Source organism: Passer montanus, unplaced genomic scaffold (assembly GCF_014805655.1).
Source record: "Passer montanus isolate IOZ18808 unplaced genomic scaffold, ASM1480565v1 scaffold231, whole genome shotgun sequence".
NCBI classification, from domain to species: Eukaryota; Metazoa; Chordata; class Aves; order Passeriformes; family Passeridae; genus Passer; species Passer montanus.
Genome location: NW_024366937.1, coordinates 90,544 through 234,722, shown reverse-complemented (window position 1 = coordinate 234,722; position 144,179 = coordinate 90,544). Strand labels below are relative to the sequence as shown.

The 144,179-nt window shown below is 40.7% G+C and overlaps 2 long non-coding RNA genes across 2 annotated transcripts; both read right to left on the bottom strand.

Annotated features, from left to right (window-relative positions):
• Positions 1–986: 986 nt before the first annotated feature.
• Positions 987–6,973, bottom strand: LOC120502858. The gene is made up of 3 exons (XR_005627610.1): positions 6,776–6,973; positions 5,204–5,272; positions 987–1,187 (listed from the first exon to the last, which is right to left on the bottom strand). It is a non-coding gene; the product is annotated as an uncharacterized LOC120502858 (long non-coding RNA).
• A 24,696-nt stretch (positions 6,974–31,669) lies between these two features.
• On the bottom strand, positions 31,670–78,090 carry LOC120502857. Its single transcript, XR_005627609.1, has 4 exons — positions 78,011–78,090; positions 71,243–71,421; positions 39,237–39,388; positions 31,670–31,784 (listed from the first exon to the last, which is right to left on the bottom strand). It is a non-coding gene; the product is annotated as an uncharacterized LOC120502857 (long non-coding RNA).
• Between the last annotated feature and the right edge of the window lie 66,089 nt (positions 78,091–144,179).

Genomic DNA, 144,179 nt, shown 5'->3' with positions numbered 1-144,179 from the left:
ATGGAACACACCATTGATTCACCAAGGGTAGTAGTGGCAACGCATGCCACTGCCTTTCTTTGGGCACAAGAACTGGTCTGTGGGTTTAGGGGAAATGACAGCGCTGACTTCTCTATGTCCTGCAGATGAAACTGATCCATCTCGTGAGATTTTGTGGTTTAAACTGAAAAACATCACAAGGATGGTAAGGAAAGTAAGATTCTGGCTAATGGGAAGCTAATTATAAGTGATAAAAACTGGGAATAATGAGGTTGTAGAGGACTTAGTGAAAAGGTTGACCTGGCAGTAGATATCAGTCAATATTTTTGTCAATAGTGTGACAGAAAATGAGAACATGCCATTGAAACTGGTCATAAGGTGAAGCTGGAAATGTTCATCAATATGGGAAGTAAGCATTAGGACAATAATGAATGCACTTAGGAGATCCCGTATTAGGAGAATTTCATGCCTCCTAGGGAAAGTTTAGCTAAATGATTTTCTCACTCAGGACTGCTCAGTTTGGTGTTGTATTTACATTGCAAAAAGGTTCCAGAATCATAAACACCTACAAGGGCATTGCCTCTAGTATTTTGAAGCACAAGGTTATTTTAAAAGGTGGTGATTGTGATGATCTCTGTGGATCTGTGAGCACATGCTACTACTGTCAGGATCAGCACACCCTTGCTAGGAACAGGTACACACAGCACCAGCAGACCCCGCTTCAATAAGGACAGAGAGCCAGCCCTCTGCTCTCATTTTTAGGATACAGGCCTAGTTACCTTCAGGTCCAGCTCATTGTGTTCCTGTAGGAAATCTCAGCTGGAAATCTGAAACATCTTGCATTTGTCTCATAGCTGCACCAACAGGCAAAATAATACAGAATCTGCAATAGTTAATGTATAAAAATAATAAATAATTTATAAAAATAATAATAGTAAATTGTAAATATACCATCCCATGAGAAATTCATTACAGGTTGTGTAACTCACACTCGTGCTCACCTGCAGCTGTGAGCACTTGGGCTGCATGTGATCCATGCCAAGTCCCTGGGACAAATGCCTGCAGAAATATTTGGAATTGCAAGCTCACCCTCAATCATTCCTTTATTATTCCATTCACCCATAGTCATTCCTCAAGAATTATTACGTTTTGGTGTGTTGTCAGAGTCGGAGCTTAAGGCCAGAGTTCATTAAGGTATTGTCAGACTGCTGCAAGAAAACAAAAGCACAGCTATGTGGACTTTTCCACTCAAACCCATGCTTTGAATATCTTCTATTGTTCCTGACAAGTTTTAAGTTGCAAGATCAGTCATGTCTAATACGTTGAAAGTTGATGAAGAAACTAATAAAAGTTTGCAATTTATCAGGCATGTGCCTTGTAAAAGAATCTGCAATAATTTGAGTAGAAATGATGGTTTCTAAGAGAATTACCACATACATAATGCCAGTGATTTCTAGTATTTTCTGCTCCCTGTGGGAGGATGGACATATATTACTAGAATTTGCTTTATAATGATGCACAAGAAAGGCAGTTCATAGTCCCAAATCAATTCTTATCTGTCTTTTTAAGATCAAGACTACATGTGATTAAATTTCAGAATAGATACAAGCGCATGCTACTCCCACGCTAAAGAAATATTTCAAAAGCTCTTTAATAATATTTATTCATGGTTTTGTTATTTTCCCTTCATATTTATTCTTTCCTCTTTATGTTCAACATATGTGTTATTAAGTCAATGAAATTTAAGAGTAGCTTCTGAAAGAGAAATGGGTGCACCTTACTTTACTGAGAAGTTGGGTGCAGCTATACCAAATTACAGGGTAATGTCTGTTCTTACAGTGGGATAAATCTGCAGGAAACTGGCTCAAATTGATAATGTTAATATCTTTCTGCACTGGGATACCAGAGCAGGACTTGGATTCAATAATTTGTCATAGCAAATGAAGTGGGGAGGGCAATGTGCACTTGGTCAGCAGTGCTCAAGTGACAGATACTTGAGCTAAATGCAGCTCCCAGGTACCACTCATTCCCCAAGAAACCTCCATCCCACACTGTAGGTTCTGTTTCTCACATAAGAGTCTTCTCTTGAACAGATTTAGCTTTCCTGTAAGCCAGCAAATGGTGAAGAAACACAACAAAAATAGATGAGTTGTGACCTTTACTATTGGATTGACTAGGCTGGCTGATAAAAAGCCTGTATCTAAAATGAAGACATTATATAAGACTAATGATCCAGCTAGCACACAGCAGCAGCAATGTATTTTAGTTACAGTATTTTTGATTGGCTGAATAAAATAGCTTATTTACTTGTAAATACTTAAATAGAAGCAAAAACATCCTAAGTGACTTACATAATGATCTTTCTTAAGAAATGATGAGATATTCACTTCTGAATCTATTCATGAAGAAAAATTAATACAACCATAACAAGAATGGGTACATTTACCAGCCAGATGACAGAGGAAGATTCTAATAAAGTAAGCAATACTCATAACAATGTCAATTTTCTTATTCAGAAATATTCCTGAAATGAATTGTTAGAAGCATTTTTCCTATTAAGGATGCTTTTGTGGGTGATGCACAGAAAACATTAATTAACTTAACCTCCCATTGTGACATTGTTCCAGCTGACATCCTAACCTTGACCCATCTCTTCCCTCCTGTATTACATTCACTTGTTTATTGTTTATTTGGCTCACCTGTATGGTATTTCCCTATGCCACATGATATTTTGTAAAGCAGCAATTATGTTTTGACAGCTCTGGTAAAATTGGTATGTAGAATTATACACTGACACAGTTTTTAAAATATGTATTTTAAAAAGGATGTTAAATAGAAAGTTTAACTGAGAAATTCAGATATTTAATAGAAAACACTCTGACCTTCAAATGACAGTTCAGCATCCCACAAATAAAGAACTAAAGAAATATATTAGAGGGCTTAATTTTCATTTTGTTGCACAGTGCTCAGCACAGTTGCAGCTTCCACCTCCCCAAAACTCACGAGGTGATGTGCACAAGCTCCCCCATTTCCACTGAATGCAGGATAATTCTATTTAAGCACAGCCCATAGTGAAGGAGCTGGGGAACTGCTCCAGTGATCCAGAGTCACCTGGAAAGGCATTTTCAAATCTGTGTTCCCCTGTCCACGGGGGTTACAAACCTAAATCTGGATTTGCTGTGGGGTGAGGGAGTTCACAATTGCCCCTGCAACACGGCTTGGGTGCACTGAGGTGTCTGTGTTTAGATTAGGGGACACTTGGAAATTATTTTAGTTCTTTGACAAGCACCAGGAGATGGAGCTCCAGACTGCACAGCACAATTTCTTGGTGCCAGAACAATGAAACCTGTTATTTCTGCACTGTTAAATGCTTCTTTCTTTTCAGCTCATCATTTACAGGATTTCTTTAAATCATCTCTCTACTTATGGGAATTAAAAGCTACTTCTTTGAAGCACTGTATTAACCCCAGGGAGCAATTGCTAATGTTTTCCTTCATGGATCTACAGCCTAAAGTTAAAGAAAAAAAAAATCTGATTAGGGAGAAATCAGAACAGACGCTGACTTAAAATAGGTTTTGGGGATTATTCTGATAGTATACAGTAAATTTATCAACCTCTCAGTTTTACAAGTATATGGAAATGCTTAAAAAGTAAAATTCCTTGGAAAATATGATCAGGTAACATCCCTACTATCTCCCTTTAGAAATTGAAAGCACATTTTTTTTAATATAAAAACATAGTAGTTAGAAAGGGGAGAAGGAAAAAACATGAAAGTTCTCCATGATACAATGTGAGAGTTCCTTCACTGGCATTTCAAAAATGATACATTTTGGGAGTTCTAATAGTTTTAGGTCACATTTAATCACTTCTGTGAAGAAAAAAAAGTCATTGTTTTGTTCAAAGCAGTGAATTTTGGAGCTGTCTGAGAAATCACCACCTACTATGGAGGTCTAACCAGAAAACTGTTTTCATATCTAACCTGAGAGCAACATTCTAATAAATCCTTTAAAAAGTAAACGCTTCATGAAGCAAAATTAGTTCAATTCTTGTTAGCCTCCCACCTCATGAGAGGCCTGATACAGCAATTAACCTTGCTTTTAACTGATATTTAAACTTAAAGTGTATGCACATGCTTTGATCTCTAGTCAGATTTTTGATACCAATCAGGGAGATTGTGTCCAACATCCCAGAGCTGCAGGTTTCTCAGAGCATGTTGCTATTAACATTTCCCCAGTAAAACAGTTACATGTTGAGAATAAAACTTTAAAAAGCTATAAAGAGGCTTAAGAACATAATTCATGCTGACTTTAACTTTCTTTAACTTTTTGTGTATGTGTCAATATATTTTCATTAAATCACAGTAATTTAAACTGATTTTCCTCCCTCTGTGCTATGTAAGATTAAAAGATAAAATAAAAAGCAGATCTTGTTTTTAAGCTATAGTGTCTCAAAAGTGTGATATTAATTCTGGCAAAAATAGTCTACAAAAGAGCTTTATGCTAGTTATAAAGGTTTGACATGGGAAATACGTGAAAGACCAATTATGGGCTGATCAGAAATATCTCTTGACATTTTTAGAGTGCAATGTGCGATGTGAGAAGGGTTCACAAATTTAATTATGACTTTTTCAAATAGGGTTCTCCAACTCAATGGGAGCCACCACACTTACTGTTTTAAGGAAAGATAGATTTTTATGATAGGGGGAGGAAAAGAACATGTCTTCAGGATGAAATGGTTATCAGTTTTTAGATCAATCACCCTTATGTAAGTTTTTCCATTGGTAGCAAGATATTAAGATATTTACAGCCAACATATATCACACTGAATGGACTGTATGAAGTGGGACAGAAAAATGAGGATATACTCAACATGCAGACTATAGAGCTTTCATTAAGAGTCTAAATAAGACAGCTGTTAAATAACTTACCTCAGAATGTCTTGTGAAAGATTAGAGAGTGAAGTCCTGCTGTGAGCTCAATATTTCTTTTTTGTATTTTTAAGATTGGACTTACCAGCATACCATTAAAATTTCATTTTCCTAAATTACTCTTCCATGTTTATACTCAAAATACTTGGAAATACAAAACAAGAGCATACAAAATATAATTTTCCTGACATGTGAAATGCATGGAATGGACTGGCCATTTGGGCTCCTACAACTATGAGAAGAATTTACTTTGTGAAGGCTGTGGGCTGCCCTCACACTCTTGTTACCACAGCACACCTGGATGTGATCACAGCAGTGCAACCTGAGTGAATTCTCTTGGATTCTGCTGGAGCCAGCTGCCCAAGGCTGCAAAGAAATTGAGGAAAAGTCACTTTGAACAGTTAATTCAGAGCCCTGCCTGTGGTCTGACACCAGCACAGGAACCACCTCTGTGTGCTGGTATTTTGCTGCTGCTGCTGGGTCCTTGTGCTTATGTGGACCACAGCTTCCTCTTCATATCAAAATAAGAAACTGGGCTCAAGAAATGCCCCCAAAGTCAGGAAAATATTAGTTTAAACGTGTGCAGCTTCCCAAACTTTGGTCTGTTGTAGGTAAGTGGTGCAAGAAAGATAACTAGTCCCAGTTTTGGCTATTAAGAGGTGGTCAAATAAATAAAACACTGCTATATTTATACTACTTCAGATATGTTAGGCAGTCATGAAGAGAAAAAGCCTCTTCTGGTCTGTTGAATTGTAAATGTTCCCTATGTGAGACAAATTTCTGTATCAAAATACAGTTAACAATACAAAATGATGAGAATTCCTGTTTCAGTATGATAACAGGATCACAGAAAGTGCTCTTGTTACTTCCAGAAAAGAGGGTGTGTATATATAGAATATGCCTGGTAGCAGCTTCTATAATTAACATCCAAAAGTAGTTAGCATTGTAATTCCCTGTTTTCAATCACTTATGGCTTTATGAAACATCTCCCTTTTGTGCTGCAATTTTCATCCTGGATTTATGCCAATGTCAGCATTTCAAAGTATGAAGAAAGAGTCTTCTGGATTCCCAAGAAGACTGAAAATGCACACTCACAGGAGTGACTGCTCCCTGCAGTTCTGTGCCCCAAAGCTGTGTTTGAATGTTGCATTTTACCAAGGATTGGACCTTGCCAAGGCCCACAACTTTCTCCCAGGAGTCAGAATTAGTGATTTCTTCATATGGAAGAGGAAGAGTATTTACTGAATGAGCTTACGCTCAGGGAATTGACACAGGGGATATTTTTCCCCACTTTCCCCACAGGAAAGCTGTTGTTTCTTAGATTTTGTTGGCTGAGAAAGTTAGAAAAATCTATCCAAACTCCCACATTTCTCTTTTAACTACCACTAACAGCTGCCTTACATACTGATAGTCTTAGCTGCTATGTTCCAGTAGCAGGATACATGGACACTTGTAAACCAGACAAAGTTTTCATATCTGTGCAATGCTCACACACATATTTAAGCATTGTCCCAGTTTAGAGTAGAAATAAAAGATTTTTGGTGTGATCACCGTTTTCATAAATACCTGCAAAGTGTAGAATTTTTGATGTGTCTGCAGACATATTTATGTCTGTTAAACACGCAGTTTTTAAAGGTCAAGTGGGACTCTTTAAATTTCTTGTAATTACAATCTTGGTTCTGAAGTGATAGTAGTGTGTGCTTACTCTTGAACTGTTTGTGAAATACAGCAAAATGAAAAAAATCCCTAGGTCTGTAAAGCTACAGTTTAATACATGGCAAAAGGAAAAATGTTTTACCCATCAAGATGGTAGAACCCAAGGTGCTCTTTTTATTAATTGATGTAAACATTAAAAATAAATTGTCTTACCTATACACGTATCCACTTGTGGAAGTGCAACCAAAGAATATGTGATGTTTCCTCCTTCTGTGTTCAACCACATCTTTGCCTTTTAAGCATTCAGCAACATTAAGACCAGTTTCACGGAGAATTTAAGGGATGTGCTAAGGCCTTTCTTCTCTTTCTCTTCTCCTCCAGCATCTCTGCCATCCAGGGAGATCCAGGAAATGCTCTAGCTTAGAAAAAGAAAATAAAAACTTCTATATGGGCTACTCTCCCCAGTGATCTGCTGCTTTTAGGCCCTTGGCTCTGCTGATCCATAACTTATTGCTCTGAGCCCAGTTTCTCTCCAAAGAGTTTGCTTCAATTCATATCAGAAATGGAAGGGAGAAGTGATGTAACTCCAAAACCATTACCTCCTCCCCTGTGGATTGGTACATGAACATGAAATTGGTACAATGTACATTAAAATGTACCAACAAACCAGCAGTGCCTACAGATCCCCTGCTATGCCAGCAGCTGTACAAATAAAAGCACATATATAAAGGAGTCATAATCTTGGCTAAGTGTAAGATACAACAAGAAGAAAAAACATCTTGACTAGCAGTAATTTTAGCTGGATTTTGGGTAGAGAACCTATGGATGTAGTGGCCACACTACAAAGGCAAATCCATCAGTACTTTGTGTTCAGCAATAGGAAAGTAAAACTTTGCTCACTCAAGGATGCCTAATGCTTTCGGAGCTGGCTTCTATTCTCAAAAACCTTTAGGCAGTTCAGAGGCAAAAAGTGGCCAGATGTATAAATACGTGGCAGTCTGGAAAAGGTGCTTTAGAAAGGCCCCAGCAGAGGAGGTGCTGACTCCAGCAGATGCAGCAGAGTCAGTCACTCCAGCCCAGCTCTGAGCACCACATACAGAGCTGCTTCCTGCGCTGCAGCTGAGCAGACACCTCTGCACATCTGACCCTGACAATTTCTGCAGTTTTTACCTGGCACTCTTGCCTTAAATAAAGAGACAAGAAGCAGACTGTGTGTTTTAGCCCCCTTCTTTTTTCCCCTCTTTTAATTTTTTTTAAAAAAATCTTTTACCTAGCCTTTAAAATAATTTCCTGCTGACCAGCTCAGTTGTTTAAGTTGTGTATTAAAGGTACTTAATTCCCTGTGCATCTCCTAGACTATCCTGGCAGTTTTAACACTGGGCCTCTTTCAGCTGAGTCTGAGCTTTGCCACTGCAAGCCTGATATCTTTCATTTTACAACAGCAGTAAATGCCACAAACACACTAAATATTTTTCTCGATTTTGTGTCATTGATATTGAATTATGGTTTCTGATAGTTTTCTTCTTCTTTGGCTCCACAGCTATCTCCTAATAATTTTTCCCAACTAGGATTGGTACATTTAGGCAAACAGAACTGGACAGGAGTACATTTGCATCCATAGTACAAAATTTCACTTGCATAAACCAGTTTTCAAGTGAAGGAAAACCCAGTTCCTTGCCCTAATAAATGGTGTAAATGGCCAAATCATCAGAGCTAAATAGTGGATCCAAAAGACCTCTTGTTTCATGACCTATTGCCTCCAGATAACGGAAGAATCCTTCGGCAACATTAGAAAATTCCTAAAGTCAGAACAACAGAGATTCAGTGAGTGATACTTCCTGTAAATTATACAGCATACCCCTAAGGATAGGAAAGATGAATCTGTGGAATTAAATGACAATTTTCAGATTGGTTTTAGCCAGAGGTTAAGCCAAAGGCTAAATTTGTCCTTGCTGAGCAGGAGGCCACAGGCATGAGGCTCACAGCTGAAGTGTCCCATTACTGTGGTTAGATCAGGTTGAACACTGGCCTCGATGGGTGTTGGCTTTTTCTGCCAGCTCTGAGCCAGTGCTGGTGTTAAGTTCTCTCTTTTAAAATGCTTTTATGGTTATTGATCAGCATTTGTCCAAGAACCCTTCAGGGTGCACTCAAGAGGTTTCATAAATGATTGGCAAAAATCCACAGAAAGGAACTTGGTGTGTGTGAGCATCAAGCATTCAGTGGTCTAAACTCAGATTTGAGTATTCAATTTGGATAATAGTTCATTACAGCACTGAAAGTAGTGGCCATTGGAATAAGAAGCTTCAGAAATGACCAAGGGTGAAACCCATAACTCTGTTTTCACACATCTTCAACTCAATTCAGGGGTGTTAGTTAATGTACATAATTTGTAAACCTTTCTGTTTCTGGAGAAAATGGTGGTGTTATTTTTTTGATGTACCACTAAGTAATTGGCTGATGGTTCTGCTTAAGTAGATTCTGTTTCTGGAGAAAATGGTGGTGTTATTTTTTTGATGTACCACTAAGTAATTGGCTGATGGTTTGCTTAAGTAGAAAATTTGACCTTTTTTTTTTTTTTTTTTGCTACTATCAGTAAATTATGCCCAGGTGAACTCAAAAAGCTTCAAGCTTTTATTCTTCTCTAATGAATAAGCTATTTACTTCATTAGAATGATGCTAGGCTTACTGAAGTAGAGTTTTCACACAGCAATAAAATGGCATGTGAGTGGTTATAATGGCACTTCAAGGTATCCCTGTCATATTCAGTAATTTATTATTATTCCTTCAATTATATGCTCAAGATAGGAGGTTAAATATTGTCAGGCTGTTATCACATTTATATACAAGAGTGTGTGTATATATATATGTCAGAGAGACCCTTTTAATGGTGAATTTCCTTCCAAACAGTGCTAATGGCTATTGTGCTGGATGAGTTGTTTTCAAGACCCAACTCATGCTTGCAACACTGCTCTTCAACTCAGTGATATATTTTAGCAACCTCAGTGGAGGGGACTGGACTTTGATGACAAAAAACTGCAGGTCTCCGGCTTCCCAAGACCTCACAGTTTTATCTTTCTGACTATACTCCATTCCTTCCTTAGAAATTTAACACAAAGGATGGTGATGCCACCTGTCAAAAAAAATCCCTCATTCCAATAGCTCTAGGAAATCAGCCTCACTTTTTAAAGAGCAGTGAGGTTTCTCCTCTGCAGCTCTGTGCTCTCTGGAGGTTATTCCTTGACAGGTAGAGCATGATGGCTTCCAGTTGTTCAAAAGTATGTCTCTTGCCATCATTGTACATGGCTAATTGCATTTTATAAAAATGGTTTGCAAGTGATTTGTGAGGGAGATATGCATTACAGCTTGCACTTCATGTTCATTTCCAAATTCATTTATCTCACATAAGTGTTTTCTAAAAGTCAAGAACTAAAAAATATAACTAGGAGTAGTTTTCAGAAGTCTATTACTGCAAGTTCTTCTACAGGGAAATGAACAAAATAAAGTTTAAATGCTTCTTCATTGCCAATAGTTCCCCTTGATCCAATTATAACTTCTTTACCTAACGTTACACAAGACTGATTTAAAGATAACTGCCCAGATTGATCTGAGAAGAAATGCATTAAAACATTTATGTTATTACAATATACACAAAATGCATTAAAGTAATGAGACCAGCCTGACAGAAACTCACAAAATCAAAGACTTTCACAGGGGAAGTTGAAATGTCATTTTTAACACACCCAGCAGAGAGATTACAGCTTTTGTAGAAGAAGAAATTACATGCTTTTTTGAGGCTCCCTAATAAAGAATCACTCAGGCATATTGTAATGGTTTCAAAATTATATGGTATTTTAATCCTTTGCATTTGTCTTTGTATTATGTAAGTTAGATTTCTATCAACATTTCAACACCCTGTCTTAGTCAAATTATTATCTTTGCATTACTTTTTCCTTTTCATAGGAGTAGCAGTACTTATTATTAACTGTCTCAGTTCTAGAGACCCTTCTTGTTCTCTCTTTCAGGAAATTAGTGGGATTTTTGTTTCAGCTTTGGTTTTAGATCAGCAGTAAAGTATTTTTACATACAATATCAAAGAACTTTGAAAATTAGCTCTTAAAACCTAAAGGCAGCAGAATGACTGTTGGTAACAGCACAAAATCCTTAGATTCTTGTCTCAGAAGCAGTTTCTCCAGCTCCAAGTCCCATGGCAAGTTATGCAACTGCAGCATGACTGCTATTCAATACCCAGCACAAAGTCATATCTCTTGATGATCAAGTTTTTACTGTCAAAGCAATGGTGAGGGATAAAATGGAGGTCTAGTAAACACACTGGCCAAATTGAGAGATATGAGTGTTAAATATCAAGAAAATCTGAGCATTTACATTTTTCATGTTCAAAACCCTACTTTCTTATTCTATCTCTTGCTAAAGGATCTGTCACAGTTGAGAAGGCCACAATACACAGAATATCATCACAAAATTTCAGAAGGCTTCAGCCCATACAGAATAATACCACACCTCTTCAGAAGGCTGCAAGCTCTGCCCTTCTTGTTCTTCAGCCCAGACTTTTATCCCCTCTAGTTGATGCACTGCCCCTGTGTCCCTCTGCTCCCTTTGGTGGTTGGTCAGTGCCCCTGGGCACCCCATGGCTCATTGCTGTCAGTGCTGCTCACCTGCTGCTCACAGCTGTGCCCACTGGGGATGAGGCTGGGCCCAGCCCCACTCCAGCTGGTCAAAAAAACATTCATTGTCAATGAATGTCCGAAAGTTCAGCAAAAATATAAACCGAGTACAAACCTTTTTTATAAATGAATAGATAAGCTAAAAATTAATTTTGAGAGGAGATAGCTTCTAGGCTTATCTGCAGTAACTTTTCTGGCGTGGGCCCAGGGGAGCCTCAGCTCTGATGTGGGGTGTATCATTTTCACAGTAGGTCTAGGTTGTAGTTTAAGAGGTGCTAACCCCTCCCCATTTCCCCTATTGTTAAATAGCAACCTCAATAAAAGATTACATTTTTAAGATCACCACTGTGCAATTTCCAGAAAGCACAATAAATCAGTACTTTCCTGATCTTTGCAGGCTGGGACAAAGGAGAGTTTGGTTGCCTCCTTTGACCATCACAGCCCATTCTCTAATTCTAATGGTCTGTGAGAGCTGGCCTGGGCCTTTTGCCACTGTCACTGACAGGGAAACACATGATGTGGTGACTGATTTGAGCCAGGCAGCCGTCACTCACCAGGAAAAACTACGTTTTCTGGCAGGGCTCAGGTACATCCAGGGACACTTTCCAGGAGAAACAGCCTTAAGGACATTAGGGGCTGCCTCTGTGTTTCCATGTTATAGAGATTTCAATGCACTTCGGGTGTCATAGCTCATGCTTTGGCTCGTGTTCTAGATGAGACAGTCTCCAGGTAGAGAACCTCAAGTTCAGGATTTTATGCTCTCTTCCGAGAGTGGATCCAACAGTCTGGCAAAACTTGAGCTTTGTCATGTGCCTATTTACCAAATGCAGGGTGAATGAAGAAACAGTTGTGAAAAAAACAGGCTCAGCATGAGTTCAGGCGTGGTTCAGAATGATGCACCTGAATTTTAGAAAGCTTAATGCTCATTAACTGCAGAGAGTTTGTTGTGTGTCCCCAAACCAAGACATGTTGCTCCTAAAAACCACTTAGTTCTTGAGGACAGTTCAGCAGAAGAGTAGCATGGTGTATGAAGGGCTATAGTTTAAAATAACTGCTGACAAAGAAACTTCAGTGGGAAACTTGCCAGGCTTATAAAAGGAAAAGATACCATAGCAGAATATAAAAACAGATAAATAATAAATTGCAACTTTGTCTGGAGCTGTGGAGTGTGCTAGTATTTACGGTTTTGAAAGGTTTTATGGAGAAAATATTTTATTTTTTATGTTGTGAAATATATAGCAACATAAAAATGTAATGGTTGGCTTAACCTATAAAGAGTTTTTTAATCAGTAAGTTCCTGACAGAAGGTGGAATTTGTATCTCAGTGCAGATTTTTTTTTTTTCTTTTAATTTTCAAAGTTCAGGATGCCTTGAAGTTGCCTGACGTTATAGGATAAATTTTCAAAGCTCCATGCAGGAGAGATGCCAACATGAAAAACATCAAGCAAACGCTGAGTTATGTTTGTGCATCTCCTGTGTTGTGTTTTGATAATTTCTCCCATATATCTGCATAAAGATAGGGTTTGTGAGCACAGTGAAATTATAGATTGAGCTGGCTATTTTCCTTCTTCCACGTTATGTGGAAATTAATAAAGTAATTAAATGTTACATTTACTGTTCATTGAATTACTTGGTTGTTTGGTAATTATTAGTGTGATTACAAAGTGACATAAACAACCGTGTGGCTCAAATGTGCAATTATGTACAATATATGCTGAGCTGACACACACAGAACATATTCCCCTGATTGTGCAGGTAATTAATAAGTGCTCATGCAAAGCAGCCTGTGCTGAGAGCTGTAAATACTGCAACAGAGTCCATTTCTTGTTCAGCTAGTGCTTGTGTTTGCACTGAAGCAATACTGCCAGTGAGGTCAAACAGAGGCAATTTGACTTGTTCATTGCTAAATGTCATTTAAGTGGATGATAAAGGCAGTTCTGCTCAACAGCAGCTTCCTTGTCTGGCTGCTTTGTCTCTCCTGCTGGGACACCTGCATATAATGTCACACTGTTCTAAGAAAGTGGTAATATTGAATTTACAGAGATTTTGAGGATTTATATCATTCTGGCCTTGATTTCTCTAGTAATGTTGCACAATTCTGAAAAAGGGAAATTTTCTACGTTTGCACATGGCAAGATTCATGTTATTCTTTCCTATTTTCTGGTCTATTTACTGCAAAATAAGACTACATGTGACTTCCAGTACCGTCTGCTTTCTGATTATAAGAGAGGTGGTGTTCTTCCATTTCCTGAAATAATTTTTGAAAAGACAGCAGCTGTTAATAAAAAATGAATGAAATTATGACTCACGAGGTTGAACCACAGCTATCCCATAAACCACAGCTGTGTAGTATTTTGTAAGGGAGGTCAGCCACCACTAAACACTTTTATACCAGACATCTGGTGGGTTCCACCTTTGCTGGGAACAAATGAACTTTGTCTATCTTTAATATATCTGACTATGAATATGGAGGTGATCTCAACTCTGCTCCACTTCTTTAACTGCACTGGCCTTGAGCTTGATTTTGCTGGCTGGGATGCATATTAAACCTGAAGAGCTAATGTAGGTAGCAAGGGTGACAGTAAGACACATTGTCTTCTGCAGCTACTCAAATGATGCAAAAGAGAATGAGCCATCCTGATACCTCATTCTTTCCCCTCTTTTTCCTTTTTATTCTTACATCCATTCCACACCATGCTGAAATTTTATGCTTTTCATTGCAGTCAAGTGTTTGGCAGTTTAAGGCTGTGTATAATCCATTCATGTGTCTTGACACACTAGTTATTCTCACCAGGCTGGTAGGGAGATAAAGAAGAGCAGCACAAAACTAGGCCTGTATGTGCATGTTACAGACATTTTCTTCTTCTTCTAAAAACTCTGGAACCTCTGGGCTCATATGACCTTGAAGAAAATTCTTTCACCAGCACCACAGCACATTAAGTTTGTTTCACCCTGGCCTGATAACTTCAGCTGTGTTTTCTGCATTGGCTCAGTAATGTCTATAAATCTTGCACGTTTTGCTGCTAGTGCAGGTCCAGGTGTGGCTTTTGGTGTCACTAGTTGCTGCTGTTTCTTCAATCCTTTCAGCAATTTGAGTCATTTCCTGAAGAACTTGCACAGACTGATTTATGAGGGCATTTGGCTTCTGCAGAAAAGCAAAACAGAAGGAAGCAAGGGAGGAAGAGGCTTGGATCTGTGTCCCAGACAGCTCTGAATGTGAGAGAACCGATGCAATTCCAATCTGTGGATAGCCAGAATTGCTGTGCTGCACACTCACTGTGACCTTCAGGCCTGTGCTGTGCTGCCCAAACCAGGATGAACACGCCCAGCTCAGTGAGCAGAGGAGTCTGTGGCAGGTCCTGCTCTGTTCCACCACTGCCTCACCTCCGTGGCCTTGCCTTTAGCCAGGGGTGCAGCAAGGAGCTGGCATGGGAGCACCCTTGCTGTTTGACAGTGGAAGGGATGAACAGAGTCATTTTTGTGGAGGAAAGTCACACGAGGTTGAATGACAAAGGGCAGAATCTCTCTTATGGACATGGTGTGCTGCACACACAGCAGAGGCCCCGTGGGTGTTTAACTGCTCACGGTTCCTGCTGTCTAGAAGGACAGGAGATATTCTGTGCTAATCTCTCCTTGTAATGCCAGCTCTAATAAATGGCATAAAGTCCTCCACAAAGTCTCAGAGGATTTCTTACTGCAAAAGCACCTCTTACAGCAAGCACCTTAACAGACCAGCACCTCCTGCTGCAAAACACCCACACTCGGGGGGATCAAGAGCAAGAAAATAGTGCTCAACTGAGATAACCTGAATCTCCTATATAGTCTTGGATGAACTACTGATCTGCACTGTGCCTTGGCACAATAAACCCCGTGTGAAGGTATTCCCTGTGTATTATCATTAGCTACAAGTGAACAAGTACAATGGACGGAGCCAGGATTTATTGAGTCCTGATTCATTAAGAGGCAGAGGCAGGTAGGCTACAGCAATGAAGTAGGATAAGCCATGCAGGGGACAGCACTCAAATTTAATGCCAGGAAGCAGCTTCTGTGAAGATGAAAAGACAACATTCATCCCGATATTTCTCATGCTTTCTGATTTTTTTTAATGTAGTGGCAACCTATGCTATTGGAGGCAGAAAATAGATGGTCTGAGTGGAAAAGCTGTGAAAGAAAGAGCTTCTGCTATGGCCCTGATCTGCCCTGCTGGGTGCACACATAATACAATGTGGCATTGTATTAAACCCTTAAAAAATGCTGTTGCCCTCCTAGATCTCTGGCTTTTTGCAGGCTTGTAAAATGGTATGCACAGGGATAGGTTTTGAACAATACAATCAAGCTATGTAAAATAGTTTTCAGTCAAGCAATTAGGCCAGAGCTCAGGACTGGATTTAAAGAATGAGATTTGTCTCTGAATGCTAAGGGGAACAGAGGAGAAACTCATGAAGGAAGAAATAGCATTAAGCTAATACTAACCCAGTTTCAGGCTTCATTTTCTAATTGCCACGCTCTTGTTGTAAAATGCTTAGAAAAGCAGAAACAAAATTCAGTGTTTGCTCTTCTTTCACCCCTTGCCTCGTTTTATTTTGTCAGCACTATGGTGTGACAGACAGAGACAGGGACCAAAAACCTGCCATTTAGCTGCTTCTGAAACACAGCAACCACATCCAGTGCTTGAGAGCTTGCAGGCTGATATCCATTCTGATATATGTATCAGGAAATGGAGTCATCATATTGGTTTTCCTATTGGGCAAACTCTTTTAGCCTTTCCGTGATATTTGTGTGAATTATTTCTTTAGCTTTTCTCTGCAGACCCCAACAAAGTAGTCCCTTGCACTCTTTAAGTGAGAAACAGAAGATCAATCCAGTAGACCTTTACCTGCCATCCTGGGTAAGTTTTCCTTTCAAGAGGTCTCTATACCTTTTTCCATTAGGGAGTTATCCTTTTCCTCATTTTGCTGCAGCAAATTTTGTGCCTGCTTAGTGGGCTGGTAGAAAAACAGGGCTTAACATATATTTTAGACATGGATCTCATCTCTTTCTGGACATCTTTTTGAAAAAATGATGGTAAACAGCTATGGAAAAGTCAGAGGATACAGTTGTCACTGGTGTGATGATGTCACTTTCTGCTGTTGCTTTTCAGTAGACAAATCAGTAAGGTGTCACCTCTTGATGGTTCTTTGATAAACCCAACACCATCTTCCGTTAATCTCCTCAGAAACAAAGTGCACTCAGTGGAATGTAGCTGTGGCACTGGAGTCAACAGGAATGATTTTTTTGACCTCAGTTTGCTCTGGACAGGGTCCATGGTGTCCAGCAGTGAATTTATGGTGCCACCTAAACCCTTCAGGGTATGCATGAGTCATCTCTGTGGTGCTGAGGCAATCTCAGTAAATAAGAAGAGACAGCTTCTTTCTCAACAGGTGAACCAAATCCCCAAAGTAAATTTTTTTTCCCCTCAAGGAAGCAAAAGGTTAATTTGAACTGCTCATGGTCTTCCATGAATCAAATGAAGTAATCCCATGCCTGAGGTTTAAAAGCATCCGTAAATTAGAAGGGTGTAGTGTGCAGATCAAAAAGAGGGTTATCAAAGATTAATAAAAAGAGAGAGAGAGGCAAGAGAGGGAGAGAGACTCTGCTAGAAACCCTCTCATAACTCCAGCCTGGAAAGTACTGTTCACCTACTTGGGGTCCAGTTAGCACACACTGTATTGTACAGCTCAGGGCAACAATATAAAATCATCAGAAGGAAGGCATAAGGTAATTTGAGAATGTGGAAAATAAAGTCTGTAAAAAAAAAATACACAACAAAATGAGGAATGAATATATGAGAATATGTGGAGAAAAAAGGTAAAATCTAAGAAAAAAACTTCTCAGCTATTTTATCCTGTATGAAGCCTGGTTATTTTTTAATGCCTGCTCTATCTGAAAGACGAATTATATAATGAAAAGAAGGGGAAAATCAGATTTTTTTCTGGAAAGTAATTCATTAGGTGGAATGAAAAACTGATTTCTTAGGGGAAAAAAAAAAAGACTGATCATGCAAAGGGAAAAACCTTGTATCACAGAAGGAGTAGTGATGACTCTGTGAGACCAACACATTTTGTGCTCTCTAATGGTGACAAAAATTTCCCCAGGCCAAATTAAATTGCTAGGACTATTGCAGGGGACTGTTCATGTTTCCTGATTTTCAAATAGTAACTGAAGCCCTCTACACCCCCTAACGCTCAGTATTAAACAGTGTGCATTAGTTCATGCCACACCATGCAGGGTACAGGATGGCATTTAGGAGCCACTGTGCAAGGCAAACAGTGAATTGTGTCCTTTTGCAATGGAGATGTCACAACATCCCCAGACCAACAAGGCTTTCATCTTGCATGTTCGTGCACATGTCTGACTTGGTCCACTTGGGCAGAAGCTGTGTTGTCTTAATAAGACAGAATCTTTCACTCACAACAAAAAAAATAAATCAAACCAAGCCCACAATTATGCAATTGAACTGCAGTTCAATTATTTTGCATGCTTGCCGCTGGTTAAAATTTTATTGAAGTGAGCAATCTTAGGAGCTCATATTTTGCACAGCAATCTGTGTTGCCAAGCAGCAGTTGGAAGAGCAGAAGATGGAGCAGAAAACCAAAAGACAATGCAGAAGGAATTTCAAAACACTGTAGAGGGGTGAGAGAAATCTCATGCCTAATTTGTTTTTCATAGATAATTGTTTATGATTGAAAAGCGTGAGGAGAAAACATTAACATTTGAGTTGGAACAAGCAGATTAAAACTTCCCTCTCACAGTGGCTGTAAGTGTTGACCTACCAAGACTGCAGCTGCATCAGGGTCTTGGCAGATCAGGGGACTGTCCTGGCACAGCTCTCAGCTGCCAGGCATGACACCTTGCCAAGGTGGGGTGGCTCTGTGTAAACAGGAAATCTCTGCATTTCACACCCCCAGGAACAGAAGCAGAGCAGTTTCAGAGGAGAGGGAATAGAAGGCATGAAGAACAAAACACACAGCAAAGACCTGCATATTTCATGAGGACTCATTTTCAGTGGAAGTCCCTGTATAGAAAGCTCTGATGTATCATCTTTCTGAGAGCTTGCCTGTAATATGAGCGAGCACATGATCTTGGATTGTGCTATCACACACAGCAAATGCCTTTCAAGGGTTTTGTCTTAGCAAGCAGATAAAGGCCTTGACCCTGTGCAGAGTGCTGCGTGTCAGCCCTCATTGCTGGCACCCAGCAGCAGCAGCTTGTGCTTGTTAGTACCTGCAACACTGAAACACCCTGGCCCATTTCCCCCTTTTATTCCAGCGTAGCTGGGCTCTGCTGGTGTGTCTGCTCCACTGAAGTCAGAGCCTGCCTGCCCATCTCCTAATTCTCTTATATCACCTTCATTTCTCTAGGAAAGAATGGTGAGTGTTTTAAAAGCTGTACAGGTAGCCTGCCTAGAAGTTGTGTGCATGTACAGGGCAGGCCAGTCAGTAACCTGGCTCTGCATGTTCATCAGTGGGGAGATTAACCCCTAATGCTGACCTTTTGGGGCAAGGTTCAATTGGATGCACTCAAGTCAGCATGTCTGCAGCCTAGTACTTTTGCTTTGTTTTCAGTTTATCATGTAACTTGTCACAGATTTAAACAATGCCACCATCCTTATTGTCCTCCACTAGAAGTTCTTTCAGTGATGAAGAAAAGGATGGCTTGTCCCTCCTTCAAATCTCTCAGTAAGGCCCTGATCCATTGCCTGTGGAGGTACAAATCAAGTCCCCTCTTGCCTAAATGAGCACTGGACTGGATCCTGAAAGGAGACAAATCATCATCTTAGAGTGTTTGGTCACCTTTCTTTGTTTGTGGTTGAACTGGCCTGCAAACTGCTGGAGAACCTGGACTGGTTATTTCAACAGCCATAATGGTGCAGACTGAAGTCATGTTAGTAACGCATCAGCTAACAACATCAGTGAACATGTTCATATTATTTTCCTTTAAAGTGATGCTAATTTATTGCTGAGGGACATAATACTTGATTTTTTTATGTGTCAATAACTAAAAAATAGTGATTTGAATAAGAGACCCAGTGGTTCACTTAGAAAACTGTACTAGGAGCTGGTAAAAAAAAACAAAAAAACACCACAACCAAAAAAACCAACAACCCCCCCCCCCCAAAAAAACCCCAAAAAAACCCAAAAACCAAACAAACCCCAAAAACCCCCAAAAAACCAAATAAAAACAAAACAAAACAAAAACCCAAAACCACCACCCAGCACCATGGAAATAACAGGTAATTAACTTTTAAAAATGCACTCAAATCTGTCATTCGGTTACAGAAGTTGTCCACAAAAACCAAACGAACAAACAAACAAACAAACAAAAACAACCAAAAAAACCCCACAAACCAAATAAAAACCAAAAAACCACCACCCAGCACCATGGAGATAACAGGTAATTAACTTTTAAAATGCACTCAAATCTGTCATTTGGTTACAGAAGTTGCCCAAAATATGGTGAATAACAAATCAAAATAATTGTTCCTCAGTATTACTATCAATGCAATTAAAGTCTAAAACAACTTCTCATCATGACTATTCTGAAAGCTTTGAAAACTGCTGTATTTCAGCATTCCCATTCATGGTCTTCAGCTTCTAGAAATTCATTTGAGAAAGCAACCAAAAAACTGAAGCATAAACCACTCTCAACTTTGTATTCCAAGAGAAAGACATTTCAAAGTTTTATATCGACATTAATCACCAGCTGCCAGTTAAATAGCTAAATAGGCCAACTCTAAATACACCAAGATTTCACTGCTGATATTTTGAATCTGCATTTAAATCACCCTTCACTCCCATTCCATAAGCCAATGAATATTGCTCCTATTTTCTGTGAAGTCATGTTCCTAATTTCTTCTGAGCCTGCACTGAGGTTATGTCCTGCATGGTATCGGAACTCGTGCTGTTACAGCCAGATGTCAGCACATGAAACAATTCCTGCTTTATTTTGAGTATGATATAATAGCAAGATCCCACCTCCTGGAAAATATCTATTAGTACAGCAATGGTTCTCTTTATTTGTGGCCCAGGTTTTTCATTGTTCCTAAGCTTTTATTGATTTTTTGTGCTCAGTGTTGTGCTTTGATTGCATAAATGCATGCAGGCCTCAGTATGCATCTGGAGAGGTATTTGTTATTTATACTGCATGTGATGACCAATGTAGTTATAAAACTTCAGTCACCCAGCCAGGGAGGAGAAATAGTCTCTCACAAGCTAAACATCCATTTGCACAGTGTGCTCTATGCATAGAATAAAGCCAGGCCTCTCAAAATGGGTACGGGCTGGATTGTGCCTTCAAAGATCTCTGTGCTCCTACAGAAGATACTTAACCATAACCACTACAGCTGCAAGGGGATTGGCCTCCAAAATAGACCTCTCAGCCCACCCCACTTCCCTTACACCCAGTTTTGCTGGCTGGCTTTTCCAACAGCTGCTGCTCATACATTTTTTGTCCTGAAGAAAGGTGCAGGATGAGAAAGGCACCTGCCAGTGTGTGTGTTCTGTGGCAGAGACATGCTCAGCATGGAAGGCTGGGGCAATATTTTAGAATGTGAATGAGAGCAGAAAGGACAATGGCATGCAATAGGATCATGTCCTTTTAGGACATGTGGCTTTTGTGGTCACAATGTGTATGTGATGCAAGGCTGCTTCATAAAGACCTCACCTTATCTAAAATTTTGGCCTACATACCACCAAAATTTTGGTTCTAAGTTGCTGTCTAGCTGTCTAAGGTGTTTCTAAGGCGCTGTTTGAAAGTTACATATAAGTACCCTTGAGATTTTTACTCCACAAATCAAGGAGTAGTTTGCAAACCAAATTCTCATATTTTGAAAGTGTTAGTGGGGCCTTTTGCACGTGATGTGCTTATTTTGTTGCAGTTGTGATAACAATGAAAGAGAAATTGAACAGGTGTGGTACAGCAGAGAGAAAAGCCTTGATTTGACACCCTTAAACAGTTTCAATCAACAGGAACATTCAGCATCTTGCAGAATAATCGAATGTTTCCTGGTGCAAGTATTGATGAGCAACAGCTCACAAATTTGGAGTGGCACAGCAACCCCTCTCTGATTGCAATTGCCACTGACTACCTTTGCAAAGTGAAGAGCATGTGCCTGTGTGTTTGCACACCTGATAAAGAAACCCAGGCTCTGACAGTGGTCTGATTATCAACTGCACAGCTGAAGCTCTAGTTAACTACAGAGGGCCTAAATAATTCATCATTGCACAGGCTGGAGCAAGGATGACTGAGCCTTGCTGAGTAGAACTAGACTCACCTGTCTCCAGTGACTGCCCCAACACATATTTTCAGCTGTAGGGATAATGGTGAAGATGTGCACATAATAATTTTCTAATGTGGAATAATTTAAAATTATTTAAATAATAGCTGAAGCTCTAGTTAACTACAGAGGGTCTAAATAATTCATCATTGCACAGGCTGGAGCAAGGATGACTGAGCCTTTCTGGGTAGAACTAGACTCACCTGTCTCCACTGACTGCCCCAACACATATTTTCAACTGTAGGGATAATGGTGAAGATGTGCACATAATAATTTTCTAATATGGAATAATTAAAGTTTTTTAAAAAAAATAAGTGAAAAACCTTACAAAGAGGCAGACATTGTTTTCACAAGAGTGTTGTTACATCTGGAGCATCTCCCTGTCTCTAGTTAACATATATTACATGATTTTGTGTAGATTAATTCCCTATTTTAAGTATTGTTTCAATGAGTAAACTAAGCACAAAAAGTTGTGCTGTTCTCTCTTCCTTGTGAGGAGTCAAAGCCTCTTTATTTTATGCAGTGCTGGAATACAGTTGGGTAGGTTCTTCCCTATCCTTCATGACTTTTTATTCTGCCAGTTAAAACCTCCAGCTAGGAATTTGCTTTGGGCTGAACATCTGAATCATTGGGGTTGGAAAAGATCTCCAACATCATCCTGTCCAACCTCTGACCAAACACCAGCTTGTCAACTAAACCACAGCACCAAGTGCCACACTGAGCTGTTCCTTGAACCCTTCCAGGGATGGTGATTCCACCAGCTCCCTGTCCAGCCCATCCTCATCCCTGACCACCCTTTTGGTGAAGAAATTCTTCCTGATGTCCAGCCTGAACCTCCTCTAGCAGAGCTTGAGTCCATTTCCTCTTGTCCTGCTGCTAGTCCTGAGAGAGGAGGCTGAGACCAACCTTTCAGGAAGTTGTAGAGAGTGACAAGGACAAGATGAACAGACCCATGATATTCTGAAATCAGCTGGGAAAAACCATAACAAACCAACAACCCCACAAGACCTACTTACATGATGAAGTAATCCAATCCTCAAAGTGCTTCATTGCTTTGTGTCCTCAGTATGGGAATTTATCTCTCATTTTTTGCCTTCTTCCAAATATTCTAAGATAGAGTAAAATACAGTGGTTTTTAAAAGGTTGAAATAATGGTTGTTGAAACATAAAAATATTTGCTTTATAAATTCAAATTCACTACCATTGAAAAATGGTAGGAGGTTTATATCTGCCCCCAGCAAAGACACTAGAAAGCTGCTCACAGTGGGTGAATATTTTGAAGATTATGAGGATATGGGTTATTTTACCTACATAACCATTTTGTAGCCTGATTCAAAGGCTGTTTGTGTAACTGAAAAGCTTGTAATGGCTGAGCATATACTATATATTGGCTATCTTTTATGAATTTTGTTTGCTCTGGAAAAGAAAACAAGAGTAAATAAATACTCATTCCATCTTAATAAACCTATCAATAAATCTATTCTGTGTAAAAGTATGCCAATGATCTTGAAAGTTCAAAGCCAATCTGCTAAAAATTGTGCAGACATGACTTATCCCAAGACATTGTGCAGCTGGAATGCTGGGTCTTGCCTCAATTCCATAAATCTGGAGTTATCCTTTTGTTATCATTTGCTCTTTCCACAGAAATAATTTGTTACAAATTAAGTTCTAGCAAATTGCCTTGTTATCTTTGCTGTACAATCAGTTCTTCCCAACTGCAGGCACAACCCTTTGGAAAGGTTTACAGAGATTGATGTGGTGCGTTGGATGTGCACCAAAAAGCCAAGATTGCTACATGTGATTGTTTCATAACAATTATCACAGATATTTTAAAGACAGCTTTTCTTTCTTTTGGAAAATGTGGGCTGGAAAAAGAAGCAGCAGACTTTTAAACAGACCTTATGATTATGACTAAATTATCTTTTCAGAGATATTTACATTTCAGGCCGCACCTGTTTTTCTTAGGAGAAGCTAGTCTTTCCGTGCTCTAGCTTCTTTTGTTTTTCTTCCCCCAGTCTCTGGTTCCCCATTTATATTTGTATTCCTCTTTTAGGGCAGGGGATAACCTCCAGCAGAGGGGCCACACAGACTTTCTGGGAGCCATCCCATGTTTACACTTTGATGTCCTGTGGGCTTTCGAGTGCTATTGCTCTCTTTCAGCCCCTAATCATCCCCTGACAAAAATATTTAGTGTGCACATTTATATTCTTTCCTCCAGGATACTCACTCACAAGATTGTCATACCCACCTCACACAAAAATATGTGCCCTCAGGAGCAGGATAATCTCCTGAGTGAACAAGCTCATGGTTTGAAAGGGTGAGTTATTCCCATGCTGACTCTGGCCACAGGATGTCAAACTTGCTTTAGCATTTTCAGGGAGCAATTTGCATAGCACCAAGCTTCACTCTAAAGGCTTTATTTTTTTTTCCTGTTTATCACAGCTTGCCTGCTTTAAAAGAAAAGATTTTGTTGTTATCCTTTTTTTATGGATTCTGCTGGATGTATGTATTCTCTGTGATCCTCCAAGCTGTTGCAGGTTAGCCAGACCCTTTGTAGCTGCCCAAGAGCCTTCCAAGAGGATGCCTGCAGCACTGGCCCAGGCACTGGTGGCCCCTCAGTTCTGGAAATCAAATCTGCACTCTTAACCTGACTGTTCAAAAGCAGAGATAGATTAAAGGCTTCATACGTATAGTTCTGCCTGAGCTTTATAGGGAAAAGGGTCCGCTGAGTTCAGTGGGGGCAGGATTAGGATGGAGCATTTGCACATTCTGAAAACAAAAATGCTGCCTGTAGGGCTGCCCAGGATATCCCCACACTTTGAGTGACATGGATTTCCTGCTGTGCACACATGCAAAACCTGCATCTCCTCAGCAGGGAAGAGAGCTTCATATTTGTTTTATGCCTGGAGAGCAAGCCAGCCTGCTGGTTCCTTAAGATGCACATTAGATTTATGTTTTCCTCTAGGAATTAATGAAACTTCAGGAATTATGATGAATGATATGGAGTGATTTATGAGTGTCCATCACAGTTAGTCATTTTGCTTGTTGAGGAGGTTTCCAGGTTTTATGAACGCTGCTTTTGCAGGTTCATTGCCTCTTATATATGAACAATAAATGTCCTGTTTCATGGTGGAAAAATGGCTTGATAAAAAAAAAGAAAAAAAAAAGGCAATGTCATAGGGAGCACATATAAACAGCTCTGTGATCTGATAACAGCCATTCAGAAAAAAAGGAGGAACTGTCATGCTGGAAAGAGTCCTTCAGAGCAGAGCAGTTATAGATAATAAAAACCAATGCTCATATTGTGGATTGGGAACTTGCTGCTTGACCCTACTTGCTATAAAGTTTGATCCTTCAGTCTCTGATCTTTCACACTTGAAGCCAGTGGGAGTTTTTTCATCCTACCACTAAGCAAATCACAGGACTTCAGTGGAACTTGTCTTTGGCTCTGTATGTCAAATTAAGCACGTGTGTGAAGGAGTGACATCAGACAGCCAGAGCCCAACTGAATCAAAACATTCAACAGTGAATCACGGAGTGGAACAGCCTTTGTGGTATTTGCTTTCACGGGGAGATAGATGGCTTTTGTAAGCTCAATATCTTTTTTTTATCCCAAGGCAGGCACTCAGGGCTTGTGGTCGTGTTTGCAGTATTGTATGGGCCAGACAAATCCAGCCCTCCTCACTTTCACACAATGAATTTTGCTCTAATTTAATGGGTCTGGGATTTTGATCCTTTGCTGAGAAATAATCCCTGAAAAACTGTCCTGTTGGCTAAGATTGTAGTGATGATTCCTTCACTATCTAATTATATTCTAAGATTTGGACTATACACCATATTAAAAAAAATGTTAAACTGTTTGAAACAGTTAAACTGTAATGAAAACACCATTCTATCTGTCATTCTTCTTTCTTTCCTTTCAGCATAATATGGGAATGTGGTCTGGATAGCATACCTAAAATATTATATTGATTAGCCTTGTAAAGGAAAAAAACTTCCTGAGATACTTTTCTCATCCTTACAATAGAGCTTTTGGCATTATTTGTTAATTCTTTGAAATATGAAGTTGCATAAAGGCAAGCTTAGTAAGTAGTCCTGTGTGTTCTGGATTTTCCTTCAGTCTGATGTCCTCGGGGAAATGAAACACGACATTGGGATCTGCAGGCTTTGGAAAAATCTACCATTAAAAACAGCCAACCTCAAGACACTGTTCCTAACAGTGGCAGGGCACAGCATGAAGATGGCTGATGCCTTTCCACTTTGGCGTCAGTTTTTACACTGTTCATGGCACTTCTGATGCTTAAGTGGCCAAATCACATGCAGCCTAATCTGGTGCTGCAAAATGATGTTTTTTGTAACCTGTTTGTGAAAGTGACTGTTGTAACCTAAGGGAAATTAATAAATACCTAACCACTGCTACTGTGTCCTAGTTCTTTTAACTCAGTGGGCCTTGAAATATGTTTCTCTGAATTTTATGTTGCTTAATGAGAATTATTTTAATACCTAGGTCCTACTCCCTAGCATGAGGGTTTCTCAGTCCTAGGCTCTATTAGGGTAAGTAGTAGTGGATATTCATAAAAGCTTACTTTGATTAAAACATGGTGTGAAATTGAGATATACTGTGAGTAGGATCAAATGGGATAAAACCCTCCAATAACTGTCTTTTTCTGTCAGCAGCACCATGGCTCTGTGTTCTCTGTTTTAGCTCCAAACTCTAGACTGTGAATAGGGCACTAAGTCAATGAGGCTTAGAAAGGATTTTTTAGATGAAAAAGTCATCTTTAATTTCAGTTATAGCACCTGTTGATCCTCAGAACAAATATTAACTCCTCAAGAGATGCCACAGCTTTATGAACAGAAAAGCTCTTCTAAATTACATTATAGACTCACACAGTCCTTAACAAGGTGGCATGAAAAGTTAGATGTGAAGAGCAGCACAGATTCTGGTGCTCAGAGCAGAGTTATATATTTTTTTAGTTCTGGTGGTGTTGATTACTATGTGGTATTCCATAGCTGGAGGTCTGAGCCATGAGTTTCAAAACTGTGGGGAAACATCTGTGCCTTTGCAGCCTGGAAAGAACCTAAATGTGATGGTGATCTCTTTTGGAGCTTAGGAATCCCTACAAGACAGGGATCTCTCTTAGTAGTCACACAGCTCAGTCCAGACAGGATGTAACTTGGTTTATAATGACAAAAGCAAACAGCATTGGATGTATTACTAATTTGTTAAATAGGAACATTTCTATTAGTTTAGTTCACAAAGCATATTTCTCTACATATGCTAGAACTTTGGTTTTCCTTACTATCAAGGAAAATCAAAATTCAAATTCAAGGAAAATCCTTACTTTACCATAACATTCCTGTCAATATTACTAAATTCCGTTTGGCTTCAGCTGCAACTCCCTTAAAAAAGACTTTTCCTGTATTTTGTGAAGGGCTGTGCCAAATTCATCTGGGCAAGTTGGTAATGTCTGTATTTTTGGCACTTCCTGCATTTTCTTCCTGGGGTCTAGGTCTTTAAATGAAGTGATACTTCCCTTACTGCCGCTGAACAACTGTGTGAATTATTGTCAGTTGTATTTTGTAAACTATTGAACGACATGAGAGGAAGCCTGATTTCTGTCTTAAGAGAACTAGTTTTGGATATACAACTGCAGGATGTATTGTAACAATGTACACCTGTCTAACTGCAGCCCTATCCTTTCCACACCTTCTGTCTTGCAATTTGTGATCTTTGTGACCACAAGGTCACTGCAGCTCAAATTCTGACTTTTTCTTCAGAGAGGTAATGGCACAGGTGAATTTGTTATGTTCTCATCCACTCTCTCACATACAAGCAGGAGATCCTATTACTGTTATTTCTTTCCATACTTCAGATAAATGTGTTCCACGCTGTCAGATGCAGACTTTATATAGAAAAGTGTAATCAAAGCTACTGTAAAATAAAAGCACAGGACAAACCAACCTATTCAGTAGTAGCAGCAAATTAAAGATGTGGTTACATTGTCTTGTGCTGCTTTTGTGAGTAGATGCCACTTGGTGAGGTTTCTCAAGAAAAAGATCTACTAAGCTACTTCTAACCATTGAATTACTCTTAAATTATTGAATTATTTTTCAAAATATGGCGTTGTGTTAATCTCAAATGAAGGTCTATGGTTTGAGGGTCTATAAGAAGATTTAACTTTCATTTATGTAAGGTATCTGGCAAAAAATAACAAACATGGGCTTGGTGATAATGTTGTTATCATTTCACTGGCACCCAGAGACCTCTGCTGATTTGCTTTGGTCCTGATGCATAAATCCAAGTCCATGCCTAAAGAAAAGGTGTACCTGATGTACCTGTGGACAGCAGTGGTGCACCATAGCTGTGAGCCCCCTTTGAGCACCCTGTGAGCACACCTATTGTGGCCCTGCCTGGGGACTTTGGGATGACCAAGGGGGACACAGCTGAGGCTACAATTTCCTTTCATTCATACTTCGTGGCTTACAAAAAATGTACTGGGAAAACCCCAGATTGAGGCATTCTCACTAAAACTCTTTCTCAATATCTGTCAGATTTCAGGAAAAAAACAACCCCAAACCCCTTTAAGGTTAGGTTCTGTTTCATTGCATGCACCAAGTTGCTTAAAACAACATCTTTGTTTTCCTGGCATTTAGTAAAAGCTGGTCCACAGAGTGTACATTTTTGTGATTTTTGAGAATTAATGGGTGAATGTAAACTGTTATACTCCAACAGCTTGTTCTTTTACTTCCCAAATCCTTCATTTTTAGTGGTATGCCCCAAAATCTGCAACCCTGTAAAGTTCATATCAGTGGTCTAAACTGCATGTACTCAGGGAGGAAGAAGAAAAACTAGCATGGAGGTGACCTGCAGGCTACACAAACTTTCTTTCAGGGGACAGTGAGATTAAGCTGATTTAGTCAGGAAGGATCCTTCATGATTGTTAATAGGTGTGGTTTTGGTTCATTTTGTATAATTGTCCATAGGTTAAGAAGGGCCATTTCTAGCTCTCATTTGTGCAAAATGCAGTTATTCATTATGATAAGAGGAGCAAACTTTATCTGGGCCTCTACCAGACATGACAGCAACACTGTCCTCTCCGTTTTTCATATTACCCAGTGTGTTTATTTGAAAGGCCAAGTAAGCTCTTTCTGAAGATGCAGAAAGATGGGTGAGCCCTGCCCTGAAGGTTTTGCAATCTGAAGATCTAACTGAAAACACTTGAAAGAAAAAGTATAATATCCATATTTCCTCATTCTATATTTGTGGTCTCTTTAAAAACAGCTTGAGCTCTAACCATGGCAGAAAAACTTGCAGGACCGTCAAATGACCTCAGGGAATTTATGTTTGTTTCCATGACTGCAATTTAACTGCATCTAAGTGCAGACTAGAGGGAAGTCTCTGTGTCCCTGGGATCTCCTTTGTGCTGGCATTAATGGCTGAAGGATTGTTCAGGGAGCCACCTCACGGAGCCACTGCTCTAAAGGATCTGGGAATTTTGTGTCAGGTCACTTTTTCAACCAGACCTCTTCCCTGGCCCAGCTTCCTCTGCAGTCACAATGTCTGCTCTGCACAGTGGCCAGGACTTGGCAGGTTGGAGCTCCCTTCCTAGCGCAGCTATCTGTGCTAAAATGAGATTAATCTGGTTGTGAGGACACAGGTGGAACTCCCATTTCACACACAGGCAGAGTATCCAAGCCAGAGTAAATACTGACGGGGAGTTCATGGAGAGGTTTTTGGCAGGAGCAGAGGGAGGAGCAATCCTTGGCTAATTTGTGGCCCAATGAAGGTCAGAGAAGCCCACAGGCCCTAGAATGGCTGTCTAATGTCACTGGGGTCCCTGGAAGTCTGTTGTCAAGGAATTGTGTGATATTAAAGTCCCACTTTGTGGAGAGATCCAATAATATGAGTGTGGAAATAAGCCCAAAGGGATTCCAGTGAAATCTGTAGCTGTTGCAGCTACAGGAGCTCAGACATGTAATGCTGATGTTCCTGAGGGCCTCAGAAACCTTATTGTGATGGTGTTCAGGGTCAAAGATGGCCAATACTTTTAAGTTCCTGCTTTTTGAAGTTCGACTTGTCATACTTGGGATACTGATTTATGATTTTTGAACATTTAGTTTGGCAGCAGAGTGAAAAGACAATCTTTAACTTGATTTAAGGAAAAGGCTTGCCATTGGCCTCTGTAATTTCTGTTCCTGCCTGCATAAAAATGCAGACCCTGAGCTACCTTCCCAATTCCCCCCCTTGGCTCTGCTGCGTCTGTAACTGTGTTCTCATCCCTGCCCCAGGAGTTTCTCCTGGCTGGGACCTGGGCCTGCCCCCTGAGTGGGATGGGATCCCCTTCAGTCATCGTCCCGTGGCTGACAGCACCCCCACAGACAGATGCAGAGCTGACTCTTGGTCACTAGTCCAGCCTGAAGGACATTTTCCTTCATTTGGGATGATGATGATGAGAAGAGCCATCTATTTTCTCCCTGTATTTTCCCCCCCAACTGCTGTTACAGAATTTTTATCTTTTATCATTAAATAGGCAACCATTCATCAAGCAAATCTGGTGCTTCTCAAAATACCATAAAGCTAAAGGGAAAAAAAAGCATAGGAAGATAGATGGAACTGTTTGTTTAGTTTATCTTTATGTCCAAAGTGACTAATTGATTTCAAGTGATATTTTATAGAAATAGTTGATATCCAAAGCAAAAACCTCATGTAACAAATCTCAGCACAGATGGTATTGTGGTTGCAATAAGAAAGATGGCATATAGTAAATGAGTAGAGAAGATTTCAAATCAAATATAGTAAGTCTTGAAAGATGGTTGGAAAAACAACATTTTATGTGTTGAGAAATTAGAAAGTTGACTTCTGACAGAAATAGCACAAAACTTGGCCATAAATGTTTTAATCTGCCAAACTGAGCTAAAGATACTCAAGGTAGGTGTGGAAGTGAACCTTATGTAAGTAAGGGCAGATAGTAGAATCTTTGCTGACTAAGAAAAAAACCCCTCAGTTTGTACCTAAAGGTATCCTTCTTAATCTCTGTGGTATGGAAGGATCTTTTGAGGAATAATATTGAGATGGTGACAATGTTGATTTTCTGGGTAGAGGGAAAGACCTGTCTTTAACCTATGGAACAAACCAGTTTTATGCCTGGACACTTTCAATTCAGCAATTCTGCATTAGTATTCCAGGAATAAAGAGTCGCTCCAAGTTCATAAGCACCAAAATACAAATCCAGACAACACTGAATAACAAAGCATAAATTTGTGAGTGCAAATATGCTGTGCATGGAGGAGGATGTGACAAGGAAGAGTGGCACAGAATTAGAAATGAAGACTGTAATGGTTAATTAGGCACAGCTGCAAAATCTGCCAGGACAGAACACAGTTACTGGAGAGGCTGGAGAGGATGGGTCTTGGGCTAAAAGACCTGAAAGCTGAATGTTTCCTTGGCTGAAGGGGGACTCAGCACATTGTGGGATGTGCAGTGGACATGATTGAGAGCAAAGAGTGCACCCAGCTCCAGCAACCCCTGGGCTGTGGATGGTTGGGAGCTGAGGGACTGAGAGGGGAAATGTCAGACTTTGTGCCATGGTCCTCATTTCCCCCCTGGCCATCTGCCTTCAGCTGCTGCTGGAGACTGGCTGCTGGTTTGGACAGTGTGGCCCAGTCCACATTTTCTCCTGTTCAGCGACAGGCAATGAATGTTGTGAAAGTCCTTAACAGCAACAATATGTTTAGTGAAAACTTTGGTGTCCTTCTGGGAGGTGGGCAAAGTTGATGTTTCACAGAACTGGGCAGTTGTGTGCAAACCCTTAGGAAATCAATTGAGTATATAATAAACTGAATAAATAAATTTGCCTTTCTTTAATGAATAGGAGCATTTTCAGTGTTGGTTTTGGCAGGCACCTACTTTGCACACATATGTACGAGAGCATTAGGTTTCAAAAGAAAGAAATTAATTCAATTAACTCATTGATTCTAGCCTCAATAACAATATTGTATCATAAAATTCATATTTTATGTTGACTGCCCATTAATACTATTTCTTTTACCTATTCCACTGCTGCTGAGGCATACATTATTTTCTACAAGACTTTGAAAGGCACAAACAAGCATCTTCAATGGGAAATCCTTTACCTCTTGTTATCAGTAGGTTTTGTTAACTCTTCTAAAATAAATCTTAGGACAGTCTGAGAGTCACCTTCATTCATATTCTAGATGGGTTCTGCAATGAAACAACAATTAAAATAGTGTCTGTAATGCTAAGGTCACTGATCTCAAGAAGACAGTATTTGTTTCAGTTTCAGGATCCTTTACAACTTCCATGATAATGGAAGTGACATCTAAAGTAATTATTCTCCAAATAAATAATTAAACTGAGTAAAGCAGGGCAATTTTAACTATTTATATGAGGTGTCCCAAAAGACACTAATGGCAATGATTTTTTTTTTTTTTCTTAAAGAAAATGGGTTTACAGAATTTCTGCAAGTCATTACACAGGACAAAGAAAGACAACAATGTCCTCTCCTTTCAACTAGAAGCCTTGAAGTGGCAATCAGTGCTTTTTTTTTACTGCAGTTCAGACAATCTCAATGTTTTATGAAAATTATTAAGGAAGTTTTCAATGTCCAAGCCTTTTCTACTTCTGCTACTTACACAGATAAAAATTTTCACTGCTTTGATACAAGGGGATCACTAACATTTAAAGGATTTTAGCCTGTGTTCTAGAATTGTTTACTAGATCTCCACTGAATATAAATGAAGCCCAAGATGAAGACCCTAGCTGCAGAAATGTACAATTGGAATGCATAAAATACGGTGAGCTGATTCACTGATGTAAAACAAGTATAAGATTCTAAGCTGGCCAAGATATTTCTGGTAGAACTGTCATGTGGATTTTGGCTATTGTGTGTAGAAGAGATGCAGAGGTACATGTTAGGATAAATGCAATATAAAATGCATCAGTCTATTCAAGGTTAATGTAGTAAATTATTCAGAATGCTGCAAGGTGTGTTGTTTGCATTCCTATCTTATTAAATCAAAATTCCAGTTTCAGTCCCTGGGAAGAGGAAATTTTCTTTGTTGTAGACAGTGTAATAGTACCTGGGCAGTGTTAAGAGCACAGATAAGAATAAAGATTTTATCAACAGAATCTTTGAATTTTACTGTCTTTTAGTACCACAGGGAACTTTCTCTTCAGCCTGCTAGTCTTTGACTTCTTAATTTATTTATTTTTTTTAGGAATCATTACTCATTAAAAATAAATAATACCAAGAAGAACGAGAGAACTCAATTAAACCAATGTCCTCTTGTTTAAACAGAAACATTTTACCAACAGTTTCTCTGGAATTACAACATCTCAGGTTTCAAATTAAATCTGACATCTAACCTACCATTTGGGACACTAAATATATGATTTTCTCTAGAGAGAAACTGTCTGTTCAGTTCAAGGGCTGCTGCATCAGCGCGACCTATCAGGAGAAGGAAAACTCAGCTCTTAGTCTTGCTGCTTTATATAGCATTTGAAAAACACAAAGCTGTTGATCCTGGGAAGTGGTTCCAATCTGCTGTTAAAAATTATATTATGTAATTATGATCTTTTAGTGTGGTTGAAAGATTTGCTTGTCTCACATACAGAGTTCATGTTATCTCCTGGGCATCAGAATGAATGGTAGGAATGTAACCATTGGCTGTATTCCAGATAATCCAGCTCTGTGACAGGGCCCAGGCCACTAATTTGTGAAATCATGAGCAGTATCCCCTGTTGCAATGCCACCTTGGTTCCCAGGGTAATTTGTGGTAAGGGAAAGAAGAGGGAAAAGTCTTTAAGTTCTACAGATATGTTATCTTTCATAGCAAAATTTATGCAAAGTAATAACTGCTCTTACAGGTGACAAGTCATGCCCCAAAATTCCCAATAAAATGCTAATTAGTACTGGCTCTTGAGAAATCTGCGAAATTTGCATTTGATTTTTACACGCCGGTGATGTCCAAATCAAAGGGGTGTTTGCTGCCTATAAATCACATTCACCATGGCACTTCCCCTGGCAGGGAGCTCACAAATAGTGATCCAGAATGTGTTAGGATGGCAAGGAAATGAGCATGCAATGGAAAACGAGTGTTTCTGCTCCTAGCCAGCTCACCCCAGGTGCTGCAGAGCTATCCCAGACCTGCTCTCAGGTGTTGCATGTGGCAAGTACCAAATGAGGATGATAATGTGTGAGCTCCCATGGGCACGGGGCCTGTGTGAGGTTGGCCTGGCCTCCCAGCCAAAGTTTTGCAAGTTAATTTGAAGCTGAAAGGCTCAATTTGCCTCTGAGGAGCTACTGTAAAAATCAGAAGCCATGCAAGTAGGCAGAGCACTGACTGCATTTGCTGTCTTTTCCCACCTTGTGGAAGATTTATAAGGAGTTTAACTGTTAGGGGTCAGTTCTTACTCCCATCTCGATTCTTTTGCAGGCAGGATCATCCTTTTGGTCAGGCTGTTTTCTCCTTTGACTTATTTTATCAGAACTGGACTGTTAATTGGAGCCAGGGTTTGGCTCCCTTTACTGTGAAATACAATTCTGTTATCACGGCAGCCACATTCTTCCCTAGGTGATTTCCACTTTGGCTTTAATTATTTTTAATTTTTTTTAAAAAATGCCATGAAATATAAAGTATTTCCTTACTTGAGTAAGCTGGATAGCCCTTTGGTCTAAACAGAGTTCTTTCATTTTGAGATTTCTGATATGCTAAACCTCTGTGAAAGTTTGATAAAAGGTGGCTTTGAGGCTTCTAATTAATTATGTACAAAAAGTTGACAGTACTCCACTGGGAGGTGTTCCTAATAATCCATGCATGTAATATAGTGGGAACATTGTTTATAAATATAAATGAATTGGAAGGTTTGTAACCTTGGAATAATAGAAGATGAGAAATCAAATCATGGCTGGCAACCTCACAATTAAATGTTCCAAGATTAAATGACCTACTTGAAAGCTACATTTTTATCTTTGTTTTCCAGTAAGTAGAGGAAAAATAATCCCTGTAATAGCTCCTTTAAGCTCTTACTGAGAGTGAAACAGGAAAATGTTTGTTTTAATATTTCATATCTCCCACAAATGAAAAGACACACTCTTACAGTTTGGCCTAGCTGGAAATGCACAGTTCACATCATGCTGAAAGAGAGGGTAGAGAAAGGAAAGAGGAAGAAGGTGGTGGCAATAAATGAGCTACAGAATAGTGGCTAAAAGATATTGAAAGTCACAGGTAAGGAAAGGAAAAGCAGTCACAAAACTCCCAAAGAAAGTCTGTCTGTGGGGAAAGTACTAAGAATCTTAACAAAGCAAAAAGAATCCAAAGGTGTAGAGGAAAGACCAATCTTCAGCTTGAATTCACTTCTGTCATCATAGCAATTGCTGGATTAAGACTCCTATCACCATTGGCCAGCATGGATTTAAAAAGTCCCACCTTATCATCATCGGTGTTGCACCTATTTTGCCTATGCTTGGCAGCAGCAGAGCAGCCACCTCTTGGAGAAGGAGCAGCACACCAGGAGTGCTGGGTCAGGTCACAGAACCACCCCTCTGCAGCTGCTGCTGCTGCTCTGTTCTAAAAGGAGCATTTACAACCTGAAAAATCACATTTCTGTCTGTTCTCATGAAACTTAAAAGGGATCACCTTCATAGTCATGAAGTTAAAGAAATTGAGAATAAACATCTACCTTTTAGTTGTTTTCTTTCAATGTCTGACTGTTTCAATGAGAGGCACAAGTCCTTCACAAGGCTACTGCAGTAATAAAGGACACAGAGTGCCTCAAGATTGTTACAGGGAGAAAATCTGACTGAGCAAAGCCCACTTTTCTCCCTGCTGCCCTTTGCTAGGCAGAAGTGATCACTGACTGCTGCCCTGCACCAGCAGCAAGGTTTGCCAGGCTGCCCCGAGCTGGCTCAGCCCGGCTGGCCCAGGGGCAGCACCACCCTGCTCACACCTGCTTGCTGGAAAGACCCTTATGCAACTTTTTGTCTTTTGAAAAAGTGCTAATTTCAAAAGTCAGCGAGCTCCCTTTGACCCTTTTTAATCTTTGACAGCACTTAAAGGTTGAAGGCGCTGGGATTACTTTTAAACATTAATTTCCATACAAAACACTTCTGTTTTTCAGACATAGAGAACAAAATACTTAACCTGCTCCCTCCTCCTTTCTTCACTGCCATGTACAGCACAGCTGATATGATTTAAAAAGTCCCTAGACAGCAAAATTCCAAGGAGCCACGTTATAGTGTTTGGCTTCTGCCATTGACCAATGGACCAACAGATCTGGGAAAATGCTGTCCTGCTTTGCAAGAACACTGAATAAAAAATGAAGCATAACTCACAGCTAACACTTTCATGTTCATTTTCAGTATGTCAGAGGGAAATGTTCATTTAAGAAATAGATTATTTTATGTCTGATTTTGAAAGCAAAGCTCTGTTTGGGATCCATCTCCTCATTTCCATATGAGTCACAATAAGATGCAAAGCCCCAGAAGCACACAGTGGGCTGCAAACAGCAGATGCTGAGTTAATCCCCAACCCGTTGTGATTCCTTTTGCTGCTATGCTTGTTGGTCCCAAGAGATTTTTATCAGGGCAGACATTACAGTTAACTCTTCAGGGATATGGAGAAATATCTAGGGACAATGGGCCTTGAATCTTTTTATGTTTATTTAACAGCTTATTGTTATATAATTATTTGTTGGAGCAGTTTTTTAAAATAATAGAAATATTTGAAGAGAAGTACCTGGTTTTAGATTTCTGCTTCAGAAACCCAGGAAAGAAAACATGTGGCAGATATTTCATGACTGTATTTTTAACCTTCACATAGGAAAACTGAGAGGGAAATTTGCACTTCAAACTATAGCTGGAAACAAGCCACCCACATACAGAGATAATAAAACATCAAAAGGCCTGTGAAATATGCTGGCACATGTATATGTGTTTAAAAGTGAAAAAATTGAAGAAGCTGGGAACACGAAACTAAAGTTCTTTTCCAGCTGTAATATTAGTTATAATAAAGCAGAGCACTAAATTTTTTAGTCTTTAACTCAAGCTCAGCTGAAGTGATATGGTAAAAATTAATGTTTTCTGTAGTATTCAGATTGCTGAACATAAACATATCTGCTCACAGGACTGAGAATACTGAAAGATGCAAACATCACTCAGCCTCATTAATTCTATTTGGCTTAAAAACTGTTGTCTTGTGCTCTGGGGAACACATTGTTTTATTACAGTTAAAGTTCTGAAAATGCATCATGGAAATGTTAATACCGTACTAAGGGTCTTAAGGCTCAGCACTGTTGTGTTAAACCCAGAAGAAGCTTCTTGTTGATTTTTCACAAGGGTAACATGGCTGCAGAGCTGTTCCACACATGACTCCCTCTCATTCTGACATGACAGCACAATGGGGAAAATTAAATTCTGCAGTGTGGGCTATTAAACCCAGAAGAAGCTTGTTTATTTTTCACAAGGGTAACATGGCTGCAGAGCAGTTCCACACGACTCCCTCTCATTTTGACATGACAGCACAATGGGGAAGATTGAATTCTGCAGTGTGGGCTGTCAGAGAGGCCAGAGACACCACAAGGCTGCTGGAGCACCCTGCCCTACCTCCTTTTGATCAGCCATGGAGATTTCTGGAGGGGACAGGCTGGCACAGCTAAATATGGGGAAAACGAGGTCAGATTAGTGCCCTGGGAAGTCCAGAGGAGATTGCTGCTGCTGGAAAAACCTCCAAGAGCTTTTCTCCTCTGTCTGCTGGCAGTTTCTCTCTTGGTCTCTGCTGGGCTTCCCTGTGAGCTGGGATGAAGCCTGGGTGTCCCAGGCTGTCAGAAGCAGAGCAGCCCTGCTCTGCCCTCTGCTCCTGCCAAGCAGTGCCACCCCAGCACAGGGCACAGCACCCCAGGGACTACTCCTTTTGGCATGTGGCCACTGCTGAAGTACACTGCCAAAATCAGAGTTTTTGACCTGAGGTTTTTGTTTTTAACTTTCCATTTGATAGGCTTTTATTTTGCTCTGCAGCTGTTAAAGTGCAGGGTATTAAAATGAAGGCTGGGAGTGCTGGAAAAATCCTGTACAGTGAGCTGTGCCCCAGTGCCTGAGGTCTCATTTTGAGGTAGATCTGTTATCAGACATGAAAATAGAAATACCAGCTCTCACTTGATGGGCTTTTCTTTGGTAATGGAACAAAGGTACTAAGAATCTGTAGCTGATAGTCATTGCTATTTTTATATCAAAGCTTCCTTATCTACTTGGCAAGTGATTCAGGGATTTTCTCCCTCTCCTAGGTGCCCCTGCAATATGTTTGTTGTAATCTTTCACATATCCTCATTACATTTTTTGCTCCACATTAATAAGAAATGAAGAAGTCAGGTTGCATTAGTTTTCTTATCTTATCCATCTCTTTTAAGAATTCCTCCCCAAAAAGTTAAATGCCCTCTTTTCACTTGACTTTCTCGTTTCCCTTTCCTATGAGATTTCTTCTCCATTATGTGCTCACAATATCTCTGCTCTGTGACCTGAGTTGACCTCCCCAAATTGTTTAACAAAATGATTAAACAGAGTATTGTTAGCTTTCATACATGCGTTGCACACACCAGCATTATTCTTATGTGTATAAATATACTTCTGCTTAGTTTTTAATCCTTTTCTTACATCTTCCTCACTCCCTCCCCACGTTTTCATGCAAGTTGGGTTTGCTTTATCTGTCCCAGCAGATGCTGAGCTGTGACAGATTCTCCTTAGCATTTCTGCCAGTCTCTACTGGCTCCAGTCAGATCTGTTCTGCTCTCTTGCAAAGGCCAGCTCTGATACTACTCTTGGGTTCTGCCATGAAAAATTATCTCAAACGTTGATGACTTCAAACTCACAAGAAACACAGACAGGCAGAAGCTGTGATATTTGGATTTGGGCTTGGATTTTAAGTTCTATGGAGTTCAGGCTATCTTGATCTGCCTAGTATAATGATAAAGGTTGCAAGAAAAATAGCAACTCTCATTCTAATGATAAGGAAACTCAAAAGCCTTTAGTTTGGCACCAGCTTCTTCTATCTGAAAAAGTTAATTCCCAATTGACCATTTATCAGTCTTGGACTTATTGATTAACAAACACAGTTTTTTGTAATCAGATGGGAAGTGCTGCTCAGACCCAGTGACTTCTTTGTGAAATGTTAATGTCTTTCCTTTTCTGTACCAAAGGGGAAATAAATAGAGGTGATGGCATTTTTTTTTTCTAATATACAACTGTATTTCCAAGTAACTTTGACATGGTATCAGAAAAAAAAAATGTTACCAAAGGGGAGAATGGCACCTCTATGGCCCTCCCCAGTACAAAGAACCAGGCCATGCAGAACTGACACAGTGGAGATCTACCTTTCCCGGGAAAATGTCCTAGAAGATCTCTGAAACACCACAGGGCTCATTGTTCTATCTCACCAAAGATACCAGGGAATTTTGGTGAAGTGCTGATGGAAAATATTATGGGATGGCTGCAGTAGCTGCTATACAATTTACTCCTTGCCTACAGTACCACTCTTTGAGTCCCGCTTCACAGACCCTAAAAGGGAGGTCAGGAATGCTGTAATCCCCACCATCCAGAAAAAAGGCTGCTGTAGGATAGAAAACCAACAACTTGTCTCAAAGAATATTCCAGAATCCACTGACCTGTGGGTGTCTGAGATGCCAAAAGATGAGGAGGCATGGCTGCAGAGTGAGTTGGTCAATCACAGGAGCTCCACAAGACCCAGAGGAAACGAAAATGCTGCTCAGAGCAGGAACTGAATGTCCTTTCATCTGCTGGCATTGCAGAGACCAACCTGCAAGTGAAAAAGGAACATTGGCAGCTGTAAGCCTTTTGGTCAGACATTCTGCTAAAGCAATTGCTTAACAACATCCAGGATTCCTTTTTATGAGCGCAGTTATCAGTCACTGTGTTGGTATGTTCCCCACTCTTTGTGAGCAGAGAGTGGTGGGAATATAAACCAAAGTGCTGCTTCTGAGCCTGTGCCCTTGGTGAATCAGGTTTTTACATCAGTTCTCTACCTTTCCACTTTCAGGTCTTTTTTTTTTTAAGGGTATTTTGTAACAGCTCACGCTAAAAATTTCTCTGTTCCATTGCTGGTGCTTTGGCATGGCCTCCAGCCTCCTGCAGTGAATTGTGTCTGATGCAGTCTCAATCCACAATATATCTCCTGTTTCCCTTCAGTTGCTCTCCATTTTCTTTTAAACTGTGAGCTAAAAATCACAATTCTTGGAAGGACTTTTAAACACATGCTAACAGTATGCTTTTAACCAGGGACTTCTGCCTGTATGTGCTGTGAAAGGCAGTGAAAAAGGAGACAGGGAAGCATGGTGGGAATTTTCTCCTTCTTTTGAAGCCCTGCATGAATGTGCAGCTTTGGAGGGATGGTGCTGCCCAGTGCTGAGTTGGATGGGGGTGTCTGATGCAAACAAAGATGCTCCCCTTCCCTCAGCAGCTGTCTAGTGAGGAACCCAGCCACTGCCAGTGGCACTCCCATCAGATAATTTTTATACAAGATGCAGGCAGGGAAGGGACAAAACCACATTATCTACATAGACTGTACTTCCATTACAGTTTTGTAGTTGTTTTAAGTTGCATAAGCATGCAATCTCATTTAAATCCTGGATACTTATCCACATGTACTGCTTCTGAAGACACTACTGCTGCTTTTTACTGTGTCATAAATTTGCATTTATCTTAAAATAGAAATTCAAATTTTGTTCTAAACACCTTTGCAGGTGTTAAAATTGGTGTTTTAAATACCAATTCATCAAGTATTGGAAAGTCTGCCTCTCCTAACCAATGTGTTATGAGGATTATGAGCCACTTGAAGGGATCTGTGGGGGGTGTGTTGTGCCTCTGAGTGTGTGCAAAATTGTATGAGATAGATTTGGGGTAAATTTCCTTTGTAGTGCCTGGACCCACAATACTTTGTTATCCTGTTGGCTGCCTTCAAGACTTGCATTAAGTAACTCTGTGGAGTGAAAGCTGATGTTGGGGGAGATAATAACAAGCTGGGGAACTCTTTACACTCATGGGTGTAAGGCTGCCTTCTAAGGTTGAGAATTTTTATTACCCAGGACTTTTCTGGATGGTTCTCAGCTAGGGACATGATTGTTCAGCAGTAAAGACCCAAACTCTGCAAAAGGAGACTCACACCCAGAGCTTGTGTTCTCTCTGTTTGTCCAAAAGGAAGAGAATAGCCAAAACAATTGTTTTGGAAGATTTAGGATTATTAGTACTGTGCTGAGCTTGACATGTGAATATAAGCACTGATCATAAATGGAAAAAGATGCGAGAACTACAGATAGGAACATAAACTGTTAACTTGTTTGGCTTCATGTCCCCCCTCTCCAACAGAGAAGGAAGGGCCATATCATGGATGTGAACAAAGTAAATGTCAAGTAAAGGGAGAAAAATGAGTGTACGAATATTTGCATACGTACAGGAGAGAAAATCTTGGGCAATTTTCTTATGGCATATCTTTGCTCTTGAGATGAAATTTAAATAACAGGAAGTAATTCCTTTGAGGGTTTTCCATAAATGATGATTTATATAATTCTGCCTCAAGGCAATTACTATGATATATAGATAAAAATATATCAATATTTGTGCAGATACATCTGCTATAGATGAGTCATGTATTCTTGATGCAAACATTTTCTAACAGTTGTCATGTTCCCCCATTCATCTCCTGTTGCATCCTCCTGTTTTCCTACACTTTAAAAGTTATTTTTATTAAAAGAAAATGTTTGCAAATGTCCTGGAGATTTTGTTAAGTAATTGAGATAGTAATACATGAATATATTTTTATATTATTTCAATGTCAACTCATTATTTGATTTGACATTGCAATCCTGTAGACTTAGTTCTAAATGAAGCAACAAGTCTGGCAGAGGATTTTAACTTGCAAATGGGTTGTACAAGTCAGCCCCAGTCCCATGTAGTGACTTCTGCACACACTGTCTTCTGCAACACAGCAAGTCCCAGCTGCAGATTTACTCGAGATCTGTACCCTTTCCTTCAGAGTGGGATTTGTGGCAAAGAAGAGCAATCCCATTTGTGACACAGTGCACCTATTCCATATTTCCATTTCTATACATCTGTGCTATTGCAAGCAAATCTGCTGTTCCTCTTTAGTGGGATACACAGCCAGTCTTGGATGAAACAAAATTTTACAAAAATCTGGCAGGAATCTGTAAATATACTTTTAATGCCCTAAATCTAAAGAGCACAGTATTCAATTCTACAGCTAAATGTAAGAGTAAGATGATCAGTGGCTCTCATCTTTGGTATTTGTTTGTATTTTTGACCATTGTTCTTGAAGCATGTTCTTGTATTTTCCTGACTTTCTGAATGCTTTAAAATTAGGTACATGTATAATTCAAACTCAGAAAAACACAGGCTGACCTGGATCAAAGAATAATAAATTTCTAAGGATTTCTTAAGCTCATAACAATTTCCTGAAATGAATGCATGACTTAGAGAGGTTTACAAACCTTACATAGGTGTTCTGATTACAAGAGGCTGGATGTTGTACAACTTTTTTTGCTGGTGTTTCAGTCACTTAGGAAAATTTTCTTTCACCAAAATTGGTTTTCCATCAGGAATATTTTAGTTTATTTGAAAATAAATCAGGGGGAAGCTGATGAGAAGCCTACATACTATCCCAGAAAATAAATAAATCTTTTGAAATATTCAAATTTTAGTCTTTCATACAAAGCCGTTTTGTGAATAGACTGCATTCTGTCTTTGTTTCCCTTTTTATAGATCATCATATTATGCTTCTGTATAGAGTTAAAAAATTTACTTCTCACTCTTGTATGACAAATAAAAGAACCAGCTTCCTATTTTCATTAATTCTGCTTCCTCTGTAATCTCCAACTGTTACTTAATGAGTCCAATCATCCTGGAGATGTGACATTATTTAAGCCATTTTAAGCCATATTTCAAGCCATTGCTCAGGGTGATTTTGAACTCAGAAGTCATACCAGTTCTGCAGTAGCCCATTAGAGGAATGCTGGAAGGATTGGCTCCCCCAGAGGTGATCCCTGTTGTCATCATGAGTCCCTATCCAAAAGAACACAGCACAGCTGGCCACACCAGCTCCTTGCTAAACTAAAGAATAAAATAAGGGTCATGCAAAAGGAGTGAAATAAGGTAGAAATAAAGTAAAACAGCATTAAACCCTTCTAAACTTCTGCTTCTTTTGGGGAATTTTACTGTCTGTGGCTTGTTACTCTGCCAGTGAGCTAAGTCAGGGTGAGTGTGCCTCCTTCCCAGCTGTGCTGCTGGGGCAGACACGGGCTGCAGACAGCTCCTGGCCAGCTGTGGCTCAGACCAGGAGCCTCTGCTCTGCTCACCATCCTGGGCTGTCCATCACATCGTGTCTGAAGGGACTCCGTTTGCCAAGTGTTTTGGGAAGGAGCCATTGGAAGGAACGGGGCAGTCAGTTTTCAAAGGATGGGGTTTGTGACTTGCACTGTTACAGATAATCATGAGCTTTAGTTTCTTTTCTTTCAAAGGTAACAGAGGAAGAGCTAAAAGGCACTATAAATTGAAATAAGGAGCAGGTCTCCAGATTCCTCATAGGATAGGTATTGCTGTTGTGCACGGGGCAGAAGGAACTGTACTTTCCCTTTTCTCATTCCTTGAGCCTTCAGTGATGAACAGACATAGATCTTAAAACTATTGCATTTGCTTCAGTAAAGCTGGATGTAGTGTACCAGAAATGGGTTCTGCAGGATGTTGAAGAGATTCTTCATTGAAACTGGCAGTCACATTGGGAAGCAGCTGTTGGCTGTAGGTAGATAATTCTGAAGTATTTTTGAAAAAGGTAGAGGATAATTCTAAATTTCTATAGCACAAGCCAAGATAATTCCCTGAGCAGTCTAACCAAGAAAATTGCACAGGTCCTTGACACAATACTACCAGATTTGATATAGCTTTTCTCTGGGATCCCTTGTACTGGAGAATCAAAAAAATGTAATGAATTCTGTGTGGGTATTGTAATTGGTACGCTGGGTGTGAAGGAAAAAAAAAAAAAATAGAATATGTTTAGTTACAGCCTCAGGAAATAGTAAAACCTCCCTGGTTTACAGAGCCTGTAAAGGTGCTCCACTGCAGCTGGCCATCGTAATGATAAAATACATTTTATGTGATCACAGGCAAGTTCTCCCTGTGTGTTGAGCAAATCCCTCTGAGCTTCTACTTTATAGGTACAGTTGTATTTATCTACATTAAAGGTTGCTCAGAGACTTTGAGGTCTTTGTGTGAAACTGGTTATTGTAGGAAGTCTAAATAGTATTATGCAATCTTAAGAATAAAACCTAACTTGCAACTCCCAGGCTGTTACTAGCTGAGAGAACTTTACGCAGGTGAGTGACATCAAGGTGTTGTAAATAAGTATTATGCAATCTTAAGAATAAAACCTAACTTGCAACTCCCAGGCTGTTAGCTGAGAGAACTTTACCCAGGTGAGTGACATCAAGGTGTTGTGAATCCAATTTTGCTGATAAAGTAAATAAGCTACCAACTTTGTGGTTTAAGAAGGATTTAAACAAGTAAGGTGCCAGCTTCTTCTGTTCCAGTTAGTTTAGCAGGAAAGCTGAAGCTGCTCCCCACCTTTCAGGAAAGCCAAAGTATGTTATATAGTGTGTTTTGAGTAACCATTATTCAGAGCTTTGGCAAATAAAAATAGGGTACTCCTAATTTTGTATGAAACCTGTTCCAAGTAAATACTAATCTTATTAGAAATTTCTTTATTTAGGCTTTCTCATACAAGTATACTTCTTGTACATGACTAAGACATAGAATTTTCAAGAATTATTATTAAAATAGCTGTATGTTTTGGAATAATGAATTAGGAAATATGGTACATTATAATAAAAATAATCTTCATTTGCATGTGCTAATTAATTTCTACTTTATTGCATCAACATTTGGGAGTAGTAGCTTTATTAGCAGGAATAAGTTTGCTTATAGTCTGAAACTAAACACTGAACAAACTCAGTGAAGGTGACCCTTTTTCCTTTCAATTATCAAGGTTAATGATAAAATTAATTAGATCATTTTTTTACCTTTGATTAGGAGAATTTACCTTCTTTCAGCTTTGTCACAGAACCTGGATCTGCAGTGAAAGATTTTGCCTTCTGTACTAAACTCAGTAGTTTTGTGACATCCTTTTTAAAAACTCTTCCATGTTTTTGCTGCTCAGATGATGTCAGATTATTGAACTCAAATTAGAGACTCTGTATTTGTTTTATCTTGTCACTATCCTTTTCCTGCTCTAATTCAATAATGAAATCTGCTTTTATGAAATAGTTTAACAATTTAACATGAAACAGATTAAAAATTAATTGGTTTCTGTTCTTTTCATGTACTGCCCGTTATAGTTGCAGTTATAATCTAGAGCACTGACATGAGTCATCAGTAGAATATTACCTTTATTTCTGATTTGCTTTTCCCTGTGATTAGCCTGATTTCTGTTCTCTGGCTGTTATAAATATAATGAGGAATAACTGAGGGCATTAATTTTGCTCAAATATTCTGCTGCTGTCTGGCACATTCTAAAAGCATTAACTATGGTTTAATCTTGAATGGCACAAAGGCCCCAACTTCCCAGATGTGCTCAGGCTAAGCACAAGCATTCTCCTCAAGAGTTTGTAGGCTAAATAAACATGGGTTAATTGGCAAATACAAAAAGGTCTGGAGAACAAATAATTATCTCATTTTCTGGTGGGTAACAAAAATTTTAATTGATTTGCCCTCTGTGACAAATCTGTGCCTGGATCAATAGTTTAATCTGAGTCAGAAATTTATTGCCTTAATGAGAAGGACATCTTATTTTGGCTGTAATATGACCCTTTCCTGATTAAGCAGACTGAGAAAACATTAGTAGTTAACTTCTGCAACCTTCTGCATCTTAGCAATTAATAGAGGGACTAATTCTGCAAGGTAAGGAAGCCTTTCTGGGTGGTGGTAAATATTTCTCTTTCTTTGCCAAGGAGTCTGAAGTCTTGGTAATAATAATAAATAAAAGATGATGATGATGATGAAGATTATGATAATAATAATAATACAGAAGAAATAAAAGTGCCAGGTCAAATAGGAAAGGATCAGGAATGGTTTGCATCCAGTTCGTAAGAGATAATTAAGCAGTTGGCCTCCACTTTGTCTTTGGAGTGTATAAGGACATTCTAATGTGACAGCTACCAAAGGAAAGTTCTGGTTGGTCTCCTTTTACTCTGACAATCCCACTTGTTTTCTCTGCTTGCATGCTTTCACTTTTCCCCCATTTTATATTTCTTTTCATTATTATTTCAGACATAGGCTCCCTTTATGCCTCCCTGTTTTCAAAGCATTTTAGGTGGTCCCTGTCAGGAGTACATCAATAGTGCAGTAGTAACCCTGGCTCTCCCTTCTGTGCAGCTCCAGCCTTCAGGGCCTGGCTGGTGCTCCACTGCAGCCCACTCATCATCAGCCTCAGGGGGTGTGTGCCACTTCCCAGGGCTGCACACAGAAGCACCTCTCAGCTGCACCTTTTACAAGTGTAATTGTCAGCCCCCTACACCAGAAACCAGTGCAGACAAGAAAAATGGACCCTGTTCTCCTCGTGTGGTTGGGAGCACCCCACACTCCAAGGCCTGATTCATTGTCTGCAGAGGTCTCATACCTTGGTGAGTATGAGTAGCTCCTTTTGTTTAACCTGGCATAGCCATTCTAGGAGCAGAATGGCCTTTTTTATTTTGGCATGACTGACAGGCAGCCAGTATGCTCATCAGCCTGAGAACTCTGCTTCTGTATGAAGATCCATTTGATAGCAGCCATTAATTCTTTCAGCATAACAAAAGTCAATAAAATATTTAATATTCTGCCTTTAGTGGGAGGGACCATCCAGAAAGCACCAACATTTCTGTGGGGCAATTTGCTTAATAGAAGACAGTTCCAACTAAATGTGATTGATTTCCTTATCTCAAGGATATCAGAGATAGGGATCTTTATCATAGTTACCCTGTAAGCAGTTAGAAGAGGAGGGTTAGGAGGATTATATATATACACAAAGAAAGTTGCAACAAAAGTCTAAATAGAACTCCTAAAATTTCCTTTTCCCCTTTTTCCCCTTATCAATTTTTGCCATATAAAGAAAATTATATTTTTTTAAATTAAGAGATAATCAAAGTCTCTTTTCCCACTCAAATTATTTTAGCTGGCTTTTAGCTATTGAGCAATCTGTTTTTCCTCTATCTGCTAATTTGCACCTTCACATTATTTCCTGCTTCATGTCATCACTCCATACTTGCACTCCTGTGGTTTCTCAACTGTCATATCTTCAATACAAGAAAATCCACTGGCTTTCCGCTTGTCTATTATAAACTACATATGTGATTTCCTTTGAGTATAAAAGCAGGAGTGTAAGAAAAGTCAAATATTTGTTATTTCATTGGAGGCGAAGGCCAAATAAATATCTCCATAAACATGCTGATAGCTATGGGCTACAGGTAGTGAAAAAAGATAGAGCAAGTTGTTTTCTTTTGTGAGCAATAGTAAAGAATGTCACAGTCAGTAAAATGCTGCAAAGTGGCAGGTAGTAGCTTGGAATTTTGCTGGGAAGTATCTCAGATCCACCTTTCCTCACACTGTGGTGAGATCCTGTCCTCCCTGTGCCTAAAGCTCAAGCCATCTGCCGGTGTCCTGTGAGGAATTCCAGCTGAGGAGGCTGCACACTGCTTTGGTGCCACTTGTTCTGCTGACCTGTTCCCTTTTGCTGGAGGAGATTAGGGCACACTGGCACACCATGTAATCACAGAGCTCTGTCTGTGCAGTACAAGCCACAGGAAAGGAGCTTACATTTTTCTTTTAATAAGTCAAACTTGTTTAAGCTTGTAGAGTCCCAGCTTGTCAGCTCCCTGCTGCTGTGGCTTAGCTTTTGTGCCTTGCCTCATCCTCAGATGAGTCCCAAAGGTCGCTTGCCTACACCCCAAGCAAATGTCTTAACTGTTAGCAGAAGGGGAACACTTCTGCTAAACTGCTGTGTAACCCTAAAAATGGAGCTAGAGGTAATCAAATAATGATAATTTTGGTCATTTTTTTATCCTTGCACTGAGTATTTAGCAAGAACTTTGAGGCTTAGAAATATTCGTGCCAAGATAGTAACTTCTTGCCATATTCAAAATGTTTTTGAAGGCAGTAAACAAAACGCTTCCAAAAGCATTCTAAAAACTCAGGGAAAATTGATGTTTACTGTTATGTATAGAATTGCAATGGGTATATTCCATTTTCCCCACCTACAGATGGAGAGAGTCATGATCACAGTAATACTGTGATGAGTAAAATATTGACAAGAGAAGGGGAGCCTCCAGCAGCAATTTGCAGTGCCCAAAACTGGGAAGAGATTTGGGTTTCATTTGGAGTGAAAAACTGCCTAAGGTGGAGGGAGTTTTAGGATCAATAGTACATGGACAACACCAAAATGAACACATTAGGTATAAAAGCCTCCCAAACACAGCCAACTTTAATTTTTTTCCCCTGTAATTAAACCTTTGTTTTATGGTTTATTAACTCACCATGCCCACAGAGAGGTGCTTTTGAAGGGAAAGCCACCAAGAATTACAACTGTGCCAGAGTGCATTTTTAAAATACAAGTCAAGGTAATTTTGCAAATGGACAGTGCCTTCTCATTGAAAATTTAATCGCCCTGCACATGGGGTTGATAGCTCGAGCAGAGCTAATGTCTCCATTCATTTATCCTTTCATCTTGGGATGTTGCAGCTCAGTATGGAAGAACAGCAGAAATCAGTGCAGTGACTTTGGCAATTATCACAATATTTACTGTGCTTTGTGTGAACAAGACTGATTTATATGGTCTGCAGGTAGCCTGAAGGAATGGCCTGCTCAATTTCCTTTCCCCTGATGCAGGCTCAGGATCAATGCAGCAGCCAAAGGGAGCTCTACTGCCCCAGTGCCCTGCATTCATTCTTCAGGCAGACTGAAGCTCCACTTTGCTTCAGGGTACCAAAGAGCTGGTAGTAGGTACTGCACTAGAACACAATGTCCAGAAACTCTTTTTTTCTGGATTTCTCTGAGAAATGATGACCCAGAAGTAGCTATGAAAATTTCCCCTGTCCTGTTTTTTGAATATGTATTTTAAAGTCAGAAATTCATAGGAAACTTCACAGTGTTTTCCCTAAATTTTCTTGTCTTAAAACCTGAAAGAATTCTCCATGTGAGATACATTACAAAACCACAGCCTCTTGCATGACATTCAGAGTCCTTTTTACTATCTGCTCTTGGCTGACTGCATTTAGCTGCTTTTCTTTATGACTACTAGGAGGTTCAGACATTTTATCACTTCCCTCCCAGTCTAAGATCCCTTCTTTTTCAGCTCATAGTAATTGTGTGAAATGGCTTTCCATTCACTTCTATCAAAGGATGGAGCCCTGCTGGGGCAGCAGCAGATCAGCAACACGAGTGATCTCTGTGAGCTGGTAGGATGCACCCACTGCTTCCCATGCCCCCATCCTTCAGCTCAGTGAAAGGGGGACTGCAGAAAGCTCCACTGATACACAAATGCAGCTTGTTCACTTGGGGAAGGGGAGCTTGCCTGTGGTTTGTTGTCATTGTTGTTGTTTTGAAAGGCAAAATAAAGCAACACGACTTCGTTTGAGGGAGTACCAGAATTGCAATGCAGAAGTCTTGTCAATTAGCCCCCCTTGGAGCAACACACAGCAGTTTGTTCCTTTCTTGATATTCTATGAGTTCTGAGGAATCTTAACTAAGAGGATGGCCTCATTTTTCTGTACCAACACATCCAGGAAGGAAAGTTGTATTGCAAATACAGTGGAGTGACACCTCATGAGTGACAAGAAGCCTGGACAACCTGAGTCTCTGCATGAGACAGGGAAAGATGAAGGGACAAACCCAAAGTCACCCTGAGCCTGTAGAAAGTAGGCTATAAGCATAACCTAGATATGATGGTCAGACAAGTCTGTGCATATGTGGACAAATTTGGGCAGAAAAATGAATGTACTTAATCTAAAGAGCAGGAGCCATTAAAGAGAACTAGATATCTTCATTAGGGAAGAAAAACATTCCTGAAAATGTTTAATGGGTGCACCGAGAGACTGGAATTATAAAATATTTCTAACTCACCAGGATATTGAGAAGAATTTGTATTCTGTAACAGAACTCAGGACAATTTGTGCTACTTTCTTGTAATAAGACACCATAAAAAAAGAAATGGTAATTATGTGCACTTCCTTTATATGCAGCTGATAGGTACCTTTAAGTACTGCAACAGCTTGCTAATGTACCCCTAGTATTTGAATAAATACCTGAAGTAAATACGTTGATGAAACCTCTCATAAACTGCTGGGTGGAGAAAGGGTATTTAACTTGCTCAGGTTTGTCTTTGTACAAGCTGTTCCTGAGCAGGTCTGTAGGTGACCTGATCAGAGATCACAGGTAGACACAAATTCAAGGAAAACTGCACTGAGTTTCATGATGGAGGTTTACATAGGCTGCACCAGAATGTGAAGACCAAATACACCAAGGCAAAACCCTGTCAGTTGCAATTTAGTTTTCAGTAATTAATCTGGGACTACTAAAACTATAACCTTCCTTACCAATTTTCTTGGAGGCCATTTAGAGGCCAACCTGAAGAACTATTTGTTGCTAACTCAAACATCTAAATGTGAAAGTCTTACTATTCAGTTTTACATGATTATGTTTTAAAAGATTCTGCTATCAATTAGAGGAGATATTTTGTAATTTTAAAAAATCCCACAGTGAAACCTATAACTTGTAATCATGTGCAGTAATTCTCAGAGCAGACAGCGTGTTAGAGCCAGACTAGCCTGTATTTCTCCTCCCTGTCTCCTAAAGGAACCAGCACTGAATCGAGCACCTTTTGCATTCTAGGTTTCTCAGAAATTCAATAATGATCCCAATCTGATTTTTTCTCTTCATCTCCTCTCCACTCCCCTCCCACCCACCTCCCTCAAGCTCATAGCAATCTTAAAATTTGATGTCTCAAGGTCTCATTATTCTTCTGAGAGAGTGACTGTTTTCCCATTTCATGGTAGCTTACAAGGCTGATTGTTTTCTTTGAGCTGGCTGCATGGGGCCAGGCATTCAGACTTGGCAGGACAACAAATTTAGGTAACTTTGTCAGTGACAGGGTGGCTGGAGAAGCAAGAACCATGAGGCAGTGCAGCTTCTCCTGCCCCTAATGTGCCATGTCCACAGTATTTTCCCATGGAACCTGTCCCAGCATTCTGAGAGAGCAGTCAAAATGTTAGTCAGGTTTTCCTTCAGAGGTCTGATTTTCATTCCTCATCTGCCGATTCATCTTTTTTTTGGTATTGTTATTTATTTTAAACCCCTTTTCTTGGCATGAGATGTTTGTTTGCTATCTAAATGTAAGTGGGGCTATGAATGTTCTCAAAAGAACACTGACCTTTAAGCATATGTCCAACATCTGTAGGAAACAGCTGGAAAACCTATCACGTGCTTCTTCAGGTAAAAGTGCAAAGCAGTGCTCCTGCAAGGCTTTTTTCAAACCCCTTCTTTTCACATCATGCATCACACAGCGGTGCTATTCATTAAAAGCTGAAAAAAAATCCTCTATTGGCCTGAATATTCTGACACAGAACACAAGGTGCCCATAGGTGAAACTGGTAGTGCAAAAAAGAAAAAGAAAACACCCAATGAACCTTTTTTTCCCTACTACTTTTAGCTTTCAAGCACTCATTTGCTAAATAACCTCCTTTTTAGCATCCATTTTTCGCCCTGCTAAATGTGTGCTACTATAATGACTCCACCTGACTAATCATTCCTCAGGCATTCAAACACATTAGCTAATTGGTTTGCAGGGGTTAAAGCAAGTGGTTGGTAAACCTCAGATAATGCTGGCAACATTCAGAGATTCAGATGATTATCCAAAATTTACCCAAACTCATCTCAGCCTCCTCTGGCTAAAAGCTCAGTGAAGATTGCCATTTTTTATCATTTCAGGTTGGCCATAAAAAGCAGCAGGTCTTTTGCTCATACTGCTGCCTTCCAGTTTTCCTGAAGACCCTTTCTACACAGACAAATGTTTCTTTCGTACATTTCAGATTATATGGGTGAAGAATCATATAATGGATGGATGGCAGATTGGGAATGGCTTTGGGTGCTGGGTTTAGGGCATCCTGTTCTGGACTTGCTTGTGCAGCCATGGGATGTGGCCATGGCAAGGCACCCATGGGTGTGCACACTGTCCCTAGATCCTGATTCCCTCCGTGCAGCCACTGCACAAGCATCACTCAGTGCTGGTCCTGGGCTTATGGGTATTTTCCTTGCAGGATACAGCTTGTGGCACATGAGCCCTGCATGGGGACTAAACCAAACCAGTTTTAGGCAGGGGAAGGTTCTAAAGATATGAACAAAAGAACAAGCTCTGAGCCTCTCCAGCCCCCATTTCCTCCAGTATGTTCCTTTGGCTGGACTGAATATCCAGAAAATCACTCCAAACCAAGTTTTGTTTCCTGAGGTGATGTTCTCTCCTTGCCTTACAAGGGTTTGCTTTCACCTCAGCCACCATGAAGTAAAACTGGGCTCAGTTTCCTGGGCTAAAAGGCATTTCTCTGCTCTCTGAGGCTCTTTATGTGCTCCCTGCCCTTGCGTTTTACTCAGCCCTCAGGGTCACTGTGGCAAGCAGTCACCTTTTCCTCCCTCAGGACAACCTCCCACCTGTGCAGGAGCAGGCTGGCTCCTGGGGGGACATGTGGCTTTGCTGAGGGCCACCAAGCCAGGCTCCTGGGGCAGGAGCAGCCCAGCCCAGCCCCTGATGGAGCGAGGACAGGAGGAACCAGTGCCTGCTTGCCACACGTGTAAACACAAAGCACAGAGCCCTGGGCACACCCAGCCTGTGGCACCCTCTGCCCCTGCTGCTGAACTGGGCGTAAAAGACACTGGAGGATTGGACTATCCCCTTTGGAAACACGAGAATTCTCCCCCTTCCCCTCTCCCTGAGCTCTGGGACGGTATTTCATCACTATCTGAGCGATCATAGAAAGTTTAACCTGCGAAATTATGCGCTGTAAATGACAACCATTTTACTCTCAAGGTGAAAGACTTTGAGACAGAGAGAAAGAAAGAAAAAGAGAGAGCCAGTTTCCATGGCAACCAAATGAAACTTATACACCGTAGGAAAATGTCATTTTCCAAAAAAGACAGAACTTCATGGACAAGAGGTACAGTACATCAGAAAGGAAATTGCAGTTTTAAGTGAAAAGCTCATTTGCATTTATGGTTTTGAGTTTCATTCTCTAGTTACAAGACCCAATTGTAGACAATTTAGTAGTAAAAATGATATTCAACATTTCAGGTGAATAATGTAGATTACGATGTAGTTCAGCCAGAAGTTCATGGTGGCAGACTTGGGTTCAGAGAACACAGGTGTGGATGGATTCTGCTTTAGCTGGGCTTATGCTGCAGCATCAGAGAAGTCATTGACATTTTACACCCTCTAATAGACTTTGCAAAGTCAGGATCCATCCATAGCTGTTGAGATTCCTGCCACAGCTTGCAATTTCAGCACCTCTAGTTATACCTTCCAGGTTCCATGTTACCTGTGATACCATCAATCACCATCCCTTGTAAGCCACATTGCATAGGAGAACATTTTATGATGAGCATTAGTGTTGTAATATAGCAAAGAGCATTGTTAATGAAGCATGGAAAAAGAATAAATTCAGCTAATGGGTATATGTGTCAAATTTCAATTAGGGATATGTTGGAAAGTGAGAGAGAGCGACGAGCATACAAATTAAACCTTTGACCTTCAGAGTAAAGGGAGAAAAACCTGAGAGAAAAGGGGGATGTTCAGAGATGTTTTCCTAGCTGAATGCTGAAAAGTCTGAGCACAAACTTTGAAATACTTTTCTCTTCAATTACCATTATTTAAGAAGTGACTCAGAAAAATTCTGTTTTGATTCAGCTGGTTTGTTGACAGCTATATTACTGTTTGTGCTATTTCCTGCGTGGGGGAGAGATAAAGATTGGGAGCAGTTTATGGTGTTGGCAGACAAAATCTTACCTTCATGAAGCTAGGCACAGGATATTAAAGCTTATCCTTCTCTGCCTGTGAAGTGCTACTGGAAAGAACCTCCTTCTCACTCCTCTTAGGCTTTCAAACAGGTCTTAGTTCAGCCAAAGAGTATTTTAATGCATAATCTGATGTGCATGGCTTTTGACTGCAAATAAACAGTGGTGGGGGATGCAGCAGGAGCAAAGCTGAGCCACCTGCAAGGGCTGGACACGGCTCAAGGAGCCTGGCAGCTCACATTTGCTGTGACAGTGAAGGGAGCAATAGTTCACATACACAGCAGTGGGCTCCCACAGGAGCTGCTGCAACCCTGCACATGTGATTTAACATCAGCTGCTCTGCTGAAGCAGTGGAGGATAAATTCAGCTTGAGTTTAACAAACAAAATTGTCATTACATGTACATATGTCAGGGTTTAGTTCAGCTCATTCTTCTGCATGAGGAGTGAGGGTCTGTTCCACAGAGCACTGAGGCTTGTGTGGAAAACTGCTGAGACCTGAAGCCACGTCCATTGCCCTGGCAAAAGTCAGCATGCTGGTGCTTTTCTGACTGCTAGAGAAAGCTTCCCAGGGTGTTTGTGTGTGAAGCACACCCGAGGACAGCCCTGGGACAGACACCTCTGCCTGTGCCCTCTCAGATTAAAAACAGCAGGCAGGAAGTCACATCTCATTGCCAGCCTAGCAAGGAAACAAAACCCACTTGCATTATTTCCCCTCAATCAATTAATACAATTAACACTTTGAGGTTCCAAATATTTGGCCAGGAGACCAACCCTTGATAGAACTCAAAGTGTATTCTTGAGTTGTTGCCATGGGATTTCATTTCCCACAAAAGTCCATCATTTTTAAGAACTCCCTTTATCTTTACTTTGTACTTTTTTAATCACAAAAGCCTCTGGGTCCTTGCCAGTGCAAGTCTTTCCTCCCATCTCCAGACATCCTTCCTGCCACCCCGCTGCTCTTTGGGGATGTGCAGCCAGCTGCAGGTTTGAGCACAGCACGGGGCTCTGGTTTGTGTCAAACTCAACACGGAAGGCAAGATTTCAGTGACCTGCTGGGTAGCAAAACCTTGAAAGCATCAGGGAAAGGAATCTCTGTCTCAAGGACAGCTCAGTGCCAAGCAACCCCAGCCTCACCAGGAGGAGCCCACGTGAGCCTGGAAAGACCTCAATGCCCAAAGTTTTTAGTTTCTGGTAATGATATGTAAATGATTGCTAGCAAGAGCATATATTACATAGAAAACTGTGTTTTGCTTCTTCAAAAGCTCATGTGAAGACTGAAGAAATGTTAAATTTGTCCTTCATTCAGAATTACTAACGTTTTTCTTTTTAAGTTTTCAACTATGACAGGTGTCTCAGAAATATTGCATGATTATTCTTAGCATCTGATAATGGATGTATGGATAGCTAATTATCCTGTTAAATCACATGAAATCATTTTTGTCTCATGACTGAATGATGTATGTCCCTGTAAGTAGATAATACAGGAGTATTTCTAAATGACAAAATTTGCTTTGACAATTCCTGGAGCCTGAAACCTTAAATTCTCCTAATTGCCCTATGGCAGCACATATTTAAGACTCGTTTTTCATCTTTTGTGTTTACTTTCAGTAGCTAGAAAGAAAATATTTTTCAGAAGAGTATCTTCTCTAGTCTAATGAACATCTACATGTTTATTTATGACTATATTTATTGGTTTTAATAGCATAAATAGGTAAAGTTACTGGATAAATATTATTCTGTGGAAGCATATTTCCAGTCTTAATATTCTCATTTACAGGTTAGAGAAGGAGGAATCTTCTGTCAACTTCCTGCAAAATTTGTTTTCAGCTTCTGTTGAAGTGAAAACCCTTGCCAGAAAACTTGTCAATAAAATATTCAGGGAAGTTTTATTTGCTCTAGTGTATTGAACCCTATGAAAATATAAGCCTACTTGTGAACTTTAAAGAGCAACTCCTCAAAGAGTAGGGGCTTTCTTGAAAAACAAACCCCACCTAAGCTGCTGTTCTCCAGACACTGCAATGCTCAGATGCTGCAGAGGAGGTTGGGTGTCTGTGGGCACATAGAGCAGGTTGGCACAGGGGAGTGAGGTTCCCCAGTGTCTCACCTGGATCTGACACAAAGACAGAGAAAGGAAAGCAGATGAGGGGTCCAGCACTGTGATAACTCAGAATTTTAACTGCCTGCATTGGTGTTGCCTGGGGAGAATTTTTTCCTCTTTTGGCATATTTTTTTCTAATACCTTCAAGCTTCAGATAACTCCTTTTCCTTGCCACAAGCAGCAGAGATGATCAGCTGAGTGCTACAGGCTTAGTCCTGTCAGACAAATTGCCCACAGCTGCACCACTTGTTGCTAAAGCTGGGGCTGGAGATCTTGACCCAAAGCTCCAGCTCATTTCTCTCTTGCTAGTGAGGAGGGAGACCTGCCCTATTGCCAGCTATGGATTTCCTCCCTGATTAGAAACAATATTTAATGCAATTTAAATCTGACACTGGGGTGGTGCCACTAGACAGAGAGACATTCCTCAGTACATTAGAAGGAGGAGTTGGGTAAGCCAGAGAAGAAATTAGGCTGCTTTAATTTAGGGCTGGGTATGCACACTGCACCAACAGCTCAGTATGCTCAGAATCAAATAGATTAAATACTTGGCAATTTATTGCCAAGATGCAAGATTGAAGCACAGCGGATATGTGTTTACGTTTTACACTTGTAACCTTTCCCTTGTTGTGCAGACTTTGAAATTGCACCAGTAAGAATAGGTTGAGTATGGCTATCTTCAGGTAAAAAATGGAGGGCTCAGGAAATTTAAAAGGCAGAAAAAATGAAGAGTATGAGAGTCCTTCTATCACTCCAGGAATTTTTCAGGACCTTTGTGCTGTTTGATGCAATATAGATTTCTACAACACATTGTTAGGAGAATGTCATAAAACATAGATTAATGATTGCATTTTCATCCTTTTGATGTGCCATTTAATGAGGTGTATTCCCTTTCATACTCAACATCAAAAAGACAACCGCTGGATTTCTTCACGTATACATCAAATAATTTTTTGTGTTAACAGGTATAATCATCTAGGCAAGAGAATGCTGCTTTTATAGCCACTGTTGTGCAGCTGGTTTGATACAGGCAGTCTAGTACTAGTGTTTATTCACTAGTCACTGAAAATGTATGTGCAGCTTTTGCAGCTCAAGCCCACTCTGCTTCCCAACCCCAAATGAAAGGGAACGAGATCTCCCTCTTTAAGTTAGATTAAGTTTGCAATTTAAAGAGCTTTTAAGCACATCCAGCATACTCTTAACTTTACAGAATTTGTAGCTCTCATTTAAATCAATATTCTCTTTAAAGGGTCCTACTTTTAACACTTCCAGCTTTTATGATTGTCTATAAAGTGAATAAAATCATTCTGAAAGCACTTGTTAGGTGGTATGTTGAAAACATGTCCAGCTTTTCATAACTCAATTTGCTTCTGTGGGTTACTATGATTTTTACAAAACAATAACATCACAGGTATCTTGAGCAAGTTTGGGCTTGCAGAAAAAAATTACCTCCTAGAAAGACTGAATTACCTCCTACATATCCTGAACCTAGCTCTGCTACTGAAATTATTTCATTTCACTCAAAACCATGACCATATTAATTTTTCAGTTCAGACAAGTTTTACAGCTTTTATCACTGATTGTGCCCTTGTGCTGGTGCAGTCACCTATCACTGTTGGGAGAACAGGGAGAAACCTCTTTCCTTCCTTCAAAGTATTTGTTCCCATTGCCTTACAGCAGTTTTTTGGTTGGCTACAAGTGCAGGGTTTGGTTTTTTACACAATTTATCAGTGGGGGTTCTGGTGACCTGCCCTCTGTGGGGTCAGGCTCTCACCCATCCGGGAATTTTCTTGGACTTGTTGCCAAGTTTACTGCCAAGACACTTTTATTCCCTGCCATTTCTAAGGGCTTCAGTGTGGTTTGAACAAGTGTCCCAGTAGATAGCAGTGTTGCCTAAAAGTGCTGAGGATTTGTATGAAGAAAGCTTTCTACTACATATTCCTAGAATTTATGCTATACCTTAAGACTATTCATTCAAACACAATATGGGCAAATTGCAGGATGTCTCCCAAAATATAAGCTTTAACAAATATGGATTTCGACATTCATTCCTACACATTTCTGCATTTAATCAACCTGTTCTTCTCTATGCCACCCAGTCATTTAGTGCTTAAATTCTAAACACATTATACAAGACCTGTGGAATTGTTTTTTAAAATATAATGAGAGAGAAGCTCTGTTTTGTTTCAGTAAAAAACAAATTCAAACAATGCTCTCTAGCTCTCTTTATAATGGTTGGATATGCGAAAGCTGGTTTTAAATTCTGTTACTCATCTCCAGCAGCAGGCTCAGCTGAAGGAACACAGGAGAGTTCTAGCCAGTGTTTTGCAGATACATCATTTTTCTGAACAAAGGTGAAGGCTGGTTTGCATAGAGCTGTGTGCAGGTGAATAAGCACAACCACTTGTGCTGCTATGCAATTTGTTCTTTCTCTTGCTCCAGGAGACAGCACAAATGCCTTTTTTTAACAAATGTTTGGATTATATTAATACATGCCTATTTGTCCCTGACTTATTGCTCACCTCTGACCATAGCTTCAGGTCCTAAATTTAACTATTGCTTTCCCAAGGTGGTAATAGGAAGGTGGTATATGTCCAAAAATGTCTCAGACCTATTTATGAGCAAACCAGGCTCATAAATAAGGTAGAGAATTGTTTACTTGTTGCTTTGGGAAATGTTCTCCAATTTTCTTAATTTTATTATCAATGAGTTCTCTTGCCATGACAATGTCTATATATCTATATGTCTATATACTTATCTATCTATATCTTCTATCTATATATCTATACATATGCGTATTAGTGTGTATATATATATTTATTTATATAAATTGAATATATGAAATCCTGAAATGTTACACTGAGAATAATGCCATCCACAGTGTTTGATGATTTTTGCTAGAAGTCCATTCTTCCCACAGACCTTAGAGTGACAGGTGGCTTTGAATGAGTTTTTAAATATATCTTTGGAGATTCAAAAAGAGTTTTATACCAGAAGGCACATATACAGCAGCTTCTTCTGTGAAGCTTATCTTTCAGTTGGCAATAAATAGTGGATGGCTCAGAGATTTTTGATCTAGTTTGGCCTATCCATTCTGTTATACCTGAATGGATTGCTTTAATATGCTATTGAGATGAGCTCCCACTCTGGAAGGTCATTAAATGGTAATGAATTACCAGCTTTCCTTATCCTGAGCTGGAGCCCAGGAGCTCCCTTGGACTGCAGTGCCATCACCAGGGGTCTGCAGGGAGAGGCTGGGGCAGCATTTCGGTGAGGGGCTGTGGGCTGGGGCAGCCAGGGAACCTTGCCTTTATCAGCCCTGCCACGTGGTTATCACACAATAGACTGCACACTCTATCACTTCCCTGTGACTTTCTAGAGATGACTTCACTGAGAAGGGTGACATTTAAACTCACATCATCCTCTTTAATTTTTTTTAGATACTCTCCCTCCTACATCCTCAAAATTTTATTTACTTTTTAACAAGCACCCTCTATGAATACTATCTGGGTAAAAGTGATACAAGAGAGAAACAGAGTTTTGTTTTGTTGCTTTCTCCCCACCCCCCCCCCAAAAGATTATATTATATCACAAAGAGCAACCGAATATGGGTGTTCTAAGCTGTGTATAATGGCCTCTAATTGAAAACTTCGTGTACCCCATGTTTGCCTTTCTAAGTATAAATGGATACTTAGTGAATAAGATGTCTGACTTAAACTGAAATGAAAATTAAAGTGAATCTTGGTGAGCCAGGGTGCTGTATTGTATACTGATTGATGTTTTTCATTATTTGATGTAGGTAAAATAGCTTCTACTTCAGGATAAATATTAATCCTCAAAAAAACCCCAAAAAACCTATTTATTTATTTATTCTTCAGGGCAATATATGTCCTGAAGAAGAGACTCTATGGTGTTAAGAAATGCCAGCTAATAGATGGCATAAAAGACTGAAGGTGAGCTACATGTGAATTTCTTTTACACAGAACTCTTCAAATGCTGGCAGTAACACAATCATTCTGATAAATAAGCCAAAGAGTAATTACTGAGCACTGGGATGGTTAGCTACCACCTGAAGGCATAATTCTACAAGACAAATGCACACGGACTTTGACAACAGATAAGATTTCAGATTTCCTACACAGCAGAAAACTCTCCCCACCTTACCACTTGAAAATGACATTACTTGTTTGATTATTATCATTCATCTTTTGCATTATACAGAAAAGTAGTTCCAGTGGAGGTAAAATACCCTCAAAATTACCCACTCTTTCTTTTTTTATAAGTAAAAGCTATTTGTCCTTATACTCTCCACTGATACAAAATCCTTTCTGTCTGAGGCATAGGCCACATCCCAGCTAAGCCATAGGGCACACTTTCAAGTCCAGAGGAAATTTCCATGGGTGATCTATTTTATTACAAGAGAGAAAACTGAGCTGGGCTGCAGACATCTCACCAAGCTGAGATTCATCATGTTTCTTCTATTCTGAGTTAAGCTACTGTATCTGATTTAGGAATTGAGCTGGAGAAAAAAAAAAATCATGTTTGGCTCATTCAGGTACCACCTATAAATACAGTTAATTTTATACAGGTTAAGCATGGTTGTAAGGTGCCAGGAAAGTACATCATGCATAAAACAGGCCTTCCAGAAAATAATCTACAGTAAATTGTACTTTTGCTTGTAATGAAGCTATATATAAACTACACAATGAGGCAAGTCATGCCCATATTGAATCGTTGAGTAGCGTGCCAAACCTGTGATTATTGCTTCATTTTTCTTGATTCCCTTATTTCCCACATAATTCTCTTGTTTTCCACTTTAAAAATGTTATTTTCTCTACAAAGCTCATGAAGGTCAAGAAAAATATTACTATCAGTGTATACTGTGAATAGACTGAATTTTTTATCTTGTCCTTTCAGTCTTACAGAGTGACAGCAGGACCAAGCTTTCAAGACCCACAGATCTTGAAACTGAGAGCACCATCAGGGACTTGGTGTGATAAGCAGGTAGGATCTGCATTTTCACTTCTGCTTCCCTGCTGCTGGTGGTAACTTTTAAAAAGCTTGAATATGGGGTTTATTATCCAGCCTAAGGAGGTGAATGCATTGACATTCTCCAATTCCATTCTGTCTCATTGCATGAGAATGAGTGAGGCCCTAAGAAAAGGAGAGGGGAAGGGGCTGGTCACTGCAGCCACTTTGCAGCTGCTCCTGGTAACTCTGCTCATCCTTGCAGATACAAGCTTGGTTTTCATAAAGCCATATGCCTGTTTATGTAACAAAGACTAAAGGCACATTTTAACAGACATTTGCTTTCTAAACTTGCTTATTAAAAGGAAACAATGACTTTTTTTTTTTCCCAGGTGATAGTTAAACTTAATGGAAATCATCACAAGAAGCAATCACTTTCTGAGCAGGTGCTCAGCTTCATTACCCTGTTCATTACCTCTTTACATTAGAAAATGTAAAGAAATTATATATAAAAATGAATCTCTGGTGTTACATAATTTCTAGTAAATGAAAAATAACTCCTCTCCTGTCAGTTAAGCTTAACCAACACTAAATTAGCACAATTTAGGTCAGAATCAGGCCCAGAGTTTATTCAATATATTGAAGAGATAGTGGGGTGTTTTACATGTCATTTACTTAATTTTGTGTTTCCCCAAACTACTCTTACTGGCATCAAGTGCACTGAATATATTTTAAATATAAATACCAAACTGTGAACCTGAGTACACTTCATCTGTGTAAGCCTTGAACTAGAACTTGCTTTCACTGCTAGGACTGGAATTAGCAAGGTATTTAAATAAAGGAAAAATGATTATAGGATTACCAAAGAAAACAGTAGCAAAATATGCACAGCTAGAAGACCCTACATTAAGGAAAGAGTGTACAAAAGCAGCAGGTTCTGAGACCCCAAGTAATTGTTAGAGCAATGTGCATGCTGAAAGGATATTCTCTATCTAACACCATAAATCCAAACCCAAACAATCTTCTTGCTAAATTACCTTGAAAGACAATAGCTCTTATAATAATTTTGATGTAAAAACCAATAGTACAGTAGTTTATACTTTTAGATTTGGTCTTAGTCTCAGTGTGTCTGTAGGAATGCTCTTGGTTATTGTTTGTTGCTTGAATATAAATTTCTATTAAACACAAGGACATAGCTGACACACAAAATTCACATTTATAAATAGTTTCTTATTCCCACAAACTCCAACAATCCTTGGAAGAACTCTAGCCTCAAACTTCTAGCCATGCAATTAATTGTTTTTCTGTGGTGATTGGAAGCCTCAACACATTTTCTTGGTTTTTAATCAGAAACTGTTTCCAAATTAAGGGCTCTTGCTCAGAATTTGTGTCTGTACTTTGTGCTTTCCAAGAAATTAATCTTAATAGGAAACAATCAAGTAAATGTACATGTGCTTCAAAATCCATGTAGTTTAGGAGCAGTGGAGATTTTTCGAGTGAAAAGCTGCAGCTCAAATTAATTTGATACATTAAAATGTTTCCTACCACTTTCCTTGTCCAGAACTGCTTGGGTGAGATGGTGTAGACAGAACAACATTTCTATTAAAATGAGGTTTTGACTGCAAAGATACAAGGGCAGCCTCACACAAGGCTGTTTTTATCTTTTACTGTGGTAACAAGGTGCTAGTCCGATTGCTGTAATTAGGGATTCAACACATTCTAATATTGGAAAGCAAATAGCACTCTTAGTGCAAACTTTCACTCAGGGAAAAAAAAAAAGAAACAAACCACACTAAGCTATAATTCCCAGAAGTTTGAGAGAGAACATTTTAAAGCTGGCAGAGCAGAGATAAATGAAGAGAAAGGAAAATGCTTTGAAAGTATGTTTCAAGCAAAATACTTCAAAATGCTTCCAATAGAAAACCAATAAAGACTTCCATTACCACATTACTTCACAGTGGTGAACCTGTGCATGTAATTTTCTTTAAAAACAGCTCAACCTCCTCTGGGGAGTCACCACCCAAGCAGTCTCAGTAGCATCTGTTTGGGAGTTCAAGAGTTTGGGTGACAAATAAAGGAAATCCTGCAGCTGCTGACTCACTTCACACAAAGGTAATTGCAGATGACCTGAGCAAGGTCTTGTCTTGAACAAGATCAGGAAAAGTCACAGAAATGCACTGAGACAGGTTCTGCTTCTCAGTGTGACAGCTGCTAGAACAAAGTCAACTATCTCGGGTTTTAAGCCATTGGTGAATGGAAGAATGTCCAGCAAAATATGTGTATAAGCTATAATTCCCAGAAGTTTGAGAGAGAACATTTTAAAGCTGGCAGAGCAGAGATAAATGAAGAGAAAGGAAAATGCTTTGAAAGTATGTTTCAAGCAAAATACTTCAAAGTGCTTCCAATAGAAAACCAATAAAGACTTCCATTACCACATTACTTCACAGTGGTGAACCTGTGCATGTAATTTTCCTTAAAAACAACTCAACCTCCTCTGGGGAAGTCACCACCCAAGCAGTCTCAGTAGCATCTGTTTGGGAGTTCAAGAGTTTGGGTGACAAATAAAGGAAATCCTGCAGCTGCTGACTCACTTCACATAAAGGTAATTGCAGATGACCTGAGCAAGGTCTTGTCTTGAACAAAATCAGGAAAAATCACAGAAATGCACTGAGACAGGTTCTGCTTCTCAGTGTGACAGATGCTAGAACAAAGTTAACTATCTCTTGGGTTTTAAGCCATTGGTGAAAGGAAGAATGTTCAGCAAAATATGTGTTCCTCTGGCCAATTGGCAGTGAGAAGATAGTATCTGAAAATATGAGAGAGCAAGTCTAAAGAACAGTCTGCAAAGCAGGTGGAGCGAAGTCTTTTAATTAGGGCACACACACTGACTTTTGGAAGAAAATGGTCAGGCCCCATTTTGTCCTCAGTTGCTGTGCAGCTTTGTGCAAGGGCAAGATCCTACAAGGAGATCAGTCAGCAACACAGAAGCTACTAGTTTGGGAAATCATAAATATTGCAAAAAGCACTGCCAGAGAGCATTTATTTTTCATAAGTTCCCACAACTGATAGGGTTATCTCCTCCAAGCCTGCTTTCACAGTTAAGCATGATGGCGTTCAAGAGTAGTAGAGGAAAAGCAGGATACTTCACACAAGATGCATCTTTAGATTCTTCTAACTACCCTCACAGTAACACTTCATACACATCAGCCAAGAATTCATTCTTCTGTTTTCTTAGAGAAATGATGGATTCAAAAGAACTAGTTCAGCTAGGGTACTAATTGGGTGTTTTGGAATCTTTGAAGTGATAATCTAAAGCCATCAGAAAATACAGGATTCCTCTGAAACAACAGTAGGATCACAATACTAATGGTTTGGGGACTTGAAAGGGGCAAAAAAATCACTGGATTCTGTAGGTGAGTGTAATTTTTGCATGCATTTTCCAGAAACCCTCTATCTTAAGAAAATATCTTTGCAAAACCAAAATGAAGTTAGGATTTTTCCACGTCAGTTTAGAAGTGCTTGGAGCTACTACTTCCATTAGCATACAAAAACTGAAAAAAGTAAAAGCAGGCAGTACAGTGGATTATTTTGTGGATCAGGCAGCTGCTAGCTGTTTTCTGCAAAATTGGAAAATCCAGTTGTCTGCACATGATCCTGAGTGTTGCAAAACATAGAATCCCAGAATTACCTGGGTTGGAAGGGACCTTAAAAGACATCTAATTCCATCTAATTCTTATTTCTGCCATGGGCAGGGATGCCACCCTCTAGGCCAGGTTACTCAGCGCCCCATGCAACCTGACCTTGAACAAATCTCTTTGTGTATTAACAGGTTCCTCCCTCTTCAGCATGCAGGGGAAGCAAGGTACAAATCTCACTTTTATGGATCTTAGCTGTCACAATATTGAGGGCAACATCTCAAAAATCCCACTGAGACAGATGCCAGTTCCTGATTTCCCCAAGGTAAAGACACACTGCACCTAGGGTGTTTATTGAGACTTGTTGCCTCAGGGTAGGATTTAGTACCATCTTTTTAAGATGAAGGCAACTGCATAAAGGTAAATTTCCTCCCAGATTTAGAACTAGCTTGATGAAGGGAATTATTGATTACTGATGAAATGCTAATACCATGCTAAATGTAATTTATTCAAGAGGTAGCTGTGCTGTTAATGAACAGAAACATTTCTATGCCTGAAATTTACTGGATGATGTCAAAAGTAAATCGTACGCTCAAGGTGGCTTTTCAAAGTACTTGATTTTTTTAGTCCAACACTAGATGAAAATTCAGGGCTGATATTTTTAACTCTGTATTTTTCCAAATTCTTTATTTGGTTGGAATACAGGGAGAAGCAGCATGGCAAACAGGCTGTTTAGTGAGCAGGCTGGTGTGGGGCCATGCACAGAGCCTGGGGCAGGGGTTGGGGTGCACTCCCTGAGAGCCCTGGGATGGGACTGGGAGCCCAAGTCCCGGAATGTGACCCATGAGAGGGGACCAAGTCAGCCTTGAAAAGGACAGAAGAGCCCCTGACTCGCTGACAATATGGTTTTTAGGGGAAATGTGCAGGTTTTGTGAGAACCACAAAATAGACAAAGGAGCTCAAAAAGGTCGAGGAACTTGAGGCAGCAAAGTCAACCCTTCTCTGTGGTACTAAAACTTTACATGGAAATTTTTGCAGATGACTTTTACCTCTCTGAAAATAGAGGCTGATAATGAAACTGTGGACTTGAATTTAATGATCCCAGTGTGAAAGGGCACCTATAAAATGATTTCTCCTTTTGTTGGCTGCTTCTAACCAACAGCTTAAAAAAACATAAACACTTGACAGCAACAAAAGGCTTTTTTTTCCCCCTGACCTGAATGCAGTAATTGCTACATTTATTTTACGATTCTCTTTTTGGAAAAAAATAAAATAAAATCGATGATGAGCAGAGCAGAGGGCATTTGGAGCCAAACAAGATAAGTGACAGATGGTCACTGAATGACCACACAAAGTCATAACATCAGAGATCCTGGAAAGGACTCTGGTCCAGGCAATGAGTAACATGGCATAGCTTCCCAAACTTAAATAGGCACTTTTGAAGCATAACTCTAAAACCACCCTGAAGTATTTTTAAAGCTCCTCAATATTGTGCCTGTGGGGAGAAGCTATTTTTTGTGTGTTGGCAGTGATTTCAGGAGTGAATTTTGGCAAGCTCAGCTGAGTTCCCTCACTGCACAGTATATAATAATGTTCATTATGATTATATCAAATACTATCCATTTTGTGCAGAATTAAATTTGATCTAATTTTGAAATGAATTCAAACTCCTAATACCCAGGTGCATCCTGGAATCAGATTTTTCTTGGTAATTAGTCCATGACTCCTCGATGGTTAATTTTGTAAATTTTGTACAAAACTCTTATTGCATTTTACATTACTGCTTTTTGTATGGAAAATATTTAACAGAGCAACAATTGGATCCTCTATTTTACCCTTTTTGTTAGAGGCCAAGAAACCACAACAATGGACCACAAAGATTCCCCAAGCTCTCTCACTGCTTTGCTCCTGAAGAAGCAGAATACCTTTCCAATCTCCAGGGCTGAAGCTCTGGAGAGTCTTGAGCGTTAAAAGTTTCTAATCTTTTATTCTGCTTCACTTATCTGGCAATACATATTCATGAGAAAGGTCATTATAGCAGCACCCAGTAGTGTGGCTCCAGTTTAGAGCGGAGGCACTCGGCGCTCAACAACCAAACCCACAGAAGCTCAGCAGGCAGGAGAAAGCAATAGTCTGAAACCTAATGAAACCAAAAAAGTTTTCACCTACATTGTTGGGCTACCAGAGGGAAAAGAGCTTTTGAATTTATTTGTGTCTGTCTTCTTAGAGGTTTTGAAAAGGCATTTTGCCTTGAGAGTGCTCCGGCAGGTGCTGCATACCTGTATTTTTCACCTTGAAAGAGGAAGGCAAGTAGGGACAGTGGGACAAATCTCACAGATTCAAAGAGCCTGGTGACCAAATTTCAGAGAAGAGTGGGCTGAAAAACAGTGCAAGGATCAGGTTTGTTCTTCTACAGCTGTGGTCAGTGACCACTCCAGATGTTGGTAACAAACTTGGTGATACCAAAAAAATTTTGGTGTAAGATAAACTAGCAGCTAAATGAGCTTAGAGTAACAATTAGATGCAGAGCTGAGATTTTAGAGGAAGGTCCTGGAGACTCTCTCAGGCCATCTGAGCTTGAAGGAACTCTGCATGTACTGGGGTTACCCCAATCCTGTCCACTAGCCCCAACGGCAAGCCCATACAAATGCAACCTTACAGCATCCCTCCTGTAAATGACACTCCTCAAATACCCAAAAAAACCCAGCTAACCTTCAGTTCCCTGCCTCACATCACTCTATGTGTACTCTCAGTGCAGTGTAAAATAACTTTTCCAGTGATTTATAGTTTCATGATAGTAAAACCACATGCAGATTACTTAAAGTCTAATATATGCTAGATACATTCAAACAGGCATACTTTAAAATATTTAAATTAAGCATTTAATTCAAATTACTTTATCATTACTTATATCAATGTATATCAATGTCAATGTATATAACTGTAAGGCGGATGAGTGGGTGGCAGTAAATGTATAACCAGTGTATTTCAATACCACAAACTGAATATTAATTTCCTATCAACTGTTTTGCCAAAGCATTAGTTTGACTCATTAGATTCAAGTGTCTGTGAATGTATGAGAGTCAAAGAACAGCTGGTGAGACAAAAGAGAGCATTCCTATTCCCCAGCATAGAGAAGGCCATTTCCTCTCATTCTCCCATATTTGTGCCTCAACAGGAGGAACATCTAATGCTGCAACACATTTTCCTGCAGGTACCTACAGAATAAAGTGAAAAGGGTAGTGGGGGGGGAAGGCATTGTGTCCCCTGTGTGCTGTCTGGGGCTACTAGGGTGTGAGTGGAGGTCTCATTCCCACTGCCTTTCTAGGACCTGGCAGCTTCTGGAGGAATCCTGCTGCATGTTGGTATCTAGCTCTCATTTTGTTATGGAGGATCAAGTCTGGGTCCTGATTGTTTTCTTCTCTTTATTGTCAGCTTTCATCTTCTCTGCTCTGTGGCATTGGCTGCCTCTGTACTATGGTCAGGTCCCCCACCTTTTATCTCAATGATTTCAAGGTAAGATTTTGTTGTATCCCTGTCACTGCTGTGGTCCTGGAGACAGTTTCTGTACCTTCCCTCACTTGTCTGTATTCCTCCTGTGACTGATCTAAAAGATTGTTTCTTGTCCTCTGAACATCTCTTTCCCTGCTCTGGACTGTGCCAAGTGACTGGGTCTGACACATCTGCCCTTGGCCATGAACCCATCCCGGGCACTGAGCAGTAGGGTTACCTGAACTGCATCTGGAGCATCCCTACCAGCCTTGTGGCAACTCAGTTTCAGGTGTTTTTGAAGGAAGAAGTGATTTTCCACAGCTCATATAGCTTTTATCAGAATATTCTTAATACTAAGCAATGATGCCGTTCAACGAGTTAAAACTACCACCCTCTAGAGACTATTCAAAATTCAGTAACCTTGGCAACAAAATAAAAGCAATTCTGATTTAGTTGTTTCAAATGGGGAGCATACACCCTTACATATGTGAACATATTGTTAACAGATTGGTTTATGTTCCTATTTTCTTAATTGTATGGCTTCCTTAAACATTCCACTATTAGAAAATACTACATTTTATTCATCTAAAATTTGTCCTACATTACAGAACATCACCTGATCAGGAAAAAAACCAAACATCTCTCTGGAACAGAGTCAGAAAATGGTGCAGGAGCCTACAGACATTCTTGTCAACTGACTACAACCAGAAAATAACAGTATGCATTCAGGTGATTTTTCAAGGCAAACTGAGTAGTCACTCATTGTTTTCATATCTTATGCTCTTTTGGAGAGTCTCTAAACTTGCTCCATCCCCTGCAGAGGTATGCATTTCAGGGTAGGAATCAAAAGAGGAATATTCCCTTCAAAACTGAAACCTCATGTAGCACACAGTTCAAATTCTGGAGCCAAGAGACAAGTTGGTGAGTCTGGACAGTGCTGCTAAATATGGAAATGTCTGGGACAAATGGGAAGAGGTTGAGTGGCTCTGTGTCCCAGCACCCAGCACCACTGAGGTCCCTGTGCTCTGCACCTCCACAGGGCTTCACAATTGAATTTGGCTGCCTGAGATTTTCTTTTTGCTTTTGCAAATGATACCAAAGTGTTACCCTCGCTCACTTAGGAGGCTTCAGGCAAAAAGCTCAGGCCATCTAACAGCAAACTGCTAGAAGTGCTGTATGTTTTCCTTTTTTAAGTTGGTGAAATAATTTGTTTCCCCAAGCTAGTGATAATATGGATTTGGAGCACAGCTTTCCCAGATTTATTTAATAAAGGGTTACCATTTTTCTTCTAGCAGAAACAATCAGAGAAAAGAAAGCTATTCTCCTCCACACAATGGAAAGAAGGATTATAGAATAAATGCAAGGGAGATAAGAAAGGTGAATCAATTTAAATGACCTTTACTCAAGCTTCATTGAAACAAATGAATAAGAGGATTTATCTAGCAGAAAATAAAGCGGAAATAAGAAAATAATGGCTAAACAGCAAACTAAAGGAAAAATTCTAATTATATTGAAAGAGATTTGCCAGGGTTTCTTAGTTTAAAATTAAAAACAGCTTAGAGTATGTTAAAACATGTATAGATTAAAGCTGAGCAAACATAATAAACCCACTTGGACAGCTAAGCTAGGAGTAGGATAGAATGCAGTGCTTGCAGCTGAGAAAGAGCTTTGCCTATTTGCACCATTAACTTTCTAAAATTTAGTCCTCCTACCTTATGGATCAACTGTTTCAGAGATTAATTGGCTTGCTAATACCATAAAATCCAATTTTTTTATTTCTCACACAGGACAGGAGCCTAAATAGTCCATTGCAAAGCTAGGCAAAAAAAGCACATAAATGGAATTTTAATAGTGCCACAAGAAATAGCTGTGGGGCTGAAGGTCCTGAAAGTTGCCTAAGCCCTATCCTGGTGCACAGGGTCCTCAGGCTGACATTGGCCTGGCTGTGCCAAGCAGAGGATAGTGCCAAGTGTGCAAATCCAGAGCTGGGGGTGCCAGCCAGCACCCACACCCCAGCAGCTCCACCTGGAGCCTTTGCTGCCCACAGCCAGCTCAGCAGTGCTGCTGAGCACCCTGGACAGCATCTTCCTTCCAGTGCTGGGCAGAACCTTATGTGGGTTGTTTGTTCCCCATCAATATTTTTCCATATTTGTAAAAAAAGCACCCTAAATAAGCAAACTGCATGTACAGTTCTTGTGGCAAAGAAAAAAAAAAGCCTTTTTTTTGTTTGCTTAGCTTAAACCTTAAATTTTTGCCTCCTTTTGATATGACAATCAACCAACTAAGACCATTAATTACATGGTGATGAATTTCTTTCAGTGCACAGATACCAGGGTAATAGGTTCAAGCAAAGTCATGGAATTTGGCAGCATTCCTTTCCTAGCAAGATTATGTCAGTGCTCCTAAATCCATTGATCCGGTGAGACAGTAATTAGTTAATTTAATGAGAATCAAAGGATTTTAGCCTGCAGAATTTACAGTACTAACAAGACAGGTTATTTTTGGAAGCTATTTCCAATAAAAACACTTCAATCAGCCAGCAAGAATATTGTCTCTTGATTAAAAACACGGCGCATCGTTTATCGCTATCACCACGGGTTTAGGCTAATGCTGGAAAGTATCCTGTGCTTACTCTGGTTTTGGCTACTGTTAGAGTGCCTGTTTTGTTTTAAGAACATTATTGTGAATCACCTTTGTGAGCATCTTCTTAGGGTGCAGCCATGTGCATGGATGGTTCTGCTTGTTCTTGTTAATTATTTTCCCCGCAGTGAGGAGATTTCTGCTGGTGCCTGACTGCTGTGGCTGCCAGGGGCAATGCAGTGGGCAGGGAAAACAAGGCTCAACTGCAAAAGGCAGATTTGCTTGGCAGCAAGACATGCCCAAGAAATGCTGGTTTCAGCTGAGGGGCTCCACACAAGCCAAATGTGTAGGAAAACTGTTGAGCTTGCACGGTCCTGGAGACTGCCTTTGCCGTATCTCCAAAGAATAATTAATTGCTCTGAAGAGACATCCTAAACCTGGCATTTAATTTCACTCTGCAGAGACCTAGCACTTCTGCTGTTTGCACAAACAAGCAAAGAAACCAAAACCATTTTGCAAAAAAACCAAATAAAGTCAAGCAGGAGCCAGCTAAAGGAAAAACACAGCCCATGGGTCTCTGTTCACTGACACTTAGCCTGTGCTGAGCAGGCCCAGGTATAAAAGCATCTGAGGCAGACACACAGCTGGACATCCCTCACTCCCCTCCCAGATTTTGGCTGGGCAAGGGACCTCTGGAAAGAAAATATCATCTGTGGAGAAGTGTCTCCTGCAACTGTGAGAAGTCAGGCCTAAGGTAATGTCCAGAAAATGTGAATTATTGGCAATGCATACCTTTGCTTTCGTAGACCACGCTTGCAGCACGTGAGCTGTGAGCCAAGGTGGGAATATTGCTCATGTCTGGAAATGGCTCTAATTCTAGCTTTCACCACAAACTTCATGGCTCCTTTCATGGGTGATTTTGCTTCTTCTCTGCATCCATATTGCAAACAGCCTGAGCACTTCAGACAGCTCTAAGGGAGAAAGGAGATGATGAGAAATATTTTGTGGCAAAATTTTCCTTACAATATAAATATTTAGAGGGATATGAGTTCCTGAGGTGTTTATTTAAAAGTATCTTTAATTTACAGGCAGCTCCAGAATCACTGCATAATATCCCCTTCATGGAATTAGTCAGTTTACACATAAATATAACAACTTTTATCTTACACATAAATATACCAACTTCTCTTTGGTTACACAAAATAGACATTGGAGTATAAAAATATTGTGATTAAATTGGGGACTTATTTGGCTGAGTACTTAAACGATTCCCCTACCAGAAAAATAAGAACTATTTAACTAAAAGAGTCAATGTCTTCTCTGAGGATGCTTTAAAAGATTATTTAAATCTTATAAATATTTAAAGACCTGCATAGAAGTTAATGGATTTTTAAAGAAAAACAAAACAACAATGAGCAACAGCATCTTATCTTCTAGTAAACCAATTAAAGAGTAAATCCTATGTTGTGACTGTATTTTGAAAATTACCTTGGTTGAACTAGATTGTATCTCTATTGAGAAGCAGTCAGGATTTTGCTGAAAATAACACAAATGTTTTTCAGCTTAAACAGGCAAAGCTCTTGCTACAGGAACATCACATGGCCTTCAAGGACCAAAGTGAGGATGCAGGTTTCCCATCCTTCCCTTCCTTTGCTGTAAATAGCTGGCCCTGGCCAGCATCTAACTGCCATGCTCATTTTACATGCCTGAAGACCAGACCTTCATGGTTTAAAAGAGTAGCCATCTTATTTCTGAGGGGGTTAAAAAAGCAACTAAATCTGATTAACTTTGTAAGTAAAACTACTTAGTGGAATCACTTGTTTCTCCCCAAGGGTAGTGACTGAGTATGTTGAATATGTAGAAGTTTGTTTTTACACAGTCCTTGGGCACTGGAAGGTGAGCACATATTCAAGCCTGTGGAGTCATGATTGGTTAGATGGGGCCTGCCATGGTCTATCTTGGTCACTTGTAAGGAAAGCTCCCCAATTTCTACAAAATCTCAGCTCTAACAGAAGGAAAATACACCCTAACAGCTCCAACTTTTATCATTCAAAACCACCTATCTCATTACCACTCTCTGTGCTAAACAAACATTTTGCACAGTAATTAAGCTTGATCATGAAGACAAAGACATTTGCACATATTTTTAAGACAAAATAGTGGTCTGATTTAACTTCACCACAAAGCTGGTGTGTACCAACATATTTTTAAGACAAAATAGTGGTCTGATTTAACTTACTTCACCACAAAGCTGGTGTGCACCTTGTCTAAGTCAGAGGAGAGCAAAGGCCTTGTAACCATTATCCTTGAATCTGTAGAAAGTTTAAAGTGATGTGAACAATGGGGGAGGGGGGGGTTGGATTTTTTTCCAATTCTCTGCTTTTTTCTCACTGAACACACTGACAAATGCTAAGATGAGCCCTCAGCTGAAGGAGATCCTGCAGGAATACAGCCCCCTAGCAACACTGTTACTATGCACCAGGAGTACATAAAACCTTATTCCCCTAAAAGACTGTGTTTGATGCGGGAATAAAATTTTATTTTCTTTTAAAATAAAGATAAGGTGCTTGCAAATGTTTCACGTACCTCTAAATATACTGTAAGCACAATCTGAATAGAGGCAGGATTCATAATATAAACTGAGAATGATGACTGTGGCACAGAAGGAGATAACTAGAGGAACCAGAGATACAGATCTTTTCTGTGAAAAGCACGTTTCCACCACTATGAATTGGGAGAAACAGAGCATTTGATTTTGAGTCCAGAGAAACAGAAGCAAAGAGGACAATAGCATCCACAAAGGGGAGCTGCTGTAATAAGGGAGGGCACGTGGATGGGGAAGGCTTTTGGCAGCCTAGTTATGGCACAGGAGAAGCCTGGCTCTGCACAGAGAGGTGTGCCACAAAAGGCACTCCTGCAAGAAAGCAGAGTGAATAGGAGAGGAAAATGAATCTTTTCACTGGCCAGATGAAGGATGTGCTCAGAACAATGTGCCTCCAGGAATAAATCCTCTTTCTCCCCTCTCAGCAGCTTACTGAGGAACCAGAGCCCACAGAGCTCTAATGATTGCAGTGAGTTAATGAATATGTGCTTATGAAGCATCCAGCAATTTTTTAAACTATGATTTATCCTCCAAACTCTTGCTAAGGAAGAATCCTATCACTGTACATCTCTAAGCAAATTCTTTGAATGTGTTGCTTTTAGTGATTGCATATTTTCTCTTTATTGACCAAAGATTTTGTGAGTTGGGGTCCAGTGCAGCACAGATCTCAGCACGCTTGTGAGAACAGCTCCACTAAGATGCATAGGGTTTTATCCTAGCACATTTGATCACCAGAAATAAGGGGGTTCTTTCTCCTCCAACAGCACAAATGCACACAAAAGCCAGACTGAGCTGCTGAAAACTTAACTAAGGGTACTCCATGCTGATATCCTGGGAAGAAAAACCCAAGCTCTGCCTCCATCACTGTGAAACCAGCAGGGTTCTGGCACTGACCAACTGTAGTGCACAGAGTCGTTTTGATATTCAGAAATGGCTGTTTTGCACCCACATTTCCCATGGAAGTAGAGATCTGAGTCCCAAATAGAACCCCAGCACTGCTGCCATGACCACGTGCCCAACAGGCTCACCAGCTTCAGCCACATCCTGGCAGAAGGAGTACAAACCAGCCTTGGGAAAAATGTGGGATTCTTTTTTCCTCTCTAAAAACCACCTTTTCCAGCAGCAGGCTTTGTAGCTTGTTTTAGTTTTCCAGCTGAGCAGACCCAGTGCAGAGGCAGCCTAAGGTAGTGCTTTTCATTTTGTACACCCACATTCACAAGTCTCTCTCATTGTTCGTGCTTTCAACAGAGGTTACCAATTATACTGCTTGTCGTACATGGCAACTGTTTACAAGAAAATTACATTGTTTATATATTTTTCCTACAGTTAACAAATTATCTTAAATGTCAAGTTGTTGGATATAGAAATAAGTGAGCCTACTGTATGCTTTAAAGCACTACAATTGTTGTTAAATTGCACTCAGCACAGAATTATAGACATCATTGGGAAGGAAAATACTTTCCCAAAGGATTCATCTGACATCATAAACTATGAAAATGAAGGCTTAGCCATTTATAAATGTCAGCAGAACAAAACCACCCTATCTTTTGAGCACAATTAGTCACATGCAGTTAACTGTTTAACACTTGCACTGTATTGCTATTGATCTCTGATTGCTTTCATGAAATCAATTCGATAGCTGTTCATTTATCATTAATTGTGCTGGGAGCTTCAGAGAGGATTGAGAGCACAAAGGAGGTTGGCTCACAGGCTGGACCGGGCAGTTTTTGACATAAGGAGTAAAAGTGAACCATCTCTCTCATTCTGCATGCATGAAACATCCATAACAACCATGGTTGTCCTCACCACTGTCTTCTGTGTCACTGTGGCAGCAGTTTCTATCAGCTAGGGCCACTAGGCATTGAAAAGAATCAGCATTTTCTGTTTTCATACACAGGAGTTGCCAGTCAGGGGCTGTGGCTGGCTTGCAGGAGCAGTTCAGGGCAGCAATGAGCCAGCATCCACTCCTGTGCCCAGCCTCTGCTGTGTGGCAGCAGCATCAGCACAGCAAGTCCCTCTCTCAGCTCCAAAGGCAGGTTTGGTGAGCCCCAACAGCTTCAGATGACACTCACCACCCCAGGAGGTTGTGATGGTACAGTGGTTTCACTGACCAGTGCCTTTACTCCTCAAGGCTGATTCCCTTTTGAGAAGATGTGACCCATCTGGAAACCTACCATACTACACAGCTGTATGTACTGATGTCACTTCCCCTCACTCTCCTAATAGTCTTCCATAAAAAAATCCAGTTCTGGTGGGCAAAAACTACCTCATTTCAATGCCCTTGTTTTCCTCCTGGAGTCCCCTTTGCATAATATGAGAAGAGGCAGTCTCCTGCCTCCATGCCTGGCACTTTGCTTTCTGACACTGCACTGCTATATTACAGCAGATGGAGAGTACGGCCTCTTCCCTAAAGTAACAACTCGCTGGTACTTGGTATGCTGATATAAATCTTTGCTTTTTCCAGAGTTACAATGGCAAATCATAAATATTTGCTCTGGTCTTAATAATGACTATCATTCTAATGTTTCAGAAGAGCCTCAGTGCTCTTGCTTGTATTCATCCCATTTCAATGGCGTAGCAAATGGGATAGATGATTCACACAAAATGACACTAGCAAACCATAACCCATCCCTGTACCACGCTTTAGTGGTGTCTTTCTCTGCCTTTCCAGCAGCCGATCATCAGCCACTGCAGAAGGAGCTTTACTATTCATTATGATGGTAATGTAGTATGATTTGCACTTGCTTCATACATATTACATCTTTCAAATGGATAATAAGGGGAGCAGTGTAAATACCCGAAGAAAAGGCATAGTAAGTTATAATATCTAGACAAGGATTCGAGGAAGAGAAAGAAAAATATAGTTGTTGAGAAATATTTTGGGTAAATCTGAACCAGAGTCTTAACAAAACTGACTGCAGAAAGAGGAATTGGAAGAAGCATGTCATTTCCAAGTACATCCTTTAAACTAACTTGTGATTTAGAAGATGAGCATCCTATGCAGACTGGCATTAGAAATAAGATGAAATTGGAAGGAGAGAAAACATTCAAAATGAGGGAAAGGTGAAAGAGATCCATGCATTAAAAACAGTAAATTGTCACTCAAGAGACAGTGACAGGACTAGGAGAGGTAAGTAAAAGGATTTTTTTTCCCCAATGACAGAACCACTTCAAGAATGTTTCACTGTCTCTTCTTATTTACATTAATGTGTATTTGATCATTACAGGCTATGAAAAATGACAGTAACGATGTTCTTCAGCTGCAAGGACAGTCAGCATTTATGAAGGAAGATTGGGCTACAGCATCCCAAAGTCCACAAAGAGCTGATGACAATTGGATAGTCCCAGTCAAGCCCCTGCACTCCATGTGTGCCTTTTCTACAAAGTGAAATTGTACATTGTATTTGTTATAGCTTCTTTTCTCTGAGTGTTTTATATGGGATACCAGCTCACATATCAGATCACATTTCATTATCTTTTATGGTAATGCTTGGGCCATATATCATACTCTCTAATAAATCTTAGCTTTGGCAGCAGAGTATCATAATGTTACCTTTCAAAACACTGCTTTCAGCAGTAGATACACAGGGCTGCATCTTCCACGTGGGTTTTTTGCAGTTTATCAAAATGAAACATGACATCTACTGTAAATGATATTCCCATTTAGTGCTTAATGATACATCTGCTTCCTCTCATCCACAAATTCTGATGGCTTGCTAAACAGATATTTTGTTTAGTGACAACCTGCCAAACTGAGGCTTCGTTATCTTCAGCCTATCAGCAATGGAGGCTGGTGCAATTATGAGTTGGGACTGTGAGCTAAAAAACTCAGATATTACAACAACAACAAAAAAAAGAACTTGCAAATTGTGGATTTAACACAATGCTGGCTTCCAGAAAAAAAAAGATGAGCTTTCAAATTTGAGGTGCCATCAAGCACTATTATTGTTTTCTAGTCTAAGGTTTAAAAAAAAAAAAGTGCTCTGCCAACAATAACTTGACAAAGAAGCAACCATTGTTGGCATAGAAAATGAGAGAGAGAGAGAGAATACATAATAATATCTTTCCATTAGCTTCTGGTGTACTTGAGTAGCCATGTGGACACATTCAGTATTTCATGGGATTTGGGGGCAACAGAGCATAGAAAAACCTGTTGCTGCAGCCCCAACCTGTGTCCTGTTCCACAGCCTCTGGGCTGGGTACCACTCCCTGCTGTCCAGTGGGCAGTAGGGCCCAGCATCCAACATTTAGGCAGTTTCCAAGGATTTTTGACAGGCAGAACATGTAACTTACAGTAGACCTACAGCAAGGCATAATTTTTGAAAGTTAAGCTATAAAGGGCTAAGTACAGCTTATTAATTTCTCTCTATATTAACTTTATATTTTATTTTTGTTTTTCTCTTAGACCCTAGAATTTTTCAAAGAAATTTTCTGAACTTTGATAGACTCACTGGATGTCTTAGTGGTGTAAATTAGCTCTTACCTTCACTGAGACAATAACCTGATGGAGTTAAATATCCATGGTTTTGTTGTCAGGCACACTCAGTAAACACCCCCCCCCCCCCGCCGCCCATCCATAAAAAAGAAAAGACCTCCACTTTCATCCCTGGCTTTGGCCAGGCTGGTGTGTGGGAAGTGTGCCCAGCCTTCTTTCTCCATGCCACTGGCTCTGGAGGTCATCCCAGGGAGCAGATGGCTCTCTGGCCACCACTCACACACCTCTCTGACAATGCATTAAGCTGTTACAGGCTGACCATGATCCCAAGCATCCCAGGGACATGGCCTTGTCAAAATAAAGTTGACTTCTATATGACATTCCAAATGTTAAGATATTTGAGTTGCTACTAGAAGAAGGCAGAAAGTTTATTTAAAGCGAGCCTTTCACCTGAATTTCCAACCATTGCCGTGCTGATATGCATTTAAAGGAAGGAAACAAATCATCATTTTTTTTATCTTACCTGTGACTCAGTACATTTCCTCTTTAGAAAGCTGATAGCTCCAGAGTCATGCCCTTAGAACCACATTTTGGCTCCTGTTCCAATGAAGAAAATACAAATCCATTACTTTGAATTTTTTTTATATTTAAAGAGAAATCCATAATTTTTAAAGATGCCATGTTATATTTTAAATAAATATGTTTATTTAAATATTATTTTAAATATCTTCTAAGTGAAAATGCTACAGCCACTCACAGCATAGGCCACAGCTGAGACAGTCACAATGCACAGAGTACCACCACACAATTTCAGAAAGATTTAACCTGCACAGAGGAAGAGAAATCCATAATTTTTAAAGATGCCATGTTATATTTTAAATAAATATGTTTATTTAAATATTATTTTAAATATCTTCTAAGTGAAAATGCTACAGCCACTCACAGCATAGGCCACAGCTGAGACAGTCACAATGCACAGAGTATCACCACACAATTTCAGAAAGATTTAACCCGCACAGAGGACAACCTTACCTCTTCAGAAGGCTTCAGGCACCAGCCCTTCTTGCCCTTTAGCCCAAGCTTTTATCCCCTCCTGTTGATGCCCTGCCCCTGTGTGCCCTCTGCCCCCTTTGGTGGTTGCTCAGTGCCCCTGGGCACTCCATGGCTCGTTACCTTCAATGTCATTCACCTGTCCTGCACAGCTGCACCCATTGGGGATGGGGCTCAGCCCCACTCCCAATCACCACAAACTGTAGATCATATCTACACACTTACCCAAAGTCCCCAGCTCTGCTAAGTTCTCTTTCTGCCAGGATGATCTCTTCCTTCCTGGCACCCCAGGGAGGCCAGGAATGAAGCAGTTGTGATGAGTGCAGCCATTTCTACACATCCCATCTAGACTGGGGACTGAAAGCTGGATCCTTTCTCCTGTCCCATCCAGGCCACTAAAATGATGCTCATTTCCCTGTGCTCTGGCTGCCTTTGTGTCCACAGTGGCACTGGTGCTTTAGCTGCCACCTGAATGCCATCCCTCAGCCCTCTGCCACCACTTCAGCCCCATTGCTGTGTGCCAGGGTGCAGGGATGCTGCCTGGAGCTAAATCACCCTGTTAACTCTGCCTTCATTTTCCACCTGCTGTTCTCCAAACTGGTGTTACTTGTCTCCCTCCAGTTTAGATGACAAATGGAGAAAAAAAGTAATGAAAATATCCATTACCTCAGATGTCCCACATAACTCTAGTTCTTTGCTCCATTCTCAGACCCATCCTGAAAACCTCTGTAGTTATTAGTGGAAATTCACTTCACAGGGACAAAAATCTCCAACTCAGCAGCAGAAGTTGCATTAAAAAGAGTTTGTCTGTGTAAAGCTCTTGATGAAAGGAAAATGTGACAGCCAAATTGCCTTCTCTCATCTGTGTTCCTCCTTGACCTGGCACAGACTTCATGAGGTGAATGGAAGGGCTCCCATTGATGTCAGTGGGCTGGGGATCCAGTTCTTGATCTCCATGCTTTGAGGAACAAGAGAGCAAAGAGCACCTTTGTACTGCCTCTGTCTAGGCAATTTTAATTGTGGCAGTGGAGCAAAACAGCACCTGTATCTAAAGGATAGAAAAGGGAATGTTAAAAAGGGGCTGAGGAGTGCTGCAAGACAGGAGGAACTGCCTGTCAGTGAAAATAATGAGGAGACTAGGAGGTGTGTTTGGTGGGTTTTTCAGAGAATGTTTAAAGATCTGCTGTCTCATATCTGGGTAAGTGCAGTGTTGATTTTAGTTAACGTGTCCAGGGGATGTGTATGTCCTTCCTCACTGAGATGGAGGCATCTGCTCCTCCCCAGCTCTCCTCCTCACTGGGCAGCATCTTCTGCAGGACACAGCTCCTGAGAGCAGGGGTTAGTCACCATCCACCTGCCAGACAAACCTTTCCTCCTCTGAAACACCTCTCCTACCTTCTCTGGGCTGAGAGGTTCCCTCAGGACACAGGGCAATTCCCCACTTTCAGCCTCCTACAGGAATTGCCCCACATAAATTATCTGCAGGACCAGCCTGAACATGCTGCATATCCATGAGGGTACAGGGAGCCCATGCCTACAGAACAGGAGCTGCAACTGCTGCAATTTTCCCTCAGGACAGGGGATCCAATCTATCCTGCTGCTTGATCCTTAAAACAACCTCTGTATTTTCCTGCTTTTCCTGCTAGTTCCATATTCTGGAGATTAAATTCTCTCTACATTAATGACAAAGGAAATCAGTTTTCCTGTGAGATGTTTCTTTAACATTTCCCTCAGCTACACCTACAGGAATTGCCCCACATAAATTATCTGCAGGACCAGCCTGAACATGCTGCATATCCATGAGGGTACAGGGAGCCCATGCCTACAGAACAGGAGCTGCAACTGCTGCAATTTTCCCTCAGGACAGGGGATCCAATCTATCCTGCTGCTTGATCCTTAAAACAACCTCTGTATTTTCCTGCTTTTCCTGCTAGTTCCATATTCTGGAGATTAAATTCTCTCTACATTAATGACAAAGGAAATTAATGTGAGATGTTTCTTTAATATTTCCTGTGAGATGTTTCTTTAATATTTCCCTCAGCTACAAACAAATGTAAGATTTGTGAAGCTGTCTTCTAGCAGAAATGCTTGAGACTTGGAAATGCTCATACGCTTCCTGGTATTACAGGTCACTGCCCTTCTCAGCACTTGCCAGGGCTGAAACACTAAATAGCTTGTTATTTCTGTTTAGAAATGTGCCTGTGTGTGCACCTGCTAGTAACCCTACTGTAGCAAGGAAAGATTAAACATTCAAGCAATTTAGCTTAGTTCCAGTTCATTTTCAATTAACAGGAGAAAATCCTCTCAGACATAATAGGCTATTTCTGGTTGGAGGTTAGTTTATTTGTCTGACTAAAGTAAGTATTTGGGCTTACAAGTTAAACTCACTAATGTTGTTACAAATGTAGTTTATTAAATAAAAAACATTCAGAAGAAAGCACAGAAAATTAAAACACTGATTTCAAAGGTATTCCCCCATTTCAGAAGGTTTTAAACTAGTAAATACCTCTAAATCAAATCCATACAAACAATTTCAGGGAATAAATTGTGGTATTATTATACAAGGTTTTATTTCCTAACCTCTAACCATTCTATATGTTCACTTACTGTACTTAGAATGTAAAATCTGCTCTGGAGCAATTTAGCAAAGTCAGCTGTCTTTTCTGATACCATTCTTTGCTGTCTTACCTACATTAAGCTGGGAAAGTTTATCCAAATGTCCATTTTCCCTAATATATTAGGCAAGATGAAGCCTTCTGAAGACACCTTCCTGACTTCATAGTCGAGACCAATATGAATCCAAAGAAATAAGGAGGTTGGTTGGCCAAAACTTTCCAGTGAGGTTAATATTGTATCATCTAACAAAAGCCAAAAATGAGTCTCTTCACAAACTGTTGTTAAATTTTTAGGGAAGACAAAGATTCCTCTCCATGTGGCAAATGAAGTCCAGCAGTTTCCACAGGTAGAAGAAAAGAAAGTGTAAAGGTGGAGAGGAAAGCAGACGACATCAAGATTTTTGAGTAAAATCTCATATAAATACCTCAACTGGAAAACACATATATCTCTGTTTAACTGGTTTTTCTATTTTAAGGAATCCTTCCAAATGACCTTTCCCCAAAGCCAAAAGAACTCAGACTGGAAATTCCTGTTTCACCTATTTCCAAGCTACTAACTTTTATGAGTTTCTGATGTTTTTCCCTGTCTTTGAGAATTTATAAAACCATTATTTAATTTTTATGGTTCCCATGGAATCTTAATGCTTTCTGTAAAAGACAAAAGCCATTGATGGGCATATATCAGTGAGCTGCACTTAGAAAGGTGCAGTGAAAGAAAGAGGGTAAGAAAGAAAAAAGGCTGAAAACAGAAAGTTCCAGAGCACTTAAAAGCTGCCATGATACACTTTTGATTTACACATTTGGCAAGAACTCTGCTAAGAGGTAATGAGAAAGTTACAGAGCTATGAGGAATCAGCAGTGCAGGGGATATTTTGCATCTGTGAGAAATGGAGGAAAAGTTCCCACCATTCTCATTGAAGCTGTTTTGACAGAGTTGAAAAGGAACACTTTCACAGAACAAGAAAGCATCATAGCCACCTTTCCTCCAGCAGTTCTCACTGACCAAGCATTACCTCTTGCCTGGTGCCAGAAGGAAAAACTGTGTATCCAGCTCCTCGGAGACACATTATGCTCCAGTTCCAGGGCAACCCAGGCTTAGGAAATCAATGGAAATGAGAACGATAAACATTTAGGATCGCTGGGGTGCTAATGATCCTCTTACAGCCCAAAGACACCACAATGACAGTAACCTTTACACAAGACTGAGGTCTGCAGCTCCTCCCCTGAGCACACCCAAGGGAAACCTCCCAGGGGCTGGGTGCTCCCGACAAGCCAAGGTGGCACAAGAGAGCTGTGGCAGAGAGAAATGTAGGACAGCCCCTCTTCTGGGGTGAAAGGGGGGTCTGCCTGGTGACATGCTTATGATAAATGCACACATCTTGTGGTCTGGGAGGTATTTCAGTCCTTTTTTTGTTCTTTATTTCTGACTCACCTGTACATTGTTTTGGCATCATTGTACTTTGCAAAATGGAAAGAGGAGGAGACAGGAGAATAACCACACTGGGACATGACTGGCTGCACCCAGGCACAAAAACTTGTTATGGGGGCAGGTTTTTCCTACAGAAAGCTGCTTCTTTGGGGTGGGATTTCCTATACAAATCTGCCTTGGTGCCCTGAGATCTAGCCTTTCCCATCACCTCCTCATGCCTGGCCATTTCTCAGATTTAATGAGGAAATGCTGTTAAGGCTCAGATGTAGAGTTGGCAGCCATAAGTCCCAGTCATGCTCTGCCTGCCAGAAAGCATCAGAAACCCAAACATGCTGAGATTTAAAGGGTTTCCAGTGACAGAAGTTTGATTTTTCTTTCCTTTAGCAAATCTATTTAGTCTTTCTAGTTCTCCTGGATAGATAAAAACCAGTTAGAATCATACATTTCTGGATTCACACCTGAGTCAGAAATGCTGCTGTGGTTTTCTAATTTTACCCACTTGTCCTCCATGGCTTGTTTATCTCCTGTATTCTTCCAGCCCATTTCTGTTTGCTTCGTGATTTTTCTCTTAGCACGCTGCTATTCCACCTTCCTAAAAATAAAAACTCTTAATTTTCCTATGGAGTTCTCTGCCACCCACCACTGCAATTTATAAAGAGCTGTCACCACACTCAAGTGCCAATCTTCCTCAGTGAACAAGTGCTGCTCAATGGTGCCATACATCCTGCTGAAACTTCAGATTCTGCACTAGGTCTGACAGACCCAGTCTAGGGTAAGAACATTTTGAAGTCAAAATTGGATGGATTGGATTGGAATTTCTTTATGGCAGAGTCTAGGTATCCTATGGGCTGGTTTTTCTATCTGCCTGCTGTCCCATAATCCACATTCACCCTTTATACAAGAATTCAGCTCTGTTTTGCATCTGCAGAAACAGAGTGCCATAAATAATTTACCCCCTCCCTGCTTGCAAGTTGGCCTCTTTCTAGAAATTTGTGCAAACAAGAGACATTTATCAGGTGCTTGATATGTTTTCCTCCTTATTCTGCTTGTTCAGAGCCTGCCCCTCCCTTCCAAGCAAAACCAAAAAACCCCAGTGACAGTAATACTCAGTCCAACAGGAAATTTCTGTTATTGACTTCAAAGAGTATCAAACATGAATCTGGAGCCTGAACACTAAGGTGGCCCATTCTTAATAAAAACACTTCACTTGAATAATTGTTTTACAGAGTTATACTAACAGAATTAGCCAAAGCTTACTCTCCTTCCCCTCACCTTCAAGGCCAGATGTAGAATCACAATTTATGCCTTTTTCAAGACCACCCAGTCTTCAAAACACAGAATTAGATGGGTAGTTAATAAACCATGTCAGTGCTGAAACCACCTCTTTTGCTTTAATTGCTGACTGAATAAAGGCAAATTTGTAAAAATTGTTCTCTGCAAAATAGTCAATTGCATTTAAGAACATTTATCACTATGTACAGGTCATAGAAACTCTGGTTAACATTATGGTGTCGTACTGCTTTTGTCTTTGTCTCTAATGTAAGTTCAGGTTTGCATAGTAAGTTATTTTAAGCAGTGAGCAGACTTAAGTAGAAGTCAGAACTGGTGCAGTTTGTCTTTCCTAATCAAAAAACCTCACAGAAAATCCAATGACAATCACCACTGCAAAATCCCAGTACTATGCTTATGAAAGGAAACCAAATGACTTTTCAGAAAAGAAGATGGGCATCTCAGCAGAACCATTTTAATCTGAAAAGTAGCAAATTGTGTGACTGAGTGATTTGACTCCAAAGCAAAATTGATGCAGTGAGGACTTCTGGGAACAGCTCGGTAATGCTCAGTCCAGAACCCAACTACTGAGACTGAGGCAGTTTTTCCCTCAGAGATTCTTTTGAAAAAAAACACAACCCCCCCAAATCTGAGATAGAAATCTTAATTTTTCATTTCTAAGAGGATTTGCTACAATTATCTGATTGCTTTTCTCACTTTAACCTTCCTACAGAATTCCCATCCTTTGACCTCCATTAGATTTTGCACATGGATTTTTCTTTATTGTAAATGAAAAATATTGAAATTCATGACGAGTTTTAGGGGAAGAAACTTGAGGTTTTCTTCTACAAAGTAAAAAGTTCAAGATGGAAAATGTTTTTGTGACTCAACCAGAGCTCTTTTGTATGTGACGAATTTGAGCCTCATGTTACTCTCGTGCTGGAAAAAATGTAAAGTCTTTGAAGTCACTCCATCAAAGTCAAAAACTACACAGTAATAAAGAAAAAATGAGCTGTTTATGTCTTCTTTTTTTGTTTGTTTCTTCCCTTAATCTGAAAAAAATAATAAAAATCACCTGATTTATGTTTGTTCTTTGTGTATAATAAGGCATGACAAATACATTCAAATATACAGACCAAACAGAGCTCTGATAAAAAATTCAGGATTCTTTCCTTTCATTTTCATGGACTGTTTCAGCTTTTCATTTTGATTTTTTTTGGAAGTCGTATTTTCCAGTGTGGTCTCCTTTATTTAGTTTATTAATATTTCTCATGTCTTGAACAGAAATGACAGATTCTGCTGCACTTTTGACACTGAGAATCAGATCTTGAGTCAAAGTAAATGACACTCACAAGTTTCTCTCCATTCTGTATCTTATGACATAAATGTGAGTCATAGCTTTGAAGCAATTGTGAAGTTGGATGTAGAGACTGTAAGACACATAAATAAAGTGGAAAAATTAAACTCTGAAGAGGACTGAATTAACTAAAACAAATTAACAATTTTCCTAGAAATTAGATTAAATTAATTTTTACAGGAAGAAATGGCAAGTGATTTCAAGAGTATAAATACTGTGGTAAAAGTGGCATATTGGAGGTTTACTCTAGGCTGTTCATGTATTGGAAAAAAAATCAGAGTATTTAAAGTCTGAGTGGGTTTTTTTTTTCCTTTCTTTTTAATTGTGGAAAATTAAATTACAGTGATTATGTTGAGAAAAACAAAGAGATGAACAAGGCACACATTTTGGCAGGGGCTGAATATAGCTGTGCCAAAATTTTCTGCACATAAAGATCATACAAGCAATTTTTAAGCTGAGAAAAAATGTCAGAGTGGGCTGTTGGGGAGTGTGGTGCAACCAGTGGCCAGCCTGGCAGAGGGCAGAGAAAAAGGAAAGGCCAGAGCTGGCAGCCCTGTGTCCTTCCCAAGGTCTGCAAGGGTCACCAGAGCCTGGGTTCTCCTTCACTTTGGGTTTGAGGGCTGGGCTGGCCTTCCCTTGCTCTGCTCTGGTGTTTCTGTGCTCACAACTAAGCATGCAGAAAGCACCTGGAATACTTGTCAGTGACTTCTGATGTTGCTGTGGAGGATTCCCCAAACTCTGCTGGCTGAACCCAAATTTCCTTCCTCATGCCATCCTGGAGACTTTCCCAGCTTTCAGGCCTGGTTTTTTAAATGTACTACTTTTTAAAAAATGTTCCACTAGCAGCAAATTACCCTCAACATGCTGTTTTCAAGGCTTCATGGATGAAGACATAAATTTTCACTAATAAAATGTCTTTCTCTCCAGAAGAGAGGAGTTCCAGGTATTCTTTGACTTCAAATAAACACTGAGCAAGTGATTTCCCATGTCCTCTCTTATCTTTTGACTCTTATATTGTGCCCTCAAGAGCAGCTTTCCTGTTTCTGCCATGGCAGGGTACCAGCAAGGACACAAAAGTGCCAGCAGGAAAGTTACTACAGCTGCACCCAGAGCAGCCAGGGAGTTCATTTCATCCACCTGCACAGCTGGAGAGCTGGCATCTGCCAAACCCTCAGTTCCTGGACTGTGCCTGGACTCAGGGATGGTTTTGGGAGACCAAGAGCAACCGTGCAGCCAGTGTGATAGAGGAAAGATTGAGAGAACCTTTCCCTGATTCAAACATAGAAAATATTATTCACCTGAACAAATAATAAATATACTTTCAGAGAAAGCAGGAGGAAAAGTATCAGCTACTGTGCTCACAAGAAGAGAAGTGATGGAAATTGCAGTAGATGATGTCATGGTCTGAAATCATGAGGGACAAGTCAGTGGATACCAGCAAGAACAATTACAGTGGACATCTTCATTGCTGAGGAATCTGCCCCTCTTAAGAGCCACACTTGTAGTGCTTGGCACGCTGACCTAAATCAAACTGACTAGAGAAGTCAATTTGCTTTCATTTGGGTAGGGAGAAAGGACACGTTTTCATATCCCAAATCTCTCTGGGGACCTGAATTATCTTTCTTTCCTTGCAGTCCGAAGAAATATGTGTGCATTTCCTCTGCCTGTGCGTGGTTAGTGGCTCCTGAGGGAAGCAAAAAGATGTTCTCCTTGTTGCGTGGCTAGCATTTTAGGAGTCCCCAGGGGTGATACACTCCTGTGTATCCTCAAGAGAGCAACTGGTGAACACAAGCAGCTCAGTGAAAGACGCTGTACAGAGGGAGGGGAGCTTGTAAATGATCTCTCACCATCACATACAGACCCAGAGCTGCTTCTGCCAGCAAGCTGCATCTTGCTTGGAAGGGAACAGTCACGAAGCAGCAGTGCTGAAGAGAAACACACCAGCCCTGCAACAGGGGTGGTGGCACAGCAGGAGAAGGAGGAAAAGTGCAAGTTTCAGTACTTTTTCTAAAGCGGTATTTAACGGGAAAAGAAAAGGCAGAAATGCCCAAAAAGTGCCTTTTAATTATGATGTGGAAAAAAGATGATAGCTATATCAGCATGGAAGGTATAAAACTTATTTTGCAAAACTTATTATTAGAAAACTGACTTCACATAAAAAAAATGTTAAAAAGCCTCTCCCATTTAAAGATTTTCTAAAAATAAGCTGAGTGGAAGTTTTGTTTAAGAGCATTAGGCCTAAGTGCAATATAATTGAAAGAAGATTTGATTTCTAAGAATATAAAGGATAACCAAAATTAAAGAAACTCTAGAAATCTTTTAATCCCAAATAGACTTAATAATTTCAAAATGTGTCTTCCTACATCACCTTTCTGGCCCATCCTCCAGTTTTGATATCAGTGGCATGTTTGCAAAGGCTATGGAGGCTTCAGTGAAATTACCTCCTCTGATCAAAACAAAGGTTTCCCACCCTTTTTTTGTGTCTTGCTCCATCTGTGGTGGTAAACAGACAATAGAAATAGACTGATCCCTTTCACTCGCCTCGTGCTGACTAAAATGCAATCAATACCTCATCATCCTTGCTCATGCACAGCAGTGCACAGGTCATTTAGCTTCTGAACACAACTATTGAGACTGTCAGCATCAAAGGAAATGGCAGGATGGCCCTGCACTAATGTGATTCTGGCCCTAATATGATGGCCTGTGAAAAATGGTTGCTTCCATCCTTCTGATAGCCAAACTGCATCAAGCCTTTATCAATTCCTTCCTTTATGTCCTGTAACTGCATCCTTCTGCTGTGGAAATTTAAGCTAAGTATTTCTTTAATAAACCCTAAGCGAAGAGCTCCAACAGTTACTTCAGCAGCTCATGTCTGAGAGGATCTCCCAGTGGGATCAACCCAACACCTCACTGCCAGAGCTGTGTAGGCAAAGGGAAGAGGGATTCTGGGGTCATCTGCCTCCTCCACTGTGCCCAGAGGAGGTTCAGAGGAGAGGAGGGTCTGGAGATCAGACTTCTTTCAGAAAGTTTTCTGTGAACTCCTTCCACTGCAGACCAAGTGTTAATTTTTGTGGTGTGGGGACTGGTAGCACACAGATCATTGTATGTTCTTGGAAAAAAGAGGGAGCCCCCCAACTTGTCAATGGCTTACTCTTGCCTAGACCTCAGTTGCAGAAGCAGGAATTTAACAGGTGCACTCCTGCTTAATTTGATTCAAGCTCTGCTAATGCTGTTGAGATTTTCACTAAAGAGCAGCTCTGTTGTGCTCCTTCTTCACCAAGAACAGCCATTTCTAGTGTTCAGTACTATTATACCTCCTGACAGTTTCTGTGCTCTCCAAAACATCTGCAAAACAGGTCAGGTGGTCTTGTCCCACTGTGTGAAATATAATTGCAAGATGGACAGCTCAGAAGCATAAACCCATGCTCAGGGAACCTCAAAGTTTGTGTGATGGTGTTATCATACTCTGCAAAGCTGTTGACAACTGCCAAATACATTTCATTTATGTTGAAGTCTGAGAAAAACATAATTAGCACCTCATATTAAAAAGAAAGCAGCATGCTGTTGACAGTAAGCCAGGAAGTTGATAAACACAACTTCCTCAAATTAAATTTTCCTGAAAAACCTAGATGAGCACATAAATTCTAAAGAGGCTGGTGTTAGCAGCTGTGCAGCACAATCACGATGAAACTCCAAACCCTAACATTATCACTTACTCTTATAACATATATTTGCAGAAGATTTTCAAATTATGTCAAGCAAATATATTGCTTTGAGTTGGGGGCCTCTGAGTAAGGGATGGTTTGCTAAAATTACCACCACTTAAACAAGAAGCACATAGTTGCTGACAAACTCTTGTAATTCCAGATCTGGTTGCCATCTGAGTGCACTGCTTAATTCAACATCTGCTGTGACTTTTTGGAGCTCTGTGGAAATGTAGATTTTCAAAATTGAGATTCCCTTTAACAGCTCATAAATTTGAGAGAAGATGAAGGGACTGATTCCTACAAGTACACCAGAAGGATGGCTATTTTCTTTGACTTGGTCTCAGTTATACAAACACAAGGTTATAGTGGGTGCAAGTGCTTTCAGTGATGACAACTGCCCTGGCAGAATGTAACATTTCTTCTGAGGCTGAGAGTTGAAAGGAGTAAGGGAAACATTAAGAACAGAAGCTCTCATTATTATCAATTCCAACAATTCTTGTGGATATCTAGGTACACCTGATATCATGGTGCAGCTCAGCAGTGATTGCACAGAATTGTCTGTTGGCTATTTGTGCAGAGGGTGAAGAAGGATTTTTCATTTCATGCATCATTTGCAACTCCCTTCAATAATTCAGCAAAGTCAATACATAGCCTTGATGCACAGTTAGGAGAAAAAGCCTGAAGCAAACAAAAGTAAGTAATCCAGAGAGTGACCAAGCATTGCTAAATCCTTTTAAGCTCTGTTCCCCCCTGCTTCCCTGCCCTTTTGCTACATACTGCATGAGAGCATGTAATGGTTTGCACAAAATTCATGGCATTCATAGAATTTCCTTGATGTAAATACATAAGGAACAGACTCCCCTGTATCCCATACTGATTTTAAGGGATTTAGTAGTGCCTTTATTTGCTCAGATCATTCAGGGTTCATTCCCCCATAGTACAGACCAGAGAGTAGTCTTGGGAGAACATTTAATCCCCAAGAATAAGAGAAAACTGTCATTCAGACAAGTGTCTTTGCCCTGACCTCTGCTTCTCAAAAAGGAGTGAGAGATGTCAGGAAAACATGGAATAATATAGAAACCAGGAATCACTGCAGAATGACCCCACAGCCCCTAGTCCCAGATCAAATAGGTCAGGACTGACTTCCACTGAATGACCAAGAGCCCAAATTTGATACATATCCTACATCCCAGATGTGAAATTCCATCCTCAAGGTTGGGTGTAGCCATCCAAGAGCAGGCAGAGGGCTGAGCCAACAAAGCCAGACCTCCTCTGAGACAGAACAGTTCTTTATCCTCTGTGGTTTACTTTTTAAAAATTTTTTAAATTCAGGAATGTGACATTCAGCCTGCCACATCATCAAGTACATGGATAAAGTCTTGTGACCTTGACAGCCTGCATGACTGCTGAGAAAATTACTAATGCTTCAGACTTAAAAAGGGAGAAAATCATTCCATGGCCATGACAAGCAACTCTAGAAACCTCACAGAAGAGATAAGAGGAAGAGTCTGGGATACACATGAGGCTGGAGAGGAAACTTTCTTACTCATCACAACACTTGATTAATAATGGCATTCATTCACTCTCACCCTGCTCTCCAGACAATGCTGGGACAACAGAAAGGAAAGCCTTGGTCAACCACTGTAAGCAGGAGGCAGAGACTGCTGAAGAAAAGATTCTTGGAGAAAAATGCAGGCAGTGATCTGGGGGTTAATTTTTCTCAAGGTTTTCTTTTGAAACAGGTTTTCTTTCCTGCTAGGAATTCAGATTTTTTTTCCCAGCTCCTGCTCTGTTCTCTTGCTTCAGCAGAACACAGCAAACACATTTCATTTCCTTTCCTGCCTAGTGGGATGCTGAGGAGATGTGATCTCTGAATTGGTATATGTTTCAGCTGGCCCATATTTGCAGCAAAATTTATGACACATGCCAGTGCCTCCAGTAGCTGATTGGATATGGCCAGGGAAATGGAGAAAGCCTCAACTCGCTGAGCTTCAAAAAATGAACTTCACTTAAATGATGTATTGTTGTTTTGCAGGAAAAAGGAACACCTGGCTTGAACAGTGGGGAAAAGGACAAAATGCAACATTCATAAAAATGACTGAAAAGGGACTGGAGAATAAGGTTATTTTTGCTTCCACATGAGAGAACAAGCCACAAAACAGGGTTTGCAATTATAATCTGGCATATCTGCTGCTTTTGTTTAACACGATTGCATTGGTATGTCCACTAATTCAGTTTTAATCTTCATTAGCACCTTCTGCATTTTTCAGAACAGATTCAGACTGTCTGATGCTTCCCATATCACTTGGAAGAAGAATCAGGAAATTATTATTGTTTTCTTACGACACTACATAATTACTTCAGATGTAAAAGTCATTTATATTGTATGAGTAAGATTTTGGTTTTGCTTTTCCCACTGTACATTTTCAGTGCAGATGTACAGGCTATATCCTCAAATAAGTGAGAGCAAAACTGAATCCAGGAAGAAAAAAGATTTTTATATGTAGCTCCAGTGCAAAAGATTTGCAAATATTTTTAGGTAAGTTAGAACTTAAAATGTTGAGTAAGGAGCACACTTTTAATTCAGCTAAAATAGGAGCTAGCCCAGCTTGTAGCTGGGCAGAGAAGCAGAGAGGCAGGAGAAGAGAGTGAATGAGAAGAGAGGGCCCAAGGTAATCTCTTATCTATTGAGCTCCAATCAGAACATCAAATGCAAAGTGTGTGTGTGTGTGTGTATCTGCTGGATAGATCTGTATTTATGTATACATACACAGAAGAATATGTAAATCAAGGCATATATTTTTAGCAGCAGGATATGTTGTGCTACAACATTCACTAATTTGCCTTTTCCTAAACGCTACAGTAAAGCAAATCCTGTAGCAAATTCAGCATGAATATATAGATGCCATACCATTCATTAAAGCCAGACCAGCTCTTTGCTAGTAAGTAAATAAACACAGCTGACTCTGAGTCCTATTTACATGTAGACTCCTGCACTCTGCACTGAGCAATAAGAAATTAGATTATTTTTAATGCATGGTAAGTGTGTCAGGAGATCCTAACACCAACGTGAGTGATGCTCCAGGGAGGGCAGGGGCACCTTATGGCTGTCCATTGCAAGCATGTAAATAAAAGGCTCTGGCACAGGAGCTGCTGCCTGGGAGCATTAATGGAGTTACTGCCTGGAAATCCTCATTGCAAATGAGCAGCTTTGCCTAATTGGTCCAGCAGCACCAGTGCAATCAAAGCACACCCTTCTTCACTCGGAAAATGTGATGCCCCTTTTGGTCTGTGCTGTTCTTGGAGATAGAATTCCAGCCTTTGTTCTTGGGAAGCACAATCCATGATGATGTCTATCTTATAAAGAATAATTGCTTGCCAGTAAGTGCTGGTACTAAAAGAAATATATTCTGAATTGATTAGTACTCAACCACCCATCCCTGCATAGAGTTGGGGGGTTCTGTAACACCTCTCACAACTTTTCAATTAGATTTAGATTTGGGAGCATTTTTGCTTCCTGCCATGGAAGGAATTGTCTGTCAGAGTGCAGTGAGGAGAAGAAAGGAACTGTGAATCCTCCCAACCCACTGCTGTCTGGGGGGCTATGGCAGCCTGTGGTGCCCAACACCATGGGCTTAACAACTGCTAACATGGTATTTTCAAACCAAAAAGGAAATTAAACAGGGCTGCTAAATGCATGCCATTACATGTGTCCCTTGGTTTTTAGTTTTAAACATTTGGTACATGGGTTCCTCCTCAACATTCTGGTGCTTGGGGAGACACCCTTGCTGAGATAATTCAGTGATTGCAAGCATCACTGCTCTCCTATTTCCCTGGCTACAGTTGAATGATCTGCTAAGAACAATTCCTGAGACTTCTTTGGGCAATCCTACCCTGTACATTAATCTGTATAATCCAGGAGACATCCAAATTCCTGGCAGTCTGAGTTCTGGGGCCAATAATTTCAGGGAATTACATATGAGCAAATTATTCCAACGCAGAAATCATGGTCAGTTTCAAAATTATTTACTAACCACTAAATGAAATAAACTGGCTGGTTAATTTGTTTACAAAAATTAATTCCACCAATTATACCCCTTAATCTCCTGCCTCTCAAAAGGAGTCTAGAATACTCAGTGCATCAATGTATATATATTTTTGAGGATTGTTATATGAGAAATAATCATCATAACATACCATCAACAAAGTTATAAAAGCACCTTGAATTTGTATTTCAATAGAGGAAAGGAGATGGTCATATGCAAATTACACAAAAATATAATAACAGTGATTTCTGCGTATTATAGAGAAAACAAGACAATTTCAAGAGGCAATTTGAAAATAGGAAGCCAGGCACACTGCTTTCATCAAACCAAAGATGAATTGTTTAACAAAGACCTGATGGGCAAACCAAAAATTAGCTGCTCTTTCATCACAGTAATTATAGTGAAAATTTGAAAAAAAAAAATACATACTGATAAAAATCAGTACAGGCAAAGAAAATTCCTGACCTGCTGATTCCAAAACAGTAGCCTATTTCTGTCTTTTTCAAACAGTAACATGGTATAGCAGTTTCAAGACATTTTCAGGATAAAAGTCTGTTTCTTTCACAAGCAGTGACAAATATTTCATTAACTTTGGGAGAGAAGGAGAACGAAGGGCTACCATTTTACCTTTATTTCTTTCTCTGTATTGAATTATGACAGCTTTAAAGTCCCTTTCAAATGTGAATATATTTTCCTAAACAGCTGATTCCTTCACACAGTTTCCCTAGGGTGTGGATGTGCAAAAGGACAACATGGTATGGGAGACTGGGAAAACACACTCTGTGCAACCATCTCAGGATGCTCTTTCACACAGACAAATTGTCAGTGGAGCATCTTTAGAAGCAGCTTCCAAACTTCAGTCTGGGTAATTTTTCCTCTGATGTCTTTTATGGATGATCTCCCAGCCTGTGTGCATTGGAAGGCATTTCTGGCACACAGAACTGCAGTTTGGGCTCCAGGGAATGCTGCAGCACTTGCTGATACCCAGGAGATGCTGGACCTGATTTGCTTTCCTTCCTGCCTGCTAACTCAGAGCTCACCTGTACAAATCCTCTCACGTTCTTCAGAAGAAAACAATTTCTGAGAAAAATTCATGCAAGCCAGCTTTATGTGCAAACATTTAGCAAGTATCAGGTGTGTGCAAAAAATTTTATATGAACTGGCAAACCAATTTTATATGAACCTGCAAAGGGGCTGGAAGTGAAGCCTCTGTATCTTTCAGCATGTGGCCCAGCTCTCTGGGTACAGCCATCCTGCTCCAGCCAACACAAGGTCTCCAGAGAAGGGAATTTGGCAGATTAAGTTTCCTCTCCTCCCATCCTGCCCTGGTCACCCTCTGGCTGTGAGCTGAGCCTCCCTGTCCCTCTGGCCTGACAATGGTCTTGGACACTCACTCTTGTTTCAAAAACTGCTTGATTTATTGGCCGGACACAAGGTGGCTGCATAGATATCTCTCAAAGCAGTGGTAAAGTTGTTTGGGTTTTTAGTAGTGGGGTATTGAAGATGCATCTTACATTTGAGAAGGGATGAAAAGCTTGTAAAACTGGTAACTTAGGGGGAAATTAGGAAAAAAAAAACAAACTCAGATTTTGTGCAGAATGGAAAATGTATTGCTCCACTTCTGTCAATTAAGTAAGGGATGAAAAGCTTGTAAAACTGGTAACTTAGGGGGAAATTAGGAAAAAACCCTCAGATTTTGTGCAGAATGGAAAATATATTGCTCCACTTCTGTCAATTAAGTATAAGCCTAATCCTGGAATAAAGACATCTTCCTTCATTCCAAACACTGAAGCCACAAGAGGCTATTTCAGCTTTGGGATCAGCACATCCTTGGATTTTGTGGCAGTTGTCCCCTCCTAGTCCCTGCTGTGCTGTGTGCAATTGAATTGTTCCTTGCATTACTTGTATTTTTTCCCCAAAGAAAACACCAAAATGCAATAATCAAGATAACTTGTTCTACAAGTAGCGACACAAGATTTTTCTCTATTTGGCATTCAGCTTCACAGCCTAATTAATTAGCATTTGTACAGCACTTGGAAAATATGAGATGCAATTGAAGTGCTAAGTATTATTATTAATATTAGCAGCAGCACCATTTTGCTCTAGTGAATGCATTTTCCAGCAGACTTGCTACAGAACTGATGTGCTATAGACTTGAAATACACTTAGAGCTCCTTCACCATGTTTGATTACTGCAAGCCAAGTGGCTGGCACATCTGCAAGACTGTGCAATTTTTTTTGTCTATTAAAAAAATTAAATCTCATATAGCTCAATTTGTTCTGAATCTGTCAGCAAGGTAGATAGATATTGCTTTGCAGGGCAGTTTTGGGAATGTTTATGAAAAGGACTCTGAGGTGCTTGACTGCCCTAGGCTACCTCTCATTTGTATGTATCCAAATATGCCATCCAGAGAAAAAAACTGCTTCAGGAGCTCTTGTAATTGTATCTTTCTCATTTAGCACAGGAACTGCTGGTAGTTAAGTCACAAACACTTCTAAATAGGTGAGTGATCCCTGTTGCCCTCAATTTAAAATATAGCTGTAACTTGTAAACTCAAGAGCTCCCAGGACACATCTTTCTTAATTTCCATTTTGGTAGCTGCTGTTTTTGGCAGTGCCAAGAGGATATCTGACCTTAACCTTCTGAATCAGTTTCATTTCAAAATCAATGGCTTTTACCCCATGCTGGCTATTTGCTGCTCTCCAGCTTGCTAACACATGCCCAGGGTAGTGGCTGCAGTCATTATTTCCTCACCCAGCTGCTTATACCCACCACATTTTTATTTCCGAGCCAGCCAACTCGTTCTGCTCGAGGTAATTTGCAGTAGCTGAGAGTTGAGTAGCTCTTGGCTGCCTTAGGCCACAGAGTGTCTGCAAATGAGTGAGAGACTAAATCATTAATTTCCTGTGGCTTGCTCGCTGTGGTGGCCCCAGAGGCTGTCACAGAACGGGACGCGCACCCGAGACACGGCTGAGCTGGGGCGAGCCTGGCTGCAGAGGAGGCCAGCTGCAGCTGCCCGCTTGGTGCAGGAGCACCTCAGCAGCACTCTGGGGGCTCTGCTGACAGTCCTGCTCAGGAGTGCCACCCACCTGCAAGGGCAGAGCTGGCTGGTGGCAGCAGTGAGGCTCTTTGGGGTCTGCTTTGGTAGCACAGCGCCCATTCCTGCCTGGGCGTCGCAGTGAGGAGCAGAACCCCTGGAATTGCAAGAGATGGAGCTCCCAAAGCCTTACCCAGCTCACATGTTCCCCTGCAGGAGAAGGCATGAGGAGAGAGAACAGGGGTCTGAACAGCTGCTTTTTTGGACATTTAGGGCATGACTAAATCTAAAGATTTTGCTTATTTCTTCGCGCCTTGATGCCAACTTCATTCCATATATTCTTGACTCTCTGTTCCTACTTAGCTCCAATTGTTATTGTCATGGTGGTAAGAGAGGGGACTTTCACAGATGCAAGGAAGCAGGAGAGGGGAGTTTCATAATTTCTAGGAAGCAAACAATGCCATTTAATTCAATAAAAATGAAAATGAGGCACCAAGGCAGAAAAATGAGTAGTAAAACGATGCTACCAAAGTTGTGGGGCCCAAGATTGCACCCCAGACTGTAGAAACTGCCTGGTGTAATTAACAGGCAGGCACATACCCACAGCACAGCCAGGAGATGGGGCAAAGAGAAGTCAGACTTTTTGGGATGAGCTGGTTAATGGATCTGAGTCCAGGAAACCTGACAGCATTTATGTCTCTGAAAGTCCTGAGCAGCTGATGGATCACTACAGACAGATAATGCCCCTCACAGCAGCAAAACACAGCAACCTTGAACTAGAAGAGGCTGACAATTGCCATTAAAAGCATGGTATTCAATCATAAAAATATTTTGTGGTTTTAGTTCTTGTGAGTGTTCCACCCTCCTCTTCCAAATCCCCCTGACACGGAGATAACACATCCCTTCAAGATGCATAAAAGTGAAACACAAAGATCTTTCAAATATCAAAGCTGTGTGCTGCAGCATGCAGCCAGCACTAAAGTGCTGATGAAGATTTGTTTGATAGCCTTCTGAATTCTGGGGATATTTCCAGAGCCAGATGACATATTAGAGAGGGTGATTCATAAAGCAAAACTCAGAGTCCTCATTCATTTCATGTACAGGGTTCAAAGGCAAAACCCTGTGAAAATGTTACAAAGTACTAATAATACAAACCTCATGAAAATGAAGGAAAAAAGAGAAAATACCCAAGAAACAAAAAGCCTCCAGAAAAACACATAATAGAACTTAAACCCTGCAAAGCTGGTCTTTGAATACAAGATTGGCATAATGCATTTTGGATCTTCAGTCATACAAAAATGTCTTTTTGCATATGAAAGGTCTTTGTAATTTTTGCTATCATCACTATAAGCCTCAGATGCATTTGCTTTGATTTAGTAAACAATAAAAGAGAAAGAAAATCCTAACTGCTTTTCTATAGATGTGTAAAGATGTTTTAAAAAAAATGTTATTGCTTCTCCCCCCCATACCAGTTGCAGAGGGAACTGCCATCCATGGCTGGGTTTTGATTGTTCTTTTTTCTTTTTATTTTTCTTTAAAAAACTCCCACAAGCCCTGGACTCTCAGGCTTGATGACTGAGCTTTGCTGGGGAGAATAGGAAGGGAGTGAGGAAGGACAGACAGAGTGAAAGGAAGATTAAAAACTCCCTAAAAGCAGGAGTTCTGAGGTATGTTTAATAGCAGAATATGAACTAATTAAAAATTAATAAAACAAAGTGTATGTCACTTCCATATTCAGCCAGGAGAAATATTTAATAATATTTTTAAAGGTATTGTGTTTTGAAACCAGTGGAGAAAGTCTTGTAGGCTCAGAGTTTCCCATTTGAAAATCACTGGTATTTGTAGTTGTTCAAGAATTATTTTCTGAGGAATTATTATTCCACCTATTTGTATTTAGCTAGTGTTTGAAAGAGGCATGAAAATGCTGCCCAGAAGAAAGGCTGATCAGTTTTATGTTCCTTTAAGGAAAACCCTGGAAAAGGAAAGCCTGAACTTCACTGCCAGCAGAATCCCACAGCAGGTGCCAGCATCCAAGGGCAGAGCTGCAGATCCAGGATGATCCCATCTGCACCCTGCAGCTTCTACCTGCTCCTCAGGCACCAAATGATTGAGCAAGACACACAGGGAGGCTTGGAATTGAGGTGGAGAGCAGCACATGGATCCCATGATCTCAATTTGCCCAAATGCCACAGCCCTCACCCAAGGGACTTTGCCTGGGCAAAGTGACAGAAAGGCAGGACCACAACTGCTTTATGGTCAGCCACACAAAATAGCTATCATGCTTCTTCAATCCTTGATATGATGTCTTAAAGCCTAAGCAGAATTCAAGAAGCTCATTTTGTTTTAATGTATTTTATCCCTCTAACCAGAACAATTTTTTCTTCAATTACCTTTAACAGAAATCTAATCTAACAAACAAGAACAGCAACAAAATATGTCATTACAAATGATTTTTACAATTTTCTTGTTGCTCTGATTTATTATGGTGTCAAGTTTTTCTAATTTTGTTTGCTGATTGCACTTTTAGGAAAAAGTGTCTTTGAATTTGCAACAATTGCCAGCAACACCTACGTAAACATGCAGATGTAAAGAGGCAATTTCAATGGACATTTAAACAGGGTAAAGCTCCTGCTTAGATACACAGAGTAATGAACTCAGGTCTGTTTACCAACGGCTTGCAAAAAATAACACAATGTTCTACAAGACTATTACAATGTACAGCTGATAGCCAGAATTTAAAGTGGGATAAATGCTTTCTGGCAAGGTCATAAAAGGAATCAATGCTGGAAATGTAGCCTTTCATCACAGAACTATGCAGATAATTGCCAGGCAACAAACAATATGCTGGCAATGACCATTTTTTCTGTCCTTAAGACATACAGGCCTATCTACCCTTGCAAATGCTGTAGTGCAGGAGCAAAGGGTCCATAGAGGGAAACAGCTCACGGGATTTAGGTTTAGGTTGCCTTTCTGCTGGGCTTATCCAGACCTTGGATGTGGATGAATGCTCTTCAAGGGTGGGAGGTATCAATGCTGGAAATGTAGCCTTTCATCACAGAACTATGCAGATAATTGCCAGGCAACAAACAATATGCTGGCAATGACCATTTTTTCTGTCCTTAAGACATACAGGCCTATCTACCCTTGCAAATGCTGTAGTGCAGGAGCAAAGGGTCCATAGAGGGAAACAGTTCACGGGATTTAGGTTTAGGTTGTGCTTTTCTGCTGGGCTTATCCAGACCTTGGATGTGGATGTGCTCTTCAGGGGTGGGAGGGCTCCAGGACCCCTGCCAGGTCAGCACTCCCCAAAAGGCACCTGGGGTGCAGCCCTGCCTGAGACAAGAGGGAGCCATCCCAGAGTTTCCTTCACAAGCACTGCCTTGGTCCCAAAGCAGGAAAAGCGAAGGGAAGCTCTCCTGCCTCCAAAGCCAGCCTTGCCCAGCCCTGCAGGTGTGACAGCCAGGTCACCTCTGTGGGTGCCAGCAGCACCACTATCATTCCCAGCCCATCACCCTGGAGGGGGAAACCCCCAGGACTGGAGCAGGACTTCCCTTCTTGATTGCTCCTTCCAGACACAGGCAGGGATGGAGGCTCTCACACACCTCCAGCACATTCCCCTCTGCTTGGTCTCACACACAGCCCCACCAACCACACTGAACATTTCTGGCACCATTTCAGGGGCTCCCAGTGGATGAGTTAAGCAGGCTGGCACTAAGATCCTATTGCCCCCACTGTGAGCACCAGACTGGAAGCATCTGTGCTCCAGCCAAACAAACATTTAATTAAAAGGAAAATTCTATGCTCCAGTTGCTGGAGGCCATCTCTCTGCTTGGTCTCACACACAGCCCCACCAGCCACACTGAACATTTCTGGGACCATTTCAGGGGCTCCCAGTGGATGAGCTAAGCAGGCTGGCACTAAGCTCCTATTGCCCCCACTGTGAGTGCCAGACTGGAAGCATCTGTGCTCCAGCCAAACAAACATTTAATTAATAGGAAAATTCTATGCTTCAGTTGCTGGAGGCCACCAACTAGAGGTAGACATCCAACTTTGCAGGTTGTTTTTCTGGCCTTGATTTCTGTTACTGTGTCTCAACTGCAATAAAAATAATATATTGACTTTCATTTCAGACCCTGAAGAAATACAGAATGCAAAAGCCAGGACAAATTACTTTTTCTTCAGACGTAAATTTTGGTTCCAAAATGGATATTGATAAAAAGAAAATATTTCATTGACTGGTGGTGACTGCTTTCAAATTTTACCTCACAGGAAATTCTACTTGAAATATAGTATTGAGGATACAGGATGGAAAGAGAGAAGGGAAAGCCACAGAAAGCTCCAGGACCCTGCTGCTTCCTCTGAGAGTGACCCCACACAGCAAGTACCACCCTTGGAAGATGTGCAACACTTGCTGGAAAATGCTCTTCCAAAACATATCTGCTCAAGGCTTGGGACATCAGGGATTCCCAGCCCTTCCAGTACTCAGCTCCAGCTTACTCCAGTTAACTGTTCAACTCAAATAAAACCAAACAAAAAACCACCCCATAGTTTCTTTAGGGTTTCAAATCATTTAATTTGCATGTTGGCCAAAGACCATGAACAGGAATGCTGTGTGGATTGCCAAAAACTGTGCAACACTGGCAGTGAGTTGTCAACTAAGAGCAACTTGACTAAATTAAACAAAGTCAGCTAATCACTTTTTGGTGACTTTGTCAAGCTCTGTTTGTATCAAACTGACATTTTCTGTTTTGAAAGATTGATGGAAAGGATTAATAAAATCAGCTGGATCTTGAATTTATTTTTAAAAAAATTTCTTTGATTTTTGCCAGGCTAAAAATCATAGTTGAACTCCTATTTCAGAGGGGTCTTTGTGTTTCTACTTTTAGACTTAAATTAAAATAGTGGTTATCAGAATTTTACTTCAACAACTTGTCAGAAATTTTCTTTGTTCTTCCCCAAACCTAAAGAGTCTGTTTCTCACCATCCACATTTGGTAAATAACTTATATAAACAGTTTCCTGATGAATATAAATATTTTACATTCAGACAGCTTCTTTTATTCCTACCCAGGCATATCAATGTCATTTTATTCTGTATTTATTCATAAAACAATCATTACTAGTCCCATGGGAGGAGCACCAGCAAGGCTATACTAGAGGCTTCCCAGCAGAGGGGAAAAAGAAAGCAAACCATAATGCATCTCAAAGGTGTCTGCTTTGTTTATTCCCTAAGTGAAAATGTCGGGCTAGAAGCCACGTTTTTGAACTATACCCATTTTCCTTAAATCAGGTGAACACAAAGGCTTTAGAAAATACTCTTGTGGAAAACAATTCATCTACAGTCACCCTGCACTCTCTGAAAGTTGAAACACATGGGAGAAGAAGGGTGACAGAAGGCCAGTGGATACTTTTAGCTTCTCTTTCAGATTCGGAAAAAAGCCTAAACTCAGCTCTCCAGGAGAAAGCAGGAAAAGAGGGTGTCTATAAATGTTTGTTACCATGCAAAATAGGGTAAGAGTTGTGTTTCCTAGAGTCCCCACAGCCACCTGAAAGGTGAGCACACATTTGGTAAAGTGAAAGTGTCTTTCATGTCCCACTTCTTGGAGGTAAATCAGTTTTCCTAGAAATACCCTTAAATAGGCAAAATGTTTCACTTTGTAAGCAGAGTGAACACAAGTAAGCTATGCCATCCCCCAAGGTCCACACATGAAAGACAATTTACTAGCTCTTCATATTCATTAAAGGCCACATTTAAAAACCTTTTCATGGATATGCGGGTATGTTACACTGGTATATCACACTGATAATTTTTAAACATTCTCAGAGTAAAAAGCAATAGGAAAGATTCTTCCGAAAGCAACAAGAAAAATGTCTCAAAATCATAAGCTATGGATTTTTACTGCTGGCTTTTAACTGCTAAGCAGTGGGAGGGAATTCTCTGTTTGCAAGCCAAAAGCCAACTGTCCTTCTTAGTCCTGCAATCTAGGGAAATGCAAAGCCTTGGGATAGAGCACCATTCCCTTTTGCAGCTAAAATTAATATGAAACAACACAGAACCAAGCTCCCAGTTTTCACCTGCTTAAGCTAAAATGCTTGTCAGCGGACGGAAATTTCTACCCACTTTTGAACTTGCTATTCAGCTTCCCAAAAGCAGGTTCAGCATCTCCATCATTTACTACCCTCAAGGCAGAGAGGCCCTGGGTGCCTTTGGTCCCTCCCAGTGGAGTCCCCTGCTGTGCTCCCCACATCCACGCAGGGCAATCAGGGATCGCTGCCTCTCCTCTGCACCGCTTTCTTGTCGCTCTCCCAGCAGGCACCACGCAGAGAGAGCCATATGTTGGCCCTTTCTCACTAAGCTCAGTTTAGTGCTCCCAGGCTTTTCTTAAAATAAGCAGAGCAGAGATAGCAGAGGACATTTGGAAAAGCCTGATGGCAAAGTGGGAGTGTTCGATCCTGCTCGGCTTCACGCTGTGTGCAAGATATTGATGTCGCTCTATGCTGCAGACTTCTTTCAAAGATAGGTTTTTTTGAAGGGGAGGTCACATTTTCCTTCCCCTAGCAGTGGTGTTCTTGTAAAACAAATACACATGACATAGACAGACTGGAAGGTAACAGCACTGCCTGTGGTCTGGATGCTGTAGCACAGAAGAAAGCAGGTTGAGGCACTGAGCATGGAACTGCCTAGGTATTTTGCCTTTCACAAAGTGACCTGACCTTTAAAGAAATTTTCACTTGCAACATTTTCAGCTGCATTTTGTAGCCACTTATGATGAGCTCGACTTCTCCATTTTGCTTAAAGAGAAACATAATGCTCATGTGTATTTGAATATAATGTGTGAAAACAATTAGGATTATCTGACACGTTGTCACTCTTCTCTGAACTAGAGGATCTAAGCTCTTGGTGAATTTATACAATGCCTAACTTGATGGGCTGATGATCTGAGTTTTTTAATCACAATTCCACTACTCAGAGGGAGATGAATTTGTAAAAAATACCTTCATTCTGAAATGATATCAAGAATTTGCAAGTTTGAGGGAGAAAAAGCAAAAGAAAGCATAATTGCTATGACATAATGTGACCCAACAAATCATAAACTGCCTCATCATGACATGGGGTTACAAATCGGACACTGTATTTGAAGCAAGCACTCAATCAGACCTGCCCTGACAGACCAGGTCAGCCAAGCAAAAATTCTGGAAAAGCTGAGATTCAAATTTACTGAGAAACCATTGCATTGTGTCTCAGCTACATTTCTTTTTTTTTTAAGCTAGACTATAGACAGGCTGTAACAGTGGTTTTTGAATGCCATCATTTGAACTTGACAGGCAACTGCCAGGTAAAATGAAAGGAGATTATCTTTTGGCAACTGCCCTCTCCATTTCCCAAAGTAAATGACCTTCAACCAGAGCAGCAGCGAAAATCACAGCAGTCTAATCTTAAATGTGAACCTTGTGCTGAAAGAACAGTGGTAGGATGCAAAAATGCTTTGAATCATCATCAGATTAGATGAAAAACACCATTGTGTTCAAAAAGAACAGCTATTACACAAAGAAATGTAATAGAAAAAGGCTTAACAATGTCATAGAGACAAGCTAATGGGCTTCCCCATTTCTCTCAGATTCATGAAGATATTGTTTCCCTTGTTCACTTTTTCAATGCAGATAATTTTCCATAGATTAGCTTTTGATCTACTTTAATTAAAAAAAGAGAGGCATGCATTGGTTGACACATAAAAGCAATCACTGTGATTTCTGTATGTTATCTTTGCACACCTCTCCAACAATCACCTGTACCTCTTCTATGACCTACTTCATACAACTTGAAATCATTTCCTTGACAGCCTTCTTCCAATTCTCCTGAGTGTCAGCATCAGACATCAGTCACCCATTTCCACCTGCTTGCAAATTCATTTTGGGGCTTTCACTTGCCATCTTGCTTTCATCAATTGTTTCAGTGCAGTTTCAGGAATTTTTGGGTATCTGTTCAGACCAGAGGACTCATCCTCTCAATCCTTCAATCTCTACTGCACTTTGGGGCACTTGTGCCCTTCTTAGTTGCTGGAATTTCACCATCAGCTGGAAACCACGTCTTGTTTTATCAAAGGACAACGCATCTGCTGTGCAAGTGAGGCAGCAGTTGATGATGTTTGCTGCAGTAACAGCAAAAAGGTCCCACACTATATGTGGAGACTGAACCTCTGTGGTTTTCCCACTGTCAATAAGGCTGGTGAGTCTCTGTCCCTTGCCAGGTGACAGGTACGTGTTCTGTATAACAGATGGAACAAACAAAGATGATCCCAGCTGGCCAAGCAGAAACCTTGCTCCTACAGCCACCCTGAGGAGTTACTGGGGTAGCCACATGCATCATTGCTTTTAGAGGAACACTCCATTCTTTTTCCAAGTTAAATGATCCCTGTACCTTTGGGAAGTTTGGATTCAAAAGGCAGAGCTGAAAGCAGCTCTGGGTTCTGTGCTGCATCCCAAAGCATCCTAGCAGCTGGTGTGCAGCAGGGCCTCTCCTCTCTGCCCTCCCTGCTCAGATGTGTGCCTGCTAAACTGTGCAGCAAGGAAAGAGGTCATTCCCTGTGCCAGGGGAGCAAACATCCTTGTCCCTGTGTGTCCCTCTGAGCACGCTGACATCCCATCTTTAAGTCAGAGCACGAGCAAGTTTCTCATGTCAAGGGCAACAGTGGGTACCTGAGTGGCAGCAAGAGAAGCACAGGGCTGCCTTCTGCTCCCAACTCTGCTGAATGCAAGCGCAGTTTTTAAAAACTAAAACATAGGAAAGGATTTATTCCAAAGCTTTGCTTCCACCAGCACATTAATGACCAAATTAAGACTGAACAGAGAACATGGCAAATCATAAAAATGCTAATGACATCCCTGAAAGACATAAAAGATGAAGGATGCCCATTTTGTGCGTGGTTCAGTGATAGACACATTGACAGCAGTGATACTAAGCAAAGACTAGTGGAGTCTTTCTAATATGATTTTAAATGCCTGATTTTTTTGGTAGGAGTTTTCTGCCTCTGCTCTATGAAATACTATCTTTGTTGTTTCTATATAACATAATTAAGTTCTCCAGCACAGAAGACCAAATTTTGGTGAAGGCAAGTACAGCCTAGAAAGGGATGTTATTGAAACCTGAACTGCACTGAGGAACTTCCAATACTGACATTATTTCTGGGGAACAGTCATTGCATGGAAAGGGCTGATGGGAGCTGGGAAGCTCCTTACATTTCCTGGAGTGTCAGTCACAGACCTGTGCCAAGGCAGGTTTGAAATGGGATGTAAATCCCCAGAGTGGAAGCATCCCTGTGGACACAATACAGAGTGGAAGTGCCAGTGCAGGACTGTTCAAAACACCACTGCGGGTGGCTGAGAACCCACAGCCACCAAATGTTCTGGCACATCACAAAACAGAATTCACAGAATGACCATGTTGGAAGAGAGTCTCCTTCGAGATCATCGAGTCCAACCCAGCCCTAACACCTCAAGTAAACTCTGGCACTGAGTGCCACATCCAGGCTTTTTGAACACATACAGGGATGATGACTCCACCACCTCCCTGGGCAGACCAAAGCAGAATTTTATCACCTTTTCTGTAAAAACTTTTTCCTAATATCCAGCCTATGTTTCCCTAGGCACAGCTTGAGACTGTGTCTTCTGGTTCTGTCAGTTGCTGCTGGAGAAAGAGAACAACCCCACCTGACTACAGCCACCTTTCGGGGGGTTATAGGGAGTGATAAGGTCACCCCTGAGCCTCCTTTTCTCCAGGGTCAACACCCCCAGCTCCCTCAGTCATTCCTCACAGGGCTTGTCCTCCAAGCCCTTCCCCAGCCTTGGTGCCCTCCCCTCTGGGCATGCTCAAATGTCTCAACATCCTTCCTAAACTTCCTAAACCAATGCTCTGCTTCAATTTTGCACCACAAGAAACTGAGGGCACAACTACTTATCTCTGCACCATCAAGCACTTTGAGTTAAGGGCATAACACCTTCTACTGAGCATCTGATCTGATGCCACCCTGACTGCACGCTGGAGATGAAAGCTCTGCCCATGAGATTGCTGATTTCTTTAATGCAGGTCAATAGATCATAGCCAGCCAGTACATCACTTTCTTATCTGGTAGACACACGAGCTTTCTGGCATTCAGAGCAGCCCTTGCCCTGCTGAATTCTTGGAGGAATGCAAGTCTGAATAGTCATAAACAAGCATCACATAGCAGAAAAAGGTACCCTGTCTGGTACCTTGGGTACAGTAGTACTGAAATATCAGCTGCAGCACTTTTTGCCTGCAAAGTGGTGAAGCAGCAGGGGAGGTTCAGTGCAGAAAGGAATAAAGAGCCAGGGAAAAAATATTCAGAATTTTTGTGTACTTATGGCTGCCCTGTGGGGCAATGGATGACTGTGTGCCTGGGCCCCTGCTCCCCTACAGCAGCACCCACCTTCTCCAGACCTGAGCACTGACAGTCCCTGCCACTTCCACTGACACCCCTTAAATAATCTAATTAAGATTATTTCACCAATTTGTTTGACTCAGACTGAAGTGAGTCAGGAATTTTGGTGTCTCTCAGACCCCACTGGATTAAGAGCAGCAACCTGGTGTCAGGTAAAAATCCCCTTGGTGCACATAATCACAGCACTACAGGACTCACTGTGCACCAAGTCACAGAAGTGCTCTATTTGCAGGACAAAGAGGGAATGCAGAAAATATTACTTCCACATACTGATTCCTTGAAAAAAATTGCCTCCTAGTACTGCTTTATTTTCTTTGAAAAGAATTACACATATTTTTCTTCATTATAAAGAGCTAAATCTTTGTATCCTCCCAGCTTCAGATAAACTCTCCCGTGCAGCAACAGATAAAGGATGTTCAGAAATTAAAATATGTGACTTGTATAAATACATAATGAAACAATTGGTAAAAAATTACAAAAAACTAATATCCCTACTGATAGAATACAGAATTTGAAGTCCCCTTTAATAAAACCAAACATTTGGTTTCTTCAGAAGAAAAAGATTCTAAGAGGCTTAACAACATTAAGAGAAGAGAATAAACTATTGTTAACTTAATTTACTTTATTAAAAAAAGTTAATCCTGCAAGAGTAATTTATATTTTTCTGACTCAAAGGTGCTACTGTGATTCACTTTCATTCCCAACTCCATTTCAGTATAATGGAGTTTAGATGTGCCTGTGAGACTGTTGATTTATCAAGCTGTAAGTTGCATGTTCTACATTTTTAGACCAGTTGCTTAAAATCTTTGCAGTGATACCTTGTTCGGGGAATGAGTCTTTTTTTTTTTCTCTTTTTGGAAAGGCAGAAGAAACCATATGGCAAAACTACATACAAGCCTCCCATAGCTGTTCCAAAAAGCACAAGGACTTCTCTTGTGATCTTTTTAGTTTTTTACTAATTGTAAAGGAGTTGTCAAATCTACTTTCCCAGTGCTGTTGCTGAAAGCATTGCTAGCTTTTCCAAGGATACTTCAGCTAAGCAGTGATTTTCGGCTTAAATTTTTTTGGCTTACAAAGACTCACCACCTATCAAACGTCAATTTTTTTAGCTCTTCACTAAAAAAACCAAAACCAATGGCTATGGACTTTGTCATATTTCCAAGTATGAAGCATCGTTACAAGATGGATATTTAAACCTGGCGTGGCAACAGGCTTCAAAGAGTAGAAAATATTTTTTTTGTTCTGTTGGCTTCACTGCTGCTCCTTGCTTTCAGATCAGCTGGAATAAACATCCAGCTTTTCCACAGCATGAATTGAAATTGAAAATTAAATTGCTTCCCATTTGCTTCATCTTAAGCTACCCATATACACTCAGAACTTATTGCATTTAAACACAAATTTCTCAAGATATCCACAATAGCTTTTAAGAGACACAAAGATATTTTACAAATGTCATATTACTTTTGAGACACAAAAGAAATACATTCAGTAGAATAATTTGAGACTCTGCACAAATCCCACCCACACTGCAGGCGTGGTGCACTGGGAGGCAATGCTGCTTTTCTGAACTCTGCATGGCCATCCCAAAGGTCCTCATTTGCTAACTTATCCCATTCCACAGGGAAAATGCACTTGGCAAAACATCCAGCTCTTATCTCATGATTTCAATTCTTCCCTTGCTCTTATCTTACAGAAAGTGTCCTACAACTTAGATCCCTCAGCAACACTTTCACAGCAAGTCAGAGACAGAGGAAAGGAGTGAAGCTTATTACAGTCTAAGTACCACAAATCCTGGATTTTGATTTATTTTTACACTTCTGCAGCAGAAGTGAGAAAAGCAAAAGAGCTTTGAAAAAAGATTTTGGTATGGAATATTTCAAGATACAATTGAGACATAATCTACATAAAAATTAAAAATAAAGTGAAGAGAAAAATGTTGACTTTGAGAAGCATAATCCTCTCTCCCAAAAGAGATATTACTGTGTTACAGTTGAAAAATATATAAGTAGGCAGTTTCTTGAACATGTTGATATTATTAAAGCCTTTCCCCCACCCCTAAAAAGGGGGAAAACTACTGCATTTTCAGCAGGTTACATGTTGGGGTTTCTTCTAATTTGCACAATGACAACAAAACTTCCCCCTGCAACTTATTTCTGTCACATAAACAGGGAGATGTGACCTGTCTGCCACATCTAGGATAAGGAAACTTCTGAAACTTTGTTTCAGAAATTGCTGTTATCAATGAAATATTTTTTTATTCCTCCTTAATACTTAGTCTACAGTGAAGAACCTGAGATAACCACAGTCCAATCAAGAAGGGTTTGAAAACCTCATGTTGTTCATGCTTAATATTTCATCTAATCAATTTAATCAGTTGCAAATTTACACCATTTCTTTGTACCTGATGAGAGAGGGAACAAATGTCTAGCTCTCTTAGAGGCCATATAAAAATTTAATATGACTGCTTTCTGAGCACCCACCTGCCTCAGTACAAACAGTAAAAAACCAAGGTACAATGCTGCTCCTGTTTTGATTTAAGAGTGACACTTATAAAAATAATAATGAGAAAATCAGTTATAACATGGCCTCTCTCTGCAGTTTTTTGTTTCACCTTCTGAACAGATGTACAGCTTTGTCTTTTATATATTAAACAGAGACCAAAAATCTTCAAACCTATCAGTAGAAAAAGGATTTTTCTTCAATTATGATTACATAGGTTTCTGCTTCTAATAGCCCATGCAGCTGTATGTTAAACAAAAAACTGTGAAACCCTTGACTAGCTCAAACTAAGATGCTTCATTTTGTATGTCCTAATTATCTGCCTGTAAATCTTCAACTTTCAGATTTCACTCAATTCAGCTATTAAAAGTTAGGGAAGACAGAAGTGTCCCTCTGCACTCCTGTTCTACCCCAGGACTCTTGCTTCCAGAAGGATTTCTTAATTATTGTCCACACTGAGAACATTTCCCTTCAATGGAGGAAAAGCTGAAATTAACCTTAAATTTTACTACTTCTCTAAGACAACAATTGAGACAATCTACATAATCATTTTCTAGGACATCAACCTACTTTGACTATTTCAAGAAAATTAAAAACTCTTGTACCTTCCCACATTAGAGATTCTTTTGCTCTTTGGATTCAGAGAGCACCTAAAGCCTTTAACCCAGAAAGTCTTAAATGAAGACAGAAGGCACTACCACCCATGATAAACAACACTTAAAAGAGTTGTGTGGGGGTTTAGTTATCTTCTAAAGGAAGAAAGACTAACAGAGTAGTTTAATGGGTTCATGAACATGAGAAGAACATCCAAACCCAGGAAAAAAACAGAAAAAAGTTAATCTTCTAGACACTTACTCTCTAAGCTACTACTAAGCTGTAAATACAAAACTCACAGGAAAGGGAGAGACCTTCAGAAGGGAGAGCCATTCCAGCCTATACTTCCAACAAAAAGTCTCAATCTCCCCTTCTATCTGCCCTCACTGGCCTGTGGGACTCTCCTTTATAGCCCTCATTGTTCACATCCTCATCTTTTGCACCTGGTTCCCCTCTCCCTGCAAACCAGCAGCAGTATCTGGCCCACAGGTGCATGCATTTCTTCTTTGGGCTTTGCCTCTTTCCTAAGGAAGCATCACCTGGGGAGTCAATTCCCAAGTGAGTCTATATCTGGCTCACCTGTGTTAAGCACTTTTTAAACTTCTTTTTTTCATCTAATTTTTACTGGATTTTGTGTGGTTTGTATTTAACTTGTTAGAATTTCTTGCAAAAGGCACTTTTCTTTCCCCTCACTCCAGAAATGCATTTCCTATTTCCCACACAGATAAGTGCTCTTCTGCTCCAGCGTTCTTGGCACGCTTGCTGGAAACTTTGGAATGAAAAATAAATGAACATGAGGGAGCAGAAAGCACTGTTTCTGACACACTTCAGCAGTTTTTCCCCAGCAGCCCTTGTGTGCTGGCCCCAGGCTAAGGCCACACACCACACCAGGCAAAAGCCACCTCCATTCCTCTTTCCTGGAAAAGCACTATCTTCACACACTGAAAATTTAATTTTGTTTTACAAGCTCCTCCCCTGCACCAGAGAAGATAAGTTTTATCAGTCCAACGTCAGCAAAGTGATGAATAAGGGCACAGCCTGTTCCAGCAGGAGGCAGATGCAGAGGCTTGCTTGGCAGCACAGCCAAGTGCTTCAGCAGCTGATGATTGAAAGCGGAAGCTTAATGGAGTGAATGTGAACAAAGAATCAGAATAAACACCACCTTTTGAAATAGAAAGCAAGCAGCTAAAAGGCTGGGGTGAGACAGGAAAGCAGATGTAGAGCAGAGAAGCAGTTCTGCAAAGCCAGCCTGGATCCCAGATTCCAGTTGAGTCATCCTTGTCAGCCAGAACAATGACAGCCTCTGTCTGGGTGGCCTCCTGCGTGTCAGCAGGTGATGGGGAAAACACATGCTCCTCCTGCAAGAGCTGACTTACTGCAGGAAATGGTGGTGTTCTGCTCTCCTGCTGAAATCTTAGTCCAATTAAGCATTTCCCTTTAGAACATGTCGCCCAAATTACCTGTAGACACATACTAATCTTCAGACTGATGGATCTTCAGGCTCTAGCAGGAGAAGTGTAATCATCAATGAAAGCTGGTCCCAGATAAAGGAGAAGGGAAGGATTTTGCCCTTCCACAATTAAAGCAGCTACAAAATCTGGGAAGAGATTTTGCACTGGTGCAACAGAGTTGTACCACGACATACCACACTAACTAAAATCACTGTAAGTGCTACAAATATGATGGCATTTTAAGAGAACTGATGCATGTGGCTCTGTATGTCCTCCCACAGGAGCCCTTACCCAGTGGGACTGTTCCCTGAACCCACACAGCCAGAAAGGACCACTGGGGAAGGAATGAGTTGGACAGACAGACCCCTGAAGCAGCCTGATCTGAAACAAGGGCTGTGCTTGCCCTGAACATGGGGTCAGCAGCAGGCTGCATGCACAGGGCACAGGGGGCTGAATCCTCACTGCCTGCCAGAGGAGGCTGTGACTTGGCAGGAGAAATGAAGGCCACACTGGCCAAGGGAAACCAGGCTGCTGGTGAAGGGATGGGTGGGAAGTCTGACCTGCTGGTCTCAGTGAGGCTCAGGGATAAATGCCAGCTTTGGGAGGTGATGCTGGATTTGTGCAAGAGCCCAGAGCAGAGGCTGTGGTGGGACTGGAGAAGATGAATCTCTGAACCCCAGCCACATACCAAGGATAAGGCACACAGGTCCTGGCTGTGTCTGGCCATGACACAGCTGGGACTAACAGGACATCACCACTAAAGTGTCTCTGTGTCATTTTTCTCCCAGTGGTCGCCTTGTACAGTGCTTTTGATTAATATGAATAACCATAAGCCAAGAAGTGAACAGACCTTTGTGCAGCTTGAAGGCTGTCCATGAAAATAATGGGCCAAATTTTAGAATGCTCAAGTACACTTCATACTTTGCTAATGGAAAATATTTGGCTGCTGTCTCTGGCAGTAAGGGTAGGAGCAGTGCTAGCTGCCATTCGGATAAGGCAGAGAATAATGGATTTCACCATCAAACAGCACTCACTGAAAGCTGTCCAAAGATGCCTGGACAGACAACATTCATTAGATAAAAAAGAGGAACTTCTTTTTTAGAAGGGTGAGTTGGAAAGCACATCATTCCTGCACAGCTGAAGGAAAACAGATACTGCTCTGGCTTGACTTCTCTTCCCTGTCTTTGAACACAGCAGCAGGGCTGTTGCCTGGTCTTGGCTGTGTTGGCAAGTGGTAATTATAAATATCTGTCAGACCTTTGGTGTTAATGTTTGCAGGTAGCCATCTGATCACATTTTGGAAACAACAGAGCATGCTCTGTACTTATCGTGTTTTAAAATGGATGAAAAAAATTTCCTTGGGAAATCAAATACAAGTCAAGAGACTGAAGTCAAGTCCAGTCCTTATTAATTATGATTATAACACCATTTGACTTGACACAAAGGAGAAATTGCATTCAAATCACTTCCAAATTGTTTGCAGCATGTATGAATCTAACAAAAACTAGCGAGATAGCTTTGCATATTTGAGGAGGGAATTACTGTCTACATACCCATGCCCAGCACAGGTAATACACAGACATTCTTTTTAATGGCCAGGTTTATGCAGCTAATTCCTCACATTCAGCACCGAGTGTACAATAATCCTTTTGACAAATGAGTCAAGAGGCAGGGTGCTGCTGAGCATAATATGCCTTATTGCCTTGCACACAACTAGGACATGGAGATGAGTGAGGATTAATAGTCACAATTAGGAGCGTAAGAGCAGACTGTGGATTGTAAAAATAATTAGCAGGTTCTGAAAAGAATTTCCAGCCCCACAAAAATGTTTTAGTGCGGAATACATTTGAAACGGAAACAATAAAAGAGGCTCAGCGATGCTCTTCCCATAATGATACTTTTGGGATTGTTAGGACAGGATTTGAAAGCTTCCTGGCTCCTTAACACAGATGGCTCAATGCTCACAGACAGCCAGACACTGTGGCCTGCTCTGGGGATGGCAGGCAGCCACTTGGCTTCCCAAGGCAGTCTTGGTAAAATTGTACCTGTGCTCTTGCTCTAAGGGTTGTAGCACTTCACAGTCCCCCAGGGTTTATGCTCCCAAGCCCTCTGCTCACAGAGAAAAATGCTGCAGTATGTGGGCACCTGACCCCCAGCAAGCATGGGGCAGGGTTCTCCGTGCAGCACCTGGGCAGGAGTGGGGAAGGAGCTGCCCTCTGCTCTGGGACCAGGGCTGCCCCTGGCTCTTAGGGAGGGAGTGGCTGGACAAATCTCCTGTGCTTTGCTGGGTGTTTCCAGCACCCCAATTTGGTCTGGCTTTGAACTTTGCTAATAAGGGAAAATGTGGACACCCATCAGAAAGTTTCAATAATCCTGAAACTGCATTATAAGTTTATATATTTAAAATACAGTAAGTGCTATATTATCTTTGTTTGATTTTTGGCATTAGAGGAACACAGTATTTCTAAATGACAGCTGAGATGCCCCCATCTGTCAGGAGTGCTGGATTTCAGCAGAGACCCTGGGGATTCAGAAGCCTTCAGTAAGGTGCAGAGGCTGCTGAAAGCAGCAGTATGGAGGCAGCCAAATTTAGGGGCAAGAAGCAGTGCTGGCTGAAGGCTAAGCTGCAGGGCACCAGAGATGTGCTGCCCAGTGCTGAGGCACCTCCAGAGCACAGTCCTGAGCTCCTGCCCTTTGCAGACCATCCACCCTGCAGCCACTGCCCAGGTGGGCTCTCTGGGATTTAAATAGCTAAAATGCCATTAGGAAGATCATAAATCATTCTTACTCAGTAGTATTTGCCTTTCTTTTCTGTTTGAATGTGTGACTTGACTATAATTCCTTAAAAAACAGCAGTCCATAATTTATCTTTCCAGAAAACTTTCCTCTTATGGCTGTCCTTTCACACTTTCCAGTAGACAGGAATGGTGAAAATACTCTGAGAAAGAGTTAAGAAATTCCAGGGTGTCTCTCAGATGACAGATTTAACAGTAAAATCAGGGCTCTCTGCCTGTAATTTCCCTCATGTGTACCTTGCTTCTGGCAGGAGACAACATCCCTCCATGGACTGGGCAGGGATGTCTTTGCAAACTTCGCAAGTCTCTAACTTGGCAATGAATAAAAAATTCTGGCAGGAGAGGAGCGTATAATGATCAAGTGTAATGAAATGGTGACAATACATCTCACCAATCAATAGGAACACTCTCTTTGTAAGAACATATTCCTTATTTATAGATCAGCTGGCTTGTGCTGTAGAGGGGAGTCAACAACTTTCAATCTGATTTAGAAGAAAGACTAACTGATGATGTGAAATTACCTGGAATGCTTAATCACAGAGATCAAAAAGGTTGCTTTGGGTTTGTTTTTTTTTGTGTGTGTGTGTGTAAGTTCGGCTTTAAAAATCATATTATTCCAATATAACTCCCATTGTTGCTGTCAGTGTGGAGTGTCTAAGTGCCTAATATATCTAACACAGATGTGCCAAAAGGCTACAATTAAATCACTCTGCAGTCATCTTCTGGTACCAATCAACTTTTTCTCCTCCTAATGAACAGACATGCTGTTTTATACAGTCTGATTGACTGGTTGATATGAAAACATAAAGTGGCAGAAGCTGGTGAAAAGTATTCATTATTCTCTGTGTTTGGAGCTGCAATAGAGTGAGTAATTGTTTCTGATTGTGGCAGCCACTCTTGTGCTGACTGATGAGTGCTACAGCACTGGCACAGAGGTTGTGTTAGACAGGATGGAAACTCATTTGTGAGACCTTCATGGAAGTTAAAGCATCCCCAGTGTTTTATTTTAAATGGTGAACATGGCTTTGAGGCAGGTATCTCACTACCTTTAGGCAGCCAAATCAGAGTGACCCACACACCACAGAAGTGTCTGTCACACTCACACTTGGTGCATCAGGAGGCTCTGCTTGTTCATGTCAATATTAAGAAGATTTTTTTTTTTCCAGGACTCAAATATATTGCATTAAAAATGAAGGTTGGTGACAGAAGCAGATGAGGAAGGAGCCCCTCATCTGATGAAAACCTCCTCAATATCTAGGTGCCCTACAGAGACAGTAAATGACCATGACCCTGTGCTACTGCTCTGAAATCTCTGGGAGTCCCTGGGGTAGTGCAAACCTGTCCTGTTTATTCATTGCTCTAAAACAACCCTGCCCATTGGTAGCCAGCTGGGTTTGCCTGAGAAAAAGGGTGTCTGTAGGCAGCTGAAGCAGTGCCCAACATCCAAATACCCCACCCAGGGTGAAAAAGCAGAAGGAGAAAGCATTGCTGCTGAAGCAAGGGAGGGCTGTTCACACAGGAGGGTCACACCTGTTCTGGAGGGAAGAAGGTTGGCTTAATTATGGTCCTCAAATGCAAAAGGACATTAAACATAAATCACTCTCTGGAAATACCTGGAAACTGCAGCTGCTTTTAAAGTTAACACGCTAAAAAACAAATGTAGTGAGAGATGAGTGGGCTCTCTTTTGGGCTGGGTTTGAAAGCAATCAGTTCCTGGTGAGGATGGGGGTGGAACATGTGCCCACACTCAGCACTCCTGAGTGAGGGCAGCACATCCCCACCCACACTGCTTTGTGGATCTAGGCAGAAGATGAAACAGAACCAACAGCAAAAGCAAACCACACCTTTTCACCCTGAAAGAGGATGAGAGAAAACATTAGAATTAAATTACACTGGTGGTTGAGCATCTGCATGTTGGTTGCAAGTACTCAGAACTTGCTTTTATTTGAATAGTAGTAAACTCTCCTTGAGCAAAACACTCAGAGCAAGTGCTGGAATCAAATTAGAAACCTGTGTCTTTTGTGAAGGAATTATAAAAAGGAAATAAAAAAAATTCCACTCATAATATTCATTTGACAACCAGTGGTTCCCATAGAGGCTGTTATAATACCATGTTGCAATGACACAATTACAAGAAATTCTTCAGTAGATAATCACGGTTTTAAATTAGTTAAAAATATTGCTGTGCTCTTTGGAGGGCCTTGCAAGTTGAACTGCAATTTTTCTGCTTTGCTTTTTTTAATCTATCTTTGTTTGTTGGTGGGGACTGCCAAAGTTTGTGTAGATATTTAAGCCCAAGACAGCATCTTAGCTTAGCCATCTGTGAAAACAAAACCGAGTAAAAATACAGCTTTGAATAAATGAAGCACTGAGGGAATTTCATACTTGATATAAATAATTGCAGATATAGCTTGTTGCTATGCACTTAAGAAAAACATTTCTCTTCTTCTTGGTGAGGACTAATTTCTTTAAAAGGTTCCACTTTCAAACATGAAGACAAAGAAACATTAATATTTTTCCATCTTCCATTTAAAGTGTACATGCAAGATCGATGCCTTCCTGTCTGGTTTGATAAAAAAGAGCACAAAGGATCTGGAGAGAGGTAGGAGAGAAGAAGCAGAGGCTTCCAGCAGCTGATTCTCACTAACACCAACACTTCCCATGGCCTCAGACAAAGGCCAGAGGCTTCCAGCTTGGGGGCCAGTCCAGTGGGGCTTAAAATTTGGGTGCCCTATGGAAGCTCCAAGCATGAGAGACAGAGGTTTCTGATTTTTGGGTGGGTGCAGGAGAGCTGTGAGGCATAAGCTTTGTGAAAGGGGCACTCATTTCCCAGGTGCAGCAAGAAAAGTCACTTTGTAATTAGCACATGGGAGAAACCCTGAGGCCACAGAAAGGAAGGGAGAGCAAAGGCTTTTTCATCTCAGCTCTTGGAAAGTGACACATTTTGTTGCAGGGCAATATTTGTAAGGAAGGGTTGGTTTAGGAACCTGTCCTTGAACAATCCATCACAACTGGGTGTTTAACCATGATCCTGAGCCATAAGCCTCAGCTCCAAACCTAAGCAAAGCACAGACTTCCTCAATGTAATACACAGGAATTACAAGCTTGGCTGTTTTGCAGAAAAAGGTGCCTTGTGCTGGCCACCCTGAAAGCACAAAACCAGAGGCACTCTGCTGCTTTTGAAGCTTTGCAGGGCAAGGGTTCACATGCCCTGGCTGCCACACACAGCCCCTAACTGTGCCTAAATCCCCTCATCTCCATGGAGCCAGAAGCACAGAGCTCTGCTACTGCAGACACCCCAAACACGGGAAAGGCTTAAATAATCCAGCACAGCTCCTTCCCCACATGCTGCCTTCATTTCAAGCCTGAGAAGGAAGGCTCAGATGATCAGAGCACCTGCATAATAAGGCATAAACGCAACAGCTATTCTGCTTCCATCCATCCTGTGTTTCCATTTCAAGTCATGAAATGATCATAATTTTCTGATCGTTGCTTTAGACCTGCTTTGTAACAGTGCACAGGGCTTTGCTCTCAGTGAGGCCACAGCTCCCTGCATGAATGCTTGCAGTGCATATATGTGAATACATTTATGCATATTCGTAGGGGGAAGAGCAAAAACCAACAGCTTTTTTCAGCCCCTGAAAGGCTCAACATTTTCTGCTTCCTTGTTTGTCTTGTTTCCCTGAGAAAAAAAACACATTGGACTTTCTTGGCTGAAAGCTGTCATCTTCAATGAAAAGCTGATTATACTGTGGAAGTAAATAATAAAAGCATGATTCTATGTGCTTGTCTGGGCTAAATTCTTGGGAAAAAACCTCAGTTGGCACTCAATAATTTCCTCATGAAAAGCAGTGTTTTCTTAAGGAAATTGTGACAATTTGCTGTGGACCAAATTAACGAAGATATAATCTGTCTTCCCACTGAAGACACCGAATTTGCATGCAAATAATTGTGGTGTGAGAACTGGTGGTGTCACACAGCTTTAATGATAGTTTGCAGTAAAAATACCAGGAGAACAAACACGGGCTCTACAGCTTCTGCAGGTTGCCAGTGCATTATTATTGGTTCTGACCTTCTAATTGCCTCTCTATTTTCTGCTCCTGGCTGCATGGTGAATAACACGAGTGCTCTTTCAACTCCTACGTGTTCCCCGGGTGCTCCCCCCTCTCTCTCTCCTCTCTCTCCCAGAAAGAAGTAAACTACCAATTTAATGACTAACTAGCTTGTACTCTCTGAAGACTTTCTCGAGCTTTTGTGAAAACCTTGAGCTTTGAACATTTTTCAAACAGAAATCACTATTTTTATCTCTCTTTCTCTCAACTCTCCTTACATGCCAGCCAGGAGCATTTTAGTTAGAGCCCTGTGGTACAATCCCCCTGCCTCCTTCCAGCTGTTGGCTAGGAAAAACGCTGCTCCTGTGCAGTTAGAGCAGTAAACAGCTGATGGAGCTGGAGCAAAGCTGAAGACCAGGGCGAGGGGCACGGTGCGGGTCACGCCTGGTACCCGGGCGCAGCCGGGGATGCTGCGGGTGGGATGCGGTGGGATGCTGCACCGCTCCCAGGGTGGCAAGCACCGTGTCACCGCCCTCTGAAAGGGGCTCTTGGGACTGCGGGAGGCTTTTCTAAAAAATTCCCGTCGTGAGAGTAAGTCCAAGAAGGAGCGGGAGCGGCGGAGGTGGCCCCGGTGGCCCGGGCCGGTGCAGTGCTGGCCCGCAGCCGTGAGATGTCACTGCGGCCCCACGCAAAAGCGGCGCCGGGCTAATTTGTCAGACGGACCAGAAAGGCTGGGATGTGGCCACTTCCCTCCCAGAAGTGCTTGGCTGTCTCCCTGGTCCCTTTCCCGTCGCTGTCGCTGTTACAGCCGGCGCTACCGGGCAAGGCTGAGCAGCGCCTGATGCAGCTGAGGATGCATTTCTACAGCAAGGCATTGCTGCAGCTCCTAAACTGCGGCTGCTTCATACCACCTTCTTCTGACAAGTGACCACCAAGCTTCAGACGCTTCTCTGAAAGGCTTGAGTGAAAGTGATATAGTCTTTCCTTTTAGATGTATAGCCTGACCTGACATTTTTAGAAACATTAACGAGGGGTTTTAAGCAGTGGTCTAACGTAGCTGTCATGCCCTGCTTACTCTAGTACAGTTTTTAGTTTCATCTGCAGCCTTCTGATTCAGCAACTAGATGTAGATGGAAGGGCAGGATCCTCAGTACTATTTTTGACCTACCTAGATCTAGGCTGGATGTTGTGCAGCTCTCCGGTGTTCAAAATAAATGTAAATGTATGCTAGCAGGGAGAAGACTTCATTTTCTGGCAAGTTAAATAACTGCCTGACGTATCTCATGTGCTATCCTGAATGAAAAGTTCCATCCCAAGTAACTCAGGGACAGGTGTGCTTCATCAGCACTCAGAAATTCCTCCCTCGTTGAACTTTCAGGCAATTGCATGCTTTTCACCCTAGGTGGAAAGTAAATGAGGTTTATCCCTGCAGCAAATCCTTCAGAAGACTGGCACCGTCTGCCATTCCACGAGGACTGCAGAGATACAGATAAGGAAAAGCAAGCCTAGGAAGCCTTACCAAGGCACATAAATATGCCTTGTATTAATAGCTGTTTATTAAAAGAGGTTATAAAACACATTTTCCAAGTTCAGATAGTGGCCACCTTAGCCACGAATGTCCAAAGAATATACTTAGATCAAAGTTTTATGACCTCTATTTATTACAGCAGATAGCACTACCTGAAAATACCCACTTTTAAAATCTTATTACTGTCAAATTCCTTATTTAGACCAGTGACTTGACATTCTTGCATGAGTGAACATTAAAGTTTTTGCCTTTTTAACCTCCTAATCCTGGTGCATAAATCTTTTATAACTGATTCTATTCTGTGTGTCTTTTTGGTGTTATTGGATTCTTATCTTTCATTCCAGTCTAGGTTTCTGATTTAATATATTAAAAACTTCAGCTCAGCTTTGCTTTCTTTATTAAGATACAAAAGAGGTAGAAGCTTATAGAATGGTGAATGAAAAGCACATTTCTTTTTTTTTTTAAGGAAAATTTAAAAGTTTTAGTTTAAAAAGAAGCTTATATCACCCTCTCATGTGGCACCCTCTTATGACTGTCACACAAATGCAGAGAATTACTTATGATTTTGAGCAAGTGCATTTGCTCTGCCTTAGCTGCTTCTGCTCAGATAGTGAGGTCAAGCCCCTCTGCCCTGATTCTACTGGGAGGTCTCAGCAAACTCTTCTTTCTCCAGAGTGCTGCTGGAAAATCTCTCCCTTGGGACCTGCTGACAAGGATCAGAGTGTGGAAGGACACTGACCTAAAATTCTCCTTTACTGTCCTGTCTTGCCTTCTTCTCCTAGAACTTACACTACAGCTGGATGAAAAAGCAAAATCAGAGGCCATTCCACCAGCAGAAAAAAAACATAAAATTAAACCACACCCAAACCCTAAATATTCAATGAGTAGCAAAATCAGTTAAGTCTGATTTGTGCCTCAGGAGGGTCTGTTTTAAAGGTTTTCTAATGACAAAGAAGGACTGCCAGCTGAAAGGCTTAAACATGATGAGAGAACTGATGGTACCACTTTGGCTGTAGGGTGTTTGTCTTCGGAAAATCCTGGCTGTACCCACGACAGTAGCATGTCAGACTAACAGCCTGCCAGATTAGCTTACAAAAGGCAGGTCAGACCCTTCACATGGGTACATCCAAGATGCCTAAGGGATGGATGAACTTGCAATGATAGCAGGATCACACTTGACATTAAAAATTTATCCGTACACAATTAGATGCTCAAGCTACTACTGGACATAGAAAAAGTGGTGGTTAAAATACATATTTTCTGAAAAGATGAAAGTGTGGAATAGAGAGATTTTTATCCATATTTAAGTTAAATTGACCTGCTTTAAATAAAAAAAATCTTATTCATGCCTGGAGTACAGCTGCAATCGCATACATTTGAGCATGAGTAACTTTTTCTTCCTTTAAATAGGGAGTCTGTTTAAAATTTTATGTATATATACACCCCCAATCCCCTTGTACTCTGCCTTTCTGTTGTGTGACTTAGCCACACCAACCTCAATGACCCTGGCAGCAGATGGAAAGAGCAAAGTTGGGCAAACTCATATGCACTTCACTTTTTATTTGGACAAAGCACAACCCAGACACAAACAGTAATAGAGGACTACTCAGTATTAGTGCCTCAAACCCAGACCCAACTACTGATGTTGAAAGCGATCTGTACTCACGCTAAAGGGAATGAGTGGGAAAAGGGGGTTTGTTTGCAGGAAGAGCTGAAAGCCCTGGCCCAGGAGGCTGCCAGCCCAGGGTGAGGTGGCAACCAGCAGCCTCGGGGTGTCAGCAGGGAAATGTTCACATGACATTGCTGTGCTGACTGCTGGGACACAGCCACTCAACGCTGTCTCGTGCACCTTTCCAAGATGGCCTGTAAGAATCTCTGGAAATCAATGTGACAAATCTCCACCTGAGCTTTTTAGGTTACCCTACTTATTTTCTGCTTTGTGATTCATGCCTGTGAAAAACAAATCTAGAGCACATCTGTGTGAATCCTATCTCTGCACAGCTGCAGCAAACCCAGATTGTTTGTTTGGGCTATGGGAGGCACCTGTGCCCTAGGATGCACTTTCCCAAATGAAACCCAACTGTGATCTGATCCAAAAAGTGGGATTCTACGAGCTTGGTTGTGCTTCACACCCAGGGTGGTAAAATCTTGATAGATCTCACCATCATTCCATGTGGTGCTGCTATTATCAATCCCTGGTTCAGCTGCCAGGTACTACAGATGCTCTTCTGTAGATAAAAGGGGGCTTCCTCCTCACCCTCACCCCTCTTTTAATTTTGTGCAAGTTCTCTGACCTAGAAACCTGACATTTTCTGGTTCATACTTATGCACATTTCAGCTCTCCCTCTTGAGTCCTCTCTGGAATCTGTACTGACAGGAAAATGGCACAGACAGGAGAGTCTGCACCCACCCAGAGGAAATGCAAACAACACAGCCTTGTCAGGATGGTCAGTCTGAGTTGTTCTCCCTTTACTATTTCAACTAATTTATTCCAGCATCCACTTCAAATGCCTGCTTTCCTATAGGCTACCCAGCCCCACTACTGCCCAGGAGAGTAAACTGAAAGATCCCCCCGCTTTTACAGGGGAAGAATACTGGGTGTCTTAAAAAAACCCCAGACTCCAGCACAAGTTTTCCTTTGCTTCTTGAAAGAAAGGGGAATAAAATAGGAAGTAGGTTCTCTCCAAGCTGACAAGTCTGCTTGTGTTCAGAGCACTGCAGAAACTGCCAGGGAACATTGGATTTGTAGGAGAATAATTCCGACACACGGCTGCCAAGGTCAGTCTGCCTTGTGCACTGGGCTGGCAAGCCAAACTTACTTACATAAGTAATGCCTATCGGCAGTCAGCTCCAAATTTGGCACAAACTTCCCCCCCACTTCACCCCAGTGTAAAAGGAAAAAACATATTAAACTTATTCTGCCTTAAGCTGTTTTTCCCTCGCTTGTTTATTTTTTCCATCTCTTCCAGGCTGATATGCTCACAACTACTGCTCCAAGCGTAAAATTCAGCTTTCAGCAAGGGCCTGATGGTTTTCCCAGTTTGTCTGCAGGCTGTTGGGATGTTATCTCATTAATGATGCAGAGATGCCAATAGGAAAGGTCATGGAAATAACTTGGGTCATCCAATCGAATGCTCTGATTTCATCATGCATTCCTTGTGTCCATCTCATGCAACACCTCAGGGATATTTCATGCCCTTACCGGCAGCAGCTGCTGCTTACAGTGGGATCACCACAGGGTGAGATGAATGGCTCTGCTGGCACCTGGGGTAAGTGCAGGGACACAGGACACTCACCTGTCCTGTGCAAGGCAGCAGAACACACAAGGGTCTCTTGCAGGAAGCCCTGCACTCCCCCAGGGCAGCTGGGGAAGGGCTGAGCACCCTGGGCTGGAGTGGGGCTCTGGCCCAGTGTGGGTCTGGGCAAGTCCCACCTGGGCTTCTGCCACCATCCCCAACCTCCCAAGAGATGGCAAGTTGCAAATGAAATAGCAGAGATAGTGAAAAACTGGTTAACAGGAGCTTTAGGAGAAGAATAGAAGAATGTGAAAATAAGCCCCTGCCATTTCTTACATTATCTGAGAGCTGTTCAGCCATGAATTGTCTGTAATAATTAGCATGAGAATATCTCCTTGATGACATTCATACTGCATAAAAGGGTCTGCATTTCCTCCATCAAAGTGCATATTTATGAACTGAATCTCCAAAAGACGGAGCCTTTGATAGTATTATTTTAATATTTTTTTGCATATGATTAGAAGCTTAAACTTCAAGAAGCCCTAATATTAAAAAAAAAAGACTATCAGGTTTCTGCTAGTCACCTCTGTTCCTAGTAAACACAAACACATATATGGAAATCACTGTTTAAATATGAAAGTGATAGACTATGCAAGATAGAATGGCATGAATAAATTTACTTTTGTTCTTTAATGACCCAAGAAGTGTGAGTTAAAAAACTCAGCCTCAAATACTGAAGCCATTACATGGCATTTGGTCTTCTCAGTTCTCATTTGTTTCTTGACCCTTGTGCCAAACTATTTGAGTCACAGTAAAAGCCTCCACTTTCTGTGTACATTTATGAATGTGCTGCCCCTTTGCTGTTCAATACATCTTATTTTATATACCTGATTGCTACATATCTGCATATCCAAAGCTGGACTCATCAGGGGTGGGATTATAGGCCTGTGGGGACATACATGTGCCAGCAGCTGGAGTAGCCTGAGTTTGGCCCCTCTTCTCAGGTGTCAGACTTTCTGGAGGCTTGTCAAGAGAGCCTGCCAAAGCTCACACACCTGGAGCTGCTTCTGCTTCCTCCTGGGGCTACTTCCAGCCCTTTGTTTCAGCACCTACACTGAGCAAGCACCTGCGAGCTTAAACACTTGAAATGTGAAAGGCAGCTGGCAGTTACTGAAATTTTTATAGAGCAAATGCTCCATTTGGTTACTGTCCTTCCAGCAGAAATGTGAAATTGCAGCTGAGGTCAGACGGGGAGCCAGGGAGGGACTGTGCGTGTGCAGTTGTGTTCAGGAGGTGATGGGCCACCAAACCTACTCTCATGGCATCCTGCCCAACTGGTTTGTAATGACTATTAGAAAATATTTCCCCTGTGGGCTATATTTGTTCCCCCTTTGGTTTGCAAGACCCTGGTGCCACTGGTCAGTCCATGGAGCTGTGCATGGTGGCCTTGGAGCTCAGATCTGGGAATGGCAATATTGCCTAGTGAAGAAGGTTCGGTTTCTCACTGGGTTTTAAAGGCTGCCAATGTAAAGTTTGGAAAGTTGAGGAGAAATCAAAGGGAATATTAGTGAGGTTTGGTCTCTCCAAGAGAGAAAGAAATTTTAGAGTGATACTGAAAACAGTGCTGTTGTTACTACATGGCCTGAAAATCTTCCCACAAGACTTCTGCAGGGAAAAGTTTCAAAGTTGTCAGTATTAGGAAATTACAACTCCTGTAGCTAAAGTCTTGTTTTGTTAAAAAGCCAACTATTTTGAGTAGTTTCAACACTTATATTTGACAAATCATTTGACATTTGGCATCACTAAAGCTCCATTTCTAAAATATCATATCTTTTATTAGTTAACAATAAATAATCTGTGTTTAATTTTTGAATGTAGATAGCACTATATTTTAGGCACCAACAAAATAATGAGTAGTGCATTTCTTGCTCTTAGGGATGAGGACAATCTGGCTAAATCTCCATGCTAAAGAAAAGAACTAATATTTGCTAAACAAGTAACTATTCAAGACATCTCAATTTTTCTGATAACTAAACAGAATATTCTGAATGCAACAATCCACAAAAAAGAATCTCTTAACGATTAAAAAAATTCTAGAAGTATTACGTGGTATACTCAAAATAGTAATAATAGCAAATGCTGTTTAGATCAAACACTGCTTGGAGTAATCTAAAAATGTGGAAATTTAGCACATCTCCATTTTTTTCCCTCCATTCTGGAACAAAACTAGCAAATGCTGTTTAGATCAAACACTGCTTGGAGTAATCTAAAAATGTCAAAATTTAGCACATCTCCATTTTTTTTTCCTCCATTCTGGAACAAAATAAAAAATGAATGGGTGAAATCAGTCAGAGAATGGATAATAAGGAGAAAATGTCGGCCTGCTCAACACAAACCCTGTAAAACGCTTGTCCTGATCAGAAAACAACCACATCATCCAGAACATGCACAAGTGACTGAGTGTTTTCAGAAAATGTTAATTTCTTACCACCAGAAATTCATCTGGGAACACACACATCAGTTTTGAAGGATGGCTTTTCTTGGATCTGAAACAAAGTTTCTGATCAGAAAAAAAGAAAGAATAATTGATGGTTCAGGTGCTTTCAGGGCACCTGGGAATCATCCCCACTCTATTCAACTCTCCATTTTGCTTCTAAAAGGAAACTTCAGTGTGAATCTCCCAGGTGAACATTTTAGCTATTGTCTAATCTGAGATGGGTGAGACGTCACAAAAAGAGCTTCACAGAGTTTTAATTGCATCCTGACTTTGTGCAGGACATCTTTTGGATGCCTCAAAGAGCTGCTGTGATGTGAGGAGGTGTTTCTGAAGACTGGCTCCAGTCCACTCCTCACCCCTCCTCCCTCAGCAGAGTGAGCAAGAACCAAGAGCAAGCTTACAGTCTCATGCTTATGAGGTTATCAGAACAAAATTCACCCACATGAAAGGAGGAAAATAAATCCTATTACTGTTAGGACTGATTTAAAAATCACAGTTGTTTTACAGATCATTCTTATTCATAATTCAGCTTATAACTATAGAGGATGAAGGAGAATATGCCCTACTTTTCCCTTTGTGATTTGACAGCACCTCTGTTGAGTAGCTTTGCCATGAAAACCAATGGTTGCTCAGTTTCCCCTGCTGTGTTTTGGGTCTTCCACAACACAAAAGGAAAGAAGAAATCTGGAGAAGGAGGAGGAGAACCCAAATGAAATGTCTCAGGTGACTTGTGCCAACCCTTTACTTGCTGTTTGCCTAGAAAATGATCAGTGGACAATGTGTTTTTCAATTCAAAAGAGGTGTTTGCTCTTATCAAGGACTGGAGAACAGATCCATCCTCTAATGGCTGTGAGTAAGAGTCCAAAGGCTGTAATCTCCATAGAGCAGAAGCCTTCAGACCATGTAAAAAGGGGACAATTGTCAGTTCAGAGGAGTGAAGGCAGAGAATGAGGGTAAAGTTTTAATTCACCCATGTTGTCACTAGCACCCCTTCATTCCTGCTAAAGCCACAGCCTCTGGAGGCAGCCGTGAGACCTGGCAATGCCAGTGTGGTTCCATGTGCACACATGCTGTGCACACCTGCATGGCCTCTGCCTTCTCTGCAATTTGATGTCATTCCAGCCACATCTACCACCTTCCCACTATCCAGCCTCTGCCAGGCAGGGTATCTGCACAGAGGCAGATGTCAGAGGTTATTCCTCTGCCCATGGATCAAAGAGGAGCTGGAAAATCTGTTTTCCCTCTCAAAACCTTCCTGGCTTCCTAGCTTGTTGAAGAATGCATCCCAGTGAGATCAGCCATGTCTCAATGAGTTTTTTGTTAGCCATTTCCAAAGAAGTTGCTGCTTCCCTAAGTGGCTCTGCTGTACTTTTTTTGGGATTCATGATGATTCCCTGCTGCTGCTTAGAGCATTTGTATGTGGGCAGACCCTTGCTGCCCCAGAAACCTGTGCTTGCCTCCCTGAGTGTCACTGTGCTCTATTTCCCAGGACTTTACTGACATACAAAGTCACCCAGGACTTTTTCTCATACTGCTTTATTTTGTGCTGTAGTTTGGCAGCTATCAATAAACATCCCCAGCTGCACAGAGCCCAGAGCAGTGAATCTCTCCTGACAGGCAGGCACACCCTCTCTGCCCAGACCACCTGCAGCAGTGAGGCTCAGCTTGCTGTTACCCACCTGTGATGCTCTTGCCTGTTTTCTCTACTTGCTGAACTTTTACTTCGTACCCATTTCACTCACATTTTTCTTCAATTATGGAATCATTCTACCTGACAACGCTGCTCATTCAGTTTCTTCCTCTCTGTAATTTCACGTGAATGCTCTCCATACAAAGCAGGACCTATTTTAAAGGTCTTTGCTCTGTGTTGTTTTCCATTTGTTTCTCTTGCGTATTCTGGCTAAGGAAAATCAAACAGAGACAGATTCTGCTACTTGCTCTTACTCATGCTACAAAACAGCTTATTCAGGAACAAGCATTCTGCATGCATAAAAATACTGAAAATGTGTGCTTTTATCAGGAAACAGAATTTGAATGCATGGTACTGGGGAGTTTCACATATCTTGTGTGGTCTAAACCAAAAATACAGTAGTGAGCTATTAAAATGCAGTCAGTAGTGCAGTTGTATGGGGTGTTGTTTTGTTTGTTTGTTTTTTTTAAGTAGTGTCCATTTATCTGTTGATACACAGCAACTGACTTACTTATGCATTTTGACGTCTCACAGCTAAAACTAGTAATTTAATTTTTGGTAAGCAGTTTTCCAGTTGGGCAGTGAGGTCTGCTCCCAGAAACTCCTGCACCAAAGAATAGCTCTCCAGCAGCAATAGTTCGTGGTCCCTCAGCAACCTCAGCAGAGGGATTATTCAGCACACACATTCCAAGACACATCTTCCAGCTGAGGTACCCACCTGACACTCTGGGCTGAAGATCAGCCCAGGTAGATGCAAGTTCTCCTCTCTCCTGTCTATGATATTTTTCTCTATCCTTCAGCTTTCAGATGGAATCTGGGGTCCCTTATAATAATATGCCATTACCAAAACTGCCCCAGCCCTGAAATATTCCAGCCTGTCTCCAGAGAGTGTTTCACTAGGATGGAAATGGGCACTCCCTCACCCACACCACAGATACTGGCACCATCTATTCCTTCCTGGGATCTAGTCTGACCCCATTCTGGGAGAGACATGACTGCAGGAGTTCCCTTCTCCCATGGAAGGGGCTGTTCCATGCAGTGCAGCCTTTACCCTCCTCAGTCCTCCCTGCCCTGAGCCCACCAGGAGCTCTGCATCATCCCCAGGGAGGGGTCAGCTCCTTTGCAGGACTTCCCAAATCTCAGGGTGTTATTTAAAACCCTTGCAGTAGATGTGTTCCCAAACTCAGCCCTTGGTCTCTCCCACTGCCATGCACGTAACAGATGACACCATTTAACTGCTCCAGCACACCATCCATCATCCCTTGCAGCTCCACAGGTGCACTGGCTCTGCCATATGGCAGCTCCTTAGACTTGAACAGCCCCTTTGCATGTGCTCACAGCACAGGGTATTTATTAATCTGCAGCTGGTGGCACACGCTGATGTGCTTAAGACAGGTCAAGATTTTCAAGCCTCTCCCCCCCTGTCATTTTGAAAGTCATGGTTTAAGCTCAGCTGACGATCACCTGTCAGGGGTTTATGGCCTGCATATGTCAAGCTTCTATCTTCTATCTGAGTGTGGCAATAAAATTTTAAATAAAAATTAGTGGTAGGAATAAGACTTTTCTCAATTAACTATAGAAGGTTTTGACATTTTTTCTTAGTGCAGGAACATTTACCCTGGTGATTTCCAGAGCAGGGAGGGGACCAGCTCCATCCTCACCTGTTTTGTGCCCTCACCATTGATCCAGGTCCCAGAGCAAAGTGGCAGCACTAGGAAGGGTGACCCTGCTCCCAACAAGAAGCACACACTGACTGGAACTGGAGGTCACAAGGTCCCAGAAGCAATGTTGCTAATGCTTCAGACAACTCTATACTGCAGTTCTAAGTTTTCCTTAGAAAAAACTTAGGACTTGAAATATAATCCTCTATACTGCAGTTCTAAGTTTTCCTTAGGACTTGAAATATAATGTTCTTGCAGGAAGGCTTGCCCTAGGAGATTTGTGCTCTGATTTGGGAGTCTTGAGGGGTTCAGAGAAGCATTAAAAAATTTGACTTCAACCACAGGGCTCTAGAGCTCCATCCCTGCTACATTCCATCAGAAAAGAAACCTGTTGCACTCACTTAAAACCCCTCAACACATCAATCCCCCCAAAAAATTACCCCCAAAGCAATATCAATAGGTCTGATTTTTATTCCATTGGAGACCTGCAATGTTCTAATTTTTAAAAACACTCTGTGTCCTCACACAACACGAAATAAAGGAGATCTACTTAGTCCTTTTTCTTTTTGCAATTATAAATTGCCCATCTCCTTGGAAATTAAAGGTGAGCACTGGTGATCATTTATTGTTTTAAAACAACACACATCTCTTTGATTTAGGCAGCAATATTCACTGTGGTTTAGACCCAGATCATAATTCTGTAAAAGAACCAAGTAGAAGTGAGCTCTGCTGAAAACCTGAAGATATTTAAAACAAAATATTACTTTTCCATTTTATGTCAGGTCTTTATTAAAGTGATATTTCCCCTCATCCTCCGAAACCTTCTGGAATTTTAAACTTTATTTCCCCGTTTTTATTTAAATGGACACTTACTTCAACATCTTTAAAGCTATTTAAAGTACAGATATTAAACGTGAATAATTGCCTTCTGATTTTAGTGCATGATGAAATAAAAACCGACAATGCATGTCTTCTGGTGACATTCACACCTGCATCTGTGACAGAGACTTGTAATTTGATGAAAATTAACTTTACTCTGGGCTAGAAGGGCAGGTTTTTAACCAGCTTCAGTATCATATTCTGCATCACTTTTCTCCTTTACATGGATCATGGGCTAGCAGGAGGAAAAGGAGTGGATGAATAGATGAAACGTGAACATTTTTAGTCCTTTATCAGCTTGAAGCATCTCACTAATTGAAAAAAAAAAAAAGGGTAGAAAATGGATGCCTGAGCATCTTATCATGAAATTCTTTAGAGAAGCAATAGGGAGAGAGAAGTTCCTTCATCTCCATCGTTCAAACACCCAAGTGCCTCTGTTGCCTCCTGAAAAAAATAGCAAAAAAAACCCCCAACATTCCTGCCTGGGTGTCCCTCAACCTCTTTCTTCCAGGTTAAGCACTGCTCACTAAAGAGTTGCAAAACTTGTGCCTGGGAAGAAGTGAACCTGAGAAGTCCAGGCTCTGGTGAGCAAGGCATGCAAGAGAAACAAGGCTGACATTGCTGTGTAAATGAGCTGTGAATTATTCAGGCCCTTTTGTGAACACAGTCAAGACCTCTGGGAGATAAAGGATGGCTACCAAAGTAAAAAGTGTATTTTAATGAAATATAAATATTAGATGGAATATTACATGGAAATACTCTGGAGTCTTACACATCATTTCCAGGGAAGGAAAAAGCATATTTTTGAATCTCTTGAGGTGCCAATTCATTAATTAGTACGGATATGAAAGATATATGCTGAAATGCATCAGTCAAGCAATTATGGAAGAAGTATAATTTGAGAGCATAGCCTGGCAATGATAAGTCACTTTTATGCTCATTTATATTCACTTCATTGACATTTTATTTAGCAGGATATAAACAAGTAGAAGCAAAGAAGGATCAAGTGGCTCCTGAACAAGGTCACTAAGGATTTTTCTGGGGACATGGCACATTCCCCTTGCAGAGCACTGGTGTGGCACAGACCCTGCTGCAAGACCCAGGGCTCCACCACTCTTGCCCAGCCTCCAAATCACTGTGTGTGCCCTTTTCTGTCCTCATTCCCTGTCTCAGCAAACCTCTTCCCTTGGGCAGACTGTGAGCAGAACAGTGCAAAGGATGGTAGTGCTGCTGCCATGAGAAGACTATGTCTTTTCTTTAAAATGTCTCCCTCTGAGGTTTGGAAAACTGAATTCTCACATCCTCTAGCTGCCACTCCTGCTTCCAGAAATCCCATATAGTAAAGGCTGTAGAACTCAAGTCAGGCTTTATTCCCTGAAAGTTCTCTACATATTAGCTATGTAAAAGCAGTATGAAAGAGGTTGATTCAAGGACCTTGTCCCTTTCCATGAGATCCTGCCTGATGTAGTTCATTTACCTAAAATCCAAGTAAGAGAATTCCAGCCTATAAAGCTTGTAAATAGTTAGTATTTACATTATGTTCCATACCCAGTATAAACATCTGCCTTGCAGTTACTGATGTAGTTATATTGTACCAGTACCTCAGACAAGATGAAGCAGTTAATTTGACTCTTTTATTATTATCTGTTTGCTGTAAACATCCCAATTGCATTCCTTAATATTTCAGCATTGTACCTTGCTTACAACATGCAGTGCTAAAACAAGGTGCAGGCTGAAGAAAAACCTTCTTAATTCACAGTCTTCTGTGAGGCAGTATTTTTTTGTGCAGCTTTGCCACAAGAAGTCAAATGACTTCTCCCACTGACTTCTTTCATTCACTCCTTGAACTTTTCCATCCATTTGCTGCAGACAGATTTCCTGATCTACATTTTCCTTTGATACTGACAAAAGGGGATGAAAAAGAGAGGCTTCACTGCAAAGCAGAGTCAAGAAAAGTTTTCAACTCTCTGTCACATGGCACTTTCCATTCCCTCACATTTGCAGCCCAAGGTGTCACAGTCAAACATGACTCATCATCATGCCCTATAACATATACAACAAAAGGCTTAATTTTCTCTTTTAGCACCCTCGAGGTAAAATGTGGTGCTGTAGGATAGGTTACCTTGCATAATTACCACTACAAAACTGCCACCACCTCCCAGTTTGTTCTTTTAATAACCTGTGCCTTTAAACCTCTACATTTTACATATTTGTTTGCAATTTGTCACACTGTTTCCTGAAGAACTGAAAGCAAAGCATATTTTGAAACTGTATGCCCACTGTTTCCTATCTTGGTGGCTGAGGAGAAAAATACTCAGGTATTTTGTGCCTGTAAACTGCTGAGAATGAATGACCTTGGTGCTGAGAAGAGCATCTCACTATTTTCTGGTGAGCTTATGGACTCTGAGGGGTTTGGACTCAGCTTTCTTTCAAAAACAGCTGAGTAGGATGAACATAAAATAAAAGAATTGGGTCTGGCAATGTTGTGAGCTGAAACATCAGGAAAGGAAGTATTCCCCCCCCCGCTTTTCAGGAATATCACATTTCTGTTTTCTGAGGTATGGGCTAATTTGGGTCTTTTCTGCTAGACAGCCTTGAGTAGTGCTGCATTCAATGTGTAAGCGGCTTGTGAGTGAGAAAGGCAATTCAGCTTGGGCAGCAGCAGCAGGATGCAGCAAGTCATTCAGAGAGGAGGAACTCAGCCAGACCTCTCTGGTGCATCTGTAACACAATTAAATCTCCATAACGACCTCCATTAGGCCCAGCATGTAAGTCACTACAAACAACTTTCGACTTGATGAACATTTTCCCTCTAAAAAGTAACATTTCAGTTCTATTACTTTTGCACCATTTTAGCCATATGCTAAATATTAGAATGCCTCATTCTCATTTACCCTTCACATATTAAGGTGAAAACTCTGACCTAGTGCATTCTAATTACTTGGCTTATTAGCTTCACATTATATCAGTAATGGTGGATAGCCAACATAATTACCAGGACTTGAAAAATTATACTTTGCTGTACTATTTCATGAACTGTGAGATGGTTCTCCCTTCTTATTAACTTTCTTATTTAATGGGTTGACCAGATTTTTTATCTACCTAGACCATTGATCAAACAGATAATTTTAGATTTTAACTGCAATTGAGAAATTGCCCCCTAAAACAGTGAGATATATGGGTTTTTTTAGAGGAAAATACAGACATTTATTATTCTTCTGTGCTCCTTGTTGACAGGCCACCACAATTAGGTAGTTACTGCATGCTGCTTGAATGCTTTTAACTTTAAAAGCTTTGTGAAAGTTAGAGGGAAATTATTTTTGGTCCTTTTATTCTTTCAAATTTTTACTGTTGTAGTCACTAAAATCCTAATTTTCCCTTTTCTTTAATTATTTTTTTTTCCTCTTTCTGGAAGTAAATACAACTTCCACACCTTTTTGTTGTTTAAGTCGAACGCTGACTTTCAATCCAAACCTGGCAGGACTGACAATGAACTGTTCACCAGTTCAGCCTAGGAGGTGGATCTGAGTATTGTTCTGATCCCAAATACTTTTAGCTTAGAGAATAAAGCTACAGAAGAGATTAGTTTGTTGTGCTGGGTTTGTTGTTTTTTTTTTGATGGAGACTCTTGCTGAAGGGGATAAGAGATTTGTGTGAGTGGTCACCTCAAGCTGCCTTGAGGTGTTTTAAGCAGATTATTATTGCCAGGCCATCCTGAAAGGAACACCCCTGGTCCTGGCTGGCTGGGACCTGCAGTGCCTCCTGTACAATGTGCTTTTCTTGCCTGGAATGGGACCCATCCATGCCACTTGGCCACTAGCCCAGCACTTCTGTCCTCCAGGGAGAGCTCCCAGCCAAGCTCACTGATGCCCACGTGTCCCTGATGGAGCGGCAGCTCTGAGCCACTTCTGGAATATTCTCCCCCAGACCACAGAAGCAGAGGGTCAGTGCACAAATGTGAGCCAGTCATTTTCAAGGAAGTCATCTCAGAAGCCCCTGGACTGAATTAACCAGCAAACCACGGCTCCTATGCTTTTTGGAAGCAGCCACAGTAACCTCCTGGCTCTTGGCAGATGGACCTGCACTTCTGCAATGCTGTGACAGCTGCAAGAGTTTGATGCTGTCTTGACTCAACATATCAGTCAGAAGCTTTCCCTGTGGGGAAACCTATGTGTGTTGTAGGCTTATTTAGTTGGAAAAGAAATAAGGCTAAATCTTTAGTATTTTTTTGGTTTGTTTTTTCCTCATTTTTTTCTAAGCAGGAAAAGAAAATACATCTTTCACAGCTTCCTAAATGAAAGGGAGAGTTGTTGGGAGAGAGAATGACACTGGACTTTAAGATTCCCTTTGAGAATTTCAGTGAAGGGATAAATTCCTTCACGGCTCATCCACCTGACCAGAAGATAAAGTGAAACTGTACATCATCACCCATTAAAAAAATCCATTCTCCCTGTGCAGCTGTGCTACCAAAAGCACCTCTCCTTCTTCATGACTGCACCTTTAAGCCAAGAAGAGATGGTTTAGAAATGGCCAGAGATTATTTAATAAATAATAGGAAATTACTTTTTTAATGTAGCAGGGAGCAACTGGAAATGTATTCTTCCTGCAGGATTTGAATGGGGTACTACTTAATTCTATTGTGCTTGGTGCAATCAGTTTAATAGTTCTGATTTTTCCTGACCTCTCTGCATGAGGAACATTGTTATAAAAGGAAATATAATAAAAAACTTCTAAGGGTGATAGTAGAGACAAAAAAAGGTAAGAGGCAGTGTGAGCCTGAATGTGAGGCACCAGTGTTAGTGCAGATCTACAGGTGGCCTGACACTTTCCTACTTGAGTGATTAGGGCTCAGCTCATGCTGCATTTGAGATTACTGGAGGCATTAAAGCCACAGCCCTCGATATTAAAGAGATGGAGGTGAAGGTTGAGAAATTTCAGGCACAAATTGGATAAATTTCCCAAGTCTCTGGCTGCAGTGCAACACTCATTTATTTGCAGGTGAATTTAACAGACAGGGTGTTGAATGAGGAATTACTTCCCAGAGTGGTGTATTGAGTTAGGTAGAATCTGCCTGAAGCCAGAACAATGGGTTGCTTTTGTGCTAATTTCTGCTTTAAAAATGATTAAATGCACCTGACATTTTATGTAATCTTATATATTTAAATTAATATGAAATTCAAACTGATTTTTGGAGTCCTTTTTTCACTAGTGTATGCCTATGCTATAATATGCATTGTGTAATATATAACTGTGTATCTTGTGGTTTCTTGATAATTTCAGTGAGAGAGGCTTTTAAATTAGCTATTAAATTACCATTCAGAGATTTGATCATCTTCTAATTTCCGTACAAAGCCCTCCACAGGGGATAAATCTAGTTTAAATGTTCTCTTCTTCCCATGATTTTATACTCTAGCTGCTAGATGATACAACCTTCCTTCATTTCTAACTCAAATACATTGCAAGAACCTTAAAGATTTTAGCTCAGTCTTGCCAAATAAGTCTATATTGCAATTGTAAATGTAACAAGAACTAGGAAGAAAAACATGATTTCTGGTGTTGCTCAGTTCTCTTACCCTTAGCCACAGCTGTGAGAGCTGAGTAATTCAGAAAAGTACAAATGGTGATGGGGCTTTTAAATACTTCTTCATGCTAATCGTCTCCCCAAGTTCCCTTTCTTACTGGAAGAACTGAAATTCTGCATTTTATTTCTTGTGACATTTTTTGGGCAGATGAATGCCCACTGCTTTTTTGGGCAGGAAACCTGCAGTTTCCTTGGGCCGAAGCAAGGGCTGAATTCCCTTCCTTCTTTGCATGGAACTGTGGGAAAACCTGAAGGATAAAAATGAGGATAGGCCAATTCTTATGTGCTTTGTGAGTTTTGCCTGGCAAGATGCTCTCAATCAAATCTATTTGGATTCTACTTCCTACTGCAAAACACCTTTTAGTAACATGCTGATGACAGAGAGCAGGGAATTGTCATCTTCTTCTTAAAAAATGAATATAAATAGAAAACACATTAAGTCAGGGTTAACCTTGCCTATAACAGTTAAAGTAATGAAAAACCAGAAATTCTGTATCTGAAACTAAACTGATCTCATGCCCTTCTTTTGCAGCTTTATTGAGTTCATTTAGCAAAAATAGAGATTTATGCTGTTGCTAAGTGTTTGAGCCCATAATTGCAAACTCAACATGTAAGTTCAATATAGACTTTTTTCCTGGTTCCCATAAATATTCAAAACTTACACCTTAAATATCTTTTCATGATATGTGAACTTTGCTCCAGTACCTGCATTAGCCCAGCAGAGCTGTCTCAAGTGATAGGACAAAGCTGTAATTTTTTATACTGTTCTCCCTTGAGAACAAAGCAGCATTCAAAACTGCTTTTCAAATATGATTCCTGTCTCTGGGTTTACTGCTCTGTGTTGCCATGACCATTCACCATAGGCATGTGATCTATTCTTTTTTTCATTCCAGCTGCACAAAAAAATAGAATTCCACAGACCATAAGCTGTGATCCACTGCTAGAAAAGAAGGATAAGGATTCTTTTGTCTGTCCCTATAATGGACTAATCTATTTCTGGGCAGGTTCCAGAGTGTATTTCCAATAAATTCTCACTATCAAAAATTACCCAGACATATGTAACCCCCAAGGCTACCATTAATTTTGCTTTTATACAGATGATAACAGACTAATTATTTGTTCCTCTTGAGGTTCACACAGACGGGGTGTATCTACATCCATTGTTAAAGACAAGCATGTGCCTCTCTAAGAAGAGTATTTACCTCTCAAGCTTTCCTTTCCTCCTTTGTTCTTCTCTTGTCCTCTAACACTCTCAGAAGTTATTGTTATTGGGTACTAATTTAATAAAAATGCAGGAGATTCTGACTGAAATGATAACAACCAAAGCTGTTCAATTGCTTTTCTGTGTAACGACTCTGATTGAAATTCTGGTCACAGCAAAATTGAAGGCAAAATTTCCTTGGCTTCTGCAGGGGACTGGGATTTCATCTAAGGTGAATATTGTTTTTGATTTAGACACAAATATCTTATAACAGTTTCTGATTCACAAGTCTCGTCTGGCATTATACCACATTAAACAAGCCAAGAAACCGTAATCTAAAGGATATTGTCAAGTGGAGGCAGAACATATATTCCTTTCAGGTGCTGTGTGCTAAATAGAAATCTCTGTGCTTGGCATGTGACACCTACCAGGGTATAATGCTATCAGGTGTGCCCTGGGTGCTGTGGACATCATTGCTTTCAAGGCAGAGGAGGACAGCAAAAGAAACAACAATGCACCAGGACTGAAAGCAAAAGTGGAAGAGGAGAAAAGCTGTCACAGGGAATGCCTTGTAGGTGATCTAGAGATACTTCCAAAATACTTGAATTCATTTCTTGTGCAGTCCTCTCTATAAGCAGGATCCATCCTTTCCAACAGACTCTTCAAACAAAACACGTGCAAATAAATCCTGGTTTTACTTTTTATATTCTGCATTTCCCTATGTACTTATGAGGGAAAATGACCAAAATACTCAAGTGAAAATACCTACAGCATAGCCAGCTAGTTAGCTGTCACTGTTTCTGCAAACAGGTGAGAGTCACCTCTTTTGAATACACCATTTCCTTGCTCCAGGAAGAGCTATCTTAGTACTGCCCCTTAAAGAAAGGCATAAAGTGATTTAAAATACATACATACATTCGTGTCTGTATGTATGTGCATGTATCTACCTAGCTATTTATATACTGTTATGTGTGGGAGCAGAGGAAGGGATTCTTCCTATTCTAAGCAATTACCTACCCTATCAATATGTATATATTTCAGCACTTGCTTTTTTCCTCCCCATGAAACCAGACCTTGAATATACATGTTTATTTTTAAGTAATTGCAAATTATCCATGAAATGTTAAATAGGATAATGAACTCATTAAGCATTAATTGCTAAGGCAAGAGGCTCTGGTGCCAGCATGATCTGTGTAGCAGAGCTCTCACAGGGGGGTATTCCCAAACTAGAGGAAACTTAGGAGAAGTAAAGAGAGCCAGCAGGAGCCTGCAGATGATGGGACCAGGAGCAATAGCAGCCAAACTCCCAACGTGAATAGAATCAGCCCCTCTGGGAGAAAAACCAGGGCATGGCACAGCAGGGTGGGTGCTGAAGCTCCAAAAATTCCTCTATAAACACACCAGCAACAAAAGAGGGTCTGAGGAGGATTTCCAGCCTTCATGAGGTCTGGGGGAAACAGTAACAAAGGATAAGTGGAAAAGACCTTAATGTTGCAACTTGATGTTGCCTTTAGCTCTGTGTTTGCTAGTAAGACACTAAATCAAGTTCATGGTCAGTCAGTTCCCAGTAGAAACCGAGCTGGGTGGGAGCACGGAGCTGCTGGAGGGCATAAAGGCTCTGCTGAAGGATCTGGCCAGTCTGGGTTGATGCTCTGAGGACAGTGGTGTGAGGTTCAACAAGGCAAAGTGCTGGATCCTGCACCTGGGTTACAATAACCCCACGCAGTGCTACAGGCTGGGGGCAGAGTGGCTGGAGAACATTCCAGGGGAAAAAGACCCTGTGGTGGAGGTGGACAGCCAGCTAAACATGAGCCAGCCTGTGCCAGGTGGCCAGCAGCATCCTGGCTCACCAAAAATAGTGTGCCAGCAGGACTAGGACTTCCCACATGGGAAAGGGCTGCCCAGGCCAGTGGTGAAGTCACCATCCCTGGAGGTGTTTAAAAGACAGCAGATGTGGCACTTAAGGTGACATGGTTTAGTGGTGGGGTTGGCAGTGCTGGGTTAATGCTTGGACTCAATGCTGTTAAAGCTTTCGTCTAATGTAAATAATTCTACAATTTTAAACGTGCAAGAGTTCAAGCAGGAAAGCAAGCTTTCACCAGGCATTTCTTGTGAGTTCCCCCAGAACACACAGCAATTTGAGGGAAAAGGGAAGAGCAGCAGTTAGGGTGGTTGCACAGGACCTGGTGATGACAGGACATTTTATCATCCCCCTGCAGAGGAGCTGGTGCTGCTGCTGAAGGATCCTGCCTCCCTTCACATCGTTAGAGTGATAAAACAGCTCAGTGGGAGGGGAGGACAATAAGCACATGAGGGGACGGTGGGTGACACATCTAATGAAGACCATTAACGTATCACAGTTAGATTTTCATGGAGCAAGAGAGAAGTCATTAGTCTTTTTGTGTGTCAGCTAGCAGAAAGACTATGGAGCAGAGTCACTTTTCCTCCAGGAATTTAAATTCCCACAGAAGAGAGATCTTATCTTAAGGCTCTTTCTTCACTTCTCCACAAAACACTAGGGGAACAGTTACAGCAGCACTTGTCTGTTTGAGGATGCAGATAAATTGCATGCACTTGTCAAGTTGGGCATATTAGTTTAGGTTAAAATTACTAAAGCTGAAAAGTCGTGTAAACATTTGCCTTTAACAAAGTGAACATATTTTAAACTCTGAGTTTGGAATCATTAAATAGGACAGGGAAAAAAAATCCTGACCAAAAATAATTAGGTCAGGGAGAGCGTTCTATTTGATAGAAAGCCGTTTCTTGGTGAGAAGGATTACTTTAGTGAGGGGGATGAACAGTGTGGTCTGATCAAATGTAGAAGAAAATTGTTTATTGAAATGTACTTGGTACATTTCTAGTGGCAGAAAGCATTTATTTCGCCAGAAATCCTACACATATGTGGGATCCTATCCTTGCAGACAATAGTTGGGTCACTAAAAAATATTTTGTCAATTCTTGCTTCTTTTACAAAGTTTTACTTAGCAACTTACTTTTTACTTGTTAGTCTCTGTGACCAAAATAGTATTTTGAACACTTTAATACCAAAAAGAACAATTTTAATAATTAGCTGCCTAACAACCATCCTAAAATAAATTCCATTTTGAGTATCTGTAATGTAATATCTTTCTATTAGACAATACCTTTCTTTTCTATTTCATAAAATGAGGGAATTAAATGACCAGTCCCTGACATGAAATCACAGCCATATCCTGAAGCCATACTTTCTGCTTCATCTGTGTCATGAAATCACATCAACCAGGGAAGATCCCTGACAGCTCAGAAGGGTGCAGGATTTGCACTTCTCTGTAGCCATTCAAAGCATGACAAACTGAGTCAATTTGTGAACATCAGAAATGGACTGTTATTGAACTAGGATGGTAAATTCAATCACATTCACATCAGTGTATAGCATCTCCGTGCCTAGAGATGTGTGCTGTAACGACAGCTTTTTTTCATTTTCTGTAAGACTATGTATTCAAAAATATGGGCAACTCATTGGGGATTATTTTTGTGTGTGTGAAATAACTGTCAGTGCTTGGGTATTATCTTTTATAAACAAGCACTCATAGCAGACCAAAACAGCGCTACCATGGAATTCAGGCTGGGTTCCTTAATCTTAATTTCACCCATTTCTAAAGAAAAGCAGCAGTTAAATACAAATCCTTGACATACAATGGCTACTTAGTATTCAGACTTGCACATCACTTCCAGTCATCCCAAACTACCTTAGCCAAGTTCATCTTAAGAAATATTTTACCTCAAAACCCTGGGAAATGAAAGCACTGTTGGATTAGGTCCAATGCTCTCCTCTCACCCTTGCTTTCCTGTCCTAGGAATGCTTCAATCCTGCACATTAACACACATCTTATAAAAAATACCCAACCAATCCTATTGATCTCAGTAACACTGTTCTCACCCACAGAAAAAAACCCAGCACCATGCCGATTTATGGAATTTTTGCCAGGGTGGCATTCATGATAGTGGACCAAATTCCTTAAGCCATCAATGCAGTAGAAGTCAACATAGTTTCTATAGCTTGCACTGAGTACTACAGAGATGCAATGCTCCAAACTCAAATCTTAACACAGAAAATTGTACTGCATTTTTGGGGCAGGAAAGTGTCAAGAAGCAGCAGAAATGTTCTTAATGCCTCTGCATTAAGACCAACATGATTCCTGTTGCACTGCACTGTCTGGGAGATGAAACATATGATGGTAACAGTTATTCATCCTCATTTGGCCTATAAGATATCTCAGAAGACACAAACAATTCTGCACCCTCCTCCTGATGGTCAGTGTATCTTATGGCAATATATTTAGCACATGCTGTACAGATTTCAGAATTAAAAATGTTTTTTAATGGTTTCCAGTAGTTAAACAGTACGAGCAAGTGACTCAGTTATGGTAATCAGTGTTAATAACAATACATTTATATTCATCAAGTATTCAGATCAGAGAATTACACATGTTAATTCTTAGCATAAGTACTATACAGATTTAATTTTAAAATATTAAGGAACTGGAGTACAATAATTTCTGAAATCATATTCTACTAACCCAGACTGCAGGAAAGCTCTTTGTTTACATGTTTGACCAGGCAGGTTGTGAGGTGCATTTGTTTTTCCTTGAAGGCAAAGGGATATTGCTTCTCTTGTGCTCAGAGCATGGAACAGTCCAGGTTTTCACTTTGCATTCAGTTTGCTCTGCTCTACCAAAATTCTGAAAAGAGTCCCTCATATAAACTGAAGAAGCAGATAATAAATGAGTGATACAAGTCAATAAAGTATCTAATGCAAATTCACTTAAAAGAGAAAGAAATAGTAACTTCTAAGAATTGCTGAGAAGTTGATTATTTTCTAAAACCCCAAATGAATCTATTCAAAGCAGGGCTTAAAATCAAGAGATACAGATATGCAGATGGCAAATTATTTGAAGTTGATGGATTATCTAACCCCATAGTGCTGGGGAAGAACTAACTACAAAAAAGAAACAGTTTTTCCTCCTTCAATTTTTTTTCTCACAATAAATTAATACAGTTCTTCAAAAATACTGAAAAACTAAAAATAGCAGCAGCCACAAAAATTAAAATATACCTTATAGGAACAGACTTGTTTTCCTAGACCTCTTTTTCACATGCAAAATGCTGTCAGATGGGAATGTTACCAAATGTAAGAATGAGTAGCTGAAAGTGACCTAGGCCATACAATCTGCTCACTAAAAAATGAGGAAAAAAAGATTCCCTTCCATCTTGCCATCTTCCCTTACTGTAGAACTGGAAGTGCATGTATTAAATGCCATTCTCTAGTGACTGGCAGAAAGAATATTAATATCCCAGCTAGAGGATATTTCTGCCATGGTTTGGGGTCCTCTATAATGAGAGACTCAGCTGCAAATGCTAACACTTGTGAGGAAGGAGATAGCAGCCAGCCTGTCCCATCTCATTCCCCATATATTCCTGTAAATGTTTCTCCTTCACTTGTTAGTGCAGTTGTTCATGTCTGCAAGGACTGGCCATGGCCAAGTGCCATCCTCACTGCTGCTGACTGCAGGGCTCAGAGGGAAGGGGTCCTCTGGCTCCAGACATCCTCCAGCACTGGGAAGAGATCCTTCAAGAAGAGGCCAAAAGGAAGACAGAAATGTTTTCTTTACAAAGCTCTAAAAATATTTTGTTTGTCACACTTTCATTCTCTCTCAGTGCCTGTGCTCAGCTCGCTCATAAATTGTCAACAAGACTTCTGCATTTCCCTGTATTCCCCCAAGTCAGTTATAGCAGTAACAGCTCTGGCTGCCATCATCTCCAAAACTGATTATGAAAAGAGATTACAGCAGCACCATGTAAGGGACTGTTCCATGCAGCTGATAGCCTATAATTTCTAAGAAAGAGTTGCCCTCAATTCAATCTTTGAAGGAATGAACTTGAAATAAAAATAGACATTGAAGAATGTATAATCTTGCTTAAGAAGGAAAAAAGGTGGAGGAAATACAATCACCCCTAAAAGGAGTCTCAAACTGTCTGGAATAAAATGTTTTGAATTAAAGGCTCAAGCTGGTAGACATACTGAAAAGGGCAGAGAGCAGAGCTCTACCTGTCTTGGAAAGACAATTTGATAGTGAAGATAAAGACTGGAAGCTGCTTTAGTCCACTCAAAGTGTTGCATCCTGCAGGGGGTTCAAAATATAACCATGATCCTAACAATGTGAAACCTGTATAAGACATCAGCTTACAAAATTATCTTAATAGGAGATTCACAGGTTTCCAAAGGAGCTCATAATTTTGGGGAGGCAGCACTCAAACCTGCACTTCAGCTCCCTGCTGCATCCATTGGGTGGGAAATGAGTAAGAATGATTATTCCAGCATTGCCATTTGTGTCTCTGCAGCAAGGCTTGTATCAGCACTTACTCTGCAGAAGTAGGATTTTGAGGAGTTTTATTACCACAACAGCAAAAAGTTATTTTCAGGTTTATATTTGATTCATACAGCCTGTGCATGAGAGAAATCCTTTTTTTCATGCAAAAGTGACTTCATTTTAAGTTATGGATATAAATATGAAATAATTGGACATTTACAGGTTTTGGAGACTGCCACATTGCTCTAAATCAGTACTGACTTCGTAAATAAATTTGTACAATAGTCAAGTAACTACCATGGTCTAAATCAATGTTGATATAAATTAAACCAATAAATATTTATATTATCATCATGCTCTGGAATGGAGTATGACTTAATCAATAAACAGGGGTGTGATTTGTGCTAGGTGGCTAAAGAACAGAGACACTTTCTGGCCTAAACATTTTACTCCACATAATGAAAAGAATTTACCAACTAGTCTATAATCACTCAGCTGTGTGATCAGATTGAACTGGTAGAATATTTCTTTCACCGAGGTGGAAATTACCTAATTGCTACCACAGCACAGGCAGCTCTGCCACAGGTATTTGCCCTTACCCATCATTGTTCAAGCAGGTATGGCCAAAATGTTAATCTCCTGACTTTAAGAAAAGCGAACACAAAAAACAAGCAAAATACAGGTCTTTTCCAGTTTTCACATCCTTTCAAACAATACCAAAAGTATCTATTCAGGATACTGCTCACATATATGTCAATATATATTTCTTTGCATGAAAACCTAGCAATGAGTTTAGTTGTCCTTTTAGTTATTTGTTCCAATTTCAGATCTAGTTTCACAGAAATCCCTCCAAAAGAAACAGCTTTGAGAATATAGGTGCTAATTTAAACATGTACTACACCATGATGCTAATTGAGTTCCAAAATGTAATTTTTCATGAGAAAGGTATTCACAATTATTGACCATTTCAAGTCACTGCCAAATCCCCAAAGTGATCAATTTAAAATAAAAACTCAAGTATCTGCCAAAATTAGGGACTGGAGGCTAAATATATTTAGAATGTACAGAAGAAGAAGCAAAGACATAATTTCCATGATTTATATGCTCTGTAGCAGTACCTATGAGTACCACGACAGTCCTTGCCCCAAGCACTGAGCAATTACAGAGCTATTAAAGCAAAATGCATTTAGTACATGACACAAATCAGCCCTGCATGGGGAGCACGCTGGACTGTAGCACTGCTCTTAAAGTATTGCTAAAATACTTCTCAAAATACCCTTTGAGACACAAGAAAAAGCAATCCTCCCTCAATTCCTACCCATTCACAGCATGAAGCCATGGAAAATGCACAGGAATAAACTCTGGGACTTGATCTGTTCAACATGTTCCTAAAGCTCATACCAGCTTGTTGCATGCCTCTGATGAGACTATTTTATCTTTTTAAGCCACATACTCTTTTATTTATTAAACCATCACCCACATTGCCCCTTTTTAATATTTCTTTTGACACTAGACCTTCACACTCCTGACTATTTCTTTTCTGGAACAACCTTTCATCACTTTTACTACCTTGCTAAGAGAGGACATTCTTTCCCTTCACATCTTCTGCAGGAGGGCCTCATGCACTTTTTTAAACCAGATTCATGTAACTTTAGTAATGTATCAGTCATTCACTGGCATCTCTGACAGCCTGTGAATTTATTGGGCACAC